Source organism: Lepisma saccharinum, chromosome 1, assembly GCF_977018435.1.
Source record: "Lepisma saccharinum chromosome 1, izLepSacc3.1, whole genome shotgun sequence".
NCBI classification, from domain to species: domain Eukaryota; kingdom Metazoa; phylum Arthropoda; class Insecta; order Zygentoma; family Lepismatidae; genus Lepisma; species Lepisma saccharinum.
The window spans coordinates 195,543,414-195,663,863 of record NC_139229.1 but is presented as its reverse complement, the minus strand read 5'-3'; the positions used below and the strand labels follow the sequence as shown (position 1 = coordinate 195,663,863).

General features: G+C 38.1%; 1 protein-coding gene across 4 annotated transcripts; it reads left to right on the top strand.

Moving 5' to 3' along the window:
* Positions 1 to 240: 240 nt before the first annotated feature.
* Positions 241 to 79,767, top strand: LOC145978039 (bridge-like lipid transfer protein family member 3B). 4 transcript variants are annotated; one of them, XM_083110439.1, is made up of 18 exons: positions 241 to 381; positions 3,361 to 3,562; positions 5,339 to 5,530; positions 15,911 to 16,136; positions 32,645 to 32,811; positions 34,318 to 34,477; positions 37,012 to 37,343; positions 41,100 to 41,271; positions 44,156 to 44,185; positions 51,223 to 51,315; positions 51,759 to 51,934; positions 53,459 to 53,696; positions 57,066 to 58,405; positions 61,739 to 61,873; positions 62,766 to 62,780; positions 67,924 to 68,211; positions 72,892 to 73,039; positions 77,994 to 79,767. In XM_083110439.1, exons 1-18 carry the CDS (start codon positions 338 to 340, stop codon positions 78,356 to 78,358), a joined length of 4,323 nt encoding a protein of 1,440 aa, XP_082966565.1. In that variant the 5' UTR covers positions 241 to 337; the 3' UTR covers positions 78,359 to 79,767. The 4 variants fall into 4 exon arrangements, with proteins under 4 accessions (XP_082966565.1, XP_082966581.1, XP_082966573.1 ...); XM_083110455.1 differs by lacking the exon at positions 44,156 to 44,185; XM_083110447.1 differs by lacking the exon at positions 62,766 to 62,780.
* The last annotated feature ends 40,683 nt before the right edge of the window (positions 79,768 to 120,450 follow it).

The following is a 120,450-nucleotide window of genomic DNA, read 5'->3' as shown; positions in this document are numbered from 1 at the left end:
TTTCCAATTGTAGAAAAATTGCTACAGGGTAATTTTTGAACCATATTTTCCCTCAATACTGGGAAGCTAAAAATGACTAATCTTTATGGGCTCTCCCTCATCAGTCGAAAGTTTAATTACTGTGGATGATAAATATTTTTTTAAAAAATTGCTACCACGCACGATATGTTGAATGAATGTTAACACAGAATGCACGTAGTATGGGGATATTATCAGTATTGCGAAATTATTGATAATGCATGGTTGGAAACAGTGCTACAATGTCTAAACATGGACGGGCAGCGTACAATGGAAGTTGTCTGCGATTGATTTCGTTACGCTGATTATTTTGGACAACATGGTGTCATTGATTAAGAATCAAATTTTAAAACACTTATCGAGGCAAGTACTTTTTGCGTGAAATCCAGAGTTTTCTAAGAATGCACTGTCATGTAGGCGTGTTAAAACCTTCCAGGAAATTAAATCGATAAAGCAAGAATGTACTGAACACTTAAGTGTTCAATTACATATTTTGCAATATGTAATACTGAATGCAACTGTATTATATTCATTGGATACCTTCATGTAGATACTGTGGTCAAATGATATACCCTGCATGCATTAGGAGTATAACAAAATTCCTAGCAAAGCAGCAGGTTGTTTTGTAGGTGGAGTTTTCATTCAGTCGTCGAGTAGCAGGATTTCTATAACCTTGGCCTAGTGACTTGAATAGCTCGTTAATAACCGAAAAGCCTCTTGCTTAACGACATAATCATACATGAATTAGGTATTAAAATGCTTCGAAAGATAACAGAGAAGAAAGAAAATTGCATTCAATCAAGTCGGTGTCATAGGGTAATGAGAAAGACAGGTGTCGAAACAAATCTGACATTTGTAGGATTTACCTCGAGAGACCCCCCTCAAGAATTACGTCGATTTTTCTTTTAATCGACAGATTTCAACGTTTTACGTAATATAAAAGTTGTTCCAGCGTCAGGAAACCACAAATAACGGAGATATTTGGTCGCACAGTATGACCCGCTTAAGCACAAGAAACCCCTATTCCCGACTACTATCACATTTTTTTCCGTAAAAAATTCCCAAACAGCAGCAAAACTAACGCTCCTACCATAACAAAAACGTGAAATCACTATTGGTACCAAATATGGCCCTCCTAACCTAACAACATTTCCAATACAAACGAGAATACATAATTTTTGGAAGTACTAAGAAAACAACGTGAAATCACTATTGTGACCAAACCTGGCCATCCTAACCTAACAACTATTTTCAATGCGAACAAAAATATATAATTTTAAAAAGAACTAACATTAAAACAATGCACTTTCTGCTACGTGGTGCAGGGGCAAAATGTGTCAATTGGCAGACGAATCACATTTTCATTGATATCACTTACCACACTAAAGATGCATGCCCACCTTCCAAACAAATTCCTCGGCAGTACCAGGTTACATTACGGTCTATGTTGTTAGGTTAGGGTAGCTTGGTTTAGTACTCTTCGCCTAAATAATAATTTGTCATTGTATTTATGCTAATGCTACCTAACGTAACAGGCCTAACCTAACCTCGTAGGCATTCCTCGTCTGACGTCAGAACACAAGGGTCTCACTTATTGCACAACACTTTAGCAACCTTCTGTTCTGACTTCATGGGAGATAGCTTTTTAATTTTAGGCTAAATCCCTACGTTGTTAGTTTAGGCTAGCTAGGTTTAGTTCTCTTAGCCTAAATAATAATTTGTCATTGTATTTATGCTAATGCTACCTAACCTAACAGGCCTAACCTAACCTCGTAGGCATTTCTTGTCTACAGGAACATCGTTTGCAGTAAATCTTGTGCTTCCTGACGTAACACCAGGTTTGCCAACCTTCAATCTTCGATATTTCCAACACTGCTCCAAGTTACAAAACAAACAACATAACAACATGTTCATTCATATCACATGCAGATGGGAACGATGAAAATGAGGTCATAAATAATCCCAACAAAAAATTCTCATTACTCCACTATAATACATCTCCTAAAGCTAAAAACAACACAAATCGTTCATATAGAACATAATCTTCATAACTGACACAAAAATCATCACCTTATTGCGGGGGTAGGGAGGGTCGACGGTACCCAATTTCATTGCATACAGAAATTATTTTCAGTTTGTTTGCTTCGTATTGTAGATAGAGAAGGGGGTGGGGGAGGAGACTAGCAATTAGGATTTACATCAACAAACTGTCACATATCGAAATTTGAAGAAATTAATTGTTCCTGACATACCCACATGCAAAGGCGTTGTCTACTCCTATAACCATGTATATGGGATTTAAATATAATACAAAAATTTAGTTCTTTTTACATCACAGTTCTACCTCCCTATCTTAATTTGTATGCTGAATATGAATGCCTATCATCTAGCTCCACTTATGAATGGCAATTTTCAGTATCAAAGTAACCACTGAGGCTAGGGCATTTTGGTGGACTTAATATTGACACTGTACCAAATTAGACCTTATTCTCGACTTAATTACATTCCACCAATGAGAAAAATTGAAATCATGTGATCTATTGAGTACTTGGAAACTACAAGGCTACAGTGATTAGATTTAGTAAGCTGATCAAAATCAAGACTCAATTTCAAAACCTAGTCATTTTGTGTACACCTGCTCTGCATCACATGATTTCACTACACATTTATGTGGATATCCTATTTCTTGAATCACTGCTTTACATAGTTTGCTTACTTGCATTTGGGGAGAATTTCAAATATGGACTGATTCAACTCTACCAAGCAACTATTGTCCTCAGATGAACCCCTAGCTTTATCCTGAATACCGAATTGGTATGTGTGTGTGTCTTTTTGCAGACTTCTCTTTAAATAAGTTAATTTGCCTAAAAAAATGTGGAAATACATGAAGATGGCAAGCAGCAGACCAAATTTGTGTATCATGTCTGGCTAGCTGACAGTATACAGATGAAAAGTTATAATGCAGATGATAAGATTAAAAAAAAATAATAATAATAATACAGGTTAGCCACAAAATGTGAAAGGATATTGATTGTGGAAATATGAAATTCTAGCCTATAAGAGAAGACAAAATCAATTATAAGTAGAAGATACAGTAAATTATCTGTAATAGTAGGCTAGTATGACTAACCATATTAGATCTGAGGTAGTACTGAAAGCCCATGAAAACCATAGGGAAATGGTTAAGATGGAGACTTATAAGAGGCACAGTTTCATTCACAGAGCTGAGTGAAGCGATCTTTCTTTCATAAATTAGTACACAGTCAGTTGCAAGCTGATTAGTCTTGATTTGCATGAAGAGTATTGACTTCCAAGTAAATAAATGTGAATGTTGTTTTTCAGGTTCACCAAGAATTTATCTTCCGATAAAATCAATTTCAGTACTTTCAAGGGGGAAGGAGAGTTGTCTAATTTGGAATTGGATGAGGCTGTACTAACAGATTTACTAGAGTTACCCTCATGGCTTCAGCTTACAAGTGCTTGGTGCAACAAGGTGTCTTTTCGAATTCATTGGACAAAGTTGAAAAGTGTCCCTATATTTCTGGTAAGTTTTTTATGTAACATATTAGTTTTCAATCTGTTACAGTAGGTCAGTTTCACTGCAACTAGTTTTTGGTGAATTTTAAATATAATTTGTTCCGAGTGTAATAGGTGAACATTTTATTAATAGACTAACTATGAATCATGGTTGGAAATTAGCAGTTGTAGGTCATGAAGAAATGATTGGAATATTCTATTCCTTTGCATAATGCCTACAGGGTGGCTACTCACTGGGAATTCATTGAATTCCAGGAATTGTGCGTGAATTATTGGCTCTGAGAATTATGCGTACATTCTGCATGAATTTTTCTCCATATACGTGAAAAATTGCAACTTTTTATAATCCAGATCCCATTGCATTTAATATATATATATGTATGTATGTATGTGAATGCCCTGAGGCACGTTTTTTAGTTTAGCTTCTATTTTTATGGAAGAAGGAAAATAAAGCTGCATGGAAAATGGCACAGAATTCTCTGTCCGTTTACTTTGTTAGTGTCCTTTGCAGAACAGTCTATGTGACAGATGGAAGATTATTATTATTGGAAGATAGATATCTTGGAGTTGAGTAAAATTTGAGTTTCAAATTCTAATACAATTGACAATTCTTAGGACATTAGTATATCCCGTAACATTTGTACCTTGTGTTCGTAGAATTTCAAGTCTCAGTATGTGAAATGGGAAATGTAAACTTCGCACCTTAAATTCAATATACCATTTAATTAAATTGAATTAGAATTTTTGGATACATTGCAATCACACAGACCCTTTATATTGATAATATATTCATGTGTGTATGAGTGTGGGTGATGAAAGGTGAGATTGAAGTACAGAAAACATCTGCTTGTACCCTTCAATGTTTTGGAAGATTCGCCTTGAAAACCTGGAATTATACTTGAATTTTATCATGCTCCTAGAGTTGCTACCCTGGTCTGTGAAGTCACGTTCATAGTAGCACTAGAAACTATATTTTTCTGTGTAGTGACTAAACTTTTTATTACTCAGTGTTTCGACAATTCCATATGTAATTCATGTCATATTATCAGTTGTAATTGACATTGCATTTCAATCTTTATACAACACCTGAAGGCAAAACATATTGAAACATATACAATGATAAAGTATAGTTTTTGTTATCAGTACATGATAGATTGATTGAATTATGTTATTTTACATTGCTTTTCTGCTGCTTAGCACTGCATGATATTCATATATAAACTATTGTGTATATTTCTGATGATATGTACTGTTTGGACAGCTAATTATGAACTTTATTTACTACTGACTTTCGTAGAAAATTGTAACATGTTTGTGTTAGTGAAACATTAAGATGTATCTGGTGGATATTTATATTGACAAAGTACCATTTTAATATATTTAGATACATAATTCACACCATATGTCAATATTCCGTGGAATTATGTCATTGTCTTGGAATCAAGGGGCCCTAAGTTCAAGTGGGACCTGGCTCATAGTGGTTTGGATTCCGCTTTAAACTGAAGGTCCAGTACCAATTAGCCTATCAGTGCATAAAGTGGACTTAGCACAAAACTCAACTCAACATTCCACTCAAGTAGTGATGTTAATTCAAATAGTAATTGTAACTTTCATACATACTAATTACTATTCTTAACTCCTTTAAATGGTACAGTAAGCAGGTATTGGTGGGAATTTTGAACCATCCCAAAATATAGGTATCTTGTTTGTACTTAGCTACTCTTTTACAAATACATAAGTTTCTATGTTAATTTTAAATATGAAATATTGTGTATCTTTGTAGAATTTGGATGAGGTACATGTTGAAATAGAAACATGCGAAGACTTGAGATCGATGACAACACAGCAGGTGCCTACTGCACACACAAGTGGCACAAAGTACAGCTTTATAAACAAAGTGATAGATGGAATGAGCATTGCTGTGAATGCCGTGATTGTGACATTCAAGAGTCCTGCTTTCATTGCAAGTGTGCAGGTAATGTAGAACATACACGTTGCATGTGTGTATTCTGACAAGGAAATCGTTGACATTTTTGTTGCTGGTAACGTAAAGTGTCTTTTGCATGAATTTTGTTTTCGTGAGTGTGAAAACTTCATGTATCCAAACTTCATTCATTCTGAACAACTGGCATGTTGAGTAGCATCATAGTTATTTGTTTTTCAATAATATCACAATGCACAATTGACAAAGTGAAGTCTCATGTAAAAATATTGGTTGTATGCTGTGTGCTATTTGAAAAATTTCCAGTGCTGACATGCAGTACCCTCTCTTGAAACGTAAGGATATTATATAAAATTTGTGTTATCCCCCCCAAGCAAAATTATGAACCAAAGGGAGAACTTCCTCCCTACCACCCTATTAATTATTATTGTAGTAAGCGAGTTGTTGCGTTACATGTAGTTTAACTGTTACAGTGAGCCAGTTAGTCTGAAGTACAAGTACATCATGAATCATAATGAGTTTTGCCTTCATCGCTCAGGATCTGAAAAATGTTTTGTAATGTATTCTCTTAAAAAGGAGGTAAGAAACAGTAAAAAACAAAATATCACTGAAATTTGGAAAAATTATTCTGGAAAACTGAATTTTTGTGTGAATACTTGCTTTTGTTGCTAGACCAGACACACTGGTCACACAATCAATTTTAAAAAAAGCACCATTTGACTCATCCTGTGCATTTTATGTAATGAGTAATTACATGATGACTAGACTGAGGATTTAAATGCACTAAAAACTATCGAAATATACCATAAAAAAACTAAAATATGCACTAAAAATATGCAAAGTAAACATTTTATTCGAAACCTGTAAGTACCAATACAATTTCTTATCCTATGAAAGGCAAGTATTTGGTAAAACTATTACACAAATGAGACACAAAATGTCAAGGTATTGCCCTTTTACTGAAAATGTTGTGTCAAAGCTGTGTACAATAATTTGTGTAGGGCCTAACAGAAAACAACGTTTGTCTTACTGACACATACAGCATCCTCTTCCGATGATTGTAGGATCTAAAAACATGCTCTCTTTAGGCATCCTGGAACTTGATATACACAACTAGTAACAGTTGACACGATCTTAAGATGGGACAGTGCTTGCAACAAGACACATTCGTCTCTCCTGTGGGGGTGACCTTGTCAACCTACAGGTGGTGGTGGCTGGAGGTTAATTTGGGATAAGTAATCTTGGAAAGTGGTGCAAACAAGTTTGCAATCTGAAAAATCTTACATTCGGCCAGAAAAGAAATAACATTCCTCACAAATTCTGTTAAATATGCAAAATAAATTAAAATATGGATTTATGGCCAAAATATGCCTAAATTTCTGTTTTTGTTAAAACATTAAAAAATCAATTTTTTTAAAAGATATGCAATTGCATAAAAATCCTCATTCTGATGATGACATAGACATTATTTTCGTTTCATTATCTGTTTCGAGAATATTGACCTGTGACAAAGTTAGAAATTCGTTGGCAGCAAAAATTGGAGTGACCATCCTAAAACCGTTGACCAAACCAAAATAATGTTTTCCAGTGTTGTTTGAAATTAATATATCTACAAAACAATGTTTGCTATTTGTTCTGCTTTACCATTTGTAATTTTCAGGGTACTCTTCTTCCCTTAGCATGCACCAAATATTTTTCAAAACACCATCTCTTCATTCCCTCTGTGCATTTTGGTGATCTGGCATTGATTATTCATGCAATTTATTAATTTTGGAACTATTAGACTGTTACAGACTCATCCTGAATATGTACAATTTGTCTCCCTGTGCACAGACTTGTTTATTCTATTAACATTGCACAGCTTCTTTCTCATAATCATATAATTTGTGCCTAGTTCTTGTGGTTGCACTTCCCTTTACTCCTAGAACTTTTTCTTGCAGCCAATATGTGCAAGCACCTATCAAAATAGTCTGCTGATAGTGGCATTTTTCATCTTTCCTATATGGGAATGGAGAGTGGCATGAAGGAGGATCGATACTTCAATTTCATGGTTACCTCCACTTTGCAGTGGATATCACTTCCACAATAGGTCTGTTCCATGCTAAATCATCACAGCTCCGAACCTGACCATCTCAGATTTTCAAGAAATTTCGTAGGATGGTAGAGGACATGAAGGAACTGAATGTAAAATTTTAGCACTGTGATACATGGTGTTCATACAGGCAGTGGGGTTACGAACATTATAAAAATGTCAAATTTATGCTCACAAGGTCAACAAAAACAATTCATAACTTTTTTCTAACTATGGTATAACTTTCATCTTGGTCTTGTTTTGAAGCTAAGGGAGCATAGCTTTTTTAAAAAATAGTATTTTATGAAAATACTGAAATCATCTTTTCAAGGTCACGTGATGTGACCTTCGACCTTGAATATCTAAAAAGGTGTAAGTTCAATTGTGGGGGGAATAAAGTATGTTATACAGTTAGACACAATCTCTCTTTGGTGTAAGTTTCATTTTTGGAAGGCTCTTTGACTTGGTATAATAATAATAAGAAAATATTAATTATGGTAGTTAAGTCTTTTTACACTAAATATGCATCTGAGCATATCTGTCCTTTCTCTGTCTCCACTTCACAATCTAGTGATGGGATGTGTGATTTCATGATCACAGGTTAAATTGTGATCTTTACTTGACAATCACAATTCTATTAACTGATTTTATGTGATTGTAACAATTGTTATATATCTGTCAACTGTGTAGCAGGAACAATTGTGGTTACAATTGTTATATTCTGCACAAAATACATCATGTTAGGCAGGTATTGAGGCATGGTCGAGGTTTCCACCAAAAATTTCTAAGTTAATTCAACTGCAGACACATTCATTCATTGCTGTTCAGAAATCACCATACTTGAAAAGCCTGAAAGAAGATATTGGGATTCATGAAATGTGTTGTGTGACTTCTCTGAAAATGATTCTTTCATACTACACAATGAGGTTTAGGCCCAAGCTACAATTCATCTGTTTATCGTTTATTACAGAGAAATGAATGGAAAATTGTCACATACAAAGTTCGTAGTTATTACAAATGATTTGCAACACAATTCAATAGCTGCACACACATTTCAAAGGAATTTCATTCAAATTCTGAAACAATGCATATGAAATGCACGTAAGATGTACAAGGGGCATGTCAAAAAAAAAAAAAAAAAGGGCCGATTGGTTATTACAGAGAATAAAATCAAGCGAGAATATTTTTATGTTGATGCTATACAAGTGCATACCCTGGCCATTTTTCTACATAGTCACCATGACGCTCCAAGCATTTTTGGTACCGTGGAACAAGTTTACGTAGACCCTCTGCATAGAAATCTGCTGCCTGGGATCTCAGCCAGTTGAGAACTGATGTCTTGAGAACTTCACTATCATCGAAATGTTACGAAGCAAGTCACTTTTTGAGATGAAGAAACAGAAAGTAGATTACTTGGGGCAAGATCGGGACTGTATGGTGGGTGATTAAGACCCCATTGGGATTTTTTAATTGCCACAACAGTACGGTCAGCTCAGTGTGGGTGGGCATTGTCATGAAAAAGCAGAATTCCAGACCGTAACATTCCTGTTCGCCGGTTTTGTATGGCACGTCGCAGATTAGACAGTGTTTGGCAATACACATCTGCTGTGATGGTTCGTCCCGGTTCCAGGAATTCCACGAGGATTACACCTTTTTGGTCCCAAAACACGGTTGCCATGGTTTTGCGATGTGATGGTGTTTGCTTGAATTTCTTCGGTTTCGGTGAACTGGAGTGACACCATTGCATGGATTGCTGCTTCGACTCACCAGTGACGTACGATATTCAGGTTTCGTCTCCAGTCACTATGTGAGAAAATAAATTATTCCCATCCTTCTCCCAGCGGGCCAAAAAATCATGTGCTGATTTCATTCTTTCATCTTTGTGAGTGTTCGTCAACATTTTTGGCACCCACCTCACACAGATTTTGCGATAACCCAGATTGTCTGTTACAATTCAGTGCAAAGTTTTATCAGACACTTCAGGAAACTCCTTGCCTAGATCAGTAATGGCGAAACTGCGATTGGATCGCACTTTCTCATCAACACATTTGCACAAGGTCGTCCGTCTGAACACTAGGCCTGCCGCTCCTTTCATCATCATGAACATTTGAACGTCCTTCCCAAAAAGCACGGCACCATTGTCTTACCTTTCCTTCACTCATTACTGTTGGTCTGTAAATGGCACACAATTCCCGATGAATGTCAGCTGCACTCAGTCCTTTTGCGTTGAGAAATCTAATCACCGACCTCGCCTCGCATTTGGCAGGATTTTTAATTACAGCAGCCATTTCAACTTCCTGCTACTCGCATGTACGCACCTCTACACTGAGAAATATACCTCTTTTGCAGGCACAGAATACTAAAGCATGATTCTGTGCACGCGCAGCTTCATCAGTGTTGCCAGTCTCAAGTAAAAGTTATTGGCCTTTTTTTTTTTTTTTTTTTTTTTGACATGTGCCTCATATTATTTCTCAGATGTGTGTCCAGCCCAATATATATATAAAAATCAAAGAAGGAGAAAGGAAACACTCACCAGACAGTGGAAAAAATTCGAATTTTTGCTAGCTTAATCGTAGCATCTTCAGAGTAGGAAGAAAGAGACTGTACCGAAAGTTGGAGCCCAGCAGAGTTGCCAGGTCTCGATCGAAGAGGAAGCGGTGCGTAGAATGGAAAAAACACTGTTTTGTCACCAGGCTTGTTGAAAACTGTGAGTGGGTGGGATTGTCTGGGAGGGTGGTGGGGTGGGCTGGGTTGGGAGTGAGTCTCGGATGAGGTGGGGAAGTTACTGGGTGGCCTTGTTCAGGCCAGGTGGAGTGGTTGCACTCATGGTTGATATATAGGCCCTCTCCCATCTTTTGCAAACAGAGGTGTTGGCTGGTTGGGGTAAGAGATGGATGATCGCTACCCGGAAGCAGTCGTTAAAAGTGATATTGTGGTGGTTGGTATGGACGGCGACTGTGAAGTCCAGGTTGTGGGTGGAGGAGCGGTGGTTATTGGTGCTGAGGTTGAGGGCAGTTGATGTTTCCCCCAGGTAAAAATCACCACAGATGTTGCAGGTGAGGATGTAGATCAGGTTTGAGGTGTGGCAAGTCCCTTTGGGGTGGAGGGTAAATTTGCATGTGGCCGTGTGCACCTGGAGGGTGTGAGAGGTAATGAGGATGGGGCAGATTTTGCACCTAGGGTGGTTGCATTTATGGGTGGGGGGGTGTTGGTTGTGTGGTGAAGGAGTGTTGTAGACCAGGATGTTTTGGAGGTTGGGAGGCATTTGAAAACCACTCTGGGCTTGTCGGGAAATATGTTTTTGGTTTCAGGATCACTGTGGAGAATGGGGAGAAGGGAGTGTAGTGTGTGCCTGATTTTGTTGAGGTGGGGATGATATTGGGTGATGAGTGCAGGTGGGTTGGTGGCAGCATGTTTCTTGGTGGTAGTGGTGTGTGAAGCAGCTCGCTATATTTGTTTGGTGACCAGGATGGAGGGATATCCACGGTTGACCAGGGCTTGGTGTTGGTGGAGGTTATAATTCTGGCGGGAGGTGGGTGAAGTGTTGAGGTGCTGTCCCCTGAGGGCCAGGGAGAATTGAATGGCTTTTTTGGCGTGGAACTGGTGGGAGCTGGAGAAGTGTATTTATTGCATGTGGTGGTTGGGTTTTTTGTGGATAGAGGTTGTCAGATGTCCTCCCTCGATGTGCACGTCCACATCCAAGAAGGTGGATCTGGTTGGGGGAGTGCATCCAGGTGAATTTTATGGAACAAGTGATTATGTTGGTCCAGAAAAGCTGATAAGGATGGTTCTCCAGGTGTCCAGAGAATGAAGATGTCGTCGATGATGTGGAGCCAGAGGAGGGGTTGTGTATCCAGGAACTCTTGCTCAAGTTTGCTTATGAAGAGGTTTGCGTTGGATGGGGCCATTCTGGTACCCATGGCTGTACCTTGGATCTGTAGGAAATGTTGGTTTTCAAAGGTGAAATTCTTATGTGTGAGGACAAGGTGGGCTAGGTGGGTCAGGAAGTTGGTGCTGGGGTTGTGAGGTTTGGGTCTGCTATTGAGGTAGAATTGTATGGAGCGGAGACCATGGGAGAGGGGTATGTTGGTGTAAAGGGAAGTGACGTCAATGGTGGCAAGGATGATGTTTGGGGGCAATGGTGGAAGGGTGCTGATTTTCTGGAGGAAGTGGTTGGTGTCACGTAGGTAGGAGGGCAGGGCTTTCGCAAGAGGCTGGAGATGGAAGTCAACAAAGGCTGAGATTCTTTCTGTGGGTGAGTTATAGCTGGACACAATGGGTCTACCAGGGTTGCCAGGTTTGTAAATTTTGGGCAGTAGATAGAAGGTAGGGGTGCGGGGTTTTTCAGGAATTAACATGGCTGTGGTAGCAGCTGTCAGGCCTTCAGGGGGCCGCGGGTGTGGATAATGTCCTGGATTTTGTTGAGGTGTGCGGAGAATAGGTCAATTGTGGTGAGTTTGTAGGTGGAGGGGTCAGCCGGCTGGCGAGTGGCTTCCGCCAGGTAATCTTGAGAGTTAAGACCACCGTGGTGGACCCCTTGTCAGCTGGGAGGATTTTGATGTTATGGTTGTTGGGGAGATCTAGGAGAGCTTTCTGTTGGGAGGGGTTGAGGAGGTCATTTAAGAATGAGCTGTCAGAGGTGGTGGAAATGATGGCAGTAATGTACCTTTCCAAGGGGTGGTTGGTAGGCAGGGGGGATCTTGGGAGGAGGGGAGGCTAAATTGAAGGAGGCTTCGGTGGGTTTCATTGGTGGTAGTTTGGAGTGAGGGGTTTTTCGCCCAGAAATGTTGCCATCGGAGGTTGCGAGCAAAGGTGTGTATATCAAAAAGCAGGCAGAATTGGTTGAGGAGAGTTGGGGGGGAGAAGGTAAAGCCTTTGGATAAAACAGCTATTTCATCAGTGCTAAGTGTATGGCTGGATAAATTGAGTACAGTCTGGTTGTTTTGGAGTGGGATAGGGTCATTGGTGGTTGTGGATCTGGTGGCGGTGGGTTTGTCCATGGACTGGTTGTTTCCCAAGGTGCGATGTGTGGGGAGTGCAAATTTTATTTTCAGGGGGTCTGTGGTGGTGTGGGAGGGGTGGGCAATGGTAAAGGGGGTCCGGTAATAGCGGGCATGTTGGTTTGGGACTGAAATTGGGTGGAAGTGGAACAGGGAGAGTGCAGCCAGTCTGAAAGGCTTGACGGCAGAGATTGGAGAGTTTTTGGAGGTGTTTAGTGTTAAGGTCACTGGCAATGGAATGGGTGGTGTACCAGGAGGAGTCTATTTTGTGATGGTGGTTACCTGGGGTCAGCAACAGGATTTTGGTAAGGGATTGAATAGAAATGGACAGTTCACGGGTGTGATTTAGCGGGGATCGGTAAATGGCATGGGTCAGTTCAATAGCGAAATTTCTCGCTAGACAGAAAAAGGCAGTTTAGGTGTGAGGCTTTTGGGTGTTAGGCCTAATATCAAACAGGAGTGCAAGAAGCCTGCATGGGACGTAGCTTTGGTGTAGGAAACAATAAGAGATCGCAGGTGGTTCAGTTGATGGGAGTTATACATGAAAGGATTCATATCGAAAGTGGAAAAAAATGGATAAAAACAAGGAGAGCCAAAAGCGCTAAATAAAAATAAAAAAAGGAGAAAGGAAACACTCACCGAGTGTAGATTTTGGGATTCCAACTGATTGATTGATTTGCTTTATTTTACTTCGCTTCTGTGTCACTTTTCGCTAATTTGCGAAGATGGGAATGAGTGATGATATGATGAAATTGATGAATGGACACTCACAAACATCCATGCCCAGGCTGGGATTCGAAACCGGGACCCCTGCCGTCATGGCACAATGTGCTGCCACAGGGGACAGTGGGATTCCAACTGAGTGGCACTTCTTTGCCATATCTCATGGTAAGAATTTGATTTGGTGGAACTGTGAAGAAGCTAGCAGCTAGGACAAGTTTACAACCTTTTAGTTCAAAACAGTAATTAGTCTGGGTTAAAGATGATATCAGGGATATGAACTTTGTATGTGTGTGTCGAGAAGAAATAATGGAGAATGATAAGTTGCAACACAGAAGACATGAAATAGCCAGACGAGTATTTGGAACTCAAACATTTAATCTTTTCATAGCCTTGACTTCCATTAATGATGCTTGTGGCTAAAATGTGTTCAAAGTGGTGATTAAGATTTGTTATAAATGTGAATGCTACAGCACAGGAGATTTTGATCAGTTTTCTACATCAAAATGGCCCATCCCTGTCATGTGTGTTTCCTCATCAGCCAGACATACTGAACAAGCAAAGAGAACAAATTCCATTAAGACTGATCCACATACTGCAGATAGGAGAACCTACACATAAGCTACTGAAGACACCCAAAGCACAGAAGGAGCACTAAGTTTTCCTGAAAATTCTAGGATACAGACATTTAATAAACAAGTGATCAGGTGTTTCATTAAATATGGCATATACTACTGTCAGACTTCTTTTTATTCCTGTTTCCAAAGCCTTCCCAAAATGAATTTACATGAAACAGATTGCATTTAACTGTGTAACATACTTTATTCCACTCAAAACTTTTTTAGATATTCACGTGACCTTAAAATGAAAACTTCAGTATTTTCATAAAATATTATTTTTTATGAAAACTGCTCCCTCAGTTTCTAAACAAGATGAAGATGAAACAAGACCATAATTAGAAAAAAAAAATATGAATTGTTTTTGTTGACCATGTAAGCATAAATTTGACATTTTTATAATTTTAGCAACCCTGCTGTATGAACGCCAAGTATCACTGAAGGTTAAAATTTTAAACATGTAAGTTGCTTCATGTCCTCTAGCATCCTACCAAATTTCATGAAAATCTATGATACCAGGGTTGTAAAGTTTTTTTGTTTTTTTATCGGCGATGATTAGGCATGGAATAACCCAATAACTCAACTCAATGGTTCACTACATTTACTATGACATTATGATGTAAGAAATCTACATAAACGAGCCCATCATAATCACAGAATAATGGCCAAAACTGAACTCTAAGGCTTTCGGGACTAGCTTCTGTGCTGAGTCCATGTGCTGCTGTTGCGTACTAACATAGTGTGATATCCTTCCTCAGTAACTCTCTTGAAAACTGATACTGATGATTTATTTTCTTAACATCCCAATACTGAAAATAAATTTCTAACTCGGTTTCACACATAGAAATTAGCTCATAATTGCTTCTTGTTCATCATCAATGAGTAGGGATGAGCTTATTTTGTATTTTGAAACATGAAATATGAACAGTGATATTATCTACTGTAGTGTTCATTTTAGATGATTTTAAAGGGTGGGAATGTATTTTTGAAGTTCATTTAGTTCCCAAAGAAAATTCAGTTAGATTATAAAAATGCATGAAGTTTATACACAGGTAATGTATTTCATTTATTTATTCTGCCTTAATAGGCAGGTTTTTTACTGCAATTTCCAGGCTTTCTGATATTAACCTTATGCTTTATGTCAGCATAGGTAATGTAATGTTCATTTTTTTTTTTGCATGTACCTTTACTTGCTAATGGTTTCACATCATGTGGCATCTTCAGGAAGATTGACATCACACATTCTTGAGTCTGAATTATCCTGTATTAGCCAATATCCCTAAAACATTGATTAATTGTATGATAAAATGTGAAACGGTGCATAAAAGTCAGGATTTTTATTTTAAAAAATCATTTTTTAAAACATCGGATTTTTTTATTTAAATCGATTTTTTTGATTTTTTTAAAAAAACATGCTTAAAATTGCTTGCATGGTTTTTGGCACCATGCACATAGATACATTTTTTTTATAGAAAGGCTTTTTCTAGTAAATGGCCCTGTAAAATATTTGAACAGTTTGATTAAAGCAAGTAAAAAATATACGTAAACATACATTTTTCTGTTTCTGATACTGTAACTACTATGGACATGTTTGTTGAGTTTGTTAATGAAACTAATAATAATTTCAGTAACTTTTCTTCCAGTGAAACTCAAACATTCTGGATGTACTCTATAATTGTAACTTAAAATATTAACTTAAATATTTTTATAGTCTTTGTACCTGAATTTTGGTCTTGTCGATAAACTATGATTATGTGAAAGAGTTATCACCTCATGCCATTACTCAATAAAGCTTTGTGGCCTATCTTACACCTCCTGTACTGTGTCTGCTCTAAAAATGTGCACGTATATTGGGTTTAATATGAACAACCCTCAATAGAATTTTTGTTGCACAATAAACTATTTGTTTTCAAGTGTTCATTAACAGTAAAAAAATACAACTGATTCAAATGCACAGAAATACTTAATTTGCAGTTCATATTTGTTTTCTCTGTCTTATTATTAGATGTCTAGAATTCTAGTAGAGTCTAGATCACCATCATGGCAAAGAAGTGATCTGAGAATGACAAGATTGAAAGAACCTGACCGGGGTGAATTACTTATTTTCAAAGAACTGGAATGGCAGACTATTCGCATTGAAGCAAAATCTACGAATGATGAGAACCTAACTCCTCTGAGATTGATCACCAACCAAGCACGATGTAGAATCACCATAAAGAAGAGGATATCAGGTCAGTGTTAACAATACTTGTAAAATATGATACATAATGTGCTATGTTTAAGTTAACAATGTAAATTAGTGTCAAAGTACGATTAATGATTTTGCGATGTAGTGTTTTTAGGTCTGTGAACATCATACATCTTCAGGGTTCCCACTCACAAGGAAAAGTCATGGGATTTTGTAAGAAACATTCATTCATTCTGTGATAGGTTGAAGAAACTCATTCCACATTTTTCTCCATTGTTCTTTTTCATTGCAATTATCTTGTGTAAAAATAGTTTGAAATTTTATTTTTGTTCATTTACTTTCAACAATGTTGACTGAACTTCATACGATTTGGTTAGTGTGGATAGTTGTGGACTTAGCATTTATATATTAGCATGGTTGAGCATTATAAAATAGTATGGAAAGTTACTTGAAAATATCTGGAAAAGTCAGGGAGTTTAGATTGGGAAAATTAATTGGAAACCCTGATCTTTCCCTTCAATGCATGGGATATTGTAGGCTATTCTCAAGGCATTGTTGTGATAAAGCATGGAAGTATTTTCTGAAGCAGTAATTTCTGAAGTGGGTATAATGGCCCCTTTGTGCACTGTTGAGTTAGAGGACAACTGTGCTTTTCTTACACACGAAATCGAATGAAACGCCCCCCCTTACGGTTATGCAACCTGGAATTTTATATCATCTAGTTTCGCCTGGTAGAGTAGTTCCCGAGAGGAGCAGTGTTTCCAAACCTATAACCGTAGTGTTTCCAACCCCGTATTGGTTGGTTGGTTGTTGATTTGGTGTTTTAAGTCCACAATGCACAGTATGAATAATCGGGACTGGACCTACAGTTTAAAGTGGGATCCGAACCACTTTGTGCCTCCACCGGGACCCCTTGATTACAAGGCGACGACGCTACCACTGCGCCATCCAAGCCTGTATTGCTTTGTAGAAGACGAAACCTTCACGTAAACTTCTTCATTCGTGATTTACATTTGGTTTACAGACTCACATTACAGGACACTGATGACTCGATGAAATTGATAAAAGGACAGTCATAGAGGAACCATGGGGAGCTAGATTCATATTTTTATTATTTCTAATATCTTTCTCTTTTTTTACTTTACTTTTGGCTAGTCGCAACGATGAGGATTAGTGTATGATAAAATTCATGAAGGAACACTCATAAACAATCATACCCAGGCCAGGACTTGAACCTGGGAATTTCGGCAGAGAGATCAAAATCCGACCGCTTACCACGCTCGGGCACAGCGGCTGCCAATTATTATTAGTGATATTGTCTCAAGTAGTGTATTTTTCCACCATATTCTTTCACACAATCATGAAACGGATGAAAATTAAAATGTTGAAATACCTGCCTACGTTGTTTTTTTTAGCTTGCAATATAAAGCCCTACTGCACGAAGCCAAATTGTGGGAATACGAAACAGAACCAAGTTAACATATCTTGACCGTGGAAAGTGTTAATACAAAATCTAGAAAAGAGCCATTTAACAGTTGCCTGATTGCTTTTCCATTTGTTGTATGGGAAGAATTGTCTGAAATGTGTGTGTAGTGGCAGGCAAAAGAGAATACAAAGATCGAATAGAGAAGCAACACTGTCATTGTTCTGCACTGCACAGACCACGCATCTCGTCGAGTGGGCGGGGCACTGTGGGTGCGAGCGAGCTGCTGTTGCTTCTGCAAAAAGAACACTCACAAACAACTGAATGACGCTCCGCTTAAAATCTAGTCAATCGAGAAAGGATTTGTTGAGGAAGTGAATTGAAATATAAACGCCAGAATTTGGTCTAAGCCTATAATGGTTACTAGCAATAAGAGCTGATCAATTTTTACATGTGGAATTCCGTAATGAAAGAGGCAACAGGCCACACTCCACACCTTTAGCCTGGTAACACTAATAAATCATCTCATTATATGCGATCGGTTATGCTGATAGTCATGTTTAATACTCTATGTGATCAAAAATATCCGGACACTCACTGGAATTAGGGCGTGAAGTTCGAAGCATCCTCCATCGCATGCATTGGCAATCAATACCATGTGGGACCACCCTTGACCTTGATGACAGCCTCCACTCTCGCAGGCATACTGGCAATCAGGTGGCGAAAGGTATATTGGGGAATGGCGGCCCATTCTTCGCGGAGTGCCGAGATGAGAAGAGCAGTGGATGTTGGTTGGCATGGTCTGGCACAAAGTCGTCGTTCCAAAACTTCCCAGAGATGTTCAATGGGATTCAAATCGGGGCTTTGCACAGGCCAGGCCATAAGTGGGACGTTGTTATCTTGAAACCACTGTCCCACACGGCCCACAGTGTGGACGGGCGCATCGTCATGTTGAAACACGCAATCATCATCCGCGAACTGTACTTCGATGGTAGGCAGCATGAACGTTTGTAAAATGTCAACGTAGTGATGTGCCGAGACAGTACCATGCAAAGCAACGAGGGGACCAAGCCCCTTCCAGGAAAAACATGCCCTCACTGTCAACCCACCTCCACCGAATTTCACTGTTGGCACTACACAGGATGCTAAATGTTGTTCATGAGGCATTCGTCCCACTTACACACGATCATCGGATCGCCACATGGTATAACGCGATTCGTCAATCCACATCACGGATTCCCACTGTTCTAACTACCAGTTGCGCCTCTCCTTGCACCATGCGAGGCGGCGCTTCGCATTTCGTTGGGTGATGTGGGGCTTATGGGCAGCCGCTCGTTCATGGTAACCGAGTCGTATACCTCACGTCACACAGTCATACTGCTAGGATTACATCCTGCCCTGGTTTGGAATTCCTGTGTGATGGTGGCGATCGCTGATTGCCGGTTCTCCCATACTACCCTATTCAACACTCGGCGGTCTCTGTCTGTCAACATGAGCGCTCGGCCAGAACGTTGTGTGGTTGTACACGTCCCATTATGTTTCCACTTTACTATCACACCTGTAACAGTGGATTTCGGGATGTTTAGGAGGGTGGATATCTCGCGCACTGACTTGTTACTCCTGTGGCACCCAATCACTTCACCACGTTCGAAGTCTGTAAGTTCCTTCAATGGACCCATTCTGCTGTCTCGTGCACTATGCTGCCTGTAGTGGTCCCTTGCTTGCCTCACCTCACTGTAGATGGCACCACAGAGTGGCCTACTATGCACAACGCACATTTTGACTGGTGTCCGGATATTTTTGATCACATAGAGTATATTACCTTCAAACATAAACAACATCATCGACTCACTCAGAGGCAGAATTCAATTTTACGCTTTACTTTCCTGAAGATATTGTAGCAATATAATCATTCCGCTCTATTTTCGTATTCTCAATTGAACTCGCACTATTTTTTCCAGAAGTCGAGCCCCCTTCCCTTCTCCCACCTTAAAAATTCTTGGGTGAGAGGCTACAAACTATACTAAAACTGAATTACAGACAATACTTTACGACTCAAAGTGACGTGACCTAGAACGTAGTGAAAAATCACTGGTGCAAAATTCAACGTAATGATGATAAAATGAAGGTAGGAAAATGGATGTGCTACAAAGTTTTACATACATACACACAGTTAGCTCCGTGTAGAAGATATTTCTTCACATTTTTCTCACCTTGGCTTCCTTGAACTGTAAAGCCATGAACACGTTAACCCCCTATAATCACGGAGTCCCAGGTTCGATTCCTGGTGGAGACACAACTGCCTAATGGTTCGGATCCAACTTTCAACTGTAGGTCCCACTTCGGGTAACCTTTTCGAGCATGAAATGGAATTAAAACAAAATTGGAACACGGTAACCCATCACAACACACGCGCAGAGAGCGTTGAACTTAATGACTGACAACTACATCGAACTTTCAGCGAAGCTGGAATAAGGTCTATTTGCCATGCCAAATAGTGTGAATTTTAAGTCTCGTGGTGCCTTCTATACGAAGTGCACGCAAGTTATCTAAAAAAATTCAAATGTAAGGGTGAGTCGAGCTATGTTTCATTCAATAAGACTCTTCACTTCAAACATATTTTGCTCTATAGCTGTCGATTTCGAATGGGCATCTAAGACTGGTTGCTTAGCGGACCGGATTTGGAAAAAATCACGGACTGTCATAGTTCCAATCACACTACAGACATAGCAAAAATTGTTCGCCTGAAGATGAGAGAAGAGGTGATCTCTTGATATGTCTCGAAATATATAGATAGAATATATAGTCAATCAAAAAGAAAAACAATGGATAATGTCCAATTAAGTCGAAACGCTGTTTGAACCGGTGCTCATTCACAGAGCAGAAGAGTTATTTTGACAAAATCCTGTTTCCCTGCTGGCTGCTTCGGGGAGAGGGGCTTTGTAAAATCGCTGCTTCTTGCCCAAGCGGTAGACCTAATTCGTTGTTTGGCCACGAGTTCCTTCGTAGGTAAACGTGGCAACAGAGGATCACTGCCATAAAGGTGGTTCCCGCGCCGGCTGAAAGAGCGACGGGAAATTAAAGAACCATTGTCACTAACTTCAGACAGACATCTAATCATTTCCTTAGGTTTCGAAGCTGATCCGAAGGGACAACAAATACCAAAAAAACGACATGAATTAAATGATCGATTGGTCCGTCCTTCTGTTGATGGATGGCAATCCATATTAACAATAATAATCGTAAGCTTATCATTAAAGAGTCAACAATCAAAGCTAATACGCATCTATTGATCAGCAATTACTAGTGTGTTAAAGTTGTTTTTGTACCTTTTGTTATTTTAAGTCGCTCTTCTGCCACTTTCGGGTAATGAGGATGAGTGACGATTAGATTAAATTGGCACCATGATACCAATACTGAAGCCGTGACTTGAACCCGGAAATTTCGTGGTATCGAAGTGGACCATTTAACGTGCTTGGCCACCAAAGAGAACCTTCTCTGCGGCCAAGCGTGGTTAGTGATGGTCTTACGATCCAGACACCGAATGTTCCGGGTTCGAGTCCCACCCGGACGTTTGTCAATTTCTTAATCGTCAGAAATCCCTTCACAATCTAAGACATAACACTTTATCAAAACTTCATTCCCCTCCCCTCCACCTCAAATTTAATACTCAAATCTTCCCAACAAAATTTCCATGCCAATTTTAGACTTCCTGTTGATATTGCTCCCTCCAAAAAAAGCAATCTAAGACGTAATAGTAATACACAAGAGTTGGGATTTCCTGCCCCCCAAAATAATTATCAATCCCGCTACCTGAAAATACCACTAACTTCATTAATCGCCCACCATAATTACCCTATCAATGTAAGGCCTAATATGTAAGAGTTGGATATCGCCCCCCCCCCCCCACCAATATTACTTATAACCCGTAACAATTCCCCTGACAATCTACAAATTACTATTTGTATAACAGCAATGGCTAATTGATAACGTAATTAAACTTGTTCCTGTTTACTCAGTCAAATTTTCATCACAGTCTGCGCCATAATGCCTCTCCCCCTGGTCACCCCTGATTTAGAACTGTGACAACGTGATAGGTGTAATGTAACTAACAGTTAAGTGTTAGGAATGGGTGCATGTGTGCTGCGCATTTGAATTTCATGTGAATCATATCTGTCAATAATGTGAATATTAATATTATAGAATATAATATAATGGTGCAGGTGTGTGAAAAAGTAACCATGAGCACCAAGGTATCAATAAGAAACAATTGGAAACATAAGTTGCATACGGAGATGTGTGTAATTAGTTTTGTTCTGGGATGTAGCAAAGAACATCGGTTAAACCGTGCAGGTTTTCAATACTGTGTCCACCCGCCGTTGGATTCAAGCACTGCATCTAGTCGACGAGGCAAGGATTTCACGAGCAGATGTTTGGTCTTCTCCTTAAACTCTCCCAAACATCAAACACGTGAGCCAGTAGAGCTTTCATTGTTCTCAGCTGTCTAGGTTCCCACTCTCTCACCATTAATGCCCAAATGTTTTCGATTGGGAGACTTTGCTGGCCAACCTACTCTTGAAATTCCTGGGTGCTGATTAAACCAGGTGGTGTTCGCTTTCGATGTATGGATGCTGCTGTTGTCTTGATCGAAAGTCACGTGCGAAATCTCATTTTCAGGGTGTCTCTCTCGCACGCTGGGAAGCATGTGGTTTTCCAGCACTGCGACGTATTCCTGCGAATTCATTCTCGAGGACACTTCCACCAATCCATCTACAACCTTGGTGACAATGAAGTTCGACCAGAAAGGAATACGTGATTAAATGCATAGAGGCATAGGCGGTGGAATGGGTGACCCGCAGAAGTGACGCATGTGTGTAAGAGGATGCGTGTGAGCAGGCAAGAATCGTGATCCCAGCATGTTGCACCCAAGGTCACCTAAAGAACGAAAACGGGGAACTATTCGCGTGACATTGAACTTCGACCAGGCACCAGACCCATACGGAAAATTCCAGATAGTGGCGCATTCGAAGGAAGCATGACGTCACGGACACGATAAGGGAGTCCGCCGTATATAAGCACGTGCTGTGCACTGAGGAACAGCAGTGCATCATCACCATGGCCAGGGGCAAACCTATTGACAACGCCGTGAGGAGAAGAGTGGTGGAGTTGCAACGGGATGGACTCAGTGAATGGGAAATAGGGCGCCAACTGAACTTACCCAAGTCAACCGTCCACTGCATCATCAAACACCACCAAAATACGGGTACTACAGAGCCAGGTAAGGCCCCCGGTCGAAAACGCCTGCTGAGCGTGCGTGACCTACGGATATTTAGGTGCTATATCCAGACCAACAATCATGTTTCTGTGGCCGAATTACGACTGTGGACTCAAGAACGCTTTCACATTGAAGTGTCAACCAGAACCATTCGCCGTTACCTACAGCGATGCGGTTACCGAGTGTACAAGGCGAAACGTAAACCCTTCCTTTCCATGTTGAACAAAGGCAATCGACTACGGTGGGCACGAATGTACCGGGGATGGACATTTCGGCAGTGGAACAGGGTTTTGTGGACGGACGAATCCATTTTCAATGTTGTGTACGGGAAAATACGGAAAACAGTCATTTGTCGGAAGGAGGAACAGAATGAAGCAAAATGTTATGCACGTCGGGTACAGAAACCTGCGTCAGTGATGGTATGGGGATGCATGACGGCATCTGGGGTTGGCCCACTACACGTCTGTGAGGGCATTGTGAATGCACACGCCTATACACGCATACTGGAGCGGCATCTTCCCACGGTGCGAAGGCACCTGTTCCACAGGCGGCGTCTCATCTTTCAACACGACAATGCCAGGCCTCATACAGCGTGGCTGACAAGAGAATGGTTGACTCGCCATCACGTGCGAACTCTGCCATGGCCACCAACGAGTCCCGACCTCTCGCCCATTGAGAATGTGTGGCGTGTTCTTAAGCGACGTGGGCAACAGAGGGGACCCACGACAGTGGCTGCTCTTATCGCGTGCCTGCAGGAGGAATGGCACCGCATAGATGTGGAATACCTTGAACGACTCGTCCGCAGCATGCCCCGACGCATTGCCACAGTTATTCGCCGACAGGGCGGCGTCACACCATGGTAAACAGGATCCCCTCTAACAGTGGTCGAACTTCAATGTCACGTGTAGATGGACGAAAATGTTTTATTTTGTGTGGACACCATACATTGCTGCGTTGCAGCGGAAATTTATGTTTTCCTTTGTTCCATGTAGCCTGCTGAATAAAATATGTTGAGCATATGCATGTGTTCTCCTTCTTTCACAACGCACTCCTATATTTGTGACTGGTTGAACTTCATTGTCACTAAGGTTGTACTTCAGGCGAATTGATCCATCCCCACACCGCCACGGATATCCTGCCACTCCTAGCATGGGTAGAAATGTTCTCGGGGGCCGTAGCAAGTGTTGTTGCGCCTCCAAACATAAACCTGACCATTTTCGTCAAACGAAAATACTTTCTCGTCGCTCAAAATTACGTTCTGCCAAAATTCTTGAGGAGCTGGTAAATATTGTAAAGCAAAACTGAACCGTGCTTCCTGATGGAAATGCATCGTTTGCCGCTCGACGGTGCCAAACTGTTGCAGCATGGCACTCCAGTTTCAACTCTTTGCGAATCTTCGTTGCAGCCATGAAGGGGTTGCCCTCGCTCATCTCAATGATGCCTGCATCTTCTTCCCTGGTTGTCTTCCTCGGCTGGCCTTTGTTGGGTCTTGACTTCATTCCTTGGTTCCCTTCTTCCTCGTAACACCGAATCCAACGCCAGACGCATGAATTGTCCACACAAAGGGTCGTAGCAATCTGTAGTGCAGCAGATCCGCCGCACAAGAACATGCGGGACTATCTTCTCTCTTGTAAATTCGGAAGTGTAAGGCATGATGAAATTATATCGTGAAGGAACATTCGGACCGAAGGAATATGCTGCACGTGGCACATGCCTCTTGAAAACACCTTATCATTGGTGCATGTAAAGTTTCACGCCCATTCCGCTGCAGAAATTTTCATTTTATTGGTTCCGTTGCAAGTGACATGCTCAAGGATGCAAGTAAAACTGCTGCAGGATCTCGAACGAGGCACCCACTGGGGCTCGAAATAAAGCCAAACCGTGGTGGCAAAAGGCAACCGTGAAGTTACTGCATCTGAGACTTGCGTCAAGCAGGGCCTGCGTGGTGTGTGCAAAGAAACTCACGTTTGCTTTAGGAAATAAGGATACTATTGAATCAATGCAATATAAAAGAGTATATACCGTAAAATATACATTATTATTGACTCGTGCATTCCCTGAAAAAATGCATTGTTTTCTCTCACATTTCTGCCCGCAATGAATATAAATGTATAATCTATTAAATTAAGCAGGTCCATGCAGATTTAAAAATATTGATAATATGATTCAATTGAATTGTTGTTTTTTAAGTCCACTTTGTGCACAGAAAGGCTAATTGGGACTGGACCTACAGTTTACAGTGGGTTCCAAACCACTATATGCCCCACATGGTATCGAACCCGGGACCCCTTGATTAAAAGGTGACGACTCTACGACTGCGCCATCGGGGAGGCCCTAGTCCTCTTACGGAGATAATTCGTTCGGAGCTATAGAAATGCCCTATTAAAACAATTGGGGAATAATATTTTCAATGTGGATATTCTTTGGAAAATATGTATCTAACAACATTTTACCTAAATAGTGGGGACGTGCGGTGAGAGATAGGGACGGAGTTGGAAGAGAGACAGAGAGAGGGAAAGCACACAATTTTCTGTTCAGTGCGAACCTTTGGGATTGCTTTTACCTAGCGCACCAAAAACACAATACGTATAACCCAAATACAACCCAAACCTTCAATGGCGAAATTGTGAGTCAATCACTCAACTGGAATAAAAAGTACGGATTTAAATCTAGGAGGCCAGAAGATAGTTATTGCGCTACCATGTGTCAAAAAAATCCACTTTGCCCGCGAGAATTGTCATGCCTGAGTGACATGTAGTTTACGTTAGTTGTGAGAGTTGCTTCAATTCCATTGCCTGCCAAGAATAATGATAGCTTTGAAAGCATAAAATACAGAAATGTGCATGTTTGGCGAGCTATGAGAAAAGCAGATCCTTGTTTTTTCTTTTCAAAATGTACTAATTTTATGTCAACTTTTACATATAGCCAATGGCGACAGAGGATGAATGATGCTTCAGGGAAATTGATGAAGATTGAAGAAACAACGAAAAGGAAAAACTCATTATCAGAGGCTAGGACCCAAGAACCCTGGCTACGCAGCATGTTATGATATTTAAGAATATCACGGATTGCTGTTAAATCCTTTCCTAGATATTTGTAATGAATGAACCCCCGACCCCGCTAAGAAAAAAAGAAAGACTACAGGATGTGAAACATTCACAATGTAATTGCATTGCTTTACATCGCTCTTGGCTGTATTCCAAATGTAGTAGAATAAGTTGGATTTTTTTTTTTTTGTGCCAAGGTATAAGTGTATTTGAGCGCAAGGGCTACCTATTTCATCATTTATAAAGAGTTAACTTCCTCGTTACACTAGCACCCGGCACAAATGCATCAATTTCTATTTCGGTTATTTTACATCACTCTTCTGCCTCTTGAGTTAATCGCGATAATACAGATGAATTATCAATTTATAAAATTGTGACGGGACAAACTCAGTGATACATTCATGCCTGACCAGAGTTTGAATCTGGAACATATGACCTCGCTTCGCTAGAAAGGCTGGCAGAAATGTATCGGAAAAGTGTAGGAGCACCAAGAACCGGTTTCACCCAGCACAGACGATGAAATCATTTACAGCGACTCGCTGTGGCAGTGTTGCTCGTCACCCCCTCCCCCTCACTCGCAGATAGCCTAGCCTTCTCAGCACCCCACCTGCTGATGGAAGAGTGGAATCACAAGCAAAACAACCTGCGCAGACCCACGACTCCTGTGCACCATACTCCCGCGAGGAGGGGCGGGGGAGAGTGGACCATGCTTCCTTATGGCCCGAGCTGAAGGGAAGAAGGGAGATCTGCGCGGGTACTTTTCGTCCCAATGATTTTTTTCGTTGTGGTCGATCTATACTTTTCGTTTCAGGCATATTCCGACTGGAAGGTTTCTGGCACCCCTCCACCCCCCCCCTTTCCCACCATGGTTAATAAATGAGACCCTTGCACTTTCAAAACCCTTATCGCAAGAAAAAGCTGGCATCAATTTTACATCACCATACAATATGATTTACACGGGAAACATTTCCTAACATATTTTCTTGATTCGGACTAAGGGCAAATTAAAAATAGTCAAAGAATTAAATTACTGAAAATATGGAAAAGCGCGATACCGAAATCTGTAATGAGTGCGAAGGGAAAATCGAGAAAAGGAGAAAAAAAAAAAGTATAAAAGTATTCGAATAACCAGATTAAGAGAGAAAGTTATCACGGCTCAAACAATGCAAATGAAAAAAAAAAACGGGAATACGAATTGAAATATACGACAATTGGAAGTAGGATGAAGGAAGCAAATTTTAATAAACGTGGAAAGAAAACATAATGAAAGGAGCGCTGGTTCGATTCGCGACGGAAGCTCATATTTGTTGTTCAAATCCCACTCTACACTGTATGTCCAGATGCATTTACACTTAAAACAAACTTCGTGGAACTTTTTCCAAATCAGATGTCGCCAAAAATTTAAAAACAAAAAGAATAACTCTGAAGGAAAAATGCCGAAAGCATTATTGCAAAATGAAAAAAAAAATTCTTCACATATTCGTTTGGAAGTGGTAAAAGAATAATAAAACACTCAAGCATAAATGTTAATAACACTTGTTATTATTACCTGAGACATTCTCAAAATAAACTTCTTGTCCGTAAAAATCAAATCAAGAGGAAAGCAAGATCTCCACCCGGTCGCGTGAATCTGTGGCTAGATGCAAGAGTTGGAAACAGTATGCTTCTCGCGAGCTGCTATTCCTGGCGAAACTAGATGATATAAAATTCCAGGTTGCATAACCGTAAGGGGGGGGGGGCGTTTCATTCGATTTCCTGTGTACTTTCCCTACTAGATGATGATCACTTTCCAGGGCAAAATAATTCCTAAAAATGCTTACCAATAAGGGTTTAAATGTGAATCTGCCTAGTGGCTGTTGTTAAAAATGAATGAATCTTAAATGGTGCTTAAATAAAGACCATTCTGTTCTATTCTACCTGTATATTGACAACCATACAGAAGTACCTTTTCTCCTGGGTACAACCAATCACTATTCATATAAAAGAAATTCTGCGGCAGTTCTCGAATTGGAAATTCCTAGTGGGTGGATGCTTGGTTGAGTTTCAGGATATATGGGTGATGCTTATGAAAATTATGCTAGCCAGGGAATGCTTTTATTAAAATTTCTTGACTGGGTGCAGGTAGGACAGCATTCCTCCACGTTCCTCTGCACTTTGAGCACTGCATATTGGTTAGTTTTGTTACTTCATTTCCTTATACATAATAACACTGGGTGGATGTAGGCGTTAGTGGGTATGAGTTGAATTTGTGGTTACAGTATGGAAGCAACACAGCAATGGCATGCAAAATTTTGTATTTGCATTTTCTTATTTTGCTTCAGTTTTCTGCCACTTTTTAGCCACTCACAACAACGAGAATGCAATGGTACTTAGTTGAAGTTGGTTCAGATTCAACTTAGCCGTGATTAGCCCACCTGTAAATGAATTTGACTGACTGACTGACTGACTTAAAAAACAAAAAAAAAAACTGATTTTTAAGAAAAAATAACATCATTCAAGTCGCATGCATGTGCACACATGCACCTGCACATATATTTCTTTTACATGCTTTTAGAAAACTCAAAAAACTCTGATATAAGTATGTAACTAACTAACAAACTAACTAACTAACTCTCTAGCCTTCTTAAACCCGAAGGTTCATGGCTGCAGCAACACAGGCCTTCCATCTGTCCCTATCTTGAGCAAGATCTATATACTCTTTTCCATCCCTACCGATTTCCTTTAGGTCCATCTCAACGTTATCCCTCCATCTTCGTCTTGGCCTTCCTACAGGTTTCCCAACAAGAATCCTGTAAACTCATCTTTCCTCTCCCATTCGTGCCACATTGCCTGCCCACCTAAGTCTTCTTGATTTAATTATTTTAATAATATCCGGACATGAATACAAATTATGTAGTTCTAAATTATGTAACCTTCTCCACTCACCTGTCTCCTCATCCCTTTTAGGTCCAAATATTTCCCTAAGGATCTTATTTTCAAATACTCTCAATTTATGTTCCTCTTTCAATGTAAGGGACCAAGTTTCATACCCATATAATACTACAGGCAAAATTACTGTTTTGTATATTTTAACTTTTAGTTTCTTAGATATTAAACTAGAAGACAAAAGTTTATGAAGAGAGAAGTAACATGCATTTCCTGAATTAAGCCTACTTTTTATTTCCTCTTTAATATAATTTTCATTTGTTAATATTACTCCTAAGTATTTGAATTTGAAAACTGGTTCAAATGAGTTGTTATCAATAATTAGATTTTGATTATTGTCTAACACTAGGCTTACCATATTTTTTTTGGTCCAACCCAGGACATATTTGCGATCAACTTGTTACTGCTGAATTTCAGTTTTTTTTTTACAAAAATAAATTGAAATGACTTAAAAGGCCTTAACATTTTATTGGAACATTAAACTATAAATTGTACAAAAAAATATTAACATTATTTTCTAAAATCAATCAATTAATTTTGAAATGTTTAATTGAATAATACATTTTCTGATGTTTAGGAAGCCTCTCTGTTCTAGGTAGCATTATCTGTTAGTTGACTCAGTTGTATTTTTCACTAGACATGCCTTTTTTCAGAAATGGCTTGTTTGTTTTAATAACATCATAAAATTCACAACATGAAAGTTCTGAATTAATTTGAACTTTCAGCAGATGTTTAACAGTGGATACTAGAAGTCTACCACTTTCTGCAGACCAAATATTCCCCATAATTGAAAATACTCTCTCAACTGGAGCAGATGTTTCAGGCAATGACGTAGCAAACTCAACCATTTTAGAAATGTTGTTATGTGAAATATCAGTCTTTTGAAACACCTTAAAAATTGTTTGCCACTTCTCTTCAATAGTATCTGGTTCTTTTTCAGAACTTGAACCACAAACTACCTTTTGGTTTTGAATTACCTTGTTCATCAAATAGGTCATCAATATTTACGGCATCTTTTACAATTGCATTAATAACTTGTGCACAGAGGTATAATCGATCCTTGCCGGTCATAAATTTTGGTCGTGAATATTCTATACCAGTAGCTATTTTCATGTTCAGATTCTCAAAATCCCGGACATTTTGCAATCCCGGACATCACCCTGGACAGCTCTAAAAAACCAGGACTGTCCGGGCTAATCCCGGACGTATGGTAAGCCTACCTAACACTTGGTTTCGGCCTGTAAGCATATATTTAGTTTTCTCTTTGTTAACTTCCAAACCTATCTCTTTAGCAGTTTTGAAAAATATTTTAGCATTATTCTTAATTGTATTTATATCATTCCCTAATAAGTCTACATCATCTGCATATGCTAACAACTGAGTCACCATTTAATTTTAGTCATTCGTTAGTTTCTTTTACCTTCCTAACAGCATATTCTAAGGCAAAATTAAAGAGCAATGGAGATAATGCATCTCCTTGTTTTAACCCATCATGAATTGTAAATTTGTCAGACACATTAGTACCCACACGAATTTTACTTTCTGTTTCACTGGTGCATACTTTTATCATACTAACAAGCTTCTTAGGTATTCCAAACTCTACTAATATATTATATAATTTATCTATTTTGACCAAATCATATGCTTTTTTGAAATCAATGAATAGCTGATGGACATTTTGATTATATTCCCACTTTTTGTCAAGTGTCTGTCTGATGTGAAAAATTTGATCTGTAGTTGATCTGTTACGTTTAAATCCACATTGATAATCACCTATAATTTCATTAGCATATGGGGTTAGTCTTGTTAAAAGAATGTTAGATAATATTTAATATGTTGTTGAGAGTAGAGAAATTCCACGGTAATTATTGCAGTTCATTTTATCACCTTTTTTAAACACAGGAACAATTATGGATTCTTTCCACTGTTGGGGGATTTCTTCTTTATTCCATATTAAACAAATTAATTTATGAATTTATAATATAAGTATCGTCTTATTTATTGTTGAATGTATTGAGGTGTAGATATATGTGTATGACTATCTTCCAAATGATTTTAAATGACTTGTGAAAAGTCATTTCATTGCCATAGTTAAAAACTTTCTAGTATCTACGTGGGGGTGGATCCAAAAGAAACTGGAATTGCTCTCTGGTGGGAAGGCCATTGTAGTACATGCTTCCACCGCTAAATGCTTTCTGCATCAGTCTGCTGACCGGCGTTGTCAAGTGAGTCGTGGTGCCACGTAGTAAATTTTTTTTGTTAAGCACCTCTCGCTTGTTCATAGATTTTTGTAATGGCTGAAAAGTTTGAACAACGTGCGGCTGTGAAATTCTGTTTTCTGTTAGGGAAAACATAAGGAGAAACAGTTGTAATCCTTGAGACAGCTTACTAGGAAGCTGCTCTGGGGAAAACACAAGTTCACGAGTGGTTTTCCCGCTTCAGGAATGGTGATTGTCATGTGCAGTCCAACCTCGATCAGGGCTACATGTCAAGTCAGTGTTGATTTCTTTTCGTGATAGAAATGTCATTGTTTACGCCGAATTCATTCCTAATGGTCAATTTGTTAACGAGGCATTTTACCCACAAGTTCTGAAACCTTTGCACGGTGCACTGAGACGAAAACGCTCCGAGTTGTGGCAAAGTTGGAAGTGGTGGCTTCACCATGACGGCGTGCCAGCACACAAAGCCTTGGGTGTGAAATTTTTTTAAACTAAAAACAGCATGACCCAACTTATCCACCTGTCATATTCACCCAATTTTGCTCTGTGCAACTTCTTTTTATTCCCCTGAATGAAAAGTCCTCAAAGGAAAACGTTTTACAGATGTGGAAGAGTTGAAGAAAAAAACGACTGAGGCATTAAAAGGCATCAATGTGCAACAGCAGGGTGGCTACTCACTGGGAATTCCTTGAATTCCTGGAATTCTGTGGGAATTATTGGGTCAGGGAATTCTGCGTGACTTCTACGTGAATGTTTCGCCGTAGACGTGAAAAATTGCAACTATTATTAATTCAAGTCCTATTGAATTTATACATACTTATAAATGCTCTGAGGCAAGTTTTTCACAGTTAGCTTTTATTTTTATCAAGGAAGGAAAATAATGCTGGGGGGAAATAAAACAGAATTCTCTCAATCCGTTAGCTTTGTTACTGTCTTTTGCAGAACAGTCTATCTGACAGACGAAAGATTATTGCAAGATAAGAGAAGTTCTTGTACAATTAACAAATTTTCGTAGATTAGTATATCACGTAACATCCGTCACTTGCATTTGAAGATGTATTTCGAGTCTGAATATGTGGAATTGGAAATGTAAACTCCGTACTTTAAATTAAATATTGTAAAGTTATGTACCGTTTAATTGAATTGATTTAGAATTTTTGGATACATTGGAATCACATAGACCCTTTATATTGTTAATATACTATTTGTGTGTGCATATGTGTTAATGGTGAGATTCATAATACGTTGATGTAGAGAAAACATCTGCTTGCATACCCTTGAATTTTTGGAAAGTTCACCTTGAAAACCGGGAATTATACTTGAATTTTATTATGGTCCTAGAGTGGTCAAAAGAACAGTTTCAGGACTCCTTCGAAAAGTGGAAAACATGTTTAGACCCCTGCATTGCATCAGACAGATAGTACTTTAAGGGGATTAAATTTGTAACACCGAAAAATAAATACACAATTTTTTATTACAAAATTATGGTTTCTTTTGTGTCCCCCCACGTATTTTTCACATTTCACCTTTTTTAATTAAACAATAATGTTTACATGTATATTATTGTGCTGCGTATAGTACTGGGTATAAAATATTTTTGTTAATTCCATTTTGTTCAATTATTTTCTTTTTATGTGTTGATTTTGATGTCTCTCCTTATAGATTGTTTCGTTATGGGTTGCCGATTGGTGCTAATTCTGGATGATCTCCTGTGGGTGTTAACTGACTCTCAGCTAAAGGCAGCATTGCATTTTATTGACTCTCTTACTGGGTTAGTGCAGAAATCTACAGAATCTACACGTAAAGTAAAGGCAGCTAGAAAGCTGGAGGTGAGTTCACTTATATTTGCAGATAATTTTCATTTATATATTTAAAAGAAAAGAAATAAGAACCTTTTTCACAACAAATTTAATGACTTGCCGCACAGTATTTGTCCTGATCTACTGATTTGTTTTTTGTTCATATTTATGTAGTCCTCTGATTCCAGCAAAAGTATTTGGCTGTAGCTCTTTTCCTTTAAATTTTATTCTCCCATCTTTAAACTAAACTTGATCAATCTAATGGTTGGGCAAATCTTGCTATATGGTCATTTGACTGTCTTTTACTCATATATCTTTATTCTGTGGAAATAATTTTTCGCCAGTGTCATTAACAAGAAATTTTTGTTTTCATATTTATAGCACCTTTTCTGAATAAATTTTTGCATTTTAATTCGGGCTGAGCGAATATGTATCAGTATTAGAAAGTTTCGAAATTTATTTACCGATACGAGCTGATACTTTTCCAGAATTTTGGTCTTTCACAAGCTCTGCAAAAATACCTCATGACACTTTCAGGGAGTTGAATTTTCCTGGAAATTATGCAAAATTCGAAGTTTCTTTTTATTCTACACCAGTTTTGTCTGAAAAACTTAATTTTGTGATAACGTAACATCTAGTTTAATATTTTGATATAATTCTTGAATATTTTAAAGGAAAAATCTTGGTAAATTGATGCATATATTTGGAGTGGAATACTTGCAAGCAAATGTTAATCAATATCTTTAATAACTTTTAATTATCACAATTTTCAAGTATCTGTATCATTATCGGTTCAATGTCGTATTGGTTCAGCACTAATTGTAATACTTTCTTTTGATGAAATTATTGATATTTTGTGTTTAAGTTCGTAGCAAATTGTAACTGAACCTAATCTGTTCTTGATTTAATTAATCCATCTAATTTATCAAATTTTAAGGAGATCACATTGAAGTGACAAGCAACATGCAGGATTTCACATGGCAATGGCATCCAAGTGGCATGTCACTTGAAAACAAACCATAAGAAGCAGATGCAACCTTTTACACTGGAAGAGCTGTACAGCACTGCACATTACCTGTTACTTGGATATCTCTCATGTTAGGCTGTTTGTTCTATGATGATTATTTGTCCCCCATACATGGTGAATGCTTTTCCACACTGGACGGAAAAATAGCTAGTTAGTATGCAGTTTGTGGTGAAATGTCAGTTACCACTTGATGTAGCATGTCACTGGCTACCGTGGTGTAAAATCTGCCTTAATTGACATAGTAATTTAGCATTTAATCTTTTGAGCAAAATTTGTTGTTATGGTATCACATTAGCATTCTTCAGCTAAAATAGGTAGACCTAATCTTTCTATTACCCAAGTTTCTTTGTGATTAATTACCTCTGGAATAATTTAATACTCAACGAACACTATAATTCTTTCAGTATTAACCACAAAATCTTGAATTTAGCTTGATTTTGTCTTTAGCAGTGGTATGAGTTAGTTTGGATGAACTTGTGTGTAATATTTTTTTCTTTTTTTCTTTAAAGCTGTTGCCTGAATATCAAGCACAACTCTCACAGCAAGCCAGAGCCAGAGAACCGCAGAGAAGTGCATTGTCTCGGATATTTACCAGATATGATGTTGTTGAAACATCGTATCATTTCCTGTCAGAGAACCTTGACTTGCATCTATGTGATGATCCTGGTGGTAAGGTTTTTATGTCTCTGTTAAATGATAAAATGTTAGTTAATTTACCTATATTTACCCAAGTTAAACAACCATTTTAAGGCAAAACATATTGGCCATGTTAACTTGTTGTTATTCAGGGAAATGTTTCAACACAGTGTATTGAGTATTCTGTACTCTTAAATAACCCACACACCTGGATTTGAAGGTAGAAAATTAGGGAAACAAGTTGGCACCTTGACCAATCTTGTACTTTGCAGCAGAAATTTTCAGCCAGAAATGGTAAGTTACATCCTGCATTTTACAACCATCGTCACACAATAATATTTCTTTTTCTTTTTTATTAACTGTAGTGCCAGATGGAATTAAAAACAATGCGAGGCTAATCTCCCTTGCCCATTTGCGATGGAAGATAAAAATGTTTATTCTCAAATTTATCACATCATGTTGAACGTATAAGATTTCATCCGTGCAAATGCATCAGGCGAAGTCTCTTCTCAAGTTGTCTCTGCTTCTTGTTGCCCTCATTCTTCTGTATGCTCTTTTTGCATGGAGAAATATACCTTCAGTTTTCACATTTCTGCATATAATTTAAACCTGAATTATCACTTCTTTGACATAATGACATACTTGCAAGTTTCATGTGGAGAGATGTTTTTCTTCTGTTTACTTGGGCATTAGAATTGTTGGAAATCAGTTGAAGGTGATAGCTATTGTCACCAGGTGCAGATCCAAGGGGAGGGTGGTGATAGGATTTTGGATATATTACTATAATTAACATTTTTGAAGACTCAAATGTTCTGTCTTTTAACACCAAGATTAACCTGTTGGAGAATATTCTTTAAAGTTTGATTCAAGTCTACTTTATGCTCAAGATAGGGTAAATTTGGATCCGAACGACTGTGCAATATGGCTCAAAAGGGAATTGAACCTGTGACCTCTTGATAGAATAGGTTTTTGTTTTCTTTCTTTATTTACTTTATTCCTTATATCTGATCGTTCAGTTTGCTGTAGCAATAGGAGCAATTATAATAACATATAATAGTTACCATCTATTTCAACCCTGGACCCTAATCTATAAAGCATTTCCTGTTTAGAGTATAATATCTGGTTTATATAAAACAGTAACAGTGCAAGTGGAAGTTAGAATTGATTCTCAGTTAAGTGAGGTACCTGACTGAAATTCACCCTTCCCAACTGTAACTTCTGGATCTGTCACTGATTGTGGGACATGATAATAACACTTTCTCATAGAGTCTAATTATCCTGGAAATTATGCAATTTCCCATTCATTTTGCACCAATATTGTGTGAAGGTATTTTAATTGGATTTAATTCTTGAATATTTTCAAGCAAAACTGGTAAATGTATGCTTGTAATTGGAGTAGAATACTCACTCACTAATATTAATCATATTTTGAACAACTTTTTATTGTTACAATTTTCAGGCATCGATATCTGTAGGGTTGTGCGGGATTCTGAAAAGTCGGGACCGGGATTGGGAAAAAATTTCGCATCCCGATCCCAACTTCGGGAAATGAATTCCCGACTTTTCAGGATCCCGAGCAGTCGGGAAATACCGAATGGTCATTTTTAAAAGTCGTTAATTCTCGACGTTTTCTGCATTGTAAATGTCTAGAACTTATCAAAAATTGTTCGTTTTTGTACCAGAAAAGCGAAAACAATCACTTAAAGTGAAAATGACGTGTAGAATTCGAGATTTTCAGAGCTTTGGGGAATTTTGAACATTTCCATCAGGAAATTGCAAATTTTTCCCATCCCGACCCAAATAATTCTCTCTCCCACACCCCTAGATATCTGTATAGGTGGAAATCTGAAAGTATATTGGTATGGGTATTTGTTCAAAGTGTTATTACCTCAGTCCTAAGAATAACCATGAACATAACAAACATCATACAGTGTGATACAGAACTGTGTCAATTAAACCAGAGCACTTATTTTTTATGAATTTTTTTCACTTCATACACATATTGTATGTGGAAATGGGGCAGAATAAATTTACCGATTATTTTATTAATCCGGCATATCTATAAATATCTTATAATTTAGTGCAATATTCTGCCATTTTGTTATAATTTTTATGGATATAAACATACATTCTCCATGCTCTACTTTTCTTAAGAGTAAATCTATAGAGATCAGCTCTTTTGCATTGCAGTCATCTGCTAACATACACTTATTAAGGAGGTTAATGAACCATTTAGATTCTTCAAGGACGACTTGGAATTTTATATTGGATTGGTAGAATATCTGCTGTCGCTATCTTTCAAATTTTATATCAGTACTTGATCGGTATCAGCCAGTATTTCATATCAGCCCATTCCTAGGATATATATATTCCATTTTTTACATTTTATTTCTTTCCAACAGTATGCACCATTACAGGAGCTTAGTTTTCTCGATGGCATAGTGGTAATGTAATTGCCTTGAAATCTTTATCACATTACCAGTATGCCATTAGGGAAGCCTATAATATTATAAGTGTTACCTGTTCATCACTTGATTGCATCACAAGAGCTAACTTTTTTTTTTCAGATGGTAGATCTAGTCATCCGGAATTGAAAGATGGTGGAGCTTTCCAGATTTCTCTGAAGCATTTTCAAGTAGATTACTACCCATATCACTTAGCAATAGGAGACAGAAAGCACTGGCCAAAATACAAGGAAGGCATTCATTGCCAATGGCTGGAGCAGTCCTTGTCTTCCTTTCGTTCAATGTTCATGGACTTAATTGACAGTGGGAAATCTCATACCCCTCTGTCTCGAGCTACACCTCATTCGCAGACATCTGACAGCAAAAAGGCTCAAAATGAAAGTGGAGCTGCAGGGAAACCATCCACTACATCACAAGCATCAAGCAGTCAGCAGGTATAGTAATAGTGTGACAAAGGGGCATGAGCACCACAATTCAATTGTATCTAAGGATATCCATTTGGCGGGTTCATGGAGAGGTGGTTAGCACAGCATGCTATGAACCTAAGGGTCCCAGGTTCAAATCCCAACCTGGGCATGGGTGTTTTTTGTGATTGTCTCTTCATCAATTTTATCATATCATCACTCATCCTCATCTTTCCGATTAGCCAGAAGTGGCAGAGAAGCAAAGAAAAATAAACAAAACCAATCAGTCGGGGAGGAGAGGTAATCTATTTCAATCAACTCACTATTCATTTTCCTGAACAGTTCTTGGATCATGATATATTTCGCTACCTGTCTGACAGCTTTGTCAGGCATGTACAGGTAATGGACAAAATAATATGAACACCAATGCAATTGCAGAAAACTTGTATTAGTAGGGGGTTGGGCCCCCCCTTGCCTGAATGACAGCTTGTATCCTACGTGGGATAGACAAAGGTCCTGTACAGTGTGAACTGGAATACGTAGCCACTCCTCGCACAAAACAGTCTCAAGTTCCGAAAGTGTCATTGGAGGTGGAAACCGATTACGCACTTTGGCCTCCAAAATACCCCACAAAGGCTCAATGATGTTAAGATCAGGGGACTGTGGACACCAGCTGAGATGCTCATCACTGTTCTCATCAAACCATGCATCAACGCACCTAGCAGTGTGAATAGGGGCGTTATCATCTTGGAAGATGGGGCATGTATCGGGAAACAAAGTCTGAACCATGGGATGGAGGTGGTCAGCCAGGATGGTGCAGTACTTCTCTGCGTTGATTCTCCCACGCAGGACGACAAGTGGGCCAACACCATTCCAAGATATAGCCCCCCGAACCATCACAGACCCCCCACCATGTTTCACGGTAGGCACTAAGCAGTCAATATCAAATGCTTCAGCAGGAGTTCTCCACACATAAACACGTCCTGTTTTCTGAAATAATGTGAAAGACGATTCGTCTGACCATATCACATGTTCCCATTGCTGCTGTGTCCAATTCTTGTGCTCTTGGCACCACCTTCTTCGTGTCGCTGCATTACTTGGAGTCACCAACGGTTTGGGGATGTCAACTCTGCCATGAATGTTCACAGAATGCAGCTCCCTTTGAATGGTTTTCGTTGATACAGGGTCCTGGAGGTGATTGTTCATCTCTGCGGTTATCTGGGACAGTGTTGTCTTGTGCTTTCGAGTCACTATTCGCTTCAACACACGTCGATCCCTGTTGGATAACTTTGTTTTTCGCCCACTATTCTCCTTTGCAGACGTTGTCTTTCCATGTTGTCTGTAGGCTGTCAGAACAGTTGACACTGTGCTCCGTGCTACACCAACAAGTGTAGCTGTTTTTGTCACAGATGCTCCAGCCAGGCAGGCTCCTATGATCATGCCTCTTTTGAAGTCTGAAAGGTCGGACATACCTGCATTTGACGGATAGCTGACTGCTCGAATGCAACTCTCAAACCAGCTTCTGATAGACTGATATGTTTGCTTTCATCGCCACTAGATGGTTGAAATCTCTGCTGAGTGTTGTTCCTTTTCCACGATGGCGTATATAGGCCTTTGCAAACCAAGGTGTTCATATTATTTTGTCCATTACCTGTACTTGTCATTGAAGACTATCATAATTTTAAAACTGCACAGAAAGATGAATAGTGAGTTTATTTGAATAGATTACCATAATTTAAATTACAAATAAGAACTCTTTTAACTGTGAGTGTGAACTTATTTATCTTTCAGCTATGATAAAACTGTACCTTCATCTATCTATTTGCTGGTGACTGAACAGATTAATTGGCACTCTGTTAGTATTGGTTGATATATTCATATTTGTATTTTTGTAAAATCATCAATAATTTGAAGTCTAGGCCTATTGACAATTCTTAATCCCAATTTTTATGAGGGAAAGGGTAGGGCAAAGAAGTATAATTTTTTTTTTTTGCCTGTGCTCAAAGCCTAGGGAAAGCAGCATTATCAGACTAAAGCATGCTTCTTCCACTCATCTACTTGACACAGACTCTAGCATTCACAATTATTGTGACATGAAGAATAAATAAAGCAAAACCTGTGTTGAGCTGATGTCAATACTTATCACTATCAGTGTTGGCTGTTGCCAGTGGTGTCGCAATTGGAAAGTATCTGTTGAATTTTATTACCAATACACACCTATATTTTTCCAACATTTTGATATTTTGTGTGGTTCTAAAAAATGCTTTGTCACTTCTGCGGAGTCAAATTATCATGAAAGCTAAATTCGCATTTATTTTGCACTAGTATTGTGTGGAAAAAATGTTTTGAGATTCATAACAGGAATTTTACTATTCTGATGTAATTCTTGAATATTTTGAAGCCAACTGGTTATTGATGCTTATAATTGGAGTGGGAAACTCACCCACAGTAATATTAACCAATAATTTGAACAACATTTGATTGTTAGTTTTCAAGCATTGGTATTGATATATCAGTAAGAGTATCGACATCAGTTCAAAGTGGTATTGGCTCAGTGCTAAGGAAAACCTTCTTGTATTATTATTTAAAATAGGGTAAATTTCAACTGCACATCAAAGTTTTGTTGTAGTGATGGGTCAGATTAGTTGGTATCAACTGACATAGGCATATCTGTAAAATTACCAATACATATATCTATAAATAGCTTCTAATTTAGTACAAAATTCTGCAATTTTGTCCATATGGCCAGGTTTTGTAAAGTTAGTCTAAATATGCAGTTTCTTTTTCAAAGCTAATATCCATGGTAGTCACCTAGTTATTAAATAGGTTGAACCATTCATGTTTTTTAAAAAAAGTGCTATTTTATATTGGATGAGTAAATTCCATGTCAGTACTTTATCGCTAGTGGCAAAAATTTTGTATCGGTCCATTCCTAATATTTAGGTTCTGGTGGTGCTAAAGTTCCTTCTTTATGCAATTAAGTGCAAACTTTGCCCCATTTATCTTATGTTTCCTGCATAAATTTATTCTTCATCTTCCCAATATCATGGAAGAATGTTCGTGTGCAAGTATGTCGGATGTGATAATGTTGATTCACTGGGTAATTGGTCAGTGAAGAATGCCATTTACTTTTAAATTCAAAATGTAGGAGTCTGAATGAAAAGTGACTGCTTTGTAACTGTGCACTTAATTCGTGAAAGATTAAGCTGTGTTTGGGTCACATATATCTATTTATGGAAGTAATTGCAGTATTTGGGCATTACATATGTTTTAAACTTATTTGAATTTTTGCTCTTAAAATGTTTTATTTTTTTTTCCTTTAAAATGAACTATGAGCACATAAATTGTGGTACATTTGATGGAGTTGGTGTTTTAGCTCACTTTATGCACAGTAAGGCTAATCGGGAATGGCCCTACAGTTTCAAGTGGGATCTGAAGCACTATGTTCGATACCTGGTGGTATTGATTACAAGGCAACGACACTACCACTATGCCATTGGAGAGGCCCTAAATTGTGGTACGTCTTAGTACGTCTATGGACATGGGGAAAATACAAATATTTAGTTAATTAATTTATTTGTGATTTAAAAAATATATAGAAAGAATGTTCTTTTCAGTTTCTTCATGTTAGTTGTTTACTCTTTCCATATGAGCAGTGCCTGAAGTGAAAAATGTTAAAATTTTGCTAGGAGGGAGGGATACCCCCTCCCCCTGCATCCCCATCACTTCAATCCCTGCATATGAGAGCCCAGATGGTTAACTGAACTATTCTGAAATTTATTTCAGGAATCCAAAAAATCTTCAAGTTCAACACCAAGTGGTAATCCTATCAAAAATTATGTTCTGAACCAGTTGGCAAAACTAATGACAACGTGTGTGATTTTAAGGATAAATGACTTCACTTTGTACAGAGTGACAACTTCAAAAAGGAAACAGTCACCCAAGGAATTAGTTTCAGGTAATGTACCTACTCTCTTCTGTTTGCAGCATATATTCTTGACTAAGTAAGTTATATAGCAGATGTATTCCTAGTAGTGCACTCTTCGTTTTAATGAGTAAATCACATTTGGTGTGTGCAATGTCATATTTTCTATCTGTCTGCATAGCATAGGTAAGTTAGCTGTAAGATAATATAGAATGAACTATAAACTCTTGGAAGTTCCAATAAGTATGTAGTCTAAGCCACACCTTGAATCTTGTCAGTGAAACTGGGGCTCAAATGGTTTTCATTTCTTTGACTATTATTTAGATGTTACGGTTTTCTAAATAATTTTGCATCTTCCTTCTGTATTTTGTGTTAGATGTTTAAAATGCTTTTGGTTTAACTCAAAATTGAATTAGTAAATTGTTTTATTTCATTTTTGGCATTGCAGTTGAGGGGTTTAGTGTAGCCCATTATATTGTTTTTGTCAAAAGCAGTATGGGTTAACACATTTATATGTATATATAATCACCAGACAAGACAGAATGGTTTGGATTTTCTGACATGGCTGCAGTATTGGGGATTAATATGCACACAGAATGTGCTTAAGCATCTGCATAACTGTTTATTTTGCTCAATTGATTTCGGTGACCAAGAACGAGTTCCGATGTGGATGGTGAAAGTGGTCATCAAAACTTATTGAGCAATATAAACTGGTATGCGGATACTTAGCACAGTTTGTGTGTATATTAATGTCACCATGTCTAAAGTCCCGCAACATGGATTAGTTGGGGCATGACGAATTATTTTGTCAAACATAGCAATTTAAAAAATTTCCTCCCCCCCCCCCTACACCTTCAGCTGTGAGTATGGAAGGAGGATTGAAAAGTGGCCAGATTGAGTCCAGCAGATACACTTACATGTATGACTGATATGTAAGCCCTATCCCAGCACTTCCTGAAAGAGGTGTCAGTGGATAGGTTTAGGTGATAGAGATGTTAGTGGATAGATTTAGGTCATAAACAACCACTAGGTTGAAACAGTCATTGAACATGGTATGGGTGTTTACAGTAAAATTGGAGTGGAGGAGTGGTGGTTCTTTATTCTGAAGCTCAGGGAAGGTCAAAGTGTGGCAAATGTTGTTTATAAAGTTAGAGAAATAGCAATGACAGGTTCTCTTGTGGTGGAGGGTGAAGTTACCCCAAAGCCTTTTGAATGCATAGGGCGAAAAAGGTGATGAAAATGAAGCAAGTCTTGCACATTGGGCCAGTTGGGTGATCTGTAGAGGTTGGGAGAGGTAGAAGAACAAAAACCTTAGATTTGTCTAGAAAAATATCCTTATTGTGAGGATCGCTATGTAGAAATGGGGAAGGAGTGATTTTTTTTTTTGGATGTAGGAATCTGCACTAGCAATGTTTTGTCAAGGAAGATGAGGGGGATAACCCTGGTTGACTAAGGCTTCTTGCATGCATAGGCTTTAGTGTCGGAGGATCATGTAAATTGAGGGGGCTTTTTTGGTGTGGTAGGGGAGGGGACTGGAAAAGTGGAGTTATTAAAAGTTGTTGATGCATTTGGTGTGATAGAAGTTCCCAAATAACGTTCCCTAATGTACATGCCTACATCTTGATTTCAAGGAGACGATGTTAACGCTGAGCCATCGGAGAGACCCAGCTTGAACTTCTGACATTGAGATGAAAAAGTTGGCAAATTTCATAAAAAGAAATCCTGGAAATATTAAATATTTGTTAGCATTAGGCATTTGTAAGCAAGTACAATCATACAACCAAAACCATTGCTTTAATATGTTCTCCCCCCCCTCCCCAAAGAAATATGATGGAAATATAGTTGTTATATAACACTACAGGTCCCACACTGGCCGTGTGGTGCAAGGCATCATGCTTTTGACTCCGGCTATGTGAGGTGTACAGGTTTGAATCTCCTGGGGGAAAGCATGATAAACTTTCTTCTGAGATTTCGGCCTGTGTTTGGGATCGGTGGCCGCCCAACCATTGTGAGGAAATTTGAAGCTATGAATGAGTAGCGTAACCTGGTCACAGAAACCTACAACAATGAGTGTGGGTTCATCATGACCGCGTAACTGGTTGGATTATCTCCCACCTCAGCAGGTGGAAGTGAGCCCGGCAGTCTGTAGGTAGGCCCTGCCCCTCATGGGCTGTTATTTTTTATTTTATAATACTACAGATTGGTCAAATAATGGTTTGGAAATTCATTTGAAAATCACTAGAAAACGTGGAAAAATTAGAGAATTTGCTTTGGAAAAATGAGTGGAATCTTGCAAAATGAAGCTTGGTTTGTAAATCCTACTTTTTCCCCAATAGTTCGATATCTTCATACTTCCAATTCGCTGTGATGTAACATGTGATGTATCATGTGGACATCTGGTTGCACATGAATGCTACTTGTTCTACCTGTTTGGTGTATTAATGCACACTTATATTTCCTAAACCATTGAAATATATGTAAAATTCTTTATAAGAACCCTTTCATTAGTGGCTTTTATTCCTTCATAGTTCATTTTATTCAGTATTTAACTTGAGAAGCTGGCAATGAAAACTGCTAGAATTTCAGTACTGTTTTCTTGCAAATAATAAATTACCAATGCCATGTCAAATCAAAATATGTGGCAACACTTTTGCTAATTCTTCTGTTACCAACTATTTGATAAAGTACTAAAATCCAAACACTATTTTAAACAAATATATAATTGGAATTTAAGTATGCACAAAAATGAAAGTACATGCCTAAAATACACAAAATCTGTACCAGCAGTTAAGATGTGACAGTGTTGCCAAACAGTGAAGTTTTTTGCAAACGTTAGAAGTAGCAATTTCATATAAAACATTAGTTTTTGTAATGATTGTTATGATCTATAAGGAACACTTTTCTTTCACTTCCATAGCCCAACACAGGAAGAAACAGAAGACACCAGGTATCAAGTGCTTGTCAGTTAGAGTCTAGCGCAGTGTATGATGCATGAAGTAGTTTTGTAACATGTTCATTCACTGTATTTGGCTTATGTACCGTAGTTCAGTTTGTAGAAAGAAGTATAGAAAGCTGGCGCTTTAAATGTGAAAATAATATTTCAGTAAGTTTGTAATTTGTTGTCCTTTCATCTCCTCTCTATATATGAATAATTGATTTCAGAAAGAACCTGAGAGACATTTTTTTTTAAAGATAAGAATTTAAAGTTTATGCATAGATTGTGAATCTGAGGGTTTATGCATCTTTCTGCACAGAAAGGACCCCAAATTACAGATGCCTAATGTTGCAAACATGGAAGTGAAGGACAGATTGAGTGTACATAGGCCCTAAAGACAAGGGCTGTTGCCCTTTCAACACTCAACAGTTGGCTTCAAGTCTTGTTCTTGCTCATATGAGGACATGCATTTCTTCACTGTAACTTGGTGTTTGGTGTCATAAAAAGGATGTTAAGAACAGAACAGGTTTATCACCACCTCCATGGTGGAACATATCAAGTGGTTGAGTCAATAACTCAACACGATTTCTAGGATCGAGTCTCGGTCAGGGCCTGGATGTTCCCTTCTGAATGTCTCTTCATCTAATTATCATTCATCCTCAATCTTACAATTAGCGTAAATACAGAAAAGTGATGGTAAAAGTAAAAGTTATGCAAGTCAAGAGAAAGTAAAGAAATCAACAAATAGGTCATGAAGTCAATTAAAAGTCAAGAAATTACACTTGTAGTCAAAATTTTTGGTATCACGATGACTGATTGATTGATTTAGTTTTTACTTCACTTTTCTGCCTTTTTTGGCTAATCATGAAGAAGAGGAATGATGGGATGGAGGGACAAACACAAAAACAGGGATGACAACACAAGCCCCACATAAGATTTTACTGGCTGTGAGTCCAGATGCCAGAGCCTCGCTAGCCTGCCAAATGCAGTTTAATAGATATAGCAAGTCTAAATACATCTTAAGTTTTTCTTAAGTTTTCATCTTAAGTGCCCTTTTGGTAGTGTTTTGTTTTTATTAAATAAATATTTATGTTTATAATGACTAATTTCCAACTTTACCTAAGTAGGGGTCGAATAAAGAAAGGTTAAGAAAAGCGAAGAAGAGATCAAGAAGAAGTCAATAGTTTTTTAATTGTTCTTTTGGTATGCACCCTGAAATGCAAAGAAAAGAATGAACTTAAAATATATAGTTTAGGAAGACATGGATAAATTAGCGGCTCGGTAATAAAACTTGATAACCCACACTCCCTTCAAAATTGAGTTTGCATTGGATGCAGTCTTCAGTTGCTGTACAATAGTGAACGAAGTTCCTTCAGTAGCCGCTGATAGCTAGACACAGGAACATCTGGGTAACCCAGAAGCCACAGTGTAATTCGAACTTTTACTTGCCTTTTTCTCGGTTTCATACTTTATGGGTTTTGAAGTTTTACTCCCGAGCTGCCCAAATCATCACAGATTGGTTTATTAATTTGTTTTCAAGGCCCCTCTCCCGGTATGTCAATTGTGGATGTGGCAGAAATGTGTGCTAAAATTGTATTTTTCTTTTTAGAGAATTTCAAAGCTAGCTTTGGTGCTATATAATACATTTTTCATTTACTGTTTATGTTTATTGTACCTGTTAAGGTAAAAGCTTGTAAATGCATGTAGATAGGGAAAATAAATTTAACTGCCAAGTGATTCTTAACACCTTCCTCCAAAATGAAGCAAAGAAGTGACGAGTGAGTTTTTTATCATAGAGAAGTGAGAGGATTAGTAAAATATGACAGTGCACAGCTTCTTGCCTGAGTTCACATCCATTTGGGTGAAACGCTATGCCATTATATTCATACAATATGCTGTACTACATGTTTTATTATTAAAATACATGATTTGGGAATGTGTCAATTCAAAAATTTTACCAATTGGTGTGTAACCTGTGGTCGGAATTATGACAGATCTTTGGAAATAAATGCTCGTCTCACCCTAGCTAATAGGTGTTTCTGTAGTCTCATAAATCGCATGAAATCAAGAGTTTTGTCTAGAAAGACCAAAACAAGATCTTGATAAGACCAGTTCTAGTGTATGGAACATGCTGTTCAAATCATCTGAAGCACGGTTTGGGGTTTTGAACGGAAGATCCTTCAAAAAAATCTATGGTGCGGTTTTGGATGAAGCAAGGTGGTGCCGAAGAACTAATGATAAACTGTACCACCTTTTTGGTGATTCTGATTTGGTAAAGTTTATAAAGCTCAGTAGAATCAAATGGGCTGACCATGTCATCTGGCTGAATGAAAGTGATCCTGCAAGAAAGTGTTATTAACTATGCCAGGTGGACAACTCTTAAGAGGAAGGTCTGAAGTACATTGGGAAGAGGGTATTGAAGAAGACGCAGCAAGAGCAGGGTCTAGAAACTGTAAGAAAAGAGTCGCTAATCGTGATGGATGGGAGAAACTCTTGAAGGAAGCCTTGGCCCTCCCCATCTGTAATGTCAATGGAAGAAGTAGTCCCTGTATATAGTGGCTCTGTGGTTCACTCAACCTCAAATGGGTACTTAGGAACAACTCTAGTTAATAAAGGTGCACAGTGTTTGGTGCTGATCACATCACCTCTACAAAAATGGATGACACTTACAATGTATGGGGCCCTGCCTCCACGTTCTCGTATATGTGCCTTCATAGCAGGATTCAATGTGCATGGGGCATTGCATTTAGCACTATATTTTCAACAAGGAAGGGAGAGAAAATTTAAATCTTCGTACTGAGAAAATATTTGAACAATGTGTTGAAATTTGAATAGCTAAAGTGTAAATCACCAACCCTGAGACCTTCTGTAAACAAACAGTCTCACCGATTCGATGTATCACTCCGTGTAAGCTGATTCATGACCGCATTCATCTGCTGTTACACTTATAGTTCGCCGCACCTATTTATTTTATATAAGAGCCTCTGAATGTGAGAACCCGCTCTTAAAACATCAGACAAATATGCAGCAGCATACATTGTTACTTTCCCGGTCATTCTCTTTCATAGCCCTTAAAACTGCAGACACTGACACAGCCCTGCACTGGGATACCAAGTTAACCACTTCTTTTACTGGTTTCTCAGGATACCACTGACAGAACGTTACATAAATATTGAGTAGAATCTGTTTCTCTCCCCTTTTCAAAGGCTGTCCTTGCTGGTGCTTTGAAAACAAGCTCGGAGAACACTGAGACCTTCCCGCACGCATAGAACTCGCAATGTTATTTTTCTAAGGACAAGTCAGGCAATATTACTAAGTTGCACTACTTCCTTGCTGTTCACATGATTATTTTTAGAAAATAACCAATGTTGCCTTGCCATGTCACCAAGTAATTTTTTGAAGTGCACTATATTTGGCGGAACAAAAATCGTTATTAGGATGCTTGACAAAGTTTCCAACTGCAATAAATTTACGAACTTTCTTTGTCTTGTTTTGATGATCATCATCAATATATTGATTGGACTTACAGCATTGCATATGTCTGTTTATGCCCATTATATATTTTATTTACATAAGATACAATTTACATAAAATTTACAAACAAATTTCAAATACACTCCTATCTATATCAAATCTTAGAAATATACATTACCATGTTAAATCATTTTTTCTAAAAAAATGCAAGTAAAATATATTCAATTTGCATGCAAGAAAGAAGCCAAGTTTATGGGAAATGATTACAGGTGCAAAGAGTTAACCATAAAGGTGAAGCAATAAGTACAAAAGAAAGAGCATTGGGTTTAAAGTGAGACATCATTTGCGGCAGCATATACCATACTACTACACATTTAATTAAGGGCCAAGCATATCATCTAATCATCACTCATCCTCATCATCGCAAAGAGAAAAAAGTGGCACAAAAGCAATGTTAAATAAATACAATAACTTCATTTTGCAGACTACCAAGGCTCTTGCATCTGGACCCATCGCCAGTATAATCCTCTATGGGACGTGTGTTGTGTGCTGCCCATATATGTTTGTGATTGTCTCTTCATGTACTTCATCTCACCTCATCACCTTTCATCCCCATCGTCATAAATATCCAAACTGGCAGAAACACAAAGTAAAGTAAATCAAATCAATAAATCAACCAAAGTTTATGCATTGTCAATCTGCTGTAATTGTGGAAGATCACTCTTGTGTAACGCCTGTTTAGGGCCTGTGTCGATTTACCCAGAATTACTAGTTGACATAAAGGAAGCGCGAAAAGGGATACCCATATCGACACTTATTACCCGCGCAAGCGATACAAAATCAAAGTAACGCGACGTCCTTGCAACGCGCGAGTTCTAAGAACTACTCCACTAACAAGGAGGTCGCGTTAGGTTCTAATTATTATTATTAGAATCCCGAAGAACGGGGCTTATCCAAAGGATTCCGTTCTAGTTTAATCCTGAAAAAGAACAATGTTAATTATTTTTGAGAGATTTCAGATTACGTAGCCACCTCACGCAATTATCTTCCCATACCAAAATGCACGTATATGTATGCGTGTTAATGTTATACCAACTATCATCTGCAGAATGCTTACAAGTCACAAAACGTGCCAACGCCAAGTGCAACGGCCTTGTTATTCTCATTCAATTTTCGTGACGCAAATTTTCTTATTTGTATTTTATAAACAGATTAAAAAAAAGACTATTCTTAGTTTGCATTCAACGACATTCGCTAGAGGGACATACTAAGGAATCAATTAATTAATTATAATCCAATTCTTTAACTTTAACAATTTCCTTTTCTATATTACGGCGTATAACGCGTAATCAATTTTAACACAATTTTAACAACTATGCCGCCAACGGCATCCTTCCAAACAAAAGTACCATCGTACCCTTATTAGTTACATTGGCCCAACGTTGCACAGCAAACGTTTTCATATTCAATCATAGGCACAATAAATCCCCGTTCTTGAAACAGTCTTAACATTCATAAACTCTGATCCAACATTAACATTAAATATAGATTTACAACAGATCTCCTATAGGAACCAATTATTGGTCAAAAAGGAAAATACACTAAGAGTATAAATAATTCAGTATCTTTCAATAGTAGTGTTGATTGGTTATCATAGGTCCTATTTAACACATTAAACCTTCGTGCACGGGATTGATGCTACTGATAGGTATAGGTATACTAAGGTCATTTGTTCCCCATTTTTATCGAATTTTGAGCAAGGCAAAGGGACTAAAAATTCAAATCAAGAAGTACGGTAAGTCAGGTATATGAAGATAAACTCCTCACGCTTTCTTGAGCAAGTGATTCGAAAAAGGACGACCCAAAAATGGATTAAATTGTGCAGCCCATTATTATCAAATTTCAGTTCTTATTTTCGCTCGGACGAATCAATTAGGTTCAATACTTATTTGCTGTGTTGGGTTAAGTCAAATTTCACTGACACAAAAAGAAAAGGTTGAATGCAGCCAGTCGATTTCACGCACAAAGTCTCGCCAATTTTCAGACATTAAGGTTGAGTTCGTAACAGACCCTCTCGTAGGACGAACAGCGGGATACGGTATATAGTCTCTAATTTACCTTAAGCTCCTGGTCGCCTGTTTTAATGTTCCTCTTTTTTAACCACACGGGTACCCAACATCTGCGGTTAACTGGTTGCACATGGTAGCAGAGGACTCGGCGACGAGGAAGGCTCCCGTCTTCCCTGGCTGGTGAGGCGTGCACGAGGACTGCTGCACCGGAAGGTACTTCTGAACTATGTGTTCTGGTGACGGCTGCGAACGAACTACTATTTGCTTCCGATCGTGATGGTCAGAAAAAAAGGGGGAGGGGGAGGAGGAAGTTAGTTTAAATTAATTCCGCTAGAGGGCAACAATGTCCTGACACAATGCCCATCTAAGAGCGGATACGAGAACTTAGTTGGAAAAACAAATAAGTTCTAATTCCGTACGAATGCGTACGTGTAACAATTACAAAGGTCCAAAAGCTTGTAATGTTACACTTGTATACATGTGAGTTGCAATACTGGAGTGTTGTAAGAGGAATAGAGAGGTAGGGAGTGAGGGAGAAGGCTTCATCGCTAATGCTTGTGCAGTATGCAGGTGGGAACCTTGCACTGCATGGGAGTGCTCGCTGGCCTTCTCCATTTCCTTGTGACTGTTGTTGGTTTCGCATTTTCTACTTGTAGGAAAATGGCTTCGTTGAGTAGGCTTGGCAGGTCTGTTGGCAAAGCATTGGTATGGAATACTAAGGGCTCAGATCTGATCTCTGATTGAGTTACCATTTTCACCGAATCTTCAATAAGTTCATACACTTTATTCTTCTCCCTCACATGCTTCGTACCCCCAAGATTCAAAGAAGTTTACTATCACAGCTTTGTATCATGTGGCAGACTTTGTTCATTGTTGTCCTAACCTCTTTATGTGAGAATAAAAGCAGAATGCACATTCTGTGGTGATGTTTGACACTAGGAATGAATTTCTTCTTTTGGTTCCCTTGTTGATGAAGATATATGAAGGAAGGGGCTTAAAACTTGTTCTCATACACATACATACACTAAAAGTTCACATACCCTGCAGGAGGCCTACCTGCCCAGTGCTTTTCGTATCCAGTGAAGCATGACTTGCATTACACAGTGGTGCATACTTGCATGGAAAAAAGTTTTAACCCTCTCCCTCTGCTCACATACCTTCATGAACAGGAGGAACATCGGAAGACTCTCCTTCATAGTACTGAAACTTGGACAAAATTAATAAAAGACATCATGCAAGGTATTTTTGCTTGTATTGTCAGCCATAATGCCTATTGCAATATGGACAAATGCCTTTAATATTTACTGTAAACACTAAATGATATATTGATCGCCAGGTTTAGGCGTATTATGCATGTAGCTTCTATTTGTCCTATTTATTCTGCTCTGAAAATATGGTTACATTCTCTACAAACATAATTTGGCATTGTATGAATTTTTAGCCATGATTTTTTAAAATTAAATTATAAATTTTGACAATTACTTATTAGTTTATTTTTCTTCGAAGGTGACAAGGCACGCTTTTCTCTTCCGGAGGAATTGACTGTTCTTCATGCTGAATTCACTTACTACTACTATCCAGGGGACATGCCTTTTCCTTGTAAGTCTTGCACATTTTTTCCAGAGTTATATTCATTAGTATGAAAGATATTGAATATTCATTACAGTTACATTGTAAAGTAGATGTTTGAGAAGGTACTTATAATGTGAATCATTTTTCTTATAAATTAATAAGCTCAATGTAAAATAGGCTCTTCAAATCTTAACGATGTTTGACTTGATATTATTAGAATAAGGGAAACTGTTTGATATCATTTATGAAAGTTAAAATAAGGAATGTGAGTGAACTAATGTTTCCTTAGATAGCTGCTTTTCTTTTGCTTCAGACTTAATTGAAAAGTGATTATAGTTTTAATTGTATTATTTAATTTCTAGCATGATAAAAGAGAGCTTATGATATCTGAAAAGTTGATAAAATCAGTGTTATGTGCATGTACAAACGTTGTCAAAAAATATTAACATTTTTCATTCTTTTCCTGGTAGTGCCACCACCAAAATTTTATGTGCAGGTGAATCCTATTCAGATATTCTTTGATATTCATTCAATACTCTGGCTGAACTCCTTTGGACTGAATTTGCACCAGTCACTTGCAGCTAAAAATCCATCATCACCTCCCATGATCTACGTTGATGTTAAGGTAGAAGCAATAATGCCAAGGGTAAGTTGGAATAAAAAAAAAAAAATGAGCAATTTGTTCCCTGTGGATAGCGAGCAAGATGCTGTTCTGTGCTGGTGGCAAATAGTGACAAATTGTCCATTGTTATTTACATTCTTATTTTTCTTTGGCCTTTTAATGAAAGGAATTGTACTGGCACCTTTCCAAGTCACCTTTCCTTTCTGCGTCACCTTAGGTCCAAGCCTTGAAATGGGCCAGGAACAATGTCACTTTTTCCGCAATTGTTGCACTCATTTTGATCCCCGTGATGCTGGAGAAAACATTATCCTCCACTTCATTAGTGTATATTTTTGGGCAGAGGGGAGGGATAATTCTAGAACCTTGCATTGCATAAAAGAAAGTGAATGGAACTGGACAATTTGACTACTATTACTTTTGCCTCCAGCTGTACTCGGTTCTTGCTAATATTTTATATCCTCTTATCAGTATCAGTGATGTAGGTGTGTCAGTTTATTGGCAAAATTCTATATTTTTTACTAATGTGATGCATCTATGGCTTACATTTTAGTGCAGTCTGCCTTTTGTTATATTTATTAAGGAATAATACATACATGCTGCTTTTTTGTAAATTAAATATCAGTTTATTTTTCTAATGCAAAACCTATTGCAGTCACCTGTTATATATTTAATGACCCTTCATGTTCGTCATGGAACATTTGCAGTTTTATATTGGTTATCAGTAACAGTTTAATTTTACATTATTTAAAAGTAGAAGTTTTTGTATACACTACTGAAAGACAATACTGCTTTATATTCTTTCAGTATGTCCTCTTTCTGATCAGTTAATTTTTAATATTCACTGAATATTGCATCTTGTATTGTCATAAAAAAGGTAAATTCATATACCACATGTTGTTAACAACATAAAAATGTATAAACGTACAATTATTTTCTAGAAAGTTACAAATTAAATATTTCCAAATTTTCAAATACACCTGAGTTCTTCAGACAAGGAAGATTAAATGATCATGGGTTAAAACAAGGTAAAAGTTATAACTTTTAATAAAATTTTCATCCATGTGCATTTAATCCTCTTCCCTACCGTGATGATGAACTCAGGTGCATTTAAAAATTTGGAAATATTTAAAAGGTACATGTGTGGACAATTGTCCTTGAATATTTTTAGATATTATCATACTAACCAGAATTTTTTATTTGTGTTCTCATAGATATTTGAAATATTGTAATCTATTGATGTGAATAGTATGTAATTGCAAGTGTATAACATCAATTCCAAATATTGATTGAACTCAAAATACGACTAACATCTTGAGCCAATATGATTTGTATTAAAAATACTAATATAAAAATCCTAGTGATTTATTGCAATTCTGGCACACAATATTTTTATACAAATAATCTCTACTATATCGTGACTGAGTTGAAGCATTCATACTGGTTTGCGATGTGAGTACTAGAATGACTGTTATTATTACAGTTTTGATTATATAACGTTGAGTGTTTCTTGATTTTTCTCATGCTTTTTAATTGTACTTTTCTTCATAGATTATTTTTGAGAATTGTGGCGACTACCCTAATCAACGTGACCGTCCCCGATCACTTCACTTTCAAACATCACGGGCATTAATAACTAATGTCAGGACCTTGGATTCAGGATCTCGTGCAGATTTAGCCAAATGCTTAGAATGCTTCCAGCAGGGGGAACTCTTCTTTGGTTCAGATTTCCCATCATTGGAAGCAGACTGCCATGTAGTAGTTGAGAAATTTCTTAGACATGTAGAAGGTAAATATATCACCAAGTTTCATAATTTGGGAAATCAGAGATGCTGTAGTGTTAAATACAGAGAACCTTAGTACTTACTTTTTTCATGAAGCTATTTTTTGTAGTTGTAAAAATTTTGGTGACCACTACCACCATCCTTGTTGGAACTTGTACTGAAATTAATAGAACTACGAAAAACAGCTTCACGGAAAAAGTGAATACTATTCATAATTTTAATTTCTGTTTTGGTGTTATTGTATGTTGCTTTTCTATCTCTTGACAACAGCGAATATGAAGAATGAACTGATGAAATTTGTAATGTGACAAACGATTACATAAATTATACATCCATGCCTGAGAAGGGTTTGAACCTGGGATCTCTGGCTTTGTGGCATGTGATGTTAACCCTCTTACACAGAGGCCAGCTCATAACTTTAAAAATAGATTGATTTAGTATCATAGATAGATACCATTGTATTTTTTGTGCAATTTGGGAATTGCCCTTTTATTTCACCAAGTGTTGAACTTCTGATGTGTTCTTCAGTCTTTGGGTTTGAGTTGTAGTCTGCAAATGTGTTTACGATGTGTGATGGACTAATACTAGCAGTACTAGTACTGACAGTGGCACACTTGACAGCAGCAGTTGTATTAATAGTAATGATAGTCTGCATTGCTATTATCAATACATGAAACCTTACTTGTGCAAAATCAATGCATTTGCCAATGTTAATATAATAAAACCACACCATACCAGTCCAAAATATTCCCGTATTTTTTATTATCGTCAATATAATATGCAAATAACAGCATAAAATGCATTAATGTCCTGACATTTCATGAACATGAACTATTACTGGCTACACTGAATTTGAGCACTTGATGTGAAAGGAAATTTTCCAAACTTTACATGGGAAAAATCTTGTTCAATGCAAGGTTTGCATTATGTCTAAAGATGATGGAGAGTTAATGAAACAACACTGGCATATTACATGTTCTCTACTTTGATATTATGAACAATGCCTCTGTCAGGAACAGAATAATCAAGTGTCATTGTCTGCAGGAATTGGTAAGAATATCATAATCTATTGTGGAATAGCTCTCCGTACAGTTTAAAGTTGAACAGCATGAATGCAAAGAAGATAAAACTTTCTTGTTTCAATGTTTTTATTTTTGGATTTAATCAGTTAAAAGAAGGGACTGAAATGTTCCACATGACACAATCCTTAAGTACTAGGAGGGTGATTCAAATGAAAACCTTAATTATTTTTTATGAGGCAAATGAGGAAATACAGAAAAATTATACATACATCACTTTTCGAAGTAGTTCCCATGACGTGCATGGATACCTCGTGAGAAGAATTCTTTTGGATGTGACTGTAGCAACTCGTGCACCGTGGTTTTCACCTCTTCATCGCTTCGGAAATGCTTGCCTCCTATTGCCTCTTTGAGCCATCCGAAAACATGAAAGTCACTGAGGCCGAGGTCTGATGAATCAGGTGGGTGTGTAAGACATTTAAATTTCGTATCCTGGATTGTTGCAACCGTTAAATGAGCAGTATGCAGTCTGGCATTGTCATGCAGTAACAATACACCTGAAGGCAGAAGTTCTCGTTGTTTACTCCTGATTGCAGGGTGAAGGTGATTTTGGAGCAAATCGGCATAAGAAGTACTAGTCATGGTTACTCCCTTTTCCATGTTCAAAAATTACCCCATTCACGTCTAAGAAGAGAGTGAGTATGACTTTTCCTGCTGATGGTTGGGTGCAGAATTTTTTGGGTTTTGGCGATGAGCTATGGTGTCATTCCTTGCTCGATCTTTTTGTTTCAGGTTGGTGATAGTGCACCCAGGTTTCATCTCCTGTAACAATTCTTTCCAGAAACACATCAACTTCGACCTGGAAACAACGCAAAAGTTCATCACAGTCATCTACGCGACGGTCTCTCAATTCAGCAGTAAACTGATGTGGCACCCATCTCGCCGACACTTTATTGAATCGCAGCACATCATGGTCCATATTGTGTGCTGAACCAACACTAAAATCCAAAATGGCGGCTATTTCCTTCACAGTAATATGCCTGTTTTCCTTCACAAGGCCTTCCACTGTGGCGATGTTTTCGTTCGTCACTATGCGGTGTGCCTGGCCCGGTCGCGGGGTGTCCTCCACAGAAGTTACGCCGCTTTTAAACTTTATACACTATTTTTATACTTGGTGCAGGGCACACATGAATCACTTTCATTCTGCGATGAATTTCAAGTGGTTCACTACTCAAAAAATGCATCACAGATCGCTTCTAACGCGGTGCATGTCGACAATGAGGTGGCCATCTTTGCACTGACACTGCTTCTTCTTCAGTGTTGCAGCATCATGTTTCCACCTGTTGGTCATTCTTTCAACTACAAGGATAACTCCTGCCAACTTACAAATCAAACGTACAACTTTTCAGAATTTTATTGCACTTTTAAGGTTTTCATTTGAATCACCTTCGTATTTTATCATGAGAATCAATGAAAACTCGTAAGTTTAAAGGAAAGCATACACAGGATGAGTCTGTAACTGCCCTTGCATATAATTGATTATGAGCATGAGAGGAGTATAAGGTATGGACATTTTTATGTTTAATGGAAGTACTACTAATATTTTACGTTTATTCATTTGAATGGAAACAACAAGCTAGCAAATTTGAGTTTACATGAGAATCTTTACCCAAAAATGTTTACAGTAGAGTTTGAAAATTCTAGGTGGACAGAACCTTGAATTACAAAAAAACTTTGACTGTAACTAATAATCTAGGAAATATCAGAAGAGGCAAAAGAAAATACAATATTACAAAAAGTACTGTAAGTGAAAAATTGGACTATACAGTATTGTTTTGAATATTGTACACTGCTGTTCACATAAAGTTGCACATTTTATAAGGTTGGATGGTTTAAGTATGCGCTACTTTATCTGAACAGGAGTGTACGTATGTTTCTCAATACAGTATTAGCAATGATGTTGGGGAAAAAAATAGTTAAACAATATTGAAGTTACACTTGTGGAAATGGTAAAGTGTCTTCTTCTTCAGGTCATCGCAATGTCACATAGATTGCCGGTAGGTGTTGCCTCTGGCTGCTGTTCTATATAGTGCATTGCTGCCTCCAATGCAGTGAAGTGTTTTTTTGCTTTCTTTCTCCCTCAGTTTATATGGAACATTGGATAATGGGGACTGTACTGTAGTACTTTTTGGTGTTTTGCTGAGAATAGTGTTGTTTGGCTGAGTTATGGAGAATTTTTATATGCGCAACAACTTGGTATTTGTTACTTTTTCCTCAATAAAAGTATTAATCTAATAAAACATTTTTTATGATCTGGAGTAAGTAACTAATTCATTTTTTTGTTTGTCTTTTCAGCCACTGATAATGCAAGGCCGCCACCAGAGTTTACTAGTCATTCTCTGTCTGAAATAGTGAAGAGCCTCTATCGGGAAATGTTGTGGGTAGAAGCCAAAGACATGTGGTTTGTGCATCTAGATCCTGTCTGGGCAGACTTTTTTGGTGTTAGTGCTACACACAATAAACCTGTTCCTTTTTTAGATGCATTTCCTCTAACGTTGTGGGTATATTTAAAATTTCTCAGTGGCGAAAGCCAGTTCAAGCAAACTGCAGAGTTTTCTAAATGTGTAACTTACAGTCCAAAGCCAAATGAATCCAGTGTTAGTGAACAGTCTTCCATATTTAATCCAGGAGCTCCAACAGAGCAGACTGAAAGACCTCATCGGAAAGTACTGTTGAATTACTACAGCACAGACGACGAAGCGAGCAGCGAAGGATGCAGCGTAAATGGTGTCGAGAACAGTGATTCAGGAGCAGCTGATGTTCATGTTTTAGCTTACATATCCAGTCTAGTCAGTCTTCAAATAAATCATTATCAATATTTATTTCTGTTGCGGATGCTAGAAGACATTTCTGAAGTTACAACTATTTTAACGTTGGATTCGAATAGAATTCTGAAGGATGAAAGTGACAGTAAAATTTGCATGGGTGCTTTGATCCCTCAACTGGATGTTACCTTCATAATGCCATCACAGACCCCTGGCAAGGAGTCATCCGGTGGAGATGTAGAATCAATGTTGCCAGATACATCTAGCTTAACAGACGTTCACGAGATAGAGCAGTATGATCATTACGAAGCTGGGTGGACATCTCCAACTTTTTCCAAAGATTTTGGAACTACGGAGAAGCAGAGGAAGAGTGGTTCATTTGATAATCTAGGTGACCACCTCTCTTCTCATTTAGCTGATATTCCAATGAGTGTAAGTGCTGTAAATTGCACCAAACCAGCTGCAAATGGACTACCTGCCGTGAAAAATATAGAGCCTGACAGTTCAAAGCCTGGCTCATCACTTCCCCAATCATCTACATCATTTGCTACCATGAATCTACCAAATAACATTAACGTAGGGTTCAGCACAATGAAGAAGGGATTCTCAAATCTTATGACCTCATTAGATTCTGCACTGAAGCCAAGCCCAGATGATGCAAGTGATTCGATGTCTATTAAAAGTGATGCAAGTTCTGACAGTGAAAATTTTGTGGTGGTGAACATGGATGCAGATAAGAGTGAGTGTGTCGATGCCATGTTTCGTGTGAATAGTTCTAAACAGAATTTAGCTATAGAAGTGGCCAGTGAAGTTATCGAGGAATCGCCCAGTGAACAGTCCCTGTCCAGTCCTTGCAGAAGAAAAGATTTGGTAAGTTTTTCCCTTTTCTATTCTTTTTGGCTTGTGAAAAACAAAGTTTCATAACTTTTTGAAATACTGTATATTATATGTGTCAGCATTTTGACTACTATATCATGACTGACACATTGCTTTTTATTGCTGCAGTTTACTAGTGTTTTTACTGATGACATTGTTTTTTTTCCTCATTACTTTATTTGGCTTTCTCAGGTGAAATTTTCATTAAAATTTCGAGCATAAAACCTAATGTGGGAAAATGTAAATATCCAGAAAACAATTCTATTATTTTTTTGTATTGTGGACAAAAATATGGGAACACATGAGCCTTGTTCAAGAAAGATTTGTATGGATATTTTTGCTAAATAATATTGCTACATGCATATAAATGGGGGTAATAACAGCCAGGGGCATGGTGCTGATCACATCACCCCCACCTTTGGCTGTGATCAAGAAAGTGTGAGGCCGTAACTCCACACGCGTTCATGGCATGGTGCAATGCCACAGGGAAACAATTTAAGTTTTTTTTTACTTTACATGCATATATGCCAGTGTCAAATTTTACATTCCCAGATTTTGCATTATTGGAGATTTTAAAACAATTTTGAAGTCCAGTTTCCCTGAAATAGATCTTGCAATTTTATGTGGAATTAAATACAGACAAATCTCTTTTCCAACAGGTTTTTCATCTTTGTTCACTTTTCTTATTCTGTACTTATTCTTGTACTTGTTTCCTTGACATTATTGGTGAAATGGTCGTTGATTTCAGTCACCCTAGTGTGATGCGAGTGCTAATCACTGAATCACTATAGTTGACTGTCATGTTATTTGTGTGTACATAACATAAGTGAGTCACTTGTTAACAGGTGTAGACATACTACTTAAATCACTGTTGCATCTAGCAAATCCATAAAGTATTCAAATAATGGGTGGGCGGATCAGTTAGGAGTGATGAGAGGCAAATCTGAAATGAATGTTACGATGATGGGAGCCAGTGTAAATTCTGGCATAATCACATGATTTGAGAAACAGATGATTTGTGCATTTTTTGCAAACGTGACCAGTGCATAGACATAAAATAGAAATTAAGACTGCTCAGGGTAAATTATGTAAATTATAATAGAAGTTCCAATATTTTATTTTCTGGTGTGTTCTGCTAGCAATCTATATTGTGTATCCCGTTGTTTGAACCGTATTCCACAGTTTACTTTAGTTGTTAAGATTCATTGTGTAACTGTTTCTTTTTTGTTTTTGTTAAATTTATCTTCTTTTTATAACTGTAACATTGATCAAACTACAAGTAAATGTCTGCTGAAGGGAGCGTGTGTTCTCCCAAATTGCGACATGAAAGAAAAACTTGTTTAAATGCTTGTAGAAATGTAAACTAGAAGAACAACGCTATATTTTGAATCCAGAATAATGTTTTTTTGTTATGAACAATTTTTGGGTACCTATTCCAAAATTGTCACCCATACTCAGTGGTGGTCAGAATCGAACTTGTGGCTTAACTTGGGGGTGGAGTCAAACTTGGAGCTTAACACTTGGGGATAGAATCAAACTTGGGGCTTAACGTTTGGGAGGGAGGAGTAGAATCTAACTTGGGGCTTAACTTTGGGGAGGGGACATAATCAAAAAGTTTTCCATTCCATAAAAATATTGTTCAGGGGTTATTTGCTAAATAACTGTTACATGTGTGAAATCACAATTATTACTCTTTGTTACCTTTCTCTTCAGGCCCCAGAAGGTTAACAAAAGTACCAATTGTACATTTTAATAAACCTGAAAATTACCCCCACTAATTTACGCTTATGTCCATACTAAAAGTATTCCACATAAAATTTGCTTGAAATTAGAGAGACCTATCAAACAAAATGTCACTATACCTCCTTTCCCATTTAACTTTTTGAGAACGTAAGAGAGCATCATCTATGTTCAAAATGTCAAATTTTGACTTTTTTTATGCATTTTCATGAAGTGGTGTTGCTAGCTTGTGTAATTTATAACCAATTTCAAAACTATTAGCCTGTTACAAGGTTTCAGACTCCCTCTTTATAGTCAAGGGGAAACTACTAGAAAAAGTGAACCCCACATTCTGTATTGAACTAATAAGGAGTTTTGTTGTACTGCTTAGGTAAATGTAGTGCACACATTAAATTAATGGTCCATAAAGTTGGGGAAAAGTTGTTTTTTTTTTGTTCCAGTAAGTCATTTTTAAACAAACAACTTGAGAAATGTTTCACCAATCAATACACAAGAAACATGAATTGTAATGCATGATATTGCTGAATGAATTAACTGCAAGTTGGAGATGAACTACCCCAATATTGCAATGCGCAATATCAACTTTTAGATCCTGTTTGATCAATATTGAGTTAATAACAAGAATATTGTAACATTGTATCAATTGACAAATCGCAAAGCTGCATGTTTGAGGTGCAATTTTGCACAAGAGGGAGTTGGTTCAGTCAAGAAACCATCCCTAAAAAATGGATCAGGCACAGAGTTTTAAACTTTGTATGAGTTAAATTTGAGCATGAGGTGAACGCCTTGAGTTTAAATACCTCTACTTGCCTATGAAGATGAATACATGCAGCTAAGAAAAGGATATACTGGTATCTTGTCCACAGATCCCTTCCCCATTGTTTCAGATGTTCAATAAGTAAATAATTGTAGAAAACTTCTTACGTCACATGCCGGCAACATATTTGTTAAAACACTAAAATAGCACACAAACAGCACGATAAAAAACACTTAGGACTCCTTCACGGAGTCATCTTCAGGGCTGGTCAAAAAAAGACTGAGACACTGGCGTTTGTAACGACAACCACGTCTACTCAGTCTTTTCTTGACCAGCCCTGAAGATGACTCCGTGAAGGAGTCCTAAGTGTTTTTTATCGTGCTGTTTGTGTGCTATTTTAGTGTTTTAACAAAAAGTAAATAATTATAGAGAAAGTTACATACATTACATGTTGTGTTGTGTATTGACAAGCATTACTTAACATACATTCATGTTCAATGTGGATAATGAACATTATGAGGATTTAGTAAAAGATGAAAAATTTAATGTACTAATTATATTATGCATGCAAGTGTATTCAAATATTTGTTGATTCTACAAACAAGTTTGGAAACAGGTGGATGATGATATTTGTAACTGATTTATGAACTGTTTTTAATCCTACCCCCTCTGGTAAGGATGACTTCAAGATTTGAACTTTGACATCCAGGAATGTGTTAACATTAATCATCTATTTCACAAGAGCCATGTTAATTTTGAATACTATAACATACCATCATTATGTGGTTCTTCATTGGTGTTTTAACTTACATGACTTCCTTTAATTGCAGGTTTCTATGGCTACATTTAAGCTCCAGAAGGTTGAGTTTATTCATGAATCCGAAGGACTTTCCTCATCACTTAAAGTGCAATGCTCAAGCATAGGTTCAGAAGAATGTGGTGCCATACCGTGGGATGAGTTCCAGGTATGATTGAAATTAATGTTTAATGCAATCCTAATTTCCATGCCAATATGCATCCTCTTTTTAAAAAACTTGGCTGTGTTTTTCTCAAGGAATTTAACATAATACTGTATTCAGTTCTGTTGATAGCAATTCACCAGGCTGCATATTTTTAATCCTGTAAATAACGTAGGCACAAATTGAGTTTCATTGAGTTTGGCAGGTGCTTGTAATGTGAAGCTATAAGGGAGTCTTGAAATATTGGAAGAGTTTGTGTCAGTGTTCATAGGCATGTAAGTGTTTTTTTGGCAGTTTTGGCAGAACACAGTGAAAGTTACTAACTTCTGTACTAGATGCTTCTGGAACCAAACATTTTATAACACTTGCCAATAGCAATTTAACAATGCAATTGTCTTGCCATTTTTTTCTGCCATAAATTATTTGCTGTTGCCATAAATATGTGTGCTGATAAATTATGACTTGCTTTTTGTACTTTTTCATATTTTAAAATGTATCATTGTATCAGAACTTTTCTTAATGTTCACTTATAATCTTAGAAGAAAGTGGTCTAATTTTTTGAATCACTGTAGTAAGTACATTACTATTTTTTTTAAAAAAATCATCAATATGTTATTCTATTTTTTCATACAAGTTGTATAACTGCATACATTCCTAATACTTTTACATGCAGCTCAAATGTTTTTCTCTAGTATGAAAAGTATTATGTTGTTACATTTCATTGCATTTTTCCCACTGTCTTGTTGTTCATACTGTAACATATTATTGCTGCTCACTTCTTGATATGTTAATTAAGTGTATTACAGTGTGATACCTGCCGAACCTGTAGACTACATATATTTTTCAACTTTTTTGCATGCCATCCATCTATTCTGAATGTTTTTGTGTGGCACAATAGCAGGCCAAGAAGAAGGTATTGGCAATCTTTATCAGCATATTGTGTTTTGCTTGTTGGTAGTGTTTCTGTAGTTTAGCAGCATTCTTCTCTCCTCTTATGTCACCCACACGATTCCCACCATGTTTAGTTTCCTTCTGTTTTGTTTCTTCTCCATAAGAATGTTTAGTAGTTGTGGACTTGATTTCCTTTCCCCTAAGAACCTTATTTAACCTGCACTAAGTTTCCCCAATACTTAGGGCTTATATGCATTACTGGCCACCATGCGTGTTTGTATACTATTGATCTGTATTAGTACTTAAAACTAAAACATGATTAAGAAACAGTCTATCAGTTTTATTTTTACATTGACTGGAAATTTTCTGAATCCTAAGAATTAATGTGAGATTTAATAGTAGTGTGTATTGAAAATGATTTCTCCACTCTGACCTGCAAACTTGAAAATAACACTACCAGCCTGTCACCCTAAAGGTTAGGCTAAAGATTCATACACAATAAGACAAAATATTATTGTTTCTTACTAGTTCTTGCTTATGAGGAAAGCAGAAGAGAGTGCTTGAAATTGTGTGTTGATTGTTGATTCATTGGCATTTCTGCTAGTATACAAGGCTGAACACTCCAAAATTGTGTTTTGAGACTGCAGTCTTCAGCAGATACAGCAAATGAGAATGCAATTACATTTAACACCTTTTTGTTTCAATGTTATAGATAGTAAGAGTTCAATTTTAGAATTATTTTTTATAAAGAAATCACTTTAGTTTATTGTGGAGCCCACAGGAGCTTTCCAAATAGTGGGATTTTATAAAATTATTATTTTTCTTCTGATTATGTATTTTTGGAAGGACGACTACATTTCCCTTCCCCAAAGAATGTGATTTTTGGAGAACAAAATCAAGTCTAAATTTCTACAGGAAATAGTTTTTATTCTGTGATTTGTTTTTTGTGCAGAACTGCACATTTGAAATGATCATAATTGTTTGTTGATTTTCTCACAGGATTCTTGCATGTAAAGAATTTGTAATTTCCAAAATTGACGATTTTATGTTTCACAACTTGTGACTGTTAATTTGAAACCTTGATCCCAAAGAATTTTTTGAAAATTTCTTAATTACAGCAGAGTACGTGCTGGCAACCATGAACACAGGATTTTTTTATCAATACTGATCAACATGTACAACAATGGATGGATGCATTGTTTTGTTTGCTGAAGACAACCATTTCACTGTAATGATTTCTGCAGAATCTTGTGAAACAGCTACTAAGCGAAGGACATTTCCCTTTCACATTCTTGCATGAAGAAATGTACTGTGCAACTTCATTAGGAGTATAAGTTGACTGTTTTTGAAAATCTTTAATGAGTATCAAATACCCTTACAATACTGCCAGCTCAGGTAACAAGTGGGGTATAAGAGTGATCTTTTGAGAAGGCACCCAAATGCCAACCTCACTTCCACGTAGTACCAGTCTTGCAGGCCAATAAGGCTCTGATACCTGGACCTACAGCCAGTATAATCATCTCCAGAGATATGATTTCTTCTGATACGTGCTAAGTGCCTCCTTTACAGCCTTAGGAGATTTTAATTCTCTGAGACAATTGTTGATTTTATTTACGGTAAGGGGCTGAACCCCACATAATTTGACTGGTGCAAAATAACCCAGTGTTGATGCACACAAAAATCGATAACTTTTGATTCAGTATTTCTATAAATAGTCTGTAGCTGTTTTTAGAATTATATTAAACTTGTAACCACCATACATATTTCAAGTTAAATTCTGATCATCCAGAAAGATTGAAGAACATAATTATTACCATTTTGTGGTTGTTTCTATGGATAAACATGAATCTTCGGTAGCTCAGTCGTAAGGGTTTCCGACTACAATGTGAGAAACCCAGGTTTGATCCCCAGTGGGGGAGAACAGAGATTTTTTCCACCTGTTCAATTGGCTCCGGAACCCACCCAGCATCATATAAAGTGGGTACCTGGAAAACACTGGTGAGTAAGGGCAGCCAGGGGCAGTGTGCTGATCACATCACCCCCATCTTTGGTCATGATCAAGCAAGTGTGGGACCCTAACGCCACACCCCCTATATGCCTTCATGGCATTTTGCAATGCACAGGGGAGCACTTTACTTTACTTTTTATGGATAAACTCTATGGTGCAAGAGTTCTTCAAGAACCAAGGTCTACCAAACACCTTTTCTTTGGATGATGTGTGTTAGCTGCTTTGTAGATCACATTCTGTTTTTTTAAGTAGCTTCAACCATGTTCACAATGTTGCACTAAAGTAAGAATGCTCATCATTCAGCTAATGTAGGAGCCCATGTTATTAATAGTGACATAATCCGTGTATTCTCTTCTCATACAATAAGTATATAGATCCTTTTCCTAAGACAAAACCTTTAAGTATACAGTTGGACAGCTGACTCCAAAACTGGGACAACAGAAAAGTTGAAAGGATGTTGGTGCCAGGGAATTTCGCATTTATGTGGCTACCTAATGGGACTTCCTGGTTTCCACCTTTCCATACGGATCAACAATGCCTGCGAATCCCTCACATAGATTTTTGACTGATTTGTTGCTTCAGAAGTATTGTGAGTGCACATACAGTTTTCCCAAAAAGTATAGTTTTCTTATGATTTACAAGTACGTCCGTGAGACTTCAAATTGTAGTCTGCAACAAAAATAAACATTCAAAACTTAGTATTCACTAACAAAATGTCAGACTTGTTCAGAGTTAGTAAAAATTCTTAAAATATCCCTGTTTTAATATTATTACTAGGACTCGGAAGTTGATGACCTAAAAAATCTTTAACAATGACCTATACATTAACATTAAAATTATTAAAAAGTGACTTAAAATGAAAACTTCATTTTAAGTCACTTTTTAATAATTTTAATGTTAATCTATAAACTTGATTTTTTCTTCAAAAATTACAAGAGAGTTGTTGAATAATTCGATAAAACCTGTTGTTTGGCGGTTTAAACTATCGAAGCAAAGGGGAAAAAGTAATTGTGTGTTAATGTAGTTTTCGTTATTTTTACTTCAATGTAACATAAAATACACCTCCTTTCTGAGTGGGCCTTACACAATACAACAGTTGGGCAGCATTTGAAAATACAGTTGTTTCGTTATAACACCATTAAGCCTTGTTTCCATGATTATGAAAAACTAAATATGCTGACCAAGGCAGTAATTTATTTTATTAAAAACATAAACTAAAACGTAACGTTTCAACCTTCTAGCAAGGTCTTCATCAGACTCTGTATCAAGTACAAAAGTACAAAACCTTGCTAGAAGGTTGAAACGTTACGTTTTAGTTTATGTTTTTAATAAGTACTTTTGTACTTGATACAGAGTCTGATGAAGACCTTGCTAGAAGGTTGAAACGTTACGTTTTAGTTTATGTTTTTAATAAAATAAATTACTGCCTTGGTCAGCATATTTAGTTTTTCAGTTGTTTCGTGTTAGATTATAATTTCTTTTAATGTTTTGACTAATTTTACTTTAAAACCACAGATTAAGCCAATAATAGTGGCCACAAGGGAACCAGAAAGTAAGCTTCAATGTTTTTTTAAGTTTGCTGAGAAAAAATAAATTGACCAATTGATTATTTAATGCATTGCCAAATATTTTAGTTAAAAATAATATTGTGCGTTAAAAATTATATTGTGCTCTTGCATTGACCATATTTTCGATTAATAGCGTACTTGCTATTAATACCAAGTTTGGAAATTTAAATATGCAAGTTATGTTATTCATGTATAATTCACGAAATAACAAGGAAGGGGCAAAAGGAAACTTCAAAAGTGATAAAAAATGCAACAAAAACTGCAAGAAATACTGACAAATGACCTAAAAGCCAAAAAAGACCGGAAAATGGAAAACAATGCAAAATAAAACAGTGTTTTCTGATTCTAACTGAAGTGAAACAGACTAATATCAGGTTTAGCATTGTCTTCAAGACCCAGAAAGAAAGATGACTTTTCATGAACTTCCTAGCCCTAATTATAACATTAATCTAGACACATTGGTGTTCAGTACTATATATAAAAAAATAACTGCTTAGAAAGTGTGAAATTTAAAATTATATAGCCTTAATATATAATTATACAACCCCAAGATAAATGGATATGTGTTTTATAAGGAAATGGAGAAGGCATGAATAGTGAAAAGTGTAACGAAAATGCAGGGTAACAGGTATACTTGAAATTAAACTGATATGACATCATGGCACAAAAGAATCGATCATTAAGACAAACTTCATATTGCGCTTGATGCCAGTTCACATCTTAAAAACATGCATGGTGGTATCTTTAATGCATAAGCACCTAAGTACAGAATTCATTGACAACATGCAGCACTTTCACGACTGAAAAAAGAAGAGGCAATCTTAAAAGAAAATGTAACTTTGGATCCTGTGCATGAGAAAGGTTCATGTCTTTCAGCACCACCATAAACACCATCACTTTGGGCTGTAGAATTACCAACTCGGTACACTTGAGAAAAATTATGAAATCAGAGAGTAGTAGTAGTACAAGTAGATTACATTCAATGTAGAACTTTGACACAATGATACACAAGAATGAAGTGAATATGATCTCCGAGTGCCGGAAATATTCACACGCTATGCATAGAAGAATAGGTAGCATTTTAAAAAGTTGGCAAAAGCCTTGTCTGCCTTTACCTGCCATCCTCTTTCACACAAATTAGTGCCTGGTTTGGTTTCTCCATTGTTGTTTATGTAGATAGAAATATGGATGTCATAGAAGTTAGAAATAAAATTTCATATAAATTTAGAATGTGAAGATTTACTTTAAAACAAATAATGTAAATATTCTGTCAAAGAATAATGTCTTCAATGAGTTGCAAACAAGTTTTCTGGTAGCATTGTTTATTTTTTTTCACAATAGTTCATTTTACTTGTAAAACTAATTGTTCATTTACTAGTAGTTTGCTATCATACCAGACATAACAGTTAACATCCAGACCAGGTTAAAGTGAGGAATACAATACTCAATCCCTATCATTCGCACAGTGTTGCATGACTCAAGTAGATAAGTGGCTTGAGCATGTTGAATTAAAATGCATGAATGATTTCTTCACCACTGTACAACCTCGCTGCAGTGATGTTCTAGCTAAAAGATATATCTTTTTCCAGAGCAAATTCTCTACGCGAGCGAAGGTGTGGAGCGAAATGCCAATAAATGAAGCTAGTCAAACTTCAATAAAGATGAGAATGGACCATAAAACAGATGATGATCCCAGTGCAATATTATCTTGTAATACCATTGATGGCTCATCCTTAAGGAACAATATTACAAGAATGTTCAAAGATTTTGTAGAAGTGCGTGTTGGTAATGTCACTCTGTACCTGAATATGAGCACGGTAACTGGATTGATGGATCTGGTGGAAGATGAAATCATACCTCTACCTCTGCCTATGGAGGTAAGTGCACGAGGAATACTATTCAGCCAAGAGTCATATGAACTGTCTCTTTCTGTGAAGTTTGTGATAATATTACTGTTATTGCAATTCATTTTAGTTATTTAATAGGTTGGAATGCTTATAATTATTATGTACAGTCACGGACACTGCTGGCTTGTAATGAATACATTAGCTTTCAATGGAATCATTACAAGCCGGCAGTGTCCGTGGCTGTACTTCAGTCAGGTTTAAATTTTTACATTGTTCAATGTTTTTGCTTTAACAAGTGTAGAAATTTATCAGTAATTTGGTAAAATGGGATTAAAAACAGGTTAACACTTTCCAGATGAGACTGAGAATACAGTTTTTTCCCCAGTGGATGGGTTTTTTTTTGCTGGTTTTAAAAATAGATCATAGAAAATATGTTGTTAAGTGTGTTATTATTTAACATTTTTTTTGTAAAATCTACACTTCTTCCTCGTTTCATGGATATGTCATATGTTACGTTTTATGTAAATTTTCTCACATTTATGATTTTTTTTCTAAGCAATTTTTTTGAAAGTAAAGAAAATTATGATATTGTATTAAAGTTGGTTGAAACATATTTTCAATAGGTAATACAGAATTAATTTATGGATATAAGCTAAAAGCTTTCGAATAGGATTCAAATCATTACTAACTGCGAAATCCAAAGTGGAAATCATGGTAAATAATTTCCACATTATGGATATAAATTATTCAATGCTATTCTCAAGAGTATAAACAAAAGTACAAGTAAAATTCAGCAACAAAGAAAACGTGATATGCCCATATTTTTCAAAGTTCGTTCGTTATTATCACTAAATATAGAATTATTCCAAAGATATATCAAATTACACCTTTTGGTATAGTTACCTGCATGTTACGTCATTTTAAACTTCATAGCAACAGGACTACAGACAAATAAACAGGACAACATCAATCTGGGCAAATCATCCCATGTTCCAGTTAAGAGTAAAATGCCCAGTGCAATGCAATGTGCAACTTGCACATTATTTTACTTTACTTTTTGGTTGTTTACTCTTTAATCCCTGCTGTTGAGAAGGTTTGTTAACAATCTTGAATCTATTGGTACCTGAAGCTTTTGGAATGCTAGAAACAGGCCTAATCCTTCTTTAACGAAAAGATTCGGTAGTAACAGGTAATTTTTCCTTGTCTCTCCAAGATCTTGTGCGCCCATTCTTCTCAACCATCGGGGTTACTAACACTTGGTGTCATAACTGGCATCAACAGAGAGAGAGAGAATGAGCCAAGTCTGTGGGACCATTACACTCATCACCTGCTGAACCTTCATTTACAATGAAACCATGCCTGGGAATGCTGGCCGAATTGAAAGGATAAACTCAGCAAGGTCGAAATCCAATTGACCGATTTCCCAGTGTTGCACCTTTAGGCCAGGCTTGGCACAGCAACCCACCAAACTGCAGGCAAGGTAGTTTACGACCAGGATTTGACCTAATCCAACAAATTGTAGCCAAATAATAGTATGTCTTTAGGGTCTTAAAGAAACTTCCATCCAGCGACTGAAAACAATGTGTAGTATGACTTGGTAGATAAAACAAAATTATATAATTTTCTGAAGCATAATCAAGAAGTTCAATGTTATTGTAATGAGAGTAATGTCCGTCTAATATTAACAACACTTTGCCTTGTTCTTTGCTTGGTAGAAAATGTTCCTTGAACCACAAAAAGAACAATTCACTGGTAACGTAGGCTGATTTAGGAGACATAACTGTGCTGGGAGGGGACATGTGGTCTTCAAATTCAGGTTTTGTGAATCTTTGTTTGAGACACTGGCTCTGCAATAAGATAGGAGAGAAGCTCATAAGTTGTTTTTTTTTTAATACTATCACATATACATAGGTTCATTCATGTCTAAGAATGAATAATACATTGCTCAAAATGATGCCATATTTCACAAATATGAATTCACAATTTTAAATGCAAATTTGCAGTTAATGTTAATAGTTTTATTATGATGGGGGTGAAATGCCCGTGGGTATATCACACTTTATTTCAGTGAGCGTAACACCCCGTAGCTACAAGGAAAGAAATAAGTCTCTGAGATGGCAACACTGAGTACATGCCAGGAACATTCACATATATCACACTTGATTTCAGTGAGCGTAACACCCCGTAGCTACAAGGAAAGAAATAAGTCTCTGAGATGGCAACACTGAGTACATGCCAGGAACATTCACACAAATTGTTTATCAGAACTGTCATTTGTACAGTAAAATATCAATAATTTTTTTTCTCATTAGGGAAAAAACCATATCATTCGCTTAATACAAAAACCTTCCAAAAATTATTGATTCAAAAATAGTCTACCTACCTCATAAAATTAATCCTGGAGGGCTTCAAAATGTGTCCCATAACACCGTATCTGCATCCTTCATTTCTGTAGTAATGGCACTTTCAAAGATTGTCGTCATTGTTACCAAAACTTCATCCCTTGTGCATGAACCATGAAGCTGGGCATTTAACCCCTGTGGCCATTCCCCCGGGTGACTCTATATCAGTTGAAATTTTAAAGAGGTGGTTACAACACACGTGCACAAGAGATGCAGTGCGATTATAGCTCGTCGTTCATTCACAAATGAATGGCTTATTGCAGAAAGGGACCTGAGTCACATTTTTGAGGTATCGGAGTTAATTTTTTCATCTCCACTGTGTCTAGCAGCATACTGCAGGGGGGTGCATTGAGGGTTGCAAAATTAACTATTCATTATGTTGAATATTTGAGCCAACAACGGCACATTTCTTTCTTACACTATTAATATTATACGATTTTTCATTGTTTTTCTCAGAATTGTGCAAAAGTGACTCAGGTCCCTTTCTGCAATAAGCCATTCAAATGAATTTTATAGTGAATGACTGGCTATGCCCGTTGCCTGTCTTATTGGACAGTAATTGTACGATGGGGTATGCCCGTCGCTTATCTGGATAGGGTTAACCATGATTGATTCTATGCATTGATGTCTACCATTTCCTCCTTTTACAAAGGGAAGTCAGTAAATAGGTCACAAATGTCTATGAGAAACTTCTAAAACAGGTAGACTTGAAAACCATTCATTATTATATTTACAGGATTCCTATAAATCCTGATAAAGTCAGGGAAATCATTGTTTGAGTGAAAAAGTCCAGGATTTCAATAATACATTCAATAACTGGAAAAAGTCTGGGAAAATCGAGTGTTTTTATACTTGCCAGGATTTGGGAATGAAATTAAATCCTCCTTTATTTTCTTGATGGAAATACTCTACTAAGATTAAAATTCTTTTATAATTTATTTTTGTTTATTTATTTTGGACAGTGTTGAATAAACTTGATTGGCTTGCATAACTTAAAACTTGGTTACGAGGAGATTAAAGCACCAGAGAATGATCTATAAAATTATTTTAAAATGTGGAAAAGCCAGTGCCAAATGTTTGTTTCCCAAAAGGAATGGGAACCCTGTTTTACACATACCTTCATTTCACCATTCTGTCTATTTGATGCATTTATGCCATCATTTTACCATTACCCTGATTCACATGCAAAAAATCTCTGGTCAGCTGTGTGCTGAGCAAAATTGACACTCCACATCCAAATATGAGTTTTCAGAGGACTGAAGTTCATGTGAAAAACATCTCTTCAGTATAAGCAAGAATCATTTTTATGTGAAATTCCTTTTCAAGAAGGCATTTCCCCACAAAAACACTCAACTGCTTGTTACTCTGGAGTTACACACCTCAACTATGGTTGTCATTTTCAATACTGAGCTGTGCACATACAGGAAATATCTAGCATCTGCTACCTAACCTCCTCCTTGCTGGATTGTACCAATATCTGCTGACATCAGTCATCAGCCTTCTGTTATGCAAGCTCATGTATATCCTTTTTATTAGCTTTTTTTTTGGAGTGGGGGGGGGACATTATAACAAGAATGTTTTTTCTTAGCAGCACTTAAATATTCTCTGTTCTTCCTGTTCATTTCTCTACCAATCTCCAGTAGTTGACGTCAGATGTTTCAGTGGATTTTCCAACACTAATGTTTGCTGCAGATCATCCTGCTGTTAATATGTTCCTCTGATTTTATATGAGCTTGCTTTTGTCAAGTGAATTTTCTTTCATCTTATATTGGTTGTTTATACATGCAAATTTTATTGTAGAGTTACATCTGGCTTTTAACTTCTAGTTCAGCTTCAAATATCTTCAGTATGCATTTGATATCCTATTTTATCACTGTGTATATGTACAGGGGTCATCCAGAAAGTAAGTTCTGTTTGCCAATTAAAAAACATAAAATGTAATGGAACAAAAACCTTTATTGCACACTGAAGTACATACCTTGGACTAATTTATTGTAGAGTGGTTAGAAAGTTATTTAAAATACCCCAAAATTCTGGAAAAAACTGTGAATTTTGGTTTTTGAAAATGAGTGGGAATTGTACTTCAAAACAAACCTAAAAATATATGTAATAATTCACACTGGAGTAGTACAATACATACTGCACATGTCACTAGGACCAGGAAATTTTTCAATAATATGCATCATGTAACTCCAGTGCTGGTTGTGCATGCACAGTGAATGCTTTTTGTACAGAAGGGAGGGGAAATACTTATGTGTTCCTTTGTCCTAGGTAAAGAAAGTCGTAAACAGAACTGTCTGTTTTTCAGATATTTTTGGAGAATATTGAAGTTCACATGACAGAGGATAGGCCTCCAAGCAACATCACTTCTCCAGGACCTGTGCCCATTAATGCTGCCATATCTAAATTGAAGATATCCAGATCTGTGTCAGGATTATACCACATAGATCCATTGGGTATGTTTCCGGTTTAGTCTGTGTAGTACATGTATATATGTGATGGACACCAGTGTATGAAAATGTTTGAATAGTTCAAGTCGCTACACAGCTTACACTAAATTAAAATTAATCCATATTATTTTCTGTTGTATTCTACTTTGTTCTTTTGTCTTGTAGTTTTTTGATAATCATTATCAAACCAATCTTTTCTATTTATGGTTTGTTCTTTACCTATTGTTTCTTCTCTCACTTCTTTGATGATCTTTTCAAGTTTTTTTCCAACTTTCGTCTGCTGATATGTCCTCTTTTTCTATGGTCTCTTCTTGTATTTTGTTATTTATTTCATGCTGATAGTGTTTTTTATTTTTATTTGTTGATTTTGTGTTGTTCTATTTTGTTCTTTTATTTGTTGTAGTTTCATGGCCATTACTTAGTCTTTCATGTATTTTAGTGTAAACCATATAGTGATCTGTGTCACAGGTCTTCTGCAACTCCTTACATCTAATATGGTCGAAATGCCTTCTATAAATCAGGACGTGAGTGAACTGATTAACTGTATTATCGTCCAGCTATTTCCAAGTGCCAAGATGCATTCTTTTATGAGGATAGTATGAATTGTTGATGGCTGATCTGTTTTTAAATTCAAAATGAATTAACATTAGGCCATTTTCATTACTATTAAAATCACCAAGTGTTATTGTGTTATCATATTTTGCTTCTTTTTCATATTCTCTTTCTAGGTTTTCTTTATCAGTTTCTTCCTTTCATTAGTTTCTTCTTTTTCATTGGTTGGTTCATGAACGATTATTATTGTAATGTTTGGGAACAAATTACACAATACCTCTTTATCAGTTTTCTTTCTGTGCTAATTTACATTTTTGCCATATCACATCACATTTTCTTGTTTTCCAACTGTAATTGCTATGCTACAATGAAAATGGGTAAAAACTCATGGTAGTGATGAGGGACAGTCATAAACCTGAATTTGAACTCAAGACCTTTCTTCCACGTGCTTATTGTTTTCAAAAAGCACTTTCTTTAAATTCCTCGCTTCTCTCCCATCTCTGTCTCTGTGTGCATACATGTGTGTGCTTGCACACACAGGCCCGACCAGAAAGTTTTTAATGGAGGTCAGGTTACTGAAAGGTGTTTTTAATGTCAACATTGATAGGAAAATGGGGCAAAATGATTACAATTACTTTTTTGTTTGAAGAAAATTAAGTTGAAAGGGAAATTTATGATCTCCATAATACCCCTTGCCAGTGGGTATGTGTTTATTTAGCACCTCTGCTCCATCTTACTTGCAACCATGAGGATTGATCTACTGTAATGTTAGATGCAAATTGTGTTTAATTTTTGAAGTGAAACTTCATAGATGATTCTGGTAATTGCAGATTAAGATTCAAGTTTCGTAAATTTTCACTTCCATGAAATAGCTAAATTATTTTGTCTGGTCTGTATTGAAATAACATTGCAGTCTATGCCTTTGGGTGTGTGTGTCTGGATGGGGGCACAGTTTTCAGAAAAAAATATTTTGATTGTCAATAAATAATGGTATCATTACAACCAGGGTGGGATTTGAAGGGGGGGGGGATATGGGAGAATTCCCCATTCTGGTTTCTATGTGATAGGGGACAGGGTTGAGCTGGGGTGTCATTTGAAGGGGAGAAGTTTTTCTTCTAAATTCTTTTATGACTTGCCTTTAAACCTTTAAAATACACAATCACACATGATATACAAATATATACTGTATTTGCCAGCATATAACGCACCCCTTGTTTTTACACATTTTTTAGGAAAAAGCTTTATTACTGAATATTACAATTAATATACAGTATTTCAATTATAAAGTAATATGTAGGTCTACTTTCAATAAATAACTTATTTAACCTAATCTAACTAGGAAGAATGCATTTTAATCTCCTTCACACATCACAAGGATGCAAGAAAGAAATCATCTAAGAACAGAGAAAATTTGCAGAAACAAAGGTAATCAAAAACTGAGTATCGGTGAACAAGATGCACCCTGTTTTTTCAGTTTTATTTATAATGGAAAAAAAAGTGTGTCCTGTACCAGCAAATACAGTGATTTTAATTTTTTTACTGCAACCGCCAATGTTCAAAACCATGAGCTGCCACTGGTATCATTGATTAAATTTGAACAAATGTGACCATTCATATAAGCCAATACTCATAGCTCTAATTGTAACAATGTGCAAAAATATTGTTGGACGCTTTATGGACATCGTGTTTATATCTCCAGAGACTAGAAGGAATTTCATCTAATTTTTGAGAATACTAATTTGTGTTTGTAAAAAATGGAACAAGATATTTTAATTAAAGTAAAGTTTCCACCTTGTGCCAACATTGTGAAAAGTAATATAGTGCTAAATTGGGTTTTTCTGGCACATGTTTATTTTTATCCCAACGTTTCAACTGGCATTCATCAGGTGAGTTGGTAAGGATGATCAGTCTGATGTTGAGCTAGAACAGGTTGGTTTTTATTCTTCTTCCTTTTCTTTTTTCTTTCTATGATATGTTTAACGCAATACAAAATTTGTAAATAACATTTAGTTCTCAAGAAAATCAGCAGAAGAAGATTTTATGAGTCTGTTGCAGTGCTTTCAGTCTTGTATATCATTCAGACAAGCAATAAATACAGTGAAACCACGATTTCTGTTATTTAGTGTCGCTTTTCCACCACTTTTGGCTAATCCCGATGGTGAGTATGAGTAGTGGTATGATGAAATTGATTAAAGAACACTCCCAAATAACACCCATGCCCAGGCTGGAATTCAAACCCATGGCCCCTGGCATTGTGGCATGCTCTGCTAATCACTCCACCACAGAGGTCAGCGATATTAATAGATCAAAATGCTATAAGATTTTCTCAGATTTTTTTTTTTTTTGGCCTCCTGAAACATTTACAACCAAAGTTCCACTGTTTTTCATTCTGACACACATCACATTCCTGTGTGTAGAAGCCAGTGGGCTGCAGTTGTTTTTAAACCTGTGATGTTCATGTAAAGAACTTGTTTCAAAAGTTGATGTGTAATCGTAATATCCAGCAAATTACACCACTTATGGTGTTAGATATAAAGCCAAGATGTTTCAAAGGACATGATGAGGTTAATGCCTAGACAAGGTAGATTCAATTTTGTGGTGTGATGAATCGGCCAACAAAGAAACTATGCAAACAAGTATAATGAGTTTCATAAACACCACATTCTGTGGCATTCGCAATTTGCATTTATGCAATAAAAGTTTACATTCCCAAAACATATTTCAATGTTTTTTTGTTTAAATTTACATGATATGCTGTAGATAAGAAATTAACCTTGAAATATCAGGGTCTGTATATGTAGGTATGTAATTTTACATATTTTTGAAGTAAATCCTGACATTCACTATGCATTTGTAAATAGCACATTGATTATTTTACAACACACCATTTCACCAACTTCTTATTTGCATCATCAGACCAAATGGATTAGGAAAAACACTTATATTGTATGTTACATACAAGGGTCATACAGAAAAAAATGGAATATTTTTGGTGTAAAACAAACGACAAATGATGTGTGCAAAAAATTGATGGTACAGAAACTCCATACCTTACTATATTTTTCCACATATTTGCCGTACCCATTGAAGCACTTATTATAGCTTGATAATGTTTGTTGATAATGTCATTGTACTTGATTCCCACCAATGTATTCAACTATGCAGTGACAGAGTCTTTGACCAGTCGTGGCAAAGTGTTTTCTGGAAGGAAGGAACATTTGACTGTAGCAGACAGCACACACTCAACTACAGAGGCCTTAAAGACAAAGATTGATGAAGCAATTCAGGCTGACCATTAAGACATTCTGCACGAATCTTTTCCTGCAATTTCATGATCTCTTCTTCACGATATAGTTACAGTACACCTTTGGTACAAGAAAATCTGTGCCAGATGGGGCCCTCGACTTCTGACTTAGAAGCACACTGTCACTATATGGTTGAATACATTGGCGGCAACGGTTTACAAATATGGTATAAACAAACTGGTATCATACTATGATAAGTGCTTGAATAGGTATGGCGAATATGTGGAAAAGTACAAGTGGGCATACCCCTCTTCCCCCTGTATTTTTGACACTATGATGGTTATGGTTGGATGCTTCATATGAACACATACCTGATGGTTTAAGTGTCCGGAACATCGGTATGGAGACCGTCTTTTTCCTGTCTTTTTCATAGCATGGCCAAACTCTGCGCCATATTTTGGCACACTTCGCGATGCAAGGTTGAATAAGATCTTTTTCCAGGCGGTGACGTTGCCCTCAATAACGTTCTGAAGGGCCTCCAAGAAGTCCCAGAGGTGGTTAATCAATGACACAGGTATGTGTTCATATCAAGTAATGCAACTATTACCATTGTAGTGTTGAAAATAAAGGGGGGTATGCCCACTTTGTGACCACCCTGTAGAGTAAGGTATGTAGTTTCTGTACCATAAATTTTTTGCACACGTCATTTGTCGTTGTTTTACACCTAAACATTCCTTTTTTTTCCCCCTGGGATCCTCGTACTTAGTTGAATCAGTTTCAAGATGGCTGATTGATTGTTGTTTTCGTCAAAATTGTTACAGCTTTGGCAGTATATTTTCTTGACTGTTGATAATGAGGAGATATACAAGTTTCCAAATTCATCATCATTTATATTTTTATTTTTAAAGCAAACATGCAGTGGCAGCGGCAATTATGGGGAAGGGGCAGTTTCTCCCCATGTTTTGCCAATTTTGCTCCCGCACTATGCTAAACCTTACGTATCAAGGGAAAGTAAACTGTTCTTCCCCCGGCCCTATTTTGGCACCTTGCCCCCAGTTTTGACACCCAATTTCCGCCACTGCAAACATGTATTAACATATTTCTTTAAAATTGTATAGTCAAGTGCTTTGTGGTGTGGGTGTTAATTTTTATCAAATTTGCAGGTGACCCTCATGGAGATTTGCCCCTCACTCATTCTAAAGAGCAGAGCGAGGAAGCAAGTGCTAATGAGACATCTAAGATAAGGAATCAACTTGCGGAATCTCTCAAGAAGATGAGGAACCTGAGTAAAGAACATGAGGAACTGAAACGGAAAGTAAGAGTGTTTGAGAAAGTGGAAGAGGAAAATGGAAGACTTCGGAAAGTCGTGGAAGAGACGGAAATATTACGTGTGTGTCTTGCCTCAGCGCAAGAAGAGGTGGGCCATCTGTTGGAGGAGAAGCAAAGACTCTTGGAAACGTTACAGCTGTTGCAGGAAGAAATGCACAAATCCGACCAGAAGAAGAAGACATGGAATGGTAAAAGATAGCAGTGTTGTTCCCTATTTAGGAAGTAGAGCTTTTATTTCATTGGGGGTAAGGTAAGCACACAGGTTTCGTTGAGAATTTACTTGAATAGTGCTATATTTTTGCAATACATAAAAAGGTACAGTTGTTTTTCTTATATTTTACAGTTGAATTCTAGAATAATGTGGTTTTACTTGCATAGGTAAACCCTTAACAGTCTGTGATTACATTTTTTCATATTATGTAGAAATTTTTAAATAATGTACAGAAATAGTTGATGCTTATTTATGTACATAGCAAAAGATTTACTTTTTTGACGGCTGTAAATGCAGGACACATTGTAAGTGCAATGTAATGTGTCGACTGTTAGATATGAAGATTTTAGAGCTGATAGGAGTACTCAGAGATATTCAGAGAATGTGTGATCACAGTGAGTGTGTGTGTGTGTGGGAAAGTGAATGAGAGAAAGAGAGAGGAGTGTGTGTGTGTGAGAGAGTGCATAATAAAAACATACATGTGCATAATTTATCAGAAAAGAAAAAGGACTTAAAACTCTTGCATTATGATACACTGTAAACACTGTTCATTTGAAATGATAGAGAAATGAAATTGTCCCATGTACGAAGTTTAGGGTAAATGTTGAAAGTTCGCAGGTGTTAACTTTGTACATGTTCCTATCTGTGCCTTTACTGAGATAATTATTTATGTTTAACATAGTTTACCACAATGTTATTGCATAGTGGAGATTTTGTTTCGTTTTCCCTTTTCACATTACCAAGCACAATGTTCTACTGTGTAAGCCTTGCTAATTGTTTTGGGTATACTGAATATATATTTGTATAGATAACACTTTTTGGGATGTGTACTATAGCATGTTTTAATAACTTTTAGTCATTTTCTTCACTGTGAGCAAGTCGATGTCCTCCAATCCTTAGATGGCATTGTGCCTGATATTTTAAACAGGCTGTTGTAAATGTCAGTAAATATGCATATGTACATACATGTATATTATATAATACATTTAATTAGTGTGAATATAATGTGTGGTGATTTACTATATTGATTTATGTGTGTGATTATGTGTTTGAATGTGGTGTGATTCAAGGTAAGACAATTTTAAGAGAATTAATTGTATCAAATCAGATGAATTTTTAGTAAATGTCAATCATGGGCATTACTCAGCTAGCTTGAGTGGTTAAGGAAAATTTGTTGTTCTTTTTGTTATTATATTTTCCCCTTTAAATATGTATACTGCATATAGTATTATCCCCATCGCATGGGGAGCAATACAGTGACAATTCGTTGTCAGATATTATTTACTATGTTTGTTGATTAGCCAAAGAAAAATAAATATAAGAGCCTGTGTCTGTGGTAAAACTGTGATCCACAAGCATATACAATAATTATAAACAATAAATGGGTATTCTATGAAGATGCTGCTTTCATTTTCGTTCGTTCCAATATCCCTTTTATCTCATAGATGTGTGATATGTAACTTAACTTTCCTGGCAAAACAGGTCGAGGGGACTATCAATGAACGTTCCCAATGAGAGTCTCAACAAAACTTTTAGCATAGGACAATAATGGAACACAAGAAAGAGGTGTGTAGTACTGCATCATACACTCTTTCCAAAAAGTTTGGAATATTCTTATATTAGGCACAACAAGTTTGTAATATTATTGTATTTGACAATAAGTGATAGGCACGGTGGCATATGTCTGTGAAAATACGAGGCACGTGTATTTGGCTATTTTTAGACGTAGTCACTATTAACCTTCAGACATTTCTGATAGCGTAGCACAAGCTTCCGTATACCCTCTGTGTAAAAATCTGCCACCTGAGAGTGCAGCCAGTCCAGAACTGATGTCTTGAGCACGTCACTGTCGTTGAAACGCTTCGATGCAAGCCACTTTTTCAGGTGAAGAAAAAGAAAGAAAAATCGCTGGGGGCAAGGTTGGGGCTGTAAGGGGGATGATTGAATAGTTCCCATCGAAATCTTTGAATTGTCTCAACAGTACGAGCAGCTGTGTGTGGGCGGGCGTTATCCTGGATCAGAAAAATTCCAGAGCGTAGCATTTCTCTCTGCCGATTTTGGATGGCATGTCGCAGATTATTCAGTGTTTCGCAATACACCTCTGCTGTAATTGTTCGTCCTGGTTCCAAGAATTCCACAAAAATCACACCCTTTTGGTCCAAAAACACGGTTGCCATGATTTTGTGAACTGATGGTGTTTGTTTGAATTTCTTCGCTTTAGGAGAACCAGAGTGCCGCCATTGCATTAACTGCTGCTTCGACTCCCCAGTGGCGTACGATATCCATGTTACATCCCCCGTCACTATGTGCAAAAAGAGGTCATCCCCATCCTCCCCCCAGCGGGCCAAAAAATCACATGCAGCTGTCCTTCTTTGTGCTTTGTGAGCGTCTGTCAGCATTTTTGGTACCCACCTTTCACACAGTTTGTGATACCCCAGGTTGTCTGTCACAATTCGATACACCGTTTTCGCAGACACTTCTGGAAACTCTTTGGTGAATTCAGATATTGTGAACCGGCGATTGGAACGCACTTTCTCGTTAATGCGTTCCACCAGATCGTCTGTCTGAACATTAGGCCTTCCACTACACTCATCGTCATGGACATTTTGAACGCCATTCCCGAAACTCTGCACCAATGCCTGACCTTCCCTTCACTCATCACTGTCGGTCCATAAATGGCCCACAATTCCCGGTGGATGTCAGCTGCATTCTGTCCTTTGGCGTTCAGAGATCGTATCGCAGATCTCACTTCACATTTGGCGGGATTTTGTATTACGGCAGCCATTTCACCTTACTGCTACTCACACTTATGCAACCCCATTCTGACGATTCTATCTCTGTTGCAATCACAGAATACTAGGGCATGCTCCTGCGCATGCTCAACTTCATCAGTGTTGCCAATCCCGCGTAAAAAATTATCGGCCCTTTTTTTTTTTGACAAGCGCCTCGTACGAGAACGTCCACCAGACAGATACCATGTGTTGTTGAATCCCAAGGCCATTTCTATCACCTATTGTCTGATGTAACAATATTCCAAACTTTTTGTGAGAAGTGTATTTCGGATCCTTGTAAATATGTTAACCACAGGAACAATCTGTGCATTGAAGGGTTTTGCAGGGTATGCTGCTTCTATTTGATAATTTATTGGAAATCAGTTTTTCTGTACATGTTGCTCACACCATATATAAATGATGCCACTGCACACTTATTTCTTTTGTCCCATTATGAAAGAAATGAATACAGGATTGCGTGTACGAAATGAGTATAGCGAAGGTGCTGTAAGAAGGCAATCAGATTCTGGCCAGTCAATTACTTTCATGTGCTGTACACATTTAATGATACACACGGTGTTTACCGCACCGAGGCTTGTGTCCAAGTTGGATATGTGTGTGTGTGTGTGTGGGAGGGGGGGGGGTGAGAGGCTGTATGGGAGAGGGTGTTTAGAGACATTTGCTCATTTTGCTACGAAATGTTGAAGAACAGCATTTTCTAACCTATATGTATACAACCACGTGAAAAATATTTGCAATTGACCCTGACATTTGTGTCTGTCAGAGAGCGAAAAGAAAAATTGTATGATACGGGTAGTCTACATGTATGCATAATGTAAACAATTCAAATAGCCTACGAAAAGCAACATATGTGTGTGGGGTTGATAGATGAGGGTTCCCACCCATCTTACAAAGTCCCTGACATTTCCAGGTATATTACGTAACTGTGTAATGTTTTAACATGCTAAAAACTAAGAGTTACATTTCCAACTTTGTAAGTTAATCAATTTTAATCACGTTTGTTGAACATTTTTGAAAATAAATGAAAGAACCTTTTTATATGCAATATAACCCGAAAAGTGGGAAGTTAAAACGAAACTTGTTTCCGGTTACAAATTCTGCCAAGCAAAAACATTTAATTCCCCTGACTTTTCCAGGTTTTGAAAGCCCTTTTTTTAAAAAAAAATTTTTTGTTTCCAATGACCTCAGTTGTAGCCTTGTTTTCCTGACTCCTTTACTTGTCCAGGACTTTGGAGTCAGTCCAAACCCTGCAAATAAAATATCTGAAGGAAATGGCTATGTGACTTCACTCTGGCAGTGTGTGTGCTGGCGTAATATTGTTTCTATGGTGTATTTTCGCTTTTAGAATCTTATTCGACAGTAAAATAAATGCCAGTGGCAACCAAGAAGCTATTATATGGAGATGCATACATGTGGGATAGAAAATGCCCTTTTCAACAGCTCGTAGAATCAATTTTTTTTAATTTGATGTCCTCTGCACACTGTGAAAGTTGTCTGTTGTACGGTCACACCACTGTGTATTTATGTTCAAGACAATTACAAGTAGACAAGAAGAAAAGTTGTAGTAAAACAAATTCCGATTGACAGAATTTCATTAATAATAATGTACTTAATTTCTTGAGTGTTTTGGACAAATAACAATATATGTTAAAAGTACTTCAGGCATTTTTTTGCCCCAAAAATCTAGCAACGGTTCTTCTATGAAGTGGATTTTCCTATTTACATAATATTAATTAACCCTAAGCCATTGAATGGCAGAATGGACATCAGTTGCAGAAAACCCCTGATGTTGGAGAAAGAAAACAATTTTTTTATCCTTCTGCTCAGTGGTGGCGAAAAGGGCTCACAGACCTTGCGGTGTGGGTGGACAGCTAAATGCCCCTTATATGGTTGGTTTTGTATTGCAGTCATTGAGGAACCTTTCTTCCATAGTGTAAAGAGTGTATAAAATTTCCCTCTATTCTAATTATGTGAAACATTAGTGACACTGTAATAGAAGAAGCCATTCAACAATCAAGGGGTTTCTATTTGTCGAGTGTCAAACAAATGTTTTCCATTTACTGTTAAATGAGAGGACAACTATTGACTTATTTTTGATTGCCTGGATGACTGAATTGAAGGGGAGGGGGTACCTCCTCTCATGTGCCTTCCTGGCTGTGACACAAACTCTTCTTGCTTTCGGATTTCTATTATTTTTCCCATCCTTTCAGTGCCGACTCTGCGATTCTGTTTGCCAAAGTGGATGATCTTCAAGCCTTCTCCCAGGCTAGGAAAACACTTTTTCCGAAAGAAAAAATAAGTTGCCACGGATAGTCCATTCCCTGCATGTGGTTAAAGTGTTCGATAGTAAGCAACACAGCTGGCTGGTGCTGCTTTTCGAACTGTACAGTTGACAAGGGAAGGCCACCTGCTGGAATGTTCCAGGAAAACAACTTTCTAATAGTCTGGAGGAGAGTAATTTCTGTGTATTTATATCTTCATTTTTTGTAGCTTGTTTCAGTTGTACTTGGTACAGAGTCTGAAAAAGACCTTGCTAGAAGGTTGAAACGTTACATTTAGTTTATGTTTTATAATAAAATAAATTTCTGCCTTGGTCAGCATATTGAGTTTTCCATATCATGGAAACAAGGCTTAATGGTGTTATAGTTAAATAGAGTTGGAATTGGAGGAAACAATAATTTATCACTTATTAAGTAACACAGGTTTGCACTAAACAGTTGTGCAGCAGAACGCAGCGAGAGAGAGACTTTGCGGTCCTTTAATAAAATCGTTTGTTTGTCCAGCGGTGCTCCTTGATATATCAAAACACGAACTTGAAATGTGTACCAGCGCTCAGTGGCGGCGATTAGAGGGGGCATGAGGGGGCTGTTACCTTTCCACTTTTGGCCACTTTCGCCCCAGAACTATACCAAACTTTATCTACCACTGGAAAGTAAACTGTACTTGCCACCCAACCCCAGTAGTGGGATTGATGCTATTATAAACTCAACTTATAAGTGTAGAAAAGAAGAGGTTATTTGATTGAACAACCCGATTTGCCTACACTTAAAACAATGCCAAGAGGGGCTTATACCCCAATTCTTCAAGTGTGATATGCTCTGAATTTTTAAGAATTTTGAATTCTAGTGTAGAAATGATGAACCCCCCTCAGACAGATTTGCCTACACTTAAAACTATGCCAAGTTCCCATATCATCTTATTGTTTATAGTGTGTTTTTCTGTCAAAATCCCAGGAATCTTGAATTCTAGTGTAGAAAAGATGAGCCCCCCCCTCAGATTGATTCCGCCATGTGTACATTGATATAAAGCTCATAGCTCCTGGGTTCTGAGACCCAGTAGAATGTGGTGCATAGCGCCATGGTTTTTATTGCCTTGCAATCAAGAGGCTTCTGGGTTTGAGTTCTGATAAAATGTGAAGCCTCCCCTGATTGCAAATGTTAATATTGTTGCCTTGTAAACAAGAGGCTCGGGTTTGAGTCCTGATAAAATGTGTAAGATTGAAATACATGTGGCAAAATAATATCTCCACACGTGAGATTTTGAGAATAATTACTGCTAGTTGATATACAACTGATAGCTCCCAGATCTGAAACCTGGTAAAGTGTGTTGTACAACAGCATAATAGAGCAAAATTATTTTATATTGGGGATCACCAGTGCCTAGTTATTGCTGTTGTCTGGGTATAAAAGCACCAGCTCAGCCACTAACTGCTGTTATAATTGTTTTGGCATAGTTCTGTTTTTTTGGATCAAGAAATTTTATATAAATAAACAATAAAAATGCCAAAACAAAAATATTGCAATCAGTGTAATAAAAATATATCTAGTTCTAATTGGTCTAGGCACCGGCATATTTGTGACTAAGAAATGCAGAAAGGCCACAAAAATGTGTCCAAGATGCCATAAAATATTAAGCAAGGCATATTACAAATGGCACAAGTGTAATTCTTATGTACAGTCATCAATATTGCCCTCACAACCATCTACATCTGGTCTGAAAAGGAAGCATGAAACACCTGTTAATGCTAGACCGGCAAAACAACCACGCTATGCATCACTTATCCATAGCAGTTTTAATGGCCAACTTAGGGATTACCGGTGTGAATCAGAGCCAAGATGTGGTATTGAGAATTTTTTGAACAGTATAAATCCTGATGTGCAGGCAATTCTAAATGCACAAAATTTCTCTTATAAGCTGTCCCTCAAATTGTTTACACAATATAAGAAACCAAATGGCACAAAATTTACACAGCCCCACATAACAGAAACTGTACCTGTATATTCAAATGCAAATTTAGACAAAATAATAAGTAGTTTGATAGATCAATTAAATATTAAACACTCTGAATTTGCAGCAAAAGAGTCTGGATGGAGCCTATGCGGTTCTCCACACAAGTTATATATTAATATTTCTGAATTCAGCCCATTACAAGGATCTACATATCTGCCATTACCTGCCAATATTAAAAACAAAAGAGCCGTGGTTAATATAGAAAATAATGATGAGAAATGTTTTTTGTGGTGTATTTTAGCTGCTTTGTTTCCAGTTTTAAGGAACCCTGAGAGAATAACTTATTATAAACAATATGAACACAATTTCGATGAAGCAATGAAGGGCTTAGAATATCCAATGTCTGTTCAGAATATTGATAAATTTGAAAAAAAGGCCAGGGATATTAATGGTAAACAATTATCTATTAATGTATTTATTTGTTCCACTGGCCGTGGCAATTGCTTGATAGCACCTCTCAGAATCGGTACACTTGATGATGATTCTGCTGTTCCGATTGATCTGCTCTTAATTGAAGGGGATGGCACATATCATTACACTCTGATACACAGTCTTGAAGCTTTAGTCAGAAAACAACAAGGCAAATCCAATAGAATATTCAAGTTGTGCCGAAGATGTTTAACTGTATTTGATGGTCAAAAAATGGTGAATGGGGTTCGTGAAAAAAATGCAGAAATTGCTAAAAACAAGTTAATTGAGCATCTGAAATGCTGTGGCAACTATAAACCTGTTCATATGGTGATGCCAATGCCAAGTGAAAATGCAAAATTCAAAAAGTTTGAAGCCTTGTTGGAACACCCAGCATATATAGTCTGTGATTTTGAATCAAATCTCAAACCTCTTGCATTCTGTAGCCCAGATCCTGATGAACCTTCAATTACACCATACCAGTTACATGAACCTTCTAGTTTTTATTATGTTGTTGTACAGGATGGTGTTGTTAGTAAAAAAGATTCATACATGGGAGCAGATGCCATCAAAGAATTTGCACATAGAATAGAAAATGAGTGCCATGACATAGCATCAAATATTTTATTAAAATCAAAACCTATGTTGCCTTTAACAGAGAAACAGTTTGAAGATTTCAACAATGCAGAAAAATGCCCGGTATGTGATTCTGAATTTTCAGATACAAATATCAAGGTGAAACACCATTCTCACACAGATGGTAAATTCTTAATGGCCCTGTGTAATAGCTGTAATATTAAGATCCAGAGACCAAAATTTGTCCCCATATTTTGCCATGGAGCATCCAATTATGATTTTCATTATTTGATCAGATACGAGGGGTTTGACAAGGAGAATTTAAATATTTTAGCAGAAAATGATGAGAAATATATTGCTATTAGCAAAATAATTAAAGTTAATGGTGTTCCTATTCACTTAAGATTTCTTGATTCCTACAGAATTTTATCGGCTAGCCTGGCTACACTGGCCACTCAATTATCTGATGATCAATTCAAAATCACATGTGCTTTGTTTCCAAATCAGGACCTGAAATTAATTAGGCGGAAGGGTGTATATCCATATGACTATGTTACAGATTTTTCTAAATTTGATGAGTGTTCTCTGCCACCACAACAAGAGTTTTACAGCAAAATCAGAGGATCTGGAATCACTGATGATGATTATCACCATGCCCAGTTGATGTGGAACAATTTAAAATGCCAGACATTTGGTGATTATCACATGGCATATTTAAAACTTGATGTCACTCTCTTAGCTGATATACTTCAGGCATTCAGAAAATCTTCTATGCAAAATTATAAGCTGGATCCAATATATTTCTACAGTGCGCCAGGCCTAGCATGGTCTGCAATGTTTTTAAACACTAAAATGCAATTGGATCTGATCCAGGATCAGAACATGTATCTGTTTATGGAGCAATGTATAAGAGGAGGCATGGTGCAATGCTCTCAGAGATATGCCAGAGCAAATAACAAATATATTCCTGATTATGATCCAGCACTGCCATCAAATTATATACTGTATGTAGATGCCAACAGCCTCTATGGTTATGCTATGATGGATAAACTGCCATATGCAGGGCTTGAGTGGGTTGAAGATTTCAATATTGAAGATCTTAAGGATTTTGATGACAGTGATTATGGCCTATTCTTAGAGGTTGATCTGACAATTCCAGATGATTTACACAACAAATTTTCTGATCTGCCCCCAATTCCTGAGGTTGAGTGTTCACCTGGCTCTAAACAGAAGAAATTGATGATGACACTGGAGCCAAAACAGGGTTATGTCATATATTACAAAAACCTCCAGTTCCTGATGCATCATGGTGTTCAAGTGACCAAAATTGGCAAAGTTTTGAGGTTCAGGCACTCAAGATGGTTGAAGCCATATATTGATACAAACACAGAGCTTCGAACATCTGCAATGAGCCAATTTGATAAGGCCTTGTTTAAATTGATGGTCAATTCTGTGTATGGCAAAACTATTGAAAATGTCAGAAAACATACTGATGTTAAAATAATTACTGACCCCAGCCTGAGCAAAAAATTGATTGCAAAGCCTAATTTCAACTACAGAAGAATTTATGATGAAAATATGGCACTTTTCAACATGAAAAAAACAAAGATTAAGTTTGATAAACCTATTTATGTAGGGGCTGTGATATTGGAATTGGCCAAATTACACATGTTAAAATTGTATTATGATGTGTTGAAGCCTTTTTATAAGGATCGTGTAAAACTGATGTACATGGACACAGATAGTTTTGTTCTTGATATTCAGACAGAAGATGTTTATCAAGATATGTCACAGCCTGAATTGCTTGAATATTTTGATAGCAGTGAACATACAAGAATTCAACCCCACAACAAAAAGGTGCCTGGCAAGTTAAAAGATGAGACACTTGGTGATGTTATTGTGGCATTTGCTGGGTTAAGGGCCAAGATGTACAGTTTTGAAACATGTAGTGGCGCTGTTGCCAAAAAGGCCAAGGACATTGGCAGAGTGACTGTAGACAAAGAGCTTGAATTTGAAGATTACAAAAATTGCCTCAAATCATGTAGCACAATCAGAACATCAGAATGCAGAATTCAGAGTGTGGATCACTTGTTGACTACAAATATTGTAAGAAAAGTGGCTCTGGACCCACATGATGATAAGAGATGTATTTTGTCATGTGACATACATACTCTACCATGGGGTCATTGTGATTTGAAAAGTGGCAATCAATGCCCAATCACAGAGCATGATTTGAAATAAATAAACATGCCTATGAACTTATTTGGGTTCAAAAAACAGGCTATTATGGACCTGCCAACACCACAACCCTCTTCTGATATAATATCTAAACTAAGTGCTTTGTTAATTATTCATCTGAACAGCATACTTACAGATGTTGATGATGAAACAGATAAAACATTGTACATATTTAACAATAATTTAAATCATTACCAATTACCTGTAGGTGGACAATTACAATTTATTACAACCCCTGAGGGTGATGTCAAGATTTCAATAGGGAGAAATATTTATAGAATTAAGCACTCAAACATAATTTCTGGCACTGTTTATACTGTTTCTGCTGGTGACTGCTTATATATTGAGGTCCCTGGATCCTATGACAAGCTTATACCCTTTTTTATAGAATTAAGAATTAGATATTCAATAATAAATAACCGCTAAAACAAAAATGCCTAATGATATATTTGGCCATACAAGACATGAAGATCACAGTGATGAGATTCTGATGCTTGATGTCAGAGTCAAAAAATTAAGAAGTGATTTACAAGCTTTACAAACCACACTGAATGCCAGTCTTCAACTAGAAATTACAAATTTACAATCACAATGCATGGACCCTCTTCTTAAAATTGATTCTGAACTCAAATTGTTGCTTCAGAAATATACTGATTTGGCCACATTGGATAATTTTCAAAGTTTAGAAGAAGCTGTAGCATCTCTTCAAGTCAAATTTAAGACCCAGGCCACCAACTCTGAGCAATTGAAACAATAATTAGAAGAACAGATTAATAATGTCCAGACACAGCTCCAAACAATTGTCAAAATCATAAAATCACAAGAAGATTTTGATCTAGTGATTTCCACTCTAAAAGAACAGATTCAGTCACTGGAGATACCTAATCTGGACCCTCTGAACAATGCCATAGCCGAGGTTAAAGAAAAAATTGAGACACTTGAAAATTTTATGAACAACTTGCCATCTTCTGATGCTTTGAGTGCAATAACTCGGAGTGTTGCCAATATTAAGCTGCAACTTGAAACATATGAAGATTTTGGAAAAATTCAAAGTACCATAACCCATCTTGAAGGTACAATAGCAGCAGTGCAAAGTGATTTGGCAAATGTACAAGAAACTCTAGAATCCCGCTTGCCTGGGATTGTAGATACCCTTGTTAGTGTCCAGCAACAGATCACAAAGCTTGAAAACCTCAACAGTGAATCTGAACTATCTCATTTTCATCACTTGATTGATGATATCCAAACAAAGCTTGAAATTTTACAACAATCAACACCCACTCAGGCAGATATAGCCCTGCTTCAAGATACTATGCGTGGTGTGGCTGATGCTTCTGAATTAAATGATGTGAAATTGGCACTTGAATCTTTGCAAAATACTGTGTCAAATCTGCCTACATCACAGGAACTTAAAAATATTAAGAGAGCTGTGAATCGCATATTGAAATCAGAAGATATCAAGAATATCCAGGCAGAGATCAAACAACTTACTCAGACAGTGGCCACTCTACCAACCAATCAACATATTAATGAACTGCATGCCCTGTTTGAGGATATCAGAAGACAAGTCCATGATCTTACTGCTCAAAATTCAAAATTGGCAGTTGTTGAAAATTTACAGCAAATTGTAGCTAATATCAAGCAACAGCTAGGGACCATGGAATCCAATCAAGCAAATGCTTTGTCTGTTTTTGCCACCCAGCTACAAGAGATTGTGCAACAATACAAGAAACTTGTTGTGGACATAAAAATCAAGCCAGGCCATGATGATGTTGTTAGGACTATCAATGAGCACCTTGAATCTGTAACAAGTAGATTGCTTACAGCAGAAAAAGAAATAACAGGCATAATTGAAAATCCTAAACATACAGTAATTCTTGAATTGTACAGCATCCCCAACAAAGAATATGATTCACCATTTACACCAGGTGGCAAAATATATATGCTGTCCCCTGCACAATTTTATTACCAGTTTTTTGTTGGGGGCACACTTAGACCAATCAAGATCAAATATTGGCTACAACCACAGGCACACCACTACCCTACCTTATCAATAACAAATGCTGATAATAAACCAAAAATCACCAGTGTAGAATTGGAGGATTTTACAGACCCCAATACATTAGAAACAGCCTATGCTGAAGATGATGGCTCTCTGGAATTTCATATACAAATAGGAGACAAACTGTATTTAGAAAATCCTGTAGTATCAGCTGCTGAACACCCCATAGTTGCAATATTCTTGTTTTCATATTATGTCTAGACAAATTATTGTTGATGAATTACACAGACAAGCCAGACATAATTTTAAGAGACTGCCAGTAGTCACAAAAGGCATAGATGATTTATGGCAGAGCGACTTGATTGAGATGGCAAGTGGACAGCTGAAAAACTTAGACAAAATCAACAAGGGCTACAAGTATCTACTCACTGTAATAGACACATTTTCAAAATTTGCCTGGGCTGTGCCACTCAAATCCAAGACTGGAAAATGTGTTACAGAAGCCATCAGAACAATCATCAATCAGAGTGGAAGATCACCGTGCTATTTGCAAACAGATAATGGCAAAGAATTTTATAATTCAGTGTTTCAACAATTTATTAAAAGCCAGTCAATACAACATTATTCGAGTTACAGTGATCTCAAGGCCTCAATTGTAGAGAGATTCAACAAAACCCTAAAAAATCATATGTATAAACAATTTACACTTCAAGGTAATTATAAATGGATTAATATTCTTCCAGAACTTCTACATAAATATAACAACTCGGTCCATTCCACAATCAACATGAAACCCTCTGAAGTAACTTCATCTGATGAGCAAAAATTGATCAGCACTGTTTATTATCCTAGATACCAGCCAACAACAAGAAAAGCCAAATACAGGGTGGGTGATCAAGTAAGAATCAGCAAATATAGGCACTTATTCAAAAGAGGCTTTACAAGAAACTGGAGCACTGAATTATTTACAGTGGTTCAAATTAAACCTGGGACCCTTAACACATATATAATAAAAGACCACCGAGGAGAAATTCTCAAAGGCAGGTTCTATGAAGAAGAGCTCAGCAAAACTAAACAGCCTGACACATATCTCATAGAAAAAATCATCCGCAGAAAAGGCAACAAGTTACTTGTCAAATGGCTAGGACTCCCAGAACACAGCTGGATCGATGCAAACAAAGTGATAATATGAGCACCTGGGATGTTATAAAGAGGCTGCCAGAACCTGAACAGCAGATTAAGAGAAATGGCAACTTGCTGCCTGATAATATTAGATGTCTTATTGTTGGGCCATCAGCTTGTGGTAAAACTACACTAATGATTGATAATTTTTTATTGGCACCCAACTGGTTAGACTGGAAAAACAGGCACTTATATGTCTTCTCTAAGAGCTTGGAACAATTAAAATATCAGCAGCTGATGAAGCTATATGATGGACTGGATATAGCCACTTTTGAACCAGATGTTAAGCCACTTCATGAATGTTTCGATAATTCTGTTGTTGTGTTTGATGACATTATACTGGATAATCAAAACAAGGTTAGAAATTTCTTTACACAGGGCCGGCACAGAAACATTGATTGCTTCCAGCTGGCACAGACTTTTTCTAAAATTCCGAAGCAGCTGATCCGAGACAACAGCAATTTTATATGTGTGTTTCATCAAGATCATACCAACCTCAAACACATACATGATGAATATGTAGGTAGGGACTTGAGCTACAATGATTTTTCCAAGTTTTGCAGTAGGTGCTGGAACCAGGACAGTTATGGGTTTGTCACAATTGATATGACAAGAACACCCAATAGTGGCAAATACAGAAATAAAATTAACAATTTTCTAGACATTGAAACATATATAAATAACCATGAAAAGGCCAATTATTGATGATCTTAAATTAAGAGATTATCTTGTAAAAAGATTTAAGGGATGGAAATCAGAGAACCGAGGAATTTATGAAAAACACAAGCGCACAGAACAGCCTATTATTGATGCTATTGGTGAATTAGGTAAAAATATCAAAACTGTTACAGAGCAAAATCAAAATTTGATCACAGAGCTTGTACCTGTAGCTGCAAGAAACATATTAGATTATCCATTCACCCACTTTCCAGTATTCATACACCTAGTCCTGTTGCTCCTCGAAGAATTGAAGCTAGTCTGGATCCTATTGAATTGGGTCTTCTTGCTCAAAAATATTTAAGCACACCTAAAGACAACAAAGATGAGGTTTTTGGCTTATATGCTGACACAGAGCGTGATGGTAGCATCATACATAGAATTGGCAATTTCAGAGTAAGATTTATGGGAGATGATCTGATTGTTTATTCAGAATCTCGTCTCGGAGAAAGAGGTGCTTTTGTTAAGTATCCCGGAACACCTGGATTGTGGGAACTGATGACTAGGAAAAGGCCTGGCAGCTATACAGATCAAGATTATGAGCATTACAAAGAAATATTAATAAAATCAGATGCTCTATACCAGAACAATGATCCCACACAAAAAAGAGTCAAGTCTAGCAGTGGAGCAAAATACAACAACTTAATCAAGCCCATATGGTCACAAATCAAGACTGGCAGTGGAATCAAACATTACAACACCCTGGCCAAAGAATTTGTGTGGGTTGATGATGTCAGGAAACTTGTAGATAGGTTATTGGTGATAGCTGGGGAGGAAAATGCTGGCAACCACAATTTTTACAATGAAAAGGTTGGAATTATGGACATGATAAGCACTAAATTGTCTAATTTTATAGTGAATGACACTAAGGGGATTGGATATCTTATAAAAATTATTAATACTCTACCACCTAAATTTTGGAATATTTCTGAGGGTCGGGGGTTGGTTAATGACCTTATAAACAAGCTGCCATTTGAACTACACCTTCCAGGCTATCAGTATTGTGGTCCAGGCACAAAACTAGATCATAGATTAAACAGAGGGGACCCTGGTGTTAATCCCCTAGATGCTGCTTGTAGAGACCATGACATAGCATACAACACACATTCTGATCTTGACAAGAGACATGTTGCAGACAAGAAATTAGAAGAGGCTGCATTTGGTAGATTTGTAAGCAAAGATGCTTCTTTAAGTGAAAAAATAGCAGCATTGGGGACCACCATAGCTATGAACACCAAACAAAAACTGGGGTGGGGGTTGTGAATATATATATAATAAACCTACAATGAAGGCCAAGGGTGTTATGTATCAAATACCTTATGCAGGTCTTAAATCTCTTAAAACTATTGATAGTCTTTTAACCAAAAAGCAGCGCAAGAAAAAAAGCTCTTGTCTTGCAAAGGGCCATGGTATGAAATTGTTACTTAGTACCCCCCAATTTAAAAAATTACAACAATCAAGAAAAAAATCACATGTGGGTGGCTTCATATTTACTATCCCGGCCATCTTAGCTGCTCTCGGGGCTGTTGGGAGCTTGGCTGGGGGATCAGCCGCCATAGCAAAAACAGTAATAGATGCCAAGAAGAATAAGGCAGAATTAGATGAGCAGAGGCGCCATAACCTGGCCATGGAGAAACAAGGCAAAGGTGTTAAGAGAGCCATGAATAAGTTTAAAAAAAACAAGAGCCGCTTACAAACCAAGATATTGAAGCTTTAATCAAGCCACTGGGCATCAAAAATTTTAGAGGTGTGTACATGTCTGATTCTTTGCCAGAACAACCACTCAACAAAGAGTGTGGCATAGTTAATTTGGATAAGTACAAAAATCAGGGCACTCACTGGATCTGTTATCTTAAATATTTAAAAGATGAGGCATTTGTGTTTGATTCATTTGGAGGTGTTCCACCTGAAAATTTAGTAAAATATCTAAAATCAACTAATCTTTATTACAATAATGCCCGTGTTCAAAATTTCAAAGATGTTAATTGTGGACATTTGTGTTTATCTGTTCTTAGATATATGTCTCAAATAAATAAACCATCAATTGAAAATTTTCAAAAAGCCTTGTGGTATTTAAAACATTATGGGGGTATTCCATCTCACCAGCCAAAATTCAATATTGAAACTCAAATTACATGATGACATAGTGTATCCCAAAACAATAGCTCTCAGAGCATTTTATGGCATGTACTTGATCCCTAATATTACACACCACAACAACACAATTGCAGTTGGTGATCAAAAAATTGTCATCACTCCAGGGCAGTATAATCTGTCCACTCTAAATGCTCAATTACCCAGAGGTGTAGTGTTAAGTCAAAATTCTGTCACTCACAGAGTAGAGATTGCATCTGCTACAGAAACAGTGGATCTGGGTACTATAGAAGAGCTGTTAGGCTTTGAGAACAATACAAAACTTGAACCGGCCATCAAACACACTGCTATTAATATACCTAAATTCTTAGCCATAGATACTCTGAATATTCACTGTAATGTGGCCGAGGGTATGATCACCAAATCAAATGGCATAGGCACTCACAAACAAACCGGCATCATTGCAACATTCAAACCTAACTCTGAATTTATGGAGCCCATCATCTACAATCCATCCCCAACATTATATTTTCCTGTGTGTCATAACAGAATAGATTACATTGAGTTGATGGTCACTAATGAAAAAGAAGAATTAGTTGATTTTGCTGGAGCCACAACAACTGCTATCATAGAAATTAACATTTAAATAAAAATACATACAAAAAAAAAATGGAAAATATTGAGAGTTATGAGCTACAATCATTCCCCCCAAACAGGAGGACATTTGCAAATTTAAATCAACCCAACACAGAGATTGAGGTTGATCTTGATGTAGGGGATGGCTTTATACACCCCCACAGAGCAGATCTATACATCAAATTTGATGTTGTAAAGCTCGATGGTACAGATTATCCGGCAAATTCAAATATAAGATTGGTGGACAATTTTGTGCCACATCTGTTCTCTGAAATTGAGATCAGAAAGCATGGTGTTGTTATAAACAGAATAGATTATCCTGGCATTACCTCCACAGCTTTGGCTACACTAAAATTATCCAAAACCGAGGCTTCTTACTACAAAATAGGTGGATTTGAGGCTGGTGATAAAATATTATCCAAGAGCCACACAGTGCTGTTCCCCATGCGCCTGTTGCCAGGATTCTTCTCAGATTACAAAGATATTATGTGGAAGGGTGGTTTAAGAATCACATTTAGAAGAGCTGCCAATGATAATAATGCTTTGATGAGGTACAGCACATTAAACTCTACAGGGGAAGCTATGCCTAATACCCTACCTGATGAGGGCAAGTGCCTTATTCAGACTATGGAGCTAAGAATCCCTGTTGTTGAATATGAAGCCAGTTATGCCCTTAAATACAAAGCAGATATTCTAAAAAATCCACAGATTCCTTTACAATTTTATACATATCAATGTGTACAGAAGCCCGCCACTGGTACTTATTATGAGTTTGATGCTACAAATTCATTCTCCAGTATACAATATGACATGCCAGATTTTGTGGTGGTACTGTTTCAGACTGGAAGACACAATAATCAAGAAAAAAATTCAAGTAAATTTGATAACTGCAACATCAAGAACATATATCTTAAAAATGGCAGAAATGAGGTATTCCCTAGAGAAAATTATAATTTAGACATGTCCAAGGATGATTTCCTCAAATTATATGAGGCATTTACATCATACAAAAGGGTCACTACTGGCAATACTGACATGTATTACACACCAGATGAATTCAAAGCACAGAGACCCATGTTTGTCATCAACACTTCAAAAAGAAAACAAGTTGTGGTTAATGACAGGACAAACATTAAAATTATCTGTGAATTCCACGATACACTCCCCGATGACACCATATTTAGTGTTATTCTCATAGGTGAGAAATCATAAGTTTATGATGTAAGAAATGAGAGAGTCACAGAGCAATTCTAGAGGGCCGACTCAAACACAGAATCCCCTTGATTACAAGACAATAATACCAACACTTTGCCGTCAGGGAGGCCTATACACTCTACCAGGTTTGAAACCTGGGGGCCTTTTGATTATAGAACATATAGGCCATGGAATTATGTCTACAGCACTTCTGCCTATTGCAGGGAAGCTCAAATAACACAGCACTTCTGCCTATTGCAGGGAAGCTCAAACACAGAAATGTGCAATAAATATTCTGTAAGTTACACACTCTACCAGGTTTGAAAACCTGGGGGCCTTTTGATTATAGAACATATAGGCCATGGAATTATGGCTACAGCACTTCTGCCTATTGCAGGGAAGCTCAAATAACACAGCACTTCTGCCTATTGCAGGGAAGCTCAAATACAATTCAAAGTGGGACTTTGAAATGTGCAATAAATATTCTTGTAAGTCTCTCTCGGTATATATTATCAGAAGAAGGCAAAACTTGAATTGGCTCGGGCATGCAAGAGTGAAGTTCTGTGCTCTTCCAGTAAATTGGAGATTATATCTGCTGGCATGGCAATTTTCTCTGAAAGATGAAAGAGCACAGTGTAGATTATATGTCTTGCATGCCAGCAGATATAATCTCCCAGGCGTGCATGATTTATTGCTGGCCGAGACATGGGACTGATCAAAAGATTAGAAAGAACATGCAAGCAATTAATTATGCATGCCCGCTCTTGTCCTATTGTATTGATCGGGAAGTTTTGCTTGGATGAAAATATAAATATTTTTCGCTTAATTTCAAGTATAGCCAATACAATGTCAAGGGAGCATATTTTTGACAAGCTTATAGACAACAAACTGAGAGATTCAGCCTTTGTACACATGGCGAAATCAATCTGAGGGGGGGCTCATCTTTTCTACACTAGAATTCAAGATTCCTGGGATTTTGACAGAAAAACACACTATAAACAATAAGATGATATGGGAACTTGGCATAGTTTTAAGTGTAGGCAAATTTGTCTGAGGGGGGTTCATAATTTCTACACTAGAATTCAAAATTCTTAAAAATTCAGAGCATATCACACTTGAAGAATTGGGGTATAAGCCCCTCTTGGCATTGTTTTAAGTGTAGGCAAATCGGGTTGTTCAATCAAATAACCTCTTCTTTTCTACACTTATAAGTTGAGTTTATAATATCATCAATCCCACTACTAACCCCCAGTTTTGTCACATTGCCTCCTCGTTTTTGGAAGCCAGCGATGTTAGTTCCAAACTCGTACGTACACCCAATATATTCAGACACTATACAATGGAAGATATCACACACAGTGGCTTACCCAGGATTTTCGAAAGGGGGTGTAAGTTCTTTTTTAAAAATACAGGGAGGGGGCTATGACTTCCATTCAACCCCCCTTTGGCAAGCATCTGATCACAAAACTGGAGACCATTCACGACGTCACTACTTTCATCCTCGAACAGACGTATTGCACTTTTTGGGGGTTCTCGATGGCACGGCGGTGGTAGCGCCATCACCTTGTAATCAAAGAATCCCAGGTTCGATACCCGGTGGAGGCACATAGTGGTTCGGATCCCCTTTTAAACTGTAGGTACAGTCCCGATTAGCCTTACTGTGCATGAAGTAGACTTAAAACACCAAGTCAATCAATCAATATTACACTTATTTTCCGTATTTATTTACTGCTTTTTTTATTTTCCCCATTTTACCTGTAACTGTGACCTCTGTAGAACGCACACTTTCGAAACTTCAGCCAATATGGGGGTTATTCCTCAGTAAACAAAAAATAATCGATCAGACAATTCGATTATAGATGGCGGGGAAAAAACTAACGGTTTGGGCAATTTTACAATGTAAACAAATGGTATACAGATCGTCACCAAGCTTATTTTCTTATAAAAGATCGGATACAAAATGGATCACTTGACATTTTTGAGTGATATGGAGAAACAAAGGTACCTAGAAAAGATTAGCAATTTTCCGGATCCTTTGGATGAAAATTTACGGAAAAATAGTAGTCTTTTCCAAGACAATGTTGATCTTCTATCAACAGTTTCGTGTTAAGACTTCTGCAGGTTGAAATAAAGCTTACATCTTCCTTCTTTCCTAATATATAAAAATGGATGTATGTGCGTGTGTGGGTGTGTGTGTGTGGAAGTGTATTTATGTTTGTTCCGGCATAACTCTCGAAGGCCTGGAGCGATTTCAACCAAACTTGGTGCACGTATCACTTGCAACCTGGAAAGAAAAAATGCGGGGGGGGGATAAGACACCCCTAGTGCTGGGGTGGGAAGGGGGTGACATTTAAAAATAATCGAAAATGACATATTAGTGTTGAATCCATAGTTTTCGGGGTCGCTAAGATCAATAGTGACACTCCCATAACACGTTTGTTAGAACCTGTCCCGTTTCCCGCGCTAGCGATCGCTCGAAAGATTCGGTGCCAATGAGAAACGAAGAAAAAGTCGTCTGCTGGGCAGCGAGGAGCGAATGGAAGCTAGAAGAGAGGTGCTTACGCAGGCGCTGTTGCCACGTTGCGATCTAACTCACGTGTTTTGTTTGTGTCTTGTTGAAGAAGCTTGTTTTGTAAGCATGGTGCTGATTAAAATATTCAGGGTGGAATCTATTGTGGTGATATTTGCTTGTGTCCTTTTTGTGTTTAGTGTCATCTTAGCTGGAACATTCAGGAAGGGGAATTGTGTATATTTGTGCATTTCCACGTATTTTATTCACAGCCTGGCTTCGGCTTTGCCCAGCGTGGAGTTCACGCGGTCTGCAGCGACAATGCCGCGTGGTTTCAGTTAGAAAAGCCAGCTATCAGCAAGCGCGGGAAGCGGGACAGGTTGTAACAAACGCGGTATAATGCCGTTCCACTTCAAGTTCATCACCTATCGGGATGGGGGGTGAGAGGGGGTGAAAATTAAAATGTCAAAAATGTCCAAGATTAGTGTTGAATCCATAGTTTTCGCAGTTGCTAAGCTAATTGGTGACATTCACGATGAACAAACTTGGTACACATATGACTTACAATCTGGAAAGAAATACTGTGGGGGTAAGTCACCCCTGGCACCCCTAGAGTGGGTGGAATCCATAGTTTTCGGGGTCGCTAAGATCAATAGTGACACTCCCAATGTCATTCAACTCCAAGACACCCCTAGGGGTGAGGGTGGGAAGGGTGTGACATGCTAAAATAATAAAAAAACGACCGATATATTAGTGTGAAATCCATAGTTTTCGGGGTCGCTAAGATGAATAGTGACACTCCCAATGCCGTTCAACTCCAGGACACCTTTGGCACCTCTATAGGTGGGGGTGGGAAGGGGTGACATGTAAAACGACCGATATTAGTGTGGTATCCATAGTTTTCGTGGTCGCTAAGAAGGATAGTGACACCCCCAATGCCGTTCAACCCCAAGTTCATTTCACACTATAGTTAGAATTCATTATTTTCCTGTCTAATAGAAGATTGGGTAAATAAATACCCGGGCAACACCGGACAATCAGCTAGATATCTAATATATAAAAATGTATGTATGTATGTGTGTGTGTGTGTGTGTGTGTGTGTATGTTTGTTCCGGCATAACTCTCAAACGCCTGGAGCGATTTCAACCACACTTGGTACACGTATCACTTGCAAACTGGAAATAAATACTGTGAGGGTAAGACACCCCTGGCATCCCTAGGGGTGGGTGTTGGAAGGGGATGACATGTGAAAATAATCGAAAACGACCGATATTAGTGTGGAATCCATAGTTTTCTGACTCGCTAAGACCAATAGTGACACTACCAATACCGATTAACTCCACGTTCATCATCTATCAGGATGGGGGTGAGAGGGGATGAAAAATAGAATGTCAAACATGACCGAGATTAGTGTCGAATAAACAGTTTTCGGAGCCGCTAAGCTAATTGGTGACATTCACGATAACCAAACTTGGTACCCATTTGACTTACAATCTGAGAAGAAATACTGTGGGGGTAATACACCCCTAGTGGTGGGGGTGGGAAGGGGTGACATGTCAAAATATTCGAAATCGACCGATATTAGTGTGGAATCCATAGTTTCTGGGGTCGCAAAGATGAATAGTGACACTCCCAATGCCCTTCAACTCCACGTTCATCACCTATCGGGATGGGGGGTTGAAACATCCTCCGGGCGTGTGTTCTTAGCCACTCTGGCTTTTGCACGTTCTCTCTGGGACCGACTCCATAATGTTTACTATAATTCAGTCCAGTCTGCATAGCGGTATTCAAGAGTCGTCATCGCCCTCCACAGAGTTAAGACTAGTTTCAGTTTTACCCATAATGCTAACCTTTTCCTCCAGCGGTGTCAGGAGACTCTAAATTGCTCTCAGGGTTCGGGTGTATGTTGCCAGATGAAAGGATAGCCAAAGGCTTGACCAGAGCGATACACAGGATTGACTTTAACATGTAAAATTTTATTCAACAACAAAGTTCAGAAAGAAAACTTAGACTAATACAGAGAGGTTATGAGTTTAAATTAAGGTAACAGGACTTTAGACACAGAAATACAATGGATAAACTTAGTTCGTTCTCAATTTACCTTGATACATAGGAACCCAACGTTTACATTTTAAACCTGTTACTAATGTATCTCCTAAAATAATATTCCTATTAGAGCATAAATTTCTACCTCGCAGTTGGAGGATGGGGGAAGAAAAAGGAAAGCTGATTAGTCACTTATCTCACCTGAGGGTGCAGTGCGTTCTTAGCAGTGTCAAGTCCACTTCTATCCAACTAAGATAGAGCGAGGCTATCTGTCACCTGAAAGTGTAGCGGATTCTCTGACTACTGGACAGAGTCCAACCTCTTATCTCTCGTTCGGAGACGGAGCTCAGCTTCTCTCTTCCGAAGATGGAGCCCTTACTACTCTTGGTCTCTAGCTGGATATGGCGGAATGAGTGTCCTTTGAGGTGCTTGGTCTCTCGCAGTAGCGGAGCACACCTTCTCTCGCCCGCAGGCGGAGTCTAACTCACTTGCCAGCTAAGCTCTTGCCTTTATATAGGGTCTGCGACGGTAGCGAAAACAGGTGGAGAAGAAATAAAGTATTAAAAGTATATTCCTAAAGTAAGTTTTCCAAAATAGAGGTGGAACTCATTTTCTTAAATTTATACAATTCTCAATTTCTTACATTCTTAGAAAGGTCATAGAAATAGAGGTGCGACTCTTACAATTTGTGACGAGACGGGATCGTTACAGGGTAAGAGGGGTTGAAAAATGAAGTGTCAAAAATGACCTAGATTAGTGCCGAATCCATAGATTTCGGAGTCTGTAAGCTAATTGGGAACATTCACGACGACCAAACTTGGTACACATATGACTTACAATCTGGAAGGAAATACTGTGGGGGGTAAAACACTCCTGGTATCCCTAGGGAGGGGGTGGGAAGGGGTGACATGTAAAAATAATCGAAAACGACCGATATTAATGTGGAATCCATAGTTTTCGAGGTCGCTAAGATGAATAGTGACACTCCCAATGCCGTTCAACATCAAGTTCATTTTACACTATAGTCAGAATTCATTATTTTCCTGTTTAATGGAAGATTGGGATATATAAATACCCGGGCAACGCCGGGCAATCAGCTAGTTAATTATAAACATTGAAATACTTCAATTTTACAACAATAAAATGTATAATTTTCGACATTGTGTAGTCAAACACAGCCCCTTTAATTTTATCATATGGCTTAGAGAGAGCGTCGTCAGAAATTTTTGTAGAGGTAAAGGCCAATAATAAAAGTAGAATAGTAGAAATAATAATAATTACAACTGTCATAAATGTTATACAATAAGTAATTACTAAACTAATGAAATAAACAAATTTTATTTAAAATTCATTATTATTATTTATTTATTAATGCTATTCGAGTGCATAAACAGCACAACAGTTACAATACTGAAATGCACAGTTATTGTATTTTATTATTAACTTTTGCAAGTGTCCTTCAAGAAAAGACTTTAGAAGTCAGTAAAAATTTTACTAATAAAGTTTACATTGATTACATTAAATTATAAAATTATAATTTTTGGAATTCTGGATGATTAATAAACAGTTTCAATTTTTAAATATAGTAAACACACACGACACATGTGCGTTAGATGATTATGATTTTCGAAACATGTAAAATATTGTAATTTGAATTACTTCGGTGATGTAGTGTCGACTATAGAGCCTATTCCCTCGTGTTTGTGTCCAGTCTTTTCGCTTTACTGCCTGAATTCACTGATTTTTCAGTATCGGATCTGTCTAAAAACTATTTATAGATAACCAGAGAAAAAATATTTGTTCCCGAGATTACGACCTCAAAAACCACACAATGATTGTCGCTTTTTCTTAAGACACTGCCTTTACACCTTTGAACTCCATGTTATTCTATTGAAAACCAGAAGTAAATTTCCCGCCCGCGCCAAAGAAGTACACAAATGTAAACATACGGTAAATAGCCCCCATAATATTATCTGCGGAATATGGGTCCTCAGCAAGAATAAACAAACATGTCAATTTTGAACAATGAGCACAGGCAAACGGAACGACTAAACGTTGAACACGCTATGAAACACTTTGCTCATGCCAAAGCACGAAGTCGAATGTTTTAGTTTTTCAGATAAATATTTTAGGCTGAATTTAATATCGTTACTTATTTCTTATATCTTGATTGTTCGATGTGTGTTAAATACACATCTATTACTTGCTTCGCTGTAAAATGCAAAGTTCTTTCAATAACCATCAGCCACATGATGTGGATTTTCTGACTTAAAAACATTACAAACATGCAATTCATAACTGTAACCGCCCTCATAACGCAAGATATAATATGGCTGGGTGGAGAAGGGGAAAGGGGATAAATACATGACACTCGGCTGGGCCTCCAATGTTTTAGTTACGACATTGGATTATGATGATGGTGGTGATTATGAATAAACCTTATAGGATGCCATTTTCGAACTCAGCGTGGTCGAATTAGTAAATATATTTACTCCCTGTAAAACCATATGCAAGGTGTACGAGTGAAAAGAAAGAAACGTTGAGTTAGTTTGCCACCAGATGGCTTTAATTTGAAAAAAAAAAAAGAGGCGTGGCTGAAATTCCGGAGGTCGGAGGAAAGCAAGCCTCGTGTGGGAACTTCAATTCCCACTGATTAGCAGAGGTTAAAGCACGTTAAGTTGAGTTCTCTTTGAGTGTTGAAAGGGGTCTCTCGGAATGGAACAAAGTACAGGGAGTAGTTGTTTTGTAGTGGTTTAGTATTTTAAGTTTTTTTAGGTAGAGTATTTAGCTGGGATTTTTAGTTAAAGCACTGCACACTTTGTTCTATTCAGAGATTAGGTCTTTTGGGGGAAAATTTAATATTAAAACGAAATTATTATAATCTCCTTTTGGTTAAATAAAGAGTAAGGAAGTCTTAATTATGTAAAGATTTAATTGTATAATTTAATTGTTTCTTTATTATTTATTGTATTTATTGATGAAGGAATTGGGAGCATAAAAGTCGAAAGTATTGCGGGCGCTTTGGCGTGGGAGGAAAATAAATGGGCTCAATTTCTGTTTTTCCAAATTGATTCAAGCAACAACCGTGGCTGATACGATGAATGGGTGTACCTACGCATGTCACGAATCCCACCTCACTGATGTGGTCAAATTAGATTTAAATGTTTATGCAATAATTAATCCTCCTCCTACCATCACCTTTTTTTACGCTAATGGCTCCACTTTACATTACAATCTTACCACTTTTCACGAACCCGGTGCAGTATTGTTACACGTGGCTTGCCGTACAGATGTACTTATCACCCCCGATATCAAAATTCATGCTATCTTTCCTTGTGGTTTCGATCATTCAACAATCCACCGAACAATTCATATCCTTCCTGCTGCCTGGACCAACAATCCCAATTTTCTACTCGACACCCATTATAAAATTTCCCCCCTTGTGAATGCAACGGCTCTTTATCATAAACAATGGACATTTCATATCCCTCACCTTAACCTCTCCCAATATAAAGTTCTTGACATCCCTCCTATAACTCCACTTTACAGACATGCGGATTTTCCTATCATTATAATTTTTGTCTGGCTCACATGTCTCACTCTAGGTGTCATATACCAATTTAAACTTCTCCACATTCCCCTTTTCTTATGTTTTACTTCTAAGGCTCGTGCACTTACCCCTCATGACCTTGTAAAATCTCCTGCACATACAACCTCCTATCTCTTCTTAATTTTCATAGCTCTCCTGCTTCTTTGTATTTGCATTACTTACATGTACTTACGTCTAAAACGTCACACTTCTTGCTGTTCATGTTGTCACCGGCGAACCCCATCTCCTCCTAAGACATGTTCCGTCCCTATTATTAGTCCTCCTATTTCCTTAGCTACTATATCTCAACGTCCCGCACATTCCCCACCACCCCCTCCCACTCTTCGTCAACTTACAACTCCCACTCGCTTAGCTCCTCCTCTTCCCACACGTATCACCTTCGATGATGGCTACTGTCTACCCACCCCTGTCATTTCACTTATGTCACCTTCGCCTCCAACCTTTACTCTTCCGCACTTAGGCGAACACCTTTTATTATAACTTCCCCTTCCCTACGCTTGTCGGCTCCCCCTTGCACAACATCACCATCTGGCCATACTACACTCACGGCGTTCTCAAGCATCTCTTCGGCAGTTCCGCATGCAGCCAGTCACCCAGCAGTCGGTCAGCGAGGAATCATCATGGCGCAGCAGTCATCCTGGAGCAGCTGTACAAGCAGCCAACCAACCAGCGGCCATCTATTGCAGACATCATGCAGCCAGCCAGCCAGGAGACCTCCTATTGCAGCACACACCATGCAGCCAGCCAACCAGCCTACATCTTATTGCAGACATCATGCAGTCTTCATGCGGCTCATCATACAGCCAGCCAGCCAGCACATATTCTATTGCAGACATCCTGATGCAGACATCATGTAGCCAGCCAGCCAGGAGACCTCCTATTGCAGCAGACATCATGATGCAGACATCATGCAGCCAGCCAGCCGGGAGCCTTCCTATTGCAGCAGACATCATGATGCAGACATCATGCAGCCAGCCAGCCAGGAGCCTTCCTATTGCAGCAGACATCATGCAGCCGGCCAGCCAGCAGATGGCTTATTGCAGCACACCATGCAGACATCATGCAGCCAGCCAGACACCATGCCGCCATCCTGCACCAAGCACATAAACATGTAGCCAGCAGACCACAGGCAGCCTGCAGCTCAGCATACCACCAGTAGTCAGCATTCCAGCTGAACATGCAGCCAGACCCGTGCAGTACCAGCTATACCGACAGCTCCAACTTTTTTTTCTAATGTTAAGGTTTGCAATTGGTTCGTGACTGAATCTAGTTGGTTCGCTGTTGAACCGCCAGATGGCAGTATTGCGTTGCAAGACTGGGGGGTGCCTGCCGTCTCTTATCGTCATCTTCGATCTCTCCAGCGGACACCTGTCACCGTCGCCGACGCCAGAAGCCGAGGGCCAGACCAACAGCAAGGGGTGAGTAGCGTTCAACAACACAGGCTCCCAACAATCCTTCATCAGCCTCCTTAAGGGTAGAGGTGGTTAGCCAAGTCAAACTTAAGACCTACTGTATTTATCTGAGCTACGTCCCGGCGTGACTCGATCCCGTACCTTACCCGACGTCACGCTACATGGTGGAGATAGCTGGCTCCACTCCGTGGATTTCCATAAAATTTTAATTTTTTTTTACGTCACTCAAAACCCCATAATCTAAAATCCCCACCGCGCACAGCAGCAACCCTAGAAATTCTTCTTTTTCGATAATACACTTAGTATTATAAACTCCCCACTCGTAAATTTTCTCTTCCGCTCACTATCTTTCATTCCTTGTGAATAAGTGCATAAAAAAAATTCCCCCTCCCTAAATTCGCATGAACGAATCCCAAATTATTCTTCACGAAGAGCTAGACCGTTCTCTTGACCAGATTCTCTCCTTAGCCTCCGCTATTAATTCGCCCGCTCCTTCCCCCCGAATAACCAGATCCAAGGCTCAACATCCCGATTATCCACAGTTTCTAGGTGGTCTAGAAACTCCCAAACGAAAAAAGAAACACCCAGAACACCAAACCAGTACACCTAGAACTAACACCCCTACCACCATCAATCCATCCCCGTCAAGAATGTCCGTAAATATACCCCATGGCTTATACCCCGCCCCCTTCACAGGAAAAAACCCTCAAGAAGTTGAGCAGTTTTTTGAAAAGTTCGATAGTATTGCGGGCGCTTTGGCGTGGGAGGAAAATAAAAAACGCGAAATGTTGCCATTGTTCCTCGCAGACATAGCGCTCACATTTTTGAACGATCTCAAGAAGCAGCCAAACTTCAACACCCTCACTTTTCCACAAATCAAAAAAGAATTAATTTCATTATTTAAAGGCAGTCACTTAGTCAGCATGCCCATCCAAATTTTATTAGAGACAAAGCAGGAAATTAACCAGCCCATTCATGATTATGTAATTCGCAAGAAAAATCTCGTCCTTCAATTCTTCCCGCAAGCGACGAACCCTCAAATCCTTTCTTATGTTGTGTCGGGACTTCGATCTAAACACATCGCTGCGATAGGAGACAAAGAGTTCACCGACACAAGTTCTCTTATTGCACATCTGCAGAATCAAGAAAGGCAAGACATGCTGATTCAAGCTAGACGCAATGAGGAACAAAGTGAAGCGATGAAACTGATAGATGCCGCCAAGTACATGCATTCCATTTACGCAACAGCCTCCACTCAGTTTCCCAGCTGTACGCAACCTCAGGTCAGCAACACCCATCCTTTCCCCACACCTCAGCCTGCTTCGTCATTTGTGACGTATTCCCCCCCTACCCCCCTCCCGCAGATCTCTCAAGCTCCATACAACTTTCTTCCGCAGCAACCTTATCAAGCACCAGCAGCTCTTCCGACCAACTCCTGGCAGGTCCAAACCACGCCCACAGTCCCTCCTTCCCTCCCCTCAAGTCAAACTCCAAACACGCAGTCTGCTAGTTCTCCCAGCGCGGCCGTTTCCCAGTCTTGCAACGCAATTCTGCCATCTGGCGGTTCAACAGCGAACCAACTAGATTCAGTCACGAACCAATTGCAAACCTTAACATTAGAAAATAAAGTTGAAGCGTTGTGTCACACTGTCCAGAACCTGGCAGATCAAATACAATCAAATAACAGTAATCAATTTCAGACCCGGCCGACTTTTTACGGCCAGGGGAATGGCAATCGCAGAGGTTCTACTCGCGGCATGCGACGTAATTTCAGATCTCGAGGTGGAAATAATAATTCAGACGGGGGGCGACAAAATTCACAGTTTTCGCAATGCCAGATTTGTTTCCGTTCAAATCACTCTACCAGGGACTGTTTTTATAATCCAAACAATGAAAACAAGGGCGATTTAAACTGAAAAACCGTGTGAATCGATGGGACGGATCCACACGCAAGACAAAATTTGACACAGTTCCTATCCTTGAAAAAAACAACCAATTCTTCATTCAAGCTCATGTAAATAATAACCCCCTAGAAATTATGATTGACAACGCAAGCCAGATTAGTATTTGTCCTCAGCATTTAATTCCACCTAATGCAAAGAAAATTCAAATGCACAGCATTATTAAAGGCGTCACTGGTAACAGACTTCCTATCTCACAAATTGTAATACTCCCCCTTCACATAGGAAGATATAGGTACTCCCACCCTTTTAGAGTTGTGCAATCCAAAGAATTACCTCCTCTCCTTGGCAATGACTTCTTCAAGACACAAAATTGTGACATTTCACTTAGTACTAACCTGTTAACTCTTAGACGCTTAGGCCATATTCCGAACTATAACCTTCCCACAAAATCACACACCTACACCATCCCTGATGTAATTTTTTCTAAACTACACCCTACTAGCAACCAACACAGTTTAGTAACACTCCCAGAAAATGTAACCCTAAAACCTAGAACCCGAACATATGTTCCAGTTTCCATCACTCCCCCCCTCCCCCACAATATCCTACTCACACCCTCTCAGGAAACACTCCTTACATACAATATCCTCATACCCCATGCCCTCCTTAACACTTCTTCCCCTCTGTTACTAATTCATAACCCCTCAGAGAAACCAGTCACACTCAAATCCAACACCCCACTTGGCCCAGCAACCCCCTGTGACATAATAGTAGACATGACAGATGCATCCAACACTGACATGACTACCACTACATACGCATGCACAGAAGACAATACAGACAACACAAGACTGAAGGAAAGTCAGCAAAAATTTGACCCATCTTGCATCAGTATTAACCCTGACTTATCAGAGGCAGACAAACAGAAAATCATACAGTTAGTATTTGATTATGCTGATGTTTTAGCTTGGAAAGGCGATAAACTCACCACAACCCCAATTTATGAGTACGACATTGACATTGGCGACAATCAACCTCCCTATATGAGACAATACCCCATTCCTTTGAATCTTAGAGAACAAATGAAAATTGAGCTTAACAAGCTCTTACAAGATGGCATCATTCGCAGGTCAGAAGGTAGTCCATTCCGACACCCAGTTCTCTTAGTGCGCAAGCGAGACAATTCGTTCCGCGTGGTGTCTGACCTTCGGGCACTGAATAAAATTATTCAGCCCTCTTCTCTCCCAACACCTAACATTGACAACATTTTAGCAGACATGGCAGGCAAGAAATATTACACAACCCTTGACCTTAAATCGGCATTTTTTCAGGTAAAATTAACAGAAAGGTCAAAGAAAATGACCTCATTTGCAATTAGTAATTGTGGAAATTACGAGTATGAAGTACTGCCAATGGGATTGAAGACAAGTAGTCAGGTCATGAACAATGTAATGTCTATGGCTCTATCTGGCATAGATAGTTCCGAGATATCTGCATATACGGATGACATAATTTGCTACACAAACTCAGTTGACGCAATGCTACAAGTTTTACATAAAGTCTTTGCTAAATTACGTGCAGCCAATTTGAAACTAGGGCCAAATAAATGTAAATTTTGCTTTGAGGAAATTCCAGTCTTAGGCCATCTTGTGTCGCAAAAGGGATTTAAAATTTCTGATCACATCCTGCGTGCAATCAAAGAATTCCCTCCACCTAAATCTAAGAAGAATTTGAAATCCTTCCTAGGCATATGCAATTTCATCAGACGCTATGTACAAGGGTTTGCGGAACCCGCAGAATGTTTGTTCAAATTACTCAAAAAGAAAGTAAACTTTCATTGGCATGAAGAGCATCAGAAAAGCTTTGAGGCATTAAAAGACAAAATTATTTCCGCACCCATTCTTAGACCTTATGACCCAAAGCAGACTTCATGCGTATACATCGACGCGTCATACCAGGGTATGGGTGGTTGTCTTATGCAGAAGGATGCTGATGGAATACTGCATCCGATAGCCTTCTGCAGCAGACACCTTACAGACACTGAGAAAAAAGCAGACGTCTTTTCTCTTGAAATTGCAGCTGCCTTTTATGTCCTAAAATCATTCAAATTCTTCTTAATCAACACACCTTTTATAGTTTTCACAGATAACCATGCATTGTCTTACCTTAGAACAACAAAACAGTTGTCCGGGGTACTTGCTCGAAGATCACTCTTCTTCCAAGAGTTCGACTTCCAAATCCACCATATCCCATCATCACAGAATGGTGTTGCTGATGCATTATCAAGGAATCCTGTAGACCCAGCCCCTTCCTTGCCCAACGACACAGCACAAGACACTTTCCTTGACACAGACGAGGAGGACATACTAAATCAAGTCTTCATGTTACAATCTGATGACTTTGACATAGGTACGGCACAAAGAGAGGACCCATACTTACAAGCATTAATCAAAATTCATGAAAACCACCCAGATGCTGATCACAAATTAGAGAAAACAGCCTACTCATTTGTTCTTGACAATGGAATCCTTTATAGGAACACTAAATTTTCACCAGGCTATAGAAGACAGTTATGTATTCCCCAAAAACTAAGAAAAGAAGTGTTTCAATTAATTCACTGTAACAAAATGATGGCCGCACATCAAGGTGCTGCTAAAACATACTCCCATCTCTCTTTACGCTACTATTGGCCTAATCTAAAGAAATATGTGTACGCTGCAGTACGCAAATGCAATGAATGTCAAGTAGCAAAAAGAGCTCACGGAGCCGTACAACATACACTGCAAACGAGCCCACCCGCTAGTCATCCCTTTAGCCAAATACATATTGACGTGTGTGGACCACTGACTTCAACCTCTGACACAGGACACAAATATTTTCTATCCGTTGTTGACAATTGTACCAGATTTGCCATAACTACAACCCTCCCCAACCATGATGCCAACTCAATAGCTAACGCCCTTGTCTCGCATGTTTTTCTCATTTTTGGTCTTCCAGAGACGATTATGCTTGACAGGAGCTCCCCGAACTGTAGCAAATTAATACAGGAATTATCCAAAATTACTGGTGTCACATTAAAATTTGTTGATACTGCTGCCCACTTCAGAAATGGTGTAGTCGAATCATCTTTTCACTACTTGAAATCCATCATGAAAACTTATGTGGTACAAAAACAAGGTAAATGGCATGAACTTTTGGCTAGCGCGACCCATGCCCACAATGTAAGTACACATCTTGGCATGAACAACTCCCCCTATTTTTTGCTATTTGGACAACACCCTAGGTTAATTGCAGATGCTGTTCTCCCTACTAATCCCAACACCACTATCCACTCTAATGAACAGAGAATAGAACAACTCCAAGCCGCTCGAGAACTAGCACACAAACATTTAGCAAAGCGATTTGAGCAGCAAAAACAATGTGCCGACAAAAAGACACAACAAACAACCTACTCCCCTGGACAATTAGTGTATATTTTGGACACTACCCCTCATCCCCACGTACCCAAGGCATTTTCCTCCTCCTACAAATTTCACGGGAAAATAATTTCACAAAACGACGCCAATTCCTATTTGGTGGAATACACCGATGGTCGTGGCAAACTGAAAACCGATGCTATCACGATTCACCGTTTGAAACCAAGGCACCTTGACTCGGACGAGTCTGTCACTTAAATATTAAATTTTTCCATTTTTCACCGTTGCACAGTCCATTCACACCTTATAAATAATCTTTTCGCACCCACATGTCAATATAATACTTGTATTTTCGCAATTTTTGTTTTCGCAACGTGATTTTTTCACCAAGCCGCACACAAGAACGAGCACATGTAAAAACGGAAGTTCCGCCATTTTGATTCACGTAGTACCCTCTTCTTCCTGTTCCCTCCCTCCTAAACACTGTACACATAAAAGAGTCGGGAATTAACTTTAAAAGCAAGTTCGAAGACTAAAATAAACTTTTAATATTCCACAAAGTAATAATAATAAAGAAGTAGAAAGTAAAAACGGCCAATCAGGAACGTAGTCTCTCAACTGACTACTGGTTGAGTACGTGAATTTTCCACTCGCTAGCGACAACGCGATTTTTTTCTGTCTGCAGCAAGCAGATTGTACAAAAAAAAAAAAAAAACTCGCACAAGTATATGCGCATGCGCGACCTACCCGTAGACGAATCTCGCACAGCTGACGATTTAGTAATCGCCTCGGCTCGAGCAAATACATCGCGGAGCGCAAAACATAAACAAATGGTAATAAAATACAAACAAATAAAAATGCAGAAGTTTATATTATAAACTATTCAGTCTCGAGAATCTCTTGCATTACAATTTGTTAATCCTTCTCTTTTATAATTTTTCATTAGTGATCTTTTACCTTTTTATTTGAGTAGCTTACTCGGAAAACAATTTTTTTTTCCATCACAAATCTCATGCTTAATACATGATATTTTTTTATGCAAACTCCGTTTTAAAATTGTATCTTTGTCCCTTTCAGGGTTCACTACCGACAATGGCAGTAATGTTACTACTTTCCTTTTTTTTCCCTCATTTTTTCGGTCACCACGGCGACTGAACATGTGAAAATCATCTCGGGAATTTATCTGAAAGAACTACCAGGAACCATCCCTTATCATTATACCATCCCCATCTACTACAATGTGAAATTACAAATGCCTAAACCCCAACACTTCCCATCAACACTACATAATGCCATGTGCAATAAAGGTGAAGAAGATTCCAACCAATGTAAACTTGCGGTCCAACTCCAAAATTTTCATTCACACCTTTTTTCACACCTTTCCCTCTTCACACGACCCACCCCCAACACTTCCGTAGTTAGACAAAAGCGTGCACTCCTTGGCTTTATCAGTAGCATTGCTAACTATTGTTGTGATTTTGCCACTACTAAGCAACTAGAACCCCTATTCCAAAATGCTCATGAAGTAAAACAAACGATATCTCACATTAAATTACAACTGCAAGCTAATCATCTTTTCTATCAAAATTTAACTGGTGAAATTCACTCTTTCCAACATCAGATTGAGGATGTTTTTACTGAATATGCTAACCACTCTGATAGTTTGGCTCGAAATCAGGAAGCATTGATTACTAAACTCAAAAATTTAACAATCAAAGATGCACATCAAGCACAGGCATATCTCATCGAATTTATGACCCTAACCTTGCAGCTTAGCCAATTTTTCACCCTTTTTGAATATGAGAATACCATTAGCAATTGTAAACATCATTTTCTCTCTGAACATGTTGTATCTAAAACAACACTGCACCGAGACTTGAAAAAGATTCAAAAAAATATTCTTCCTACTGGATTTGATATAGCGATTCCTCTCACACTTATTGACATGTATTATCAGATACCACTGTCCCAATGCAGAATTTCTGCTGATGCTGTCAATATTGAGTTGAAAGTGCCTATCACTTCCACTCAGAAGAAATATACACTTTATTTAGCAATCCCTGTCCCCTTTTCATATCAAAATTTAACATGTGTAGTGTCACATAATCCATCGTATATCGCCATTGATGATTCTCATAATGTTGTCACTATTAGTGGTACAGACCTTGAAAATTGTCAGGTCCATACACAGAAATTGTGCCTTCTGCCTTCTCACACAGGAAGACACGATGGGCTCAATTTCTGTTTTTCCAAATTGATTCAAGCAACAACCGTGGCTGATACGATGAATGGGTGTACCTACGCATGTCACGAATCCCACCTCACTGATGTGGTCAAATTAGATTTAAATGTTTATGCAATAATTAATCCTCCTCCTACCATCACCTTTTTTTACGCTAATGGCTCCACTTTACATTACAATCTTACCACTTTTCACGAACCCGGTGCAGTATTGTTACACGTGGCTTGCCGTACAGATGTACTTATCACCCCCGATATCAAAATTCATGCTATCTTTCCTTGTGGTTTCGATCATTCAACAATCCACCGAACAATTCATATCCTTCCTGCTGCCTGGACCAACAATCCCAATTTTCTACTCGACACCCATTATAAAATTTCCCCCCTTGTGAATGCAACGGCTCTTTATCATAAACAATGGACATTTCATATCCCTCACCTTAACCTCTCCCAATATAAAGTTCTTGACATCCCTCCTATAACTCCACTTTACAGACATGCGGATTTTCCTATCATTATAATTTTTGTCTGGCTCACATGTCTCACTCTAGGTGTCATATACCAATTTAAACTTCTCCACATTCCCCTTTTCTTATGTTTTACTTCTAAGGCTCGTGCACTTACCCCTCATGACCTTGTAAAATCTCCTGCACATACAACCTCCTATCTCTTCTTAATTTTCATAGCTCTCCTGCTTCTTTGTATTTGCATTACTTACATGTACTTACGTCTAAAACGTCACACTTCTTGCTGTTCATGTTGTCACCGGCGAACCCCATCTCCTCCTAAGACATGTTCCGTCCCTATTATTAGTCCTCCTATTTCCTTAGCTACTATATCTCAACGTCCCGCACATTCCCCACCACCCCCTCCCACTCTTCGTCAACTTACAACTCCCACTCGCTTAGCTCCTCCTCTTCCCACACGTATCACCTTCGATGATGGCTACTGTCTACCCACCCCTGTCATTTCACTTATGTCACCTTCGCCTCCAACCTTTACTCTTCCGCACTTAGGCGAACACCTTTTATTATAACTTCCCCTTCCCTACGCTTGTCGGCTCCCCCTTGCACAACATCACCATCTGGCCATACTACACTCACGGCGTTCTCAAGCATCTCTTCGGCAGTTCCGCATGCAGCCAGTCACCCAGCAGTCGGTCAGCGAGGAATCATCATGGCGCAGCAGTCATCCTGGAGCAGCTGTACAAGCAGCCAACCAACCAGCGGCCATCTATTGCAGACATCATGCAGCCAGCCAGCCAGGAGACCTCCTATTGCAGCACACACCATGCAGCCAGCCAACCAGCCTACATCTTATTGCAGACATCATGCAGTCTTCATGCGGCTCATCATACAGCCAGCCAGCCAGCACATATTCTATTGCAGACATCCTGATGCAGACATCATGTAGCCAGCCAGCCAGGAGACCTCCTATTGCAGCAGACATCATGATGCAGACATCATGCAGCCAGCCAGCCGGGAGCCTTCCTATTGCAGCAGACATCATGATGCAGACATCATGCAGCCAGCCAGCCAGGAGCCTTCCTATTGCAGCAGACATCATGCAGCCGGCCAGCCAGCAGATGGCTTATTGCAGCACACCATGCAGACATCATGCAGCCAGCCAGACACCATGCCGCCATCCTGCACCAAGCACATAAACATGTAGCCAGCAGACCACAGGCAGCCTGCAGCTCAGCATACCACCAGTAGTCAGCATTCCAGCTGAACATGCAGCCAGACCCGTGCAGTACCAGCTATACCGACAGCTCCAACTTTTTTTTTTATTTTATTTTTACACATTATTATATACAGGGTTTTTATTTTTCTTTACTCAATGTACCTTCAATTATTATTTCAAATATACTCTCCATAACCATCTCTACTCTGCTTCGTAACCACTCACAGTGGATACATCTTGGCCAGGGGAATGATGAAGGAATTGGGAGCATAAAAGTCGAAACATTAATTTGCCTCAAACATCGCTCAGAAGCTCGCAAGTTGAACGCTCATTCACCCCACATTCCACCGGATGCAGAGCCGAGCAACTAGAATTTTCCACTCGGCTCTGCACAGTCAGCAAGGCAACGGCCCTCGCCGGCGGTGAGTGCACCTCCACTGTAAATTTCCATCTGCATCCAGGGATACCCCAGGTGCACAGTGGAGGTGCAAAGTCCAACAACCTATGACTCAAATCCAATGTATAAAACCGCTGGAGACAGTAAATCGATCTCTCACTTCGCTCCAATATCACCACCAAACTGATCGACGAGAAGAGGACGACGGCCTGCTGAGAGATCGCGACAGTACGAGGCGGCAACAAGCGAGAAGTCCATAGCAGTCCGGATTAAGCCAACCGAAGAATCTGCAAGAATAAAACAAGTCGCCGAATTGCCTGCCGTCTCTTATCGTCATCTTCGATCTCTCCAGCGGACACCTGTCACCGTCGCCGACGCCAGAAGCCGAGGGCCAGACCAACAGCAAGGGGTGAGTAGCGTTCAACAACACAGGCTCCCAACAATCCTTCATCAGCCTCCTTAAGGGTAGAGGTGGTTAGCCAAGTCAAACTTAAGACCTACTGTATTTATCTGAGCTACGTCCCGGCGTGACTCGATCCCGTACCTTACCCGACGTCACGCTACATTATATTGGGGGTTTATATTCTTATAGTCATCATTTATGTAGGCTCAAGCCCTTCAGGCATTATGTTGTTAAATAAACCCCTTTACTATCAAGCTTTTAATGTATTATTCCTCTAAACCTACAATTTTAAGCCTTCCACTGCCATATCTTTATATTTCTGCTAGGTTAATGGACCGACTTCAGTTGCAAGCCTTGTGTCCTAATGAAGGACAATATTTCTTAGTGTATAATTGTAAAGGAAGTGCAATAAAAAGCTGGCCATACCTGCAGAAAGTCCTTGTATGCACAGATTCCACCAGTGCGCTTCAGAGTCTGGGATTAACCAATTCCAGACATCCTGTAGTGCAGCGTATCTTCCGACGACTATTGTCCGTGTGTGTTAGAGCCAAAGTTCAGTTCTGTTGGGTCCCTAGTCACGTGGGCATCAAAGGGAACGAAGCAGCCGATGCTGCCGCTAAGTCTGCTGATGCAGACGGCGACGTTCTCGTCCACCTTCTGCCAGCTAGGGACCTTCAGAATGTGTTTCATTGTTGCATTCTTGAAACATGGCAAGTCGAGTGGGATGAGACAAGGGGGAACAAGCTTCGTACTATCAAGCCCGTCACTGGTGCTTGGCCTTACTCGTCTCGTCCCTCGTGCCGAGAAGAAGGGACCCTAACGCGGCTCCGAATTAGACATAGCCGTCTAACGCATCGTCATTTGCTGCAAGGACCGCACCCTCCGTTGTGCCATAGTTGTGACGTTGTTTTAACAACCTCTGACAGAGTTTTAACTTTCCCAAGGACTTGTCATCCATGTTGGGTAACGATGTCAGTGTTTTGACGAATGTTTTTAGGTTTTTGAGAAGAGAAGGTCTCTTCCACTGTTTTTAAGGTAGTTTTAAGCTTTCCTTACCTTTTTAATGTGTTATGTTTGTCCAATGAAGGTCTGTTTACAACCTGCATTTTTTAACCTTTCTTGAGGGCCTTTTTACACCCCTTTTTTATCTTTTTAAATTTGAGGTAAGGGTTTTAGATAAGGAGATCTTCACTGCATTCATTGAAGAATGCAAAATGGCCTGATCTGCCGACGTACCCAAAAAATTAAATTCAATCAATCAAGTAAATATCACCTATAATTTTCCAAACCCCCAGACATGAAGTTAAAAAATGCAGGCCTGTGTAACATACTAAAGACATTAGTATTCTATAAAAATGGGACCATGCTGCAGAGAAGCCAATAGGATGAAAACCCTGGTTTTTATCCTTCCGCTCAATTCATGAAATAAGCAAGTAAAAAGACTTGACATGTTTTATTTTTCTATTATCACAATATTATGGGATTTGAATAGTCGATTGTCTTTGTCACTTGTGTTCTTTCAGCATCTAATTTTTGTGCAACCCCCCCTCCTCATAACTTGCTGCCATATAGCGTAGGATTCGTGATTAAAATTACCACCTGAGCGCTAGTGTCGCTCCTAATATGGCCGCTGTATGTAGGATAAATCTTTGTTTACATTCTGTAATTAGTACGTAATAGCAGCGTGTTGTCATTGCTGGTATGGAAGAGACGTTTAAATTACGCGATATTTTTAAATATTGCAAATGCGATGTGAATTCCAGGAACTGAGAGCGAAGCATTTAATTATGATAGGCAAAAATAACACGGAAAACGCAGACGAAACTAATGTATACGCACTGGTTCTTCAAAGCAGTGTTGTTTCATCTGCACCTCGGTTTTAACTGGGGCTCCCACAAATGATTTGTAAATAAAGCAATTCACCTGTATTGCAAAGCTTGGGCAGGAGAAAAATGTAAACATGCCGTTGCAGTTTTTTCCCCAAAGAGGCAGGCTGGTTTAATAACAACACAGGATAATAATAATAACAACAATTTCATTGAGGCTATCTTCAGTCTTCACTGAAAATTGACTTACTGAATGAAACAGCAACATTAGCATGTCAATCTCCTTTTTCTGACTTACCTTTATGATTACAGACATTAATTAATAATTCTCAAACTATTTTCATCTTCGCACTTAATCGACTTGCACCTCTTCCAAATTACATACATTAGAAAAAAATGTTACATTCATAAAAAAACAATTTAAAACTTACTTTCAAGGTAATAAAATCATATTTCGGAAAATAAAGTGAACAGACTCCTGTATTCTTTGTAATTTCCTCGCCGCATTTCAGTTAGCAAATCTTGTCAATCGAACAATCAGTTATGTTTTCCCTGATTTATTTACAAATTTCATTTTGTTGAATCCACGGGGTGGAAAAAACATGTAAGCTTTTCACTTGTCCTGACCTACAAAACGATTTAGAGCAAAAAACTGAACAGTAGATGTTACTTTCCCAATGTTTTGAACGGCTTCAACACAGCGAAGTGTCCTACATGGAGTGGTTCCTGAAAATCTCACCAGATGGCATATCGGATAATTTTAATCGCGAATAGCCTAGTGGGAAATCCCCCCTGGTCAATAGCAGTTAACAAGGTTCCCTGAACTGCAGGTGCATTGCACGTCATGACTTCATCGGCACATGGCAGACAGATCATTGCCTTTTAGAGTTGGCATTCATAGATTTTATTAAACGCGCATGAAGAAATCATTCCGAACCATTCTCGGTTAATGGAATTATAAGCTGTCTAGAATTATCGCAAACAATATACAAGAAAAAATCCTTAATCTTTAGTTCTATATATCAGAAGCCTTGGAACCGAACTCGGTGGTGGCTTGGTTAGGTCAAGACGTTACGACAACAGGGGTCCCAGGTTCGAATCCAGGACTGGGCATGGGCATTCTTTGTGAGTGTCTTTTCATCATTCTCATCATGTCATCACTCATCTTCGCGATTAGCCAAAAGTGGCAGAAAAGCAAAGTAAAATAAACCAATTATCAATCAAACACTGCTTTAAATCTAAAACAGTTTGTCACTTCGAGTGAAATCTGTGGATTCTTCTCATTGGTCGTAATTAAAAAGAAACATAATTAGGTTAAACAAACAAATAGAGCAGTTATGAATACTGTATTGATAAATGAAACTAGGATTAAACACAATGGAGCTTCCACGTCTTTGGTTATTTAGCGTCACTTTTAACTTCCTTGTCTTGGTCAGGTTTCGTTAAGCATGAAAAGCTAACCTCTCTGCCACGGAGACGGGCATGTCTGTATTTGAAAAAAGAAATGTCATATTGGTACCCTTGGCACTCTCACTACCCCTCGCTAGAAAGTGAAAAAAAAATAATTGATTATGAAGATTATGTCGTTTGTGAACGTTTTTCGTTGTCTTTAGCTCGCGAAGATGTGCTATAGTGAAGCAATACACGGTTTTAGATGGTACAATTTACTACGTCACGTCATCATGCCGTTGCCAACTTCATGTGATATGAGCTATATTTTGGAAATTTTGTATTGTACATGTTTGTTTTGAATGTTGTTCATAAAATTGTGTTGGTTTTGTGCTCTGTGGCTTACAGAAGAATTTGAAATGTGTTGGAAAACAAGTTGCATGTGGTTATGTTATGTTATGTTTCAGTTTACACAGAAAAAGGGTTATCGCCAGTTTGTGATGGTAACAGGTGGCAGTACTGTTCTGGCATCAGTGACCTTGATGTGGCGCTGTAATTCTACGTTTTGTTAGGTTTAATGCTGGTAGAATTTCTTCTACGTGTTTTTTTCTGGCTTTATGTGTGTGCGTGCATACAACGATATTTCGTTAAACAAAGCTGTGAAAGGAAAGTGCTCTGGTAACGACTGTGGCTGTGCTTGCATTCTTGTTTCACTTGGCAGATGTCGTCACCCTGCAACCACACAGCGGAAAATGCATGTTTTGAAGGTATGTACGTGTATGCATATCAAGGTGGTTTTCTTTCAAATATGATTAGAGTATTAGATTTAATGGTGTTAATATTTTTACGTTGTTGTGTTAGGAGTGTTTGGTTTGATGCTGATAGCAATTTTGCTTGTTTCGTTAGGGTAGGATTGTTTGGTTTGGTGGCGTTAGAATTCTCACTTCTTCATTTTTTGTCGCTTTTTGAGTGTGGATACAACTGGTTTTTACGGGGCGAAATCGGCGAAAGTATATCGGAATAGAAATATATATATACAGTATGTAACATTCTTATTCGTACACCCGGATTTTCAAAGAAAATGCTTTAATATCTGAAAGTAAATACACTCTTTT

Bases quoted from the DNA above. Each gene is read 5' to 3' on its own strand.
- LOC145978039 (XM_083110439.1), top strand. From the start codon at position 338: ATGGTGTCATTGATTAAGAATCAAATTTTAAAACACTTATCGAG. The intron at 5,531-15,910 runs GTAATGTAGAAC...TCTTATTATTAG, and splicing joins CTTTCATTGCAAGTGTGCAG to ATGTCTAGAATTCTAGTAGA. The intron at 58,406-61,738 runs GTAAGTTTTTCC...CTTTAATTGCAG, and splicing joins CTTGCAGAAGAAAAGATTTG to GTTTCTATGGCTACATTTAA.